Source organism: Rhinoderma darwinii, chromosome 2, assembly GCF_050947455.1.
Source record: "Rhinoderma darwinii isolate aRhiDar2 chromosome 2, aRhiDar2.hap1, whole genome shotgun sequence".
Taxonomy (NCBI): Eukaryota; Metazoa; Chordata; class Amphibia; order Anura; family Rhinodermatidae; genus Rhinoderma; species Rhinoderma darwinii.
This window is the reverse complement of record NC_134688.1, coordinates 307,032,354-307,176,532: the sequence shown is the minus strand read 5'-3', so window position 1 is coordinate 307,176,532 and position 144,179 is coordinate 307,032,354. Positions and strand designations below refer to the sequence as shown.

The window sequence follows — 144,179 nt, the reverse complement described above, 5'->3', positions numbered from 1 at the left end:
AATTGTGAAACAAATTCTAAACTACATAATAAAAAGTGAACAGCACCACGGATTCCCAGACAGTCTCTCACACTCGTACTAGCGAGGCCTTAAAGTGTTATATATCTGCGATTTGACGAGAAAAGGCACATTTAAGCTTAGAATGGCTATTAACTTTTAAAGCTTTAGTCTATTTTTATTTTTAATCGATTGTGAAACAAAATCTAAACGACATAATAAAAAGTCAAAAGCACCACGGATTCCCAGACAGTCTCCCACACTGGTACTAGCGAGGTGTTAAAGTGTTATTCATCTGCGATTTGACGAGAAAAGGCACATTTCAGCTAAGAATGGCCATTAACTTTTAAAGCTTTAGTCTATTATTATTTTTAATCGATTGTGAAACAAATTCTAAACGACATAATAAAAAGTCAACCGCACCTTGGATTCCCAGACAGTCTCCCACACTGGTACTAGCGATGCCTTAAGCTGTGTAACTTCTGTGATCTGATGAGAGCAGGCACATTCAGCTTAGAATGGCCATTGACATTAAATGCTTTTATCCATAGTCCTATTTAATCTATTGTGAAACAAAATCTAAACGACATAATAAAAAGTCAACCGCACCACGGATTCCCAGACAGTTTCCCACACTGGTACTAGCGAGGCCTTAAGCTGTGTAACTTCTGCGATCTGACGAGAGCAGGGACATTCAGCTTAGAATGGCCATTGACATTAAATGCTTTAATCCATAGTCCTATTTAATCTATTGTGAAACAAAATCTAAACGACATAATAAAAAGTCAACCGCACCACGGATTCCCAGACAGTTTCCCACACTGGTACTAGCGAGGCCTTAAGCTGTGTAACTTCTGCGATCTGACGAGAGCAGGGACATTCAGCTTAGAATGGCCATTGACATTAAATGCTTTAATCCATAGTCCTATTTAATCTATTGTGAAACAAAATCTAAACGACATAATAAAAAGTCAACCGCACCACGGATTCCCAGACAGTCTCCCACACTCGTACTAGCGAGGCCTTAAAGTGTTATATATCTGCGATTTGACGACAAAAAGGCACATTTAAGCTTAGAATGGCTATTAACTTTTAAAGCTTTAGTCTATTTTTATTTTTAATCGATTGTGAAACAAATTCTAAACGACATAATAAAAAGTCAACCGCACCTTGGATTCCCAGACAGTCTCCCACACTGGTAGTAGCGAGGCCTTTAGCTGGGTAACTTCTGCGATCTGACGAGAGCAGGGACATTCAGCTTAGAATGGCCATTGACATTAAATGCTTTAATCCATAGTCCTTTTTTCTTTTCTTTATCAAAGATTTTTATTTTGAAAATAAAACAATACAAAAACATTTCACGGTTTGTGCAAAAAAGTAGAAATTTGTACGCAGTACAATACATTCTAGTGAAGCATCATAGCATAACAACAGTATTCGTATACATATATATACAAGTATAAGAACAACAATAGGAGGTAGCCTCCTACCTATCGGAATTGAATGATAAGAGAGATATAACGGCAATAACAGTATCATGTTCGCATTAAATCAGTGCAATACTCAGGGAGACCGCCCCCCCCCAGTAAAGTGAGAAGTGACACATATAAGAGCACTTTTGAGTATATGGACACACCACACATAACATCAGACCACATAGGGAAAATACATATAGACAAAAGACAAAAGACAGAAGCACCTCATGTAGGTGCTATGATTCATACAGAACCTGCCATCCAACCAGAGAGGTAGATCAGTACCATCCCGGAATCCAGACCACACTATCCAATTCTGGACGAAAATCCCGGATTTGTCCCTATCCACGGACAGCAACTCCTCCATCCTCATGATCCCATTCACCTCTGTTACCCATTCCGCCAGGGACGGTACAGTATGTGATTTCCAGTGACGAGGAATCACCGTTCTCGCTGCAGTCAAGAAATGTTGAAAGATCCCCCTGTTGAGGTGTGGGAGTGATCCCCGAACCATAGAAAGCAAGCCTATGGAAGCCGAGGTTGGGACCTCACTATGGAAAAGCTTGTTGCCTAGATCAAAAATCGTCCCCCAAAAGGGACATAGCATGGGACAATCCCACCAAATATGCAACATAGTTCCAGGAGCCCCCCCACACCTCCAACAATCAGCAGACACATCGGGGTATATCCTGTGCAACAAAGTCGGACAGCGGTACCACCTGGTAAGTATTTTGTAATTCTTTTCTTTTGCAAAACAAGACATCAATAACTTATGAGCTAACAGGAAGGCGGTACCCCACTCTTCCTCAGAGTGTCTAACCCCCATTTCCTCATCCCATGCGGCAGTGAAGGATAATTGAGAAAAAGCAAATTTCGGCAGAAGGATCCCATGTAGGTGAGACAACACATGAGAAGGGGCTGTGGACAAGGACAAGTAGAGTTCCAGAGGAGTCTTATCCTATAGAAAGACCATACAATCACCCATGGAAGAGATATAGGACCGTAACTGCAAATAGGACCACCAGGTTGACCTCCTTCCCGGGCAGGCAGCCGATACATCTGTCATTGGCAACATGGCACCGTCTGGAGTAAGGGTCTCAGATATACATCCACCATTTTCTCTCTCCCAACAGAGGAATGTATCAACACCCTCCGCCGGAGGGAAAGAAGGATTATCAAATAGAGGAGTCAAGGGACCCGGGCGATGAACAAGGCCCGTAGTGCCCAAGATCCGTTCCCATACCATGAGAAACTGACGTGTGAGGAAAGGTAGAGGGAGAGTTTGTCTCTGAAGGACTGACAGCCACGGTAGAGAGGATAATGCAAGAGGAGACATAGCCTTTTCCATGCGCACCCATTGCTTACCTGACTCCGAACGGAACCAATCCACTACTCTCATAATTATCGCCGCTTGATGGTATCGTTTAAAGTCTGGGAGACCCGCGCCCCCGTCTACTTTTGGTCGGCTAAGGACAGCATACCGGATACGAGGCTTAGAGGAGCCCCTCACAAACTTAGTAATGGCCCTATGTAAAACCTGGAAAAAACTGGATGGTACTGCAATAGGGACGGTCTGGAAGAGATATAAAAATTTTGGCAAGACATCCATTTTGACCGCATTGATACGTCCAAACCACGACATGCGGTTCCCGCCGTATTCCGCCAAGTCCTTCATGGTGCGCTGTAGGATGGGCGTATAATTCAGAGCATACAAGTCTGACTGTTGTGTAGGGACATGTATCCCTAGATATTTTAAAGATTTAGGTTGCCACCTGAACGGAAAAACCTGAGCAAGATGGGCAGCTAGAGGTTGATCCAAAGAGATATTCAAGGCCTCCGATTTAGAGTAATTGACTTTAAAATTACTTAGATGGCCAAAGCACTCAAACTCCTCCGTCAGGGATGGCAAAGAAATCATGGGAGTTGTGATGAATACCAGGAGGTCATCCGCATATAACGCCAATTTATGATGCCGTGAGCCAATGCGTATACCGTTAATATTAGGGTTGTTCCGCAGCGCCACGGCCAGGTGTTCCATGACCAGAACATACAAAAGAGGCGAAAGTGGGCACCCCTGTCTCGTGCCATTAGCAATAGACAGAGGATCAGATAATAGTCCGTTGACACGAACTCGAGCAGAAGGCCTTTGGTACAAGGCCATTATCCTATCCACCGTGGTGGTGCCAAGGCCCACCTGTGTCAGGACACTGCGGAGGAACACCCAGTGCACTCTATCAAAAGCCTTTTCGGCATCTATCGAGAGTAAACACATCGGTATATTACGGGACTGGCAGTACGACGTCAAAAGGAGGGTTTTGTTGGTGTTATCCCGCGCTTCCCGACCACATACAAACCCCACCTGATCATCCAAAACCAAGCCTGGTAGTAACGGCGATAACCGAGAGGCAATCAGCTTCGCGAAAAGCTTCACATCTACATTAATTAACGATATGTGCCTGAAGTTTGCGCACACCGTTGGGTCCTTGCCCGGTTTTGGTAGAAGAGTTATATGAGCCTCGAGGGATTGAGGCGCAAAGGGACACGAGGAGGACACAGAGTTAAAAACTTTCGTCAGAAAAGGAGCCAGTTGATCTTTAAATGCCTTATAAAATTTGTTATTAAACCCATCTGGCCCCGGGCTTTTGCCCAAGGGCGACTCTCCAATAGCACGCTCCACTTCGGTTACCAAAAAATCCTCCTCAAGCTCCAAAGCCACCCCCTCCTCCAAGGTCGGCAATGCAGTATCATGAACATAGCGGTCTATTTTATCCCGTAACGATTCTGCCTGCATATCATGAAATTGGCCTTTAATATTGTATAGCGCCGAATAATAGCGTTTAAAGCAGTCAGTAATAGCGACCGGGTCATGAACCTCAACACCCGAGGGAGATGAAACTTTAGGGATATATGACGCTTGTGTACGGGGATGCAGTACTCGTGCCGGTGACCTACCGCATTTATCTGCATATTCATATGCGTGCTTGCGCATCCGATCCCTGAACCGAGCATGGTGATTCTCTCGCTGTAGTGAGTTCTGCAAAAATCTGTGAGGATGGAACCCGTTTATGACATGATTCCAAATCCCGTATCTGAATCAGGAGACGTGCAATAGCAAACCCCTTTTCACGCTTCAACCGCGCCCCATGTTGTATGAGTACCCCTCGAATGACACACTTCAGTGCCTCCCACTGGAGTGGCAAGGGAGTAGCTTCATGTTCATGAACCTCAAAGAAACCGGTAAGTGAATCTTTAATGGCCGCCACACATACTGCATCCCGCAACAAGTTGTCATTAAGTTTCCAGGATTGGAAATTAGGCCTTGAATTAGGAAATGTAAGGGTCAGAAACACAGGTGCATGGTCCGACCAAATCATAGGGCCCACGTCAGAGGTAGGGTGCAAGGTAAGCAAGTGGTGGCTAATCAAAAAAGCGTCTATCCTACTGTACATATTATGCAATGGGGAGAAATAAGTGTATTCTCTTACCTGAGGATGAAGGATCCTCCACACGTCAATCAACTGCATGGAATGCATCACATTTTTCAGGGCCCCCAAATGTGACTTAGGAACAACAGACCTGCCCGAGGAGGTGTCAAGTCTGGAATCAAAAGTCAGATTAAAATCACCTCCAACAATTAGAACGCCCTCAGTGAACTCCTCCAATTTCCTTAAGTACAATCGGCCTACTCGTGCCTGGTCCTTATTGGGGAGGTATAGATTAGCCAAAGTAAAGTTCTTATTACTTATGGATAGTTTGAGAAAAACATATCTACCATCCGGGTCAACCAGAACATCCAGAATTTTATGCGAGAGTGACTTATGAATACCTATACTGGCACCCTTGGACTTGGATTCTGGGTTGGTACTGTGGAACCAGGCCAGAAAATATCGGTTCGTGAACTGTGGCGTATGGCCCGTCTGAAAGTGAGTTTCTTGCAGGAACAAAATATGTACCCGCTCTTTATGCATGTTATATAAAATTTGTGAGCGTTTTTCTGGGACATTAAGCCTCCTAGCATTAAAGGTGCAAGTCTTCAATTGTGCCATTGCCACCACTCACTGAAGGAGCTCGTAGAGCAATGTGCTAAGTAGAGGCGCGACGAACAACAGGACAAACAAGGAGGGGGAAGACAACCACAAAGACAAACAGAAAGGTGAAATAATCACCTACTCTTTGAGCTACTCAAGGAGAAATAATCAAGAATACACCGGATATAACCAGTGAGTCCCTAAGAGGAGAAGTGTCAGGACAAAGTCTAGCCAGTGCCCCGCACCCCCCAACCCAGTGCAAATATCACACATCTTAGAACCAACACTTGAACGGAAAGAACATCAAGGCAATTAGCTCAATATCATGAGAGAGTGAAATAATGGCCGACATTTGGTCAGGATCAAAACAGAGATGCCTACATAACAATACATTCCCGGAAATTTACATAGTTACCGCATGCATGCACAGGCATGTAATTAGTAACAACGTATATAATCACATAGCATACATAGTGCAGTAGTACTGGCAGCTGAAGAACATTAATTAATTAATCCCGGGTAACTGATCAATCTGAACACCTGCAGCCCCTATCTAGGGCGAAAGAACAAGCATAACTGGGTATTATAAGACACACATCAGACCTTCGCCTCACAAGATATAAGCAGTAACATTAGAGCTTAACTGGCCTAGGCCGACTGATGGCTGACCAAGAAACCTCTATACAAAACGATAGACGATCCATAGGAGAAGCGGGAGAACGACCACGTCGGCGTGGCCTTGAGCGCTGTGGTGGAAGAGGGACATACGGCCAATCAAGCAGGGAAACTCTCGGCACCTGGAGGGCAGCACAGAAGTCCGGGACATCCCCAGGGTCTCGAACACTCAGCAATGTCCCATCTCTGCGGACCTGTAGCTGGAAGGGGTGACCCCAGGAATAGGAGATCTCATGCTCTCTCAGCACATCCAGTAAGGGACGAAGCACTCTGCGTTTGTCCAGGGTCATCTTGGACAGGTCGGATAACAACTGGATCTTGACCCCTTGTAATAAGACTTCTCCTTTATCTCGGGCCTTCCTCATGATCTGCTCCTTCAGAGAGAAAAAAATGGACACGGCATAGCACATCTCTAGGCCTATCAGGATCCGGATTACGAGGGCCAAGAGTCCTGTGAGCCCTATCCAGCTCCAATGGATCATCAGCAGGACGCTCCAGCAGGGAGTTAAACAAAGACTGTAAGACAGGTATGAGTTGCCCCGAAGATATATCCTCAGGAATGCCCCGGAGCCGAATCCTGTTACTGCGATTCCGATTCTCATGATCTTCAGCCAGGTTAAATAAAGCATGAATCTGCTGGGAGTGATGATCCAGCCGTTCTGCATGAGAAACTTGCTGCTGTGTAACAGATGAAACATCGCCTTCTATGCGCTGAACTTGATCGGACAATTGAGAGACATTAGTCGTAAGAGCCTGTATCTCTGATTTATAAGTCATCTCAAGACGATTCACATAACGCTCCATGTCCTGTTTAGTGGGCAATGTGGCGAGCTGTTGTCTCAAGCCCTGTAAATCATCGCCCATGCTAGCAGAGCCATTAATGTGAGGGGAGAAATGAGGATCCAGATCCCGAGGAGACGCAGGCATTGATGCAGACCCCAGCATGCCAGAGGATGAGGAATGAGAGACCCGGGCGCCATGACTGACCCCACGTGGCGAGCAGGACGGAGCGGGAAGCGCCATGACAGTTCCAGAAGGGCCCATCTCCACCCCCGCCAGCAGGGAAGGAAACGAACCCTGGGAGCCAAAGACAGGAGAGGGGGTACAGTCGGTACCTGATGCTGCAGCCGCAGTAGCAACTCCCGAAGAAAACTCCTCTGCAAGCGGGAATCCTGGTACAGTTTGTCTCCCCTCCAACGGCGCCATCTTGGGAGACGGCCCGGCAGCAGCGTCGGTGAGAAATCGCTGAATGGAACCGGCTAAAGACATCTGCCTCGTACAGTATGGAGTCCCCGTGGTTGCCTTAGATTTCCTGACCATTTAGGAAGGTTCAAGTGTGTCTTATAGTATACTTATGAGCGGGTTATGGAAGTGCAGGAACGGAGCTCTCAAGCAGCACGTCTGGTCAGCGCCATGTCCAAGCCACGCCCCCAATCCATAGTCCTTTTTAATCGATTGTGAAACAAAATCTAAACGACATAATAAAAAGTCAACCGCACCACGGATTCCCAGACAGTCTCCCACACTGGTACTAGCAAGGCCTTAAGCTGTGTAACTTCAGCGATCTGACGAGAGCAGGCACGTTCAGCTTAGAATGGCCATTGACATTAGATGTTTTAATCCATAGTCCTATTTAATCTATTGTGAAACAAAATCTAAACGACATAATAAAAAGTCAACCACACTACGGATTCCCAGACAGTCTCCCACACTGGTACTAGCGAGGACTTAAGCTGTGTAACTTCTGCGAACTGACAAGAGCAGGCACATTCAGCTTAGAATGGCCATTAGCGTTAAATGCTTTAATCCATAGTCCTATTTAATCTATTGTGAAACAAAATCTAAACGATATAATAAAAAGTCAACCGCACCACAGATTCCCAGACAGTCTCCCACACTGGTACTAGCGAGGTGTTAAAGTGTTATTCATCTGCAATTTGACGAGAAAAGGCACATTTCAGCTAAGAATAGCCATTAACTTTAAAAGCTTTAGTCTATTATTATTTTTAATCGATTGTGAAACAAATTCTAAACGACATAATAAAAAGTCAACCGCATCACGGATTCCCAGACAGTCTCCCACATTAGTACTAGCGAGGCTTTAAGCTGTGTAACTTCTGCGATCTGACGAGAGCAGGCACATTCAGCTTAGAACAGCCATTGACATTAAATGCTTTAATCCATAGTCCTATTTAATCTATTGTGAAACAAAATCTAAACGACATAATAAAAAGTCAACCGCACCACGGATTCCCAGACAGTCTCCCACACTGGTACTAGCGAGGCCTTATGCTGTGTAACTTCTGCGATCTGAAGAGAGCTGGCACATTCAGCTTAGAATGGCCATTGACATTAAATGCTTTAATCCATAGTCCTATTTAATCTATTGTGAAACAAAATCTAAACGACATAATAAAAAGTCAACCGCACCACGGATTCCCAGACAGTCTCCCACACTGGTACTAGCAAGGCCTTAAGCTGTGTAACTTCTGCGATCTGACGAGAGCTGGCACATTCAGCTTAGAATAGCCATTGACATTAAATGCTTTAATCCATAGTCCATTTTAATCGATTGTGAAACAAATCTAAACGACATAACAAAAAGTCAACCTCACCACGGATTCCCAGACAGTCTCCCACACTGGTACTAGCGAGGCCTTAAGCTGTGTAACTTCTGCGATCTGACGAGAGCTGGCACATTCAGCTTAGAATGGCCATTGATATTAAATGCTTTAATCCATAGTCCTTTTTAATCGATTGTGAAACAAAATCTAAACTACCTAATAAAAAGTCAACCGCACAACGGATTCCCAGACAGTCTCTCACACTCGTACTAGTGAGGCCTTAAAGTGTTATATATCTGCGATTTGACGAGAAAAGGTACATTTAAGCTTAGAATGGCTATTAACTTTTAAAGCTTTATTCCATTTTTATTTTTAATCGATTGTTAAACAAATTCTAAACGACATAATAAAAAGTCAACAGCACCACGGATTCCCAGACAGTCTCCCACACTGGTACTAGCGAGGTGTTAAAGTGTTATTCATCTGCGATTTGACGAGAAAAGGCACATTTCAGCTAAGAATGGCCATTAACTTTTAAAGCTTTAGTCTATTATTATTTTTAATCGATTGTGAAACAAATTCTAAACGACATAATAAAAAGTCAACCGCACCACAGATTCCCAGACAGTCTCCCACACTGGTACTAGCAAGGCCTTAAACTGTGTAACTTCTGCGTTCTGACGAGAGCAGGCACATTCAGCTTAGAATGGCCATTGACATTAAATGCGTCAATCCATAGTCCTTTTTAATCGATTGTGAAACAAAATCTAAACGACCTAATAAAAAGTCAACCGCACCACGGATTCCCAGACAATCTCTCACACTGGTACTAGCGAGGCCTTAAGCTGTGTAACGTCTGCAATCTGACGAGAGCAGGCACATTCAGCTTAGAACGGCCATTGACGTTAAATGCTTTAATCCATAGTCCATTTTAATCGATTGTGAAACAAAATCTAAACGACATAATAAAAAGTCAACCGCACCACGGATTCCCAGACAGTCTCCCACACTGGTACTAGCGAGGCCTTAAGCTGTGTAACTTTTGCGATCTGATGAGAGCAGGCACATTCAGCTTAGAACGCCATTGACATTAAAACCTTTAATCCATAGTCCATTTTAATCGATTGTGAAACAAAATCTAAACGACATAATAAAAAGGCAACCGCACCACGGATTCCAAGACAGTCTCCCACATTTGTACTAGCGAGGCCTTAAGCTGAGTAACTTCTGCGATCTGACGAGAGCAGGCACATTCAGCTTAGAATGGCCATTGACGTTACATGCTTTAATCCATAGTCCTATTTAATCTATTGTGAAACAAAATCTAAGCAACATAATATAAATTCAACCGCACCACGGACTCCCAGACAGTCTCCCACACTGGTACTAGTAAGGTGTTAAAGTGTTATTCATCTGCGATTTGACGAGAAAAGGCACATTTCAGCTAAGAATGGCCATTAACTTTTAAAGCTTTAGTCTATTATTATTTCTAATCGATTGTGAAACAAATTCTAAACGACATAATAAAAAGTCAACTGCACCACGGATTCCCAGACAGTCTCCCACACTGGTACTATCGAGGCCATAAGCTGTATAACTTCTGTGATCTGACGAGAGCAGGCACATTCAGCTTAGAATGGCCATTGACATTAAATGCTTTAATCCATAGTCCATTTTAATCGATTGTGAAACAAAATCTAAACGACATAATAAAAAGTCAACGGCACCACGGATTCCCAGACAGTCTCCCACATTAGTACTAGCGAGGCTTTAAGCTGTGTAACTTCTGCGATCTGACGAGAGCAGGCACATTCAGCTTAGAACAGCCATTGACGTTAAATGCTTTAATCCATAGTCCTATTTAATCTATTGTGAAACAAAATGTAAACGACATAATAAAAAGTCAACCGCACCACGGATTCCCAGACAGTCTCCCACACTGGTACTAGCGAGGCCTTAAGCTGTGTAACTTCTGCGATCTGACGAGAGCTGGCACATTCAGCTTAGAACGGCCATTGACGTTAAATGCTTTAATCCATAGTCCTATTTAATCTATTGTGAAACAAAATCTAAACGACATAATAAAAAGTCAACCGCACCACGGATTCCCAGACAGTCTCCCACACTAGTACTAGCAAGGCCTTAAGCTGTGTAACTTCTGCGATCTGACGAGAGCTGGCACATTCAGCTTAGAATGGCCATTGACATTAAATGCTTTAATCCATAGTCCATTTTAATCGATTGTGAAACAAATCTAAACGACATAACAAAAAGTCAACCTCACCACGGATTCCCAGACAGTCTCCCACACTGGTACTAGCGAGGCCTTAAGCTGTGTAACTTCTGCGATCTGACGAGAGCTGGCACATTCAGCTTAGAATGGCCATTGACATTAAATGCTTTAATCCATAGTCCTTTTTAATCGATTGTGAAACAAAATCTAAACTACCTAATAAAAAGTCAACCGCACAACGGATTCCCAGACAGTCTCTCACACTCGTACTAGTGAGGCCTTAAAGTGTTATATATCTGCGATTTGACGAGAAAAGGTACATTTAAGCTTAGAATGGCTATTAACTTTTAAAGCTTTATTCCATTTTTATTTTTAATCGATTTTTAAACAAATTCTAAACGACATAATAAAAAGTCAACAGCACCACGGATTCCCAGACAGTCTCCCACACTGGTACTAGCGAGGTGTTAAAGTGTTATTCATCTGCGATTTGACGAGAAAAGGCACATTTCAGCTAAGAATGGCCATTAACTTTTAAAGCTTTAGTCTATTATTATTTTTAATCGATTGTGAAACAAATTCTAAACGACATAATAAAAAGTCAACCGCACCACGGATTCCCAGACAGTCTCCCACACTGGTACTAGCAAGGCCTTAAACTGTGTAACTTCTGCGATCTGACGAGAGCAGGCACATTCAGCTTAGAATGGCCATTGACATTAAATGTGTCAATCCATAGTCCTTTTTAATCGATTGTGAAACAAAATCTAAACGACCTAATAAAAAGTCAACCGCACCACAGATTCCCAGACAGTCTCCCACACTGGTACTATCGAGGCCATAAGCTGTATAACTTCTGTGATCTGACGAGAGCAGGCACATTCAGCTTAGAATGGCCATTGACATTAAATGCTTTAATCCATAGTCCATTTTAATCGATTGTGAAACAAAATCTAAACGACATAATAAAAAGTCAACGGCACCACGGATTCCCAGACAGTCTCCCACATTAGTACTAGCGAGGCTTTAAGCTGTGTAACTTCTGCGATCTGACGAGAGCAGGCACATTCAGCTTAGAACAGCCATTGACGTTAAATGCTTTAATCCATAGTCCTATTTAATCTATTGTGAAACAAAATCTAAACGACATAATAAAAAGTCAACCGCACCACGGATTCCCAGACAGTCTCCCACACTGGTACTAGCGAGGCCTTAAGCTGTGTAACTTCTGCGATCTGACGAGAGCTGGCACATTCAGCTTAGAATGGCCATTGACGTTAAATGCTTTAATCCATAGTCCTATTTAATCTATTGTGAAACAAAATCTAAACGACATAATAAAAAGTCAACCGCACCACGGATTCCCAGACAGTCTCCCACACTGGTACTAGCAAGGCCTTAAGCTGTGTAACTTCTGCGATCTGACGAGAGCTGGCACATTCAGCTTAGAATGGCCATTGACATTAAACGCTTTAATCCATAGTCCATTTTAATCGATTGTGAAACAAATCTAAACGACATAACAAAAAGTCAACCTCACCACGGATTCCCAGACAGTCTCCCACACTGGTACTAGCGAGGCCTTAAGCTGTGTAACTTCTGCGATCTGACGAGAGCTGGCACATTCAGCTTAGAATGGCCATTGACATTAAATGCTTTAATCCATAGTCCTTTTTAATCGATTGTGAAACAAAATCTAAACTACCTAATAAAAAGTCAACCGCACAACGGATTCCCAGACAGTCTCTCACACTCGTACTAGTGAGGCCTTAAAGTGTTATATATCTGCGATTTGACGAGAAAAGGTACATTTAAGCTTAGAATGGCTATTAACTTTTAAAGCTTTATTCCATTTTTATTTTTAATCGATTGTTAAACAAATTCTAAACGACATAATAAAAAGTCAACAGCACCACGGATTCCCAGACAGTCTCCCACACTGGTACTAGCGAGGTGTTAAAGTGTTATTCATCTGCGATTTGACGAGAAAAGGCACATTTCAGCTAAGAATGGCCATTAACTTTTAAAGCTTTAGTCTATTATTATTTTTAATCGATTGTGAAACAAATTCTAAACGACATAATAAAAAGTCAACCGCACCACGGATTCCCAGACAGTCTCCCACACTGGTACTAGCAAGGCCTTAAACTGTGTAACTTCTGCGATCTGACGAGAGCAGGCACATTCAGCTTAGAATGGCCATTGACATTAAATGTGTCAATCCATAGTCCTTTTTAATCGATTGTGAAACAAAATCTAAACGACCTAATAAAAAGTCAACTGCACCACGGATTCCAAGACAATCTCTCACACTGGTACTAGCGAGGCTTTAAGCTGTGTAACTTCTGCGATCTGACGAGAGCAGGCACATTCAGCTTAGAACGGCCATTGACGTTAAATGCTTTAATCCATAGTCCATTTTAATCGATTGTGAAACAAAATCTAAACGACATAATAAAAAGTCAACCGCACCACGGATTCCCAGACAGTCTCCCACACTGGTACTAGCGAGGCCTTAAGCTGTGTAACTTTTGCGATCTGATGAGAGCAGGCACATTCAGCTTAGAACGCCATTGACATTAAAACCTTTAATCCATAGTCCATTTTAATCGATTGTGAAACAAAATCTAAACGACATAATAAAAAGGCAACCGCACCACGGATTCCCAGACAGTCTCCCACACTTGTACTAGCGAGGCCTTAAGCTGAGTAACTTCTGCGATCTGACGAGAGCAGGCACATTCAGCTTAGAATGGCCATTGACGTTACATGCTTTAATCCATAGTCCTATTTAATCTATTGTGAAACAAAATCTAAGCAACATAATATATATTCAACCGCACCACGGACTCCCAGACAGTCTCCCACACTGGTACTAGTGAGGTGTTAAAGTGTTATTCATCTGCGATTTGACGAGAAAAGGCACATTTCAGCTAAGAATGGCCATTAACTTTTAAAGCTTTAGTCTATTATTATTTCTAATCGATTGTGAAACAAATTCTAAACGACATAATAAAAAGTCAACAGCACCACGGATTCCCAGACAGTCTCCCACACTGGTACTATCGAGGCCATAAGCTGTATAACTTCTGTGATCTGACGAGAGCAGGCACATTCAGCTTAGAATGGCCATTGACATTAAATGCTTTAATCCATAGTCCATTTTAATCGATTGTGAAACAAAATCTAAACGACATAATAAAAAGTCAACGGCACCACGGATTCCCAGACAGTCTCCCACATTAGTACTAGCGAGTCTTTAAGCTGTGTAACTTCTGCGATCTGACGAGAGCAGGCACATTCAGCTTAGAACAGCCATTGACGTTAAATGCTTTAATCCATAGTCCTATTTAATCTATTGTGAAACAAAATCTAAACGACATAATAAAAAGTCAACCGCACCACGGATTCCCAGACAGTCTCCCACACTGGTACTAGCGAGGCCTTAAAGTGTTATATATCTGTGATTTGAGGAGAAAAGGCACATTTAAGCTTAGAATGGCTATTAACTTTTAAAGCTTTAGTCTATTTTTATTTTTAATCGATTGTGAAACAAATTCTAAACGACATAATAAAAAGTCAACAGCACCACGGATTCCCAGACAGTCTCCCACACTGGTACTAGTGAGGTGTTAAAGTGTTATTCATCTGCAATTTGACGAGAAAAGGCACATTTCAGCTAAGAATAGCCATTAACTTTAAAAGCTTTAGTCTATTATTATTTTTAATCGATTGTGAAACAAATTCTAAACGACATAATAAAAAGTCAACCGCACCACGGATTCCCAGACAGTCTCCCACACTGGTACTAGCGAGGCCTTAAACTGTGTAACTTCTGCGATCTGACGAGAGCAGGGACATTCAGTTTAGAATGGCCATTGACATTAAATGCTTTAATCCATAGTCCTTTTTAATCGATTGTGAAACAAAATCTAAACGACATAATAAAAAGTCAACCGCACCACCGATTCCCAGACAGTCTCCCACACTGGTACTAGCGAGGCCTTAAGCTGTGTAACTTCTGCGATCTGACGAGAGCAGGCACATTCAGCTTAGAATGGCCATTGACATGAAATGTGTTAATCCATAGTCCTTTTTAATCGATCGTGAAACAAAATCTAAACGACATAATAAAAAGGCAACCGCACCACGGATTCCCAGACAATCTCCCACATTAGTACTAGCGAGGTTTTAAGCTGTGTAACTTCTGCGATCTGACGAGAGCAGGCACATTCAGCTTAGAACAGCCATTGACGTTAAATGCTTTAATCCATAGTCCTATTTAATCTAAACAACATAATAAAAAGGTCAACCGCACCACGGATTCCCAGACAGTCTCCCACACTGGTACTAGTGAGGCCTTAAGCTGTGTAACTTCTGCAATCTGACAAAAGCAGGCACATTCAGCTTAGAATGGCCATTGACATTAAGTGCTTTAATCCATAGTCATTTTTAATCGATTGTGAAACAAAATCTAAACGACATAATAAAAAGTCAACCGCACCACGGATTCCCAGACAGTCTCTCACACTCGTACTAGCGAGGCCTTAAAGTTTTATACATCTGCGATTTGACGAGAAAAGGCACGTTTAAGCTTAGAATGGCTATTAACTTTTAAAGCTTTAGTCTATTTTTGTTTTTAATCGATTGTGAAACAAATTCTAAACTACATAATAAAAAGTCAACAGCACCACGGATTCCCAGACAGTCTCCCACACTGGTACTAGTGAGGTGTTAAAGTGTTATTAAACTGCGATTTGACGAGAAAAGGCACATTTCAGCTAAGAATGGCCATTAACTTTTAAAGCTTTAGTTTATTATTATTTTTAATCGATTATGAAACAAATTCTAAACAACATAATAAAAAGTCAACCGCACCACGGATTCCCAGACAATCTCCCACACTGGTACTAGCAAGGCCTTAAGCTGTGTAACTTCTGCGATTTGACAAGAGCAGGCACATTCAGTTTAGAATGGCCATTGACATTAAATGCTTTAATCCATAGTCCATTTTAATCGATTGTGAAACAAATCTAAACGACATAATAAAAAGTCAACCGCACCTTGGATTCCCAGACAGTTTCTCACACTCGTACTAGCGAGGCCTTAAAGTGTAATATATCTGCGATTTGACGAGAAAAGGCACATTTAAGCTTAGAATGGCTATTAACTTTTAAAGCTTTAGTCTATTTTTATTTTTAAACAATTGTGAAACAAATTCTAAACGACATAATAAAAAGTCAACAGCACCACGGAAGCCCAGAAAGTCTCCCTCACTGCTACTAGCGAGGTGTTAAAGTGTTATTCATCTGCGATTTGACCAGAAAAGGTACATTTCAGCTAAGAATAGCCATTAACTTTTAAAGCTTTAGTTTATTATTATTTTTAATCGATTGTGAAACAAAATCTAAACGACCTAATAAAAAGTCAACCGCACCACGGATTCCCAGACAGTCTCTCACACTCGTACTAGCGAGGCCTTAAAGTGTTATATATCTGCGATTTGACGAGAAAAGGCACATTTAAGCTTAGAATGGCTATTAACTTTTAAAGCTTTAGTCTATTTTTATTTTTAATCGATTGTGAAACAAATTCTAAACGACATAATAAAAAGTCAACAGCACCACGGATTCCCAGACAGTCTCCCACACTGGTACTAGCGAGGTGTTAAAGTGTTATTTATCTGCGATTTGACGATAAAAGGCACATTTCAGCTAAGAATGGCCATTAACTTTTAAAGCTTTAGTCTATTATTATTTTTAATCGATTGTGAAGCAAATTCTAAACGACATAATAAAAAGTCAACCGCACCATAGATACCCAGACAGTCTCCCACACTGGTACTAGCAAGGCCTTAAGCTGTGTAACTTCTGCGATCTGATGAGAGCAGGCACATTCAGCTTAGAACGGCCATTGACATTAAATGTTTTAATCCATAGTCCATTTTAATCGATTGTGAAAAAAAATCTAAACGACATAATAAAAAGTCAACCGCACCACGGATTCCCAGACAGTCTGCCACACTAGTACTAGCAAGGTCTTAAGCTGTGTAACTTCTGCGATCTGACGAGAGCAGGCACATTCAGCTTAGAATGGCCATTGACGTTAAATGCTTTAATCCATAGACCTATTTAATCTATTGTGAAACAAAATCTAAACGACATAATAAAAAGTCAACCGCACCACGGATTCCCAGACAGTCTCCCACACTGATACTAGTGAGGCCTTAAGCTGTGTAACTTCTGCGATTTGATGAGAGCAGGCACATTCAGCTTAGAATGGCCATTGACATTAAATGCTTGAATCCATAGTCCATTTTAATCGATTGTGAAACAAATCTAAACGACATAATAAAAAGTCAACCGCACCTTGGATTCCCAGACAGTTTCTCACACTCGTACTAGCGAGGCCTTAAAGTGTTATATATCTGCGATTTGACGACAAAAGGCACATTTCAGCTAAGAATGGGCATTAACTTTTAAAGCTTTAGTCTATTATTATTTTTAATCGATTTTGAAACAAATTCTAAACGACATAATAAAAAGTCAACCGCACCACGGATTCCCAGACAGTCTCCCACACTGGTTCTAGTGAGGCCTTAAGCTGTGAAACTTCTGCAGACTGACGAGAGCAGGCACTTTCAGCTTAGAATGGCCATTGACAATAAATGCTTTAATCCATAGTCCATTTTAATCGATTGTGAAACAAATCTAAACGACATAATAAAAAGTCAACCGCACCACGGATTCCCAGACAGTCTCCCACACTTGTACTAGCGAGGCCTTAAGCTGTGTAACTTCTGCGATCTGACGAGAGCAGGCACATTCAGCTTAGAATGGGCATTGACGTTAAAAGCTTTAATCCATAGTCCTATTTAATCTATTGTGAAACAAAATCGAAACGACATAATAAGAAGGCAACCACACCACGGATTCCCAGACAGTCTCCCACACTGGTACTAGCGAGGCCTTAAGCTGTGTATTTTCTGCGATCTGATGAGAGCAGGCACATTCAGCTTAGAATGGCCATTAACATTAAATGCTTTAATCCATAGTCCTTTTAATCGATTGTGAAACAAAATCTAAACGACATAATAAAAAGTCAACCGCACCACGGATTTCCTGACAGTCTCTCACACTCGTACTAGCGAGGCCTTAAAGTGTTATATATCTGCGATTTGACGAGAAAAGGCACATTTAAGCTTAGCATGGCTATTAACTTTTAAAGCTTTAGTCTATTTTTAATCGATTGTGAAACAAATTCTAAACAACATAATAAAAAGTCAACAGCACCAGGGATTCCCAGACTGTCTCCCACAATGGTACTAGCGAGGCCTTAAGCTGTGTTACTTCTGCAACCTGACGAGAGCAGGCACATTCAGCTTAGAATGGCCATTGACAACAAATGCTTTAATCCATAGTCCATTTTAATCGATTGTGAAACAAATCTAAACGACATAATAAAAAGTCAACCGCACCACGGATTCCCAGACAGTCTCCCATACTGGTACTAGCGAGGCCTTAAGCTGTGTAACTTCTGCGATCTGACGAGAGCAGGGACATTCAGCTTAGAATGGCCATTGACTTTAAATGCTTTAATCCATAGTCCTTTTTAATCGATTGTGAAACAAAATCTAAACGACATAATAAAAAGTCAACCGCACCACTGATTCCCAGACAGTCTCCCACACTCGTACTAGCGAGGCCTTAAGCTGTGTAACTTCTGCGATCTGACGAGAGCAGGGACATTCAGCTTAGAATGGCCATTGACATTAAATGCTTTAATCCATAGTACTTTTTAATCGATTGTGAAACAAAATCTAAACGACATAATAAAAAGTCAACCGCACCACGGATTCCCAGACAGTCTCTCACACTCGTACTAGCGAGGCCTTAAAGTGTTATATATCTGCGATTTGACGAGAAAAGGCACATTTAGGCTTAGAATGGCTATTAACATTTAAAGCTTTAGTCTATTTTTATTTTTAATCGATTGTGAAACAAATTCTAAACGACATAATAAAAAGTCAACAGCACCACGGATTCCCAGACTGTTTCCCACACTGGTACTAGCGAGGTGTTAAAGTGTTATTCGTCTGCGATTTGACGACAAAAGGCACATTTCAGCTAAGAATGGCCATTAACTTTTAAAGCTTTAGTGCCGGCGCCATCTTGCTTTTACCCGCATGTTTCTTTTGGAGAAATCTCTCCATCTCCGCTTGAGATTTTCCGACTTTCGGTATCCCCCGGGGTTCACACGACTTGTCTCTATTCGTACGGACCATTTTGTGCAGTTTAATCGCCCTCCAGCTGTAGAAGTCAGTGTCTCTGTGAGGAGCTCCGGGATCAAGCGACCATCACAAAGCACAGCTAGCTCCGCCCCCCTGTTTGGGGTTTTTATGACATTTCATTTTATAATGTGGGGGCATATGTGAGCTGTGCGGAGTACATCAGTGTTTAATAAGAGGGTATAATAATGCGGTAAATAAATAATTCATAGATGTTTGGCCAGTGTCGCACTGATAAATGGTGCACGATCTTATCCGCTTTTGGAATATACTTTGCACTTTTTGTGTCTTCATATTCTGAGAGCCAGAACTTGTTTATTTTTTCTCCACCGGGCTGTGTGAGGGCTAATTTATTGTGGGTCAATTTGTGGATTTCACTTGTACCATTTTGGGGTACATGCGATTTTTTTGATCAGTTTTTATTTAATTTTTTGCGAGCAAGGTAACCAAAAAATGGCAATTCTGGCAATGTTTTTTATTTGTTTTTATGGCGTTCACCATGCGCTATAAATGACATATTAACTTTATTCTGCGGGTTGATAGGATTACGGTGATACCATGTATATCGGTTTTAATGTTTTACAGCGTTACCACATAAATCATATCTTTTTTAGGCTGCCATATTCTAAGAGCCATAACTTTTTTATTTTTTCATCGGCAAAGCTGTGCAAGGGCTTGTTACTTGCGGGACAAGCTGTAGTTTTTATTGGGCTACATGTAACTTTTTGATCACTTTTTATAAAAAAAAATTGGGTTGCGACGTGAGGCTTTAACTGCGTTAGAGAAGAAGCAAAATATAGTTTTAAAAGCATCCGATAAGGGTGGGAATATCGTGATTATGATTAGGGAGGATTACAAAAAAGATGTGTGAGGACATACTACTCAACTCAAAAAGTAATGCACTGATAAATCCCAGTGAACTTAGTTTTCTCCTTCCACAATTTCCAACTATGGCATGTTTCTATAGTCTATCAAAAATCCACAAGGGTTATCCCCGTTACGTGGTAGGCCTATTGTGTTAGGCATTAATAATCTAACCCAGGATGTCAGCACATATATTGATGTAGTCCTGCGTCCTTTTGTTCTTAGTCTGAGATCTTATGTACGTGATACGATGGACGTACTTAAACAAATTGATGGTATTACTTTGGAAAGAGGAACTATGCTGGCATGCTTGGATGTAGAGGCATTATATTCCTCGATACCACATGGGCTGGGCTGCCAAGCAGTGGGCTTTTTTCTTATGTAAAGAGGCACTCAATATGTGGCTCACAATGACTTTGTCCTTCAACTACTGCACTTGGTGTTGGAAAGGAACATGTTTGTCTTCGAAGATCGCATTTTCCATCAGCAGCGGGGTACGGCGATGGGGAGTCCAGCAGCACCTATTTATGCTAATCTGTACCTCGGCTGGTGGGAGGACACTCTGGTCATGGAACATGGTTGGACCGGAAGGTTCTGGGCACATATAGATGTGGGGGTTGCATAGCCTGTAACTTTATTCAGACTTGTAAGAAATTCCAAAGTGTCGCCACCTTAATTGAATACGACATTCGGGACTTTGTTAATTGTAGAACAGCGGGAGTTGTGTATTTGATCACGTGTCCATGCCCACTGAATTATGTAGGTAAGACCATTCGGCAATTTCATTGGCGTATTAGAGATCATGTAGGGCACGTGAAAAATACAAGTGATACCCCCGTATCCAAACATGTACATGAGAAAAATCAAGGAAACGCTGAATGTCTTCATTTTCAGGCAATAGAATTGGTGTGTCCACCTAAATGAGGTGGGGATTGGGACAACTTGATCCTGCGAAAAGAAGCTCAGTGGATCTATAGGTTAGCATGTATACAACCAGATGGGCTAAACGAGCAGATAAATTATACATGCTTTGTCTAAACTCATATCTATATGAGTCCAGTCATTTATATATTTGCCTATCCTTCTGTATTGGTTTTGGGGCTTTATCTATGTCTATCTTCTAGGTTCCCCAATACTAGTGGTTAATCAACTTGTGATTAATCTACTGGTGGTCAATTTAATACCTTTCTTAATTCACTTCCTATAGTGCCGGATTACTTATGCATGGATTATAGTGGTGTGCCAGGACGCTGTCTGGAGCTGGGCAGCGTCCTTTGTTCCCATAGGAATAGGTTACTCCTCCTTCTAGATAGGAAAGGCTTGAGGCTGCAGCCAGATACGCCCCACTCCCCTACTCTGCGCATGCGTGTATGATGGATGTGTATGGTGGGCATGTCACATGATGCTCCCGGCATTAAATATCCGCAAGTCACTGCTTGCGCATGTGACGATGATTGGTCGATATGGGGGCTTGGCCTCAGCATAGGGGGCGGAGTATAAGTTATATATACTCCGAGTCCAGAACGAAGAGTGCCGCTAATATCAATGTGAGTACGCTTTGTGTTTGTGCATATGGAATGAAATGTTTGCACAATTTAATGTTGCTGGCGTAGTAGCTAGCTCTATAATGAACAAAACCCCTGATGAAATGTTGAGATAGAAACAAGTAGGTTCAATATGAGAAGGGAAATTTAGCGTAGGTGGCAGTGTTATCGATATCTTTACCCTGACACTGAGGTTCTCAGGAATCCTTTTCCTGGTTACTCCAGTACATGTCTGGGAGTTATTCACTGTTACACCAATGTTTAAAAGTTCTAACCCCATATATCATACGAAAATATTCATTTTGCAGGGTTTACAATAGAATCAGTGAATAAAATATAAAATAGTTTTCAAATAAATTTTTGAGCACATTGGGCTTTTGTCACGGTGGTGATTGTACCCCTGATTTTAGCGAGATATTAACCCCTTCAGGACTGAGCCTGTTTTGGCCTTCAGGACGAAGCCGATTTTTCAAATCTGACATGTGTCACTTTATGTGGTAATAACTCCGGAATGCTTTTACCTATCCAAGCGATTCTGAGATTGTTTTCTCGTGACATATTGTACTTTATGTTAGTGAAAAAATTTGGTTGATAAATATTTATTCGTGAAAAACACCAAGATTTGGAGAAAATTTGCAAATATTAGCATTTTTCTCAATTTAAATGTATCTGCTTGTAAAACAGATAGTAATACCACACAAAATAGTTACTAGTTAACATCACCCATATGTCTACTTTATGTTGGCATCGTTTTTTGAACATTCTTTTATTTTTCTAGGACGTTACAAGACTTAGAACTTTAGCAGCGATTTCTCATATTTTCAAGAAAATTTAAAAAGGCGATTTTTACAAGGACCAATTCAGTTCTGAAGTGGCTTTGAGGGCCTTATATATTAGAAAGTCCCCATAAATCACCCCATTTTGAAAACTGCACCCCTCAAAGTATTCAAAACAGCATTCAGAAAGTGTATTAACACTTTAGGCGTTTCACAGGAATTAAAGCAATGTAGAGGTGAAAGTTACAAATTTCATTTTTTTTTTTACAAAATTCATTTGTAATACATTTTTTTCTATACCACAGAAGGTTTTACCCGAGAAATGTAACTTATTATTTATTGCCCAGATTCTGCAGTTTTTAGAAATACCCCACATGTGGCCCTAGTGCAGTCATGGACGGAAACACCGGCCTCAGAAGCAAAGGAGCACCTAGTGGATTTTGGGGCCTCCTTTTTTTGAGCATATATTTTAGGTACCATGTCAGGTTTGAAGAGGTCTTGTGGGGCCAATACAATAATGACGCCCAAAAGTGACCTCATTTTGGAAACTACACCCCTCAGGGAATTTATCTAGGGGTATAATTAGCATTTTGAAACCACAGTTTTTTTGCTAAATTTATTTGAATTAGTTTGTGAAGATGAAAATCTACTTTTTTTCTGGAAAAAACGTAGAAATTTTTAATTTTTTCAATGAATAAAAGAGAAAAAACACCCCAACATATGTAAAGCAATTTCTCCTGATTATAGCAATACCCCATATGTGGTAATAAACTGCTGTTTGGACCCACAGCAGGACTCAGAAGGGAAGGAGCACCATTTGGATTTTGAAATTCAGATTTTGCTGGAACAGTTTTCAGTGCCGTGTCGCATTTGAATTGCACTGGAGGGAACAAAATAGTGGAAACCCCCGGAAAATGACCCCATTTTGGAAACTACACTCATCAAGGAATTTTTCTAGGGGTAAAGTTAGCATTTTGACCCCACGGTTGTTTTGCTGAATTCATTGAAATTATTCTGTAAAGGTAAAAATCAACTTTTTTTCTGAAAAAAGGTAGCCATTTTTAATTTTTACAAGGAATAAAGGATAAAAAGCACCCCAACATTTGTAAAACAATTTCTCCCGATTACGGAAATATGCCATATGTGGTAATAAACTGCTGTTTGGACCCACAGCAAGGCTTAGAAGGGAGGAGCGCTATTTGGCTTTTGGAGCTCAAATTTTGCTGAAATGGTTTTTGGGTGCCATGTCGCATTTGCAAAGCCCCTGAGAGGCCAAAACAGTGGAAACCCCCCAAAAGTGGAAATTACACCACTTAAAGAATCTATCTAGGGATATAGTGGGCATTTAGACCTCACAAGACCTCACAAGTCTATTGCAGGATTTATTAAATTAGGCCATGAAAATGAATATCAACATTTCTTCCACTAAAATGTTGCATTTTTTTCAATTTCACAAAGGATAAAGGGGAAAAAGCTGGCCAACATTTGTGAAGCAATTTCTCCCGAGTACGGCTGTACCCCACGTGTGGTCATAAATGGTTTTTCATTAGAAAGTAGTTAACCCTTTCTGGACTGATCCATTTTTTTCTTTTCCTTTTTAGTTTTTTCCTCCCCACGTTCCAAGAGCCACAACTTTTTTATTTTTCAGTCAATAGAGCGGTATGAGGGCTTATTTATTGAGGGACGAGAGGTCGTTTTTATTGGTACCAATTTTTGGTACATACAACTTTTTGAGCACTTTTTATTACATTTTTAGGTAGAGCGAAGGTGACCAAAAAAACTGCGATTTTGCCATTTTAAATTCTTTATTTTTCACGTGAGACGCTCCATACATCACATACATGCTATGTTGTGGTGCACGAAGGGGTTAATGTGCAGCGCATGGTGCGGAGTGAAAATTAAAATTTTCCACTCATATGCCATTTTAGTGTACTATATGTTATGCCCAGTTTGTGCCACTGAAGACAAATACCTCATAAAATATTAACCGGGTTCTCCCGGGTATGGCGATGCCATATCTGTGGACGTAAACTGGTGTTTGGGCACGCTGCAGGGCTCAGAAGGGAGGGACGCCATTTGGCTTTTGGGGCGCAAATGTAGCTTGGTAGTTGTTCTGTTTGGGGTTTTACTGGTGTTTCAGTTTATAATGTGGGGGCATTGTTATCTGTGCGGGGTACATCAGGGTACTTGTTATCTGTGCGGGGTACATCAGGGTACTTGTTATATGTGCGGGGTACATCAGGGCATAATAAGAGGGTATAATAATGGAGTAAATAAATAATAATCCGCAGATATGTGGCCGGTGTCGCACTGATAAATGGCGCCCGATCTTATCCGCTTTTGGACACTGCACATTTTGCATCGCCATATTCTGGGAGCCAGAATTTTTTTATTTTTTCTCCACCGGAGCTGTGTGAGGGTTTATTCGTTGCGGGACAATCTGTAGTTTTCATTGGTACCATTTTAGGTACCAGAAATTTTTTTGATCACGTTTTATTCCATTTTTTGGCAAGCAAGGTGACCAAAAACCATCAATTCTGACAATGTTTTTTATTCGATTTTTTATGGCCTTCACCCTGGGCTATAAATTACCATTATACTTTATTCTGCGGGTCGATACGATTACAGCGATACCAGATGTATATATTTTTTTTATGTTTTGCAGCGTTTGTGCAATAAAATCACTGATTTATAAAATAAATTATTTTTTGTGTCACCATATTCTGAGAGCCATAACGTTTTTATTTTTCAGTCAAAAAAGCTGTGTAAGGGCTTGTTTTTTTGCGGGACGGGGTGTAGTTTGTATTGGTACCATTTTGGCGTTCATGCGACTTTTTGATCACTTTTTATTGTATATTTTGGGAGGAGTGGTGACCAAAAAATTGTGATTCGGGCACTGTTTTTCGTTTATTTTTTTTGCGGTGTTCACCGTGCGGGAAAAATAATATTACAGTTTTATAGATGGGGTCGTTACGAACGCGGCGATACCAAATATGTGTACTTTTTGTAACATGTTAATTTTTTTCCTTTAATAAAAGACTTATTATAGGAAAAAAAGCATTCTTTGTTTATGTCACTTCTAACTTTGATTTTTACACTTTTTAAAAACATTTTTATTATCTTTTTTTTACTTTTTTCACTTGTCCCACTAGGGGACACTTAGACTTGCAGCTCTGATCGCTGCTGGAACACATTACACTACACACATAATGTAATGTATTCTAACTGTCATTGTGACGTAACTGTCACACTGACAGGAAGCATCGGAGGAACGGCCGGAGACTGATCCTCCGAGGCTTCCGTACATGGCAACCCGGAGGTCATTGTCTGGCCTCGGGTTGCCATGATAAGGATCGCCAGCCCCCGCAAATACATGTGGGGGGCTGCCGATCCGCTGTAAACCTCTTCGATGTGGTGATCGCAATTGACCACCGCATCGAAGGGGTTAATTGATGATTTCAGCGGCGACAGGCCGCTGATCGGCAACAGGGAGAGCAGGGCTGACACCCTGCACAGTTAACCGCCGCTGCAGTGTAGCGCCGCGCGGCGGTTAACTGTTAAGGCGCGGGCGTAACTGTACGCCCAGGTGCGCAAAGTTACTGCTCACCTGGACGTACAGTTACGCCAAGGTGCGGGAAGGGGCTAATAAAGTATATACATTTTACTCTTTAGTCACAATCAGTGAATTGGGTGGCGAGGTGATCTGTGATTCTATTAAAAAAACTTACGGCGTTCACCATGCAGGAAAATTAATGTTAAAGTTTTATAGTTGGGGACGTTAAGGAAGCGGCGATACCAAATACGTGTACTTTTTTAATTTTTCATTTTTTTCCTATAATAAAACTTTTATTATGGGAAAAAAGGCGTTTTTTTAGTTTATGTAACTTTAAACTATTTTTTTTCTAATATTTTTTCTACTAGGGGACTTGAAAGCCTGAAGACCTGATCGCTATTCGAATACACTGCACTACATACATAGTGCAGTGTATTAGACCTGTCAGTCATAAACTGACAGCAAGCTTATTAGGTCCCGCATCTAAGCAGGTCCTAATAGGCTTCTGTACTTGGCAAGCAGTAGGCTATTGTTAGGCCTACAGTTGCCATAGCAAACATCGCCACACTTGCAATTGCGTCACAGGGATCCAGATAGCGTACAAACCAACCAAATGCTGCAGTTGCAATTGACCGCACCATTTAGCGAGTTAATTGGTGGAGATCAGACCTCAGTCTGGTCCCTGCCGCTACAGGAGAGTTTCAGCCCATTGGTTATGGTGCAGGCTCAGCTCCATGTGTGCTGTACGTAGAATATATGGTCCAAATCCTTCATCTGCCACGATGAGAAATGGGGCAGGAGGTCCAGTAGATCCAGGCAGTTGTCTCGGTTCTGGAACGGAGAGCTGTTTGGACTGAAGCCGTTCACCCATTCTGGAAGCCCTGAAGATACCAGCATCTGAACAGCTCCCATAGGCCCCTATATCTACAATTACAAACTGGTAGTTGCTGTCAGCCAAGGCGAACAGCATCACCAATAAATACTGCTTGTAATTGAAATCTAGGTACCATGAGTGAGGTGGCTTCTTCACACTAATGTGTTACTAATTACCATCCAGTGCGCCAACACAGTTGGCAAACTGTGATTGTTGGTAAAAGCCCTCGGCAATCCGAAACCAGTCTTGTGCCTTGGGCTGTGGCATCATCGTCGCTCTCAGTCGCTGCCAGATGACTTCGCAGGTCAGAGAGATGATCTGTGAAATGGTGGAACACCCCAGTGGAAATTCAAAATGCAGTGATGCAAATAAGCTCCCTGTTGCCAGGAATCTGTGAAAAAAATATTTATAATAATTAGTGCTAGCAGTACCAGGGTGACATGGTGGCAATGGGCAAAGGCTACAACCAGGGTTATATAGTACTTGTAGCAGAGTGACATGGCGGCAATGGGTACAGGGGCAACTACGGTTATATACTACTTGTAGCATTATGACATGGCGGCAATGTGCACAGGGGACAACTACAATTATATACTACTTGTAGCAGGGAGACATGGTGGCAATGGGCACAGGGGACAACTACGGTTATACTACCTGTAGCAAGGTGACATGGCAGCAATGGACAAAAGGGACATTTGGTGTTCTTACCTGAGAGAAACGATGAGCCGTTCCTCCGAGATGCACCGTCGGTCAAAGCTGGAAATCGACATGTAGCAGAAGTTGTGAAACTTGTCCGGGTGCTGCCGCAGGTCTGCATACAGGGTATGGAAATGCACCTTTCTGGGCTGTTGGGAGACAATGGGGTGAACCCAGTACCTCCTCCTCCTCTTCGGTTCTTCTTCCAGCATAGCTTACTGTCCGAATCGCCGAGAGACGAGCCAGTCCAGAAGAGCATGAGAGCATGAATCACACGTGGGTAGTGCATCCTTGCAACAAAAGAAATGCCAGAAACCAAAGTTATATCAGCCGAGGATTCCAACAGAGCTCTCACAAAGCACAAATGCCAGAGAAAATGGTGCCAGAGCGATCATGTGACCTTTTCAAGGGGTTGCAACATAGTGGTGACATCATTTGTAGACTCCCATTTCTTTTTATTGCGGATCCGTAAATGCGGATGTACTAAGGATGCATGACGGTACGTATTTGCGGACAGCGTGCCTATATGCGAATGAGTCGCAGATGACTTTGGATGACTAGGGATCCGTATTTGAGTAGAATAAAAGCCATTACAGTCGTGTGCATGAGGCCTTAGAGTCCATGCTGTTTAGTTTACAGACGATTGCTTAGGCTGGATACAATTGTAGCATATTACTATCCATGAGAAGTATTTGGCTTCTTTGGGTTTTCACTCCGTGTTTTCATCCCATTACAGCAAAAGTTAAAACAGAATTTTTAGCACAAAGGATATTATAAAGTTGTATAACATTTTTTATTTTACAGTAATCAAGGTTTATTTGCAGAGAACCCCTTTAATACTTACACCCATATTGTCCAAGATTCATATCCCTACATCAAGAGAATTAGAAATTCTACAAGTTTCAGTGTACCAACTATTCCTGTCCAATAGTGGAATGAGATGAACTGGACTTTACTAAATATATCACGCCATGAATTATTACTTATGTTACCTATAATCTCATATTTAACCCCTGACTTTTACAGTTATTTTTGGTTTTTCATTTTCGCTCTTTCCTCCCCAACTTCCAGAAGCCATAAGTTTTATTTTTTGGTCCAAAAAAAACGTATGAGGGATTGTTTTTTGAAGGACAAGTTGTACTTTTTCACGGCACCATTTATTGTACCATATTATATACTGGGAAACGTAAAGAAAATATTTGCTTAATCGTATTGTCTCCGCTTGTAAAGGGAGTCTAATATTACATTTTCGGAAACTGATGCTTAACCCCTTCGCGCTCAGCGACGAACTATTCCTTCGTGCAAAGTGCATCGTTCGCGCTCAGCGCTGGAATAGTATGTCGCGGGAGGAACGGCCATTTCGGCCGTCTTCCCGACACATACAGGAGCTGTAACAGCTGCTAACTCGTACAGCAGTCGCCGCAGCTCCTTCTGCGGAGACTGATCGCTGTGTCCCCGCTGATTAACCCCTTGGAAGCCGTTTTCAATAGCGATAGCGGCTTCTTAGGGGTTAAGCTGCCATCATCGGCCCGCTACACGATAGCGGCCGGCGATGGTGGCTATAGCAACCGGACGCCTAACGATGGCATCCAGCTATGCCATTTATGGAAGCCTTGCTGTCAGTGAGTAGCTGACAGCTGTAATACACTGAACTACGCATATAGTGCAGTGTATTAGAATAGGGATCAGGGCCTCCTGCCCTCAAGTACACCAGTGGGACAAAGTAATAAAGTTAAAAAAAGTTACAAAAAAGTTGTGTAAAAATTAGAAAATAAAAGTTTTAAAAGTATCAAAAGTAAAAATCCCCCTTTTTCCCTTATCAGTCTTTTATCATTAATAAAAATAAATAAATAAACAAATAAACTATACATAATTGATATTGCCCCGTCCGTAACGGCCTGAACTACAAAACTATTTCGTTATTTATCCCGCGCGGTGAACGCCGTAAAAGAAAATAATAATAAACCATATCAGAATCACAGTTTTTTGGTCACTTCACTTCTCAAAAAATGGAATAAAAAGAGATCAAAAAGTCGCATGTATCTAAAAATGGTACTGATCGAAACTACAGTTCTTTACGCAAAAACAAGTCCTCACACGGCTTTCCTGATGGAAAAAAAGACAAAAACTGTATGGCTCCTAGGCCACTGTATCTGGCCTTTCCCCTCATGATACTACCAGCCGGAGGCCACCCCAGTGGCCGACCATCACTACAGATGGTCAAGTACTGGATCGTACCCGGCTCTTCCCAGCACCCCTGGTGGCGGTGGGTACCGGGGTAATAAAGGGGGTTAGTGTTCGCCTCTGCACCGGCAAACACTAAGCCCCGCCTTAGCAAAGGATGCTGTCAATAAGCCGGCGGCCATTACTAAGGCGGTAGTAATATAGTTAAAAAAAAAAACACAAAGACATAGAAAAAATATTTTATTGAAATAAAAAAAAAAAACACACAACTCTCATTAACCATTTTATTGATCATAAATAAAAAAGCCGTCATCGAAGTAGTCCTGGAATCCAACGTAGTCCAACGATCGAACCTGTAAGAAAACACACAAGAAAAAGGATTAGTAATACAGGGCCCATGTGTGATGCTATCGGTGGGACCCTGTATCTAAGCCTACCACAACGTAGGCTTAGATACAGGGTCCAGCAGACAGTAATCTTATACAGTATAAGATTACTGTGTGCTGGGGCCCTGTATCTAAACCTACAGTGTGGTACGCTTATATACAGGGCCCAGCAGACAGGATCACGCATGGGCCATGTATCTAAGCCTACCATGTGATTGGCTTAGATACAGGGCCCAGCAGACAGGATTACACAATCTGTGATCCTGTCTCATGGGCCCCCTAAGCCTGCTACATCGTAGGCTTAGGGGTTGTGCAGTCCCTAAACATTGATGGCCTATCCTCAGGATAGGCCATCAATAGCTGATGTGTCGGTGTCCATCTCCTGGGACCCGCCAATCAGCTGTTTTGAAGGGGCCGCAGCATTCGTACGACAGCTGCTTCCCCTTAATTTCACTACTCGCTCACACTGTGAATCTCTGACACCGATTCACAGTGTGACCGGAATGAAGGGGAAGCAGCTCTCGTACAAGTGCTGCGGCCCCTTCAAAACAGCTGATTGGCGGGTCCCGGGAGTCGGACCCCGCCAGTCAGGGCTACTAATCTTACCTTCCTCTTCAGCCGCGGCAGAAGTTCTGTCCTCTCGATGCTGTCCGCGGCGCATAGCGCTGTGATGTCATGCGCTGCGCACAGCGCTTGACGTCAGGACCTCCGCTGCGATCCGGAACCAGGAAGGTAAATACAGTCTGTTACTATAGTAACGGGCCCACGGCCCGAGTTACTATAGTAACTTTTTATTGATGTGGTGCGGGGGGGCTGTGGGCTCCCCTGGCTTCGGGGCCCGGTCGCAATTGCGACCATTGCGACCCCTATATCTACGCCAGTGGGTCCCAGCGATAACAAAATGATCACTTATCCTAAGGATAGGTGATAATTTATGATTCTGTCAAAAAAAAAAAACTTAAGAAAATGCTCCTGTTACTAGATATTATCTAACAAATCTGTAGGAGCAGCCTCTTTATTATCTATAGTTTCCAATGGACACTGGCATAGCAGAGCTGTGTGCTTCACATTACAGCACAGCTCCAGACCTCCAGTAATGTGCAATCATGACCCACAGTAACCTCTAGCCCCCTTATGGGCACGGCCAGACGTGGCGGAATTCCTCCGCAACTGTCCGCATCAATGCCGCACAGAATCTGCGTTGCAGATTCTGCTGCGGATCTGCACAAAATGTGCAGTACATTGATGCGGACTAGCTGCTGCGGACTACGGGAAAAGTGCTTCCCTTCTCCCTATCAGTGCAGGATAGAGAGAAGGGACAGCACTTTCCCTAGTGAAAGTAAACGATTTTCATACTTACCGGCCGTTGTCTTGGTGACGCGTCCCTCTTTCGGCATCCAGCCCGACCTCCCTGGATGACGCGGCAGTCCATGTGACCGCTGCAGCCTGTGCTTGGCCTGTGATTGGCTGCAGCCGTCACTTACACTGAAACGTCATCCTGGGAGGCCGGACTGGAGACAGACGCAGGGAGTTCTCGGTAAGTATGAACTTATATGTTTTTTTTACAGATACATGTATATTGAGATCGGTAGTCACTGTCCCGGGTGCAGAAACAGTTACTGCCGATCGCTTAACTCTTTCAGCACCCTGGACAGTGACTATTTACAGACGTCTCCTAGCAACGCTCCCGTCATTACGGGAGCCCCATTGACTTCCTCAGTCTGGCTGTAGACCTAGAAATACATAGGTCCAGCCAGAATGAAGAAATGTCATGGTAGTAAAACCAATACGCTCCGCAGCACACATAAGATCTGCAGACTTCATTGCGGAATTTTGACTCTCCATTGAAGTCAATGGAGAAATTCCGCCATGAGTCCGCCACTGCTCCGCAACAGACAGAGCATGCTGCGGACACCAAATTCCGCTCCGCAGCCTATGCTCCGCAGCGGAATTTTACGCCTCGTCTAAACGAACACTGCTAAATTAAAGTGTAAGTCAATGGACAAACGGCACCGCTGCGGATTAACGCTGCGGAGTGTCCGCAGCGGAATTTAAGTGAAATTCCGCCACGTGTGAACATGCCCTATCAGTGTCTTCCCGATAACTGGAGGCTGGAGCTGTCCTGTAATGAATTATGACCCTCAGTAACCTCTTATCAGTGTCCTGTCTGCGCTGCTCTCACTGCTGAATCCTCCCGTTCTGTCCTCTATTTGCAGGATAGAAAGAACAGAGAGAGACAGCAAAGATCAAACAGTATAGGGAAAGCACACTAAAGAAAGACCATGTAACTGTATGAGTAACGCCTGTCCAGAACTCACATGGATGTGGGGGAAACGAGCTGCGATAAGACATGAGCTTCTCCTTACACAGCGTGCGGCAGTGTGTGTATCTAGACTCCTCCTCCCCTGTCTCCTCCAATCCAGTGCCTCAGAGCACAAAAAGGGAGGGGGAGTACACACGCTGCTGCACCTGCGCTGTGTAAAGATCGATTTTATCTAAGAAGCAATGATACGGACACTAAGTGTGGCGAGGGGGCCCGTGGGCCCCTCAGGCTTAGGGGCCCGGTCGCAACTGCGACCGCTGCGACCCCTATAGCTACGCCACTGATCATTAGTAAACTTTGTGTAGTGTTTACAGTTGAAAAAACCTTATTAACATATTATTTTAAAAAAAAAAATGGTGAGGAAGTGTACTCTGCTCAGTAAGCCGTTTTGCTTACTATGATAATGAACACGTACACTTTGGAAAGTACCTGAAACATTAGTTTGTTTGTGATCGGCTGACAGTACACTATGAGATTTTTCCTTTGTATGAGCAGTTATGAGTTAATAATTGTTAGATATTTGGCAGTGCCAAAAGATAAGTTAAAATCAGCATAAGGCTGGGTTCACACAGACTTTTTTGAGTCAGATTTTGCTCTGCCTGCACGCCGATTTTCGCAGCGTTTTTCGCCCTTGGCCATTGAGCGCAGCGGGCAAAAAACGCAGTGACGTACGTTTTCTCTGCCTCCCATTGATGTCAATGGGAGGTCAGAGGCGTAAACACCCGAAGATAAGGCATGTCCCTTCTTTTTCCAGAGAGCCGTTTTTTCCGCTCGCGGGAAAAAAATGCCTCCGCCTCCCATTGAAATCAATAGGAGGCATTTTCGTCAATTTTTTGGCGCGTTTTCTGACACGGTTTCCGTGTCAAAGAACGTGTTAAAAAAACTCTGTGTGAACTGGCCCTAAGACAGATTATTTTACTTTTTTTCAAAGCACAATACAAATAGAGTAATAGAGTAAAAAGGTATTTTGGCATTTTGTAATCCGTATACAGTATGTAAACTATAAATGTGCAGGAAAGATGGGCGTGTATAAATAGCACATCAAAGGCATTCTCTTAGCCTACACTCTCGATATAGGGCAACTGTACATGAAATCTCTGCCAAGTCCAAGGGAGTGTACCAATAAAGCTAACTTTATATGATATGGGTAGCGTTTGAAGACACTGTACCTGGACGACTTAAATTCTCTCTATCGAGTTTTGCATTATTTTAAGATGGGAAAGGTACAGTGCTTGGGCTTAAAACAAGAATGTAAAATTATACTCAATGGGAGAAAGTTAGCCATGTTAATATGCCTGTTTTCTGGCAAAGAAATGTTGCAAACAGATCAAAAGTCGCAAAATTTGCATCTTTTAGGCAGTATCCTCCACTTTCGACCCCTTTTGAAAATGTAGGCGGAGCTTAGTGGAAGGGGCGTGCCCACTTCGGCCCGACATATTTACTATAATTTACACCAGAAACTGGCAACTTGCGAAAATTATAGCAAAGATCTACGACAGCTCCAGGTTGGCATAGATTTAATTTAGTGTCGCATGGACAACCGAAAATGCAAAACATTTATTAAGAGTCATTTGCCTCTTAATAAATTTGTTGCATCTTACTCTAGCTTGTTAGAACTAAAACTGGCACAATCTTGATACATCTTCCCCAATAAGTCTATATGATTAAGCAATTTACATTTTCCTAGATTACATATTAGTTTTATAAGCGCTGGCAGTAGATTTACTTGCCATAATTTAAATGTATGGTTTTCACAAATTTGTGTATGTGTGTATATAATTATACAGTAGTTTTTGAGTTGATCATAAACATAATAAAGCAGAGTCCCTTATTTCAGAACATCTACAAAACGTATTGCTAAACGGAAGGAGCACTCACTAAATGACCTTGATCTCCTCATTGGTGGCTGAAAGATTAACCACACAATATGTAAATGTGTACACGTAATCCCTTTTGCTATTTTTTACTGACCAAGAGGGTTCACATGATGGCCCTTTCTGACCTCTCAGACTCTTTCAAAACTGAATAGGACATTGGTGTACACTTGGCTGTGTCTGGTGACAGACGATCTTTAAAGGAAATCTGTCACCAGACAAACCCCTTTAATATTGTGCATCTATGAGATACTCAACGTAATGTGCTTCAGGTGCCATGCAAAAGCGTGCTATACTAATTATGGTGTGTGCTCAGGCCTGATTGGCAAATCAAAATAGTTTTGTCTGCGACTCGACTAAGCACACAAGTGGTATGGCCGCAATCACATGATGCCTCCCGTTGAAAAAATATTGGCATATGGTGCACACTTCTGGATGACTCCCCTAACCGTTGTTTGGGGCACTATTCAGCATGTTCAATAGCTCTTGCTAAAGCAGAAAAAAACCATGGCCATCTTATAGATTCTCTTTGGCAAGCAGATACCGTGGTCATGTTAAAAATAATTCAGTGCAGTCTATGCTGAAGACTAAAAGAAACACAACAAAAAAAGTATTTCTGTGACATTTTTATTCTTTCTTTTTATTATTTTTTCCTTATGTTAGCATATAACTGCATATAACACATTCACTGCACATATCCATAATTCAATGGCAATTAACACAAGTTTTCTTAATTATTATCTTCATATGTATACACTTGGCTCTGCTCTCAGTTCATAGGAAATAATAGAAGTTGCATGCAGCACCAGCCATAGGCATCATGCACACAAGCGTATTTGTCATTCATATCACAAGGATATTCAATACGATGTTACTGCATTTCAATGGGGCAGATGTGTCCACCCTTAACTTGTTTCTAAAGCCGACAAATCCCGAAATGTGTGACACAAAATGTTAAACAAGCAGGTAAAAATACCATAAACCTCCGACAGATGCCATTCTTCAGCCATCCATTGCCCATTGATTCCCATGTTAAAAAAAAACCATAGCTTTAATGTATTTGTTTTTACTGGATAGCTGTGACGAATGTGTCTGACAGATGACATCCAACAGCTATTTGTTATCCTATGTTAACCCCTTCGCTCTTTAGCCACTTTTGACCTTCCTGACAGAGCCTCATTTTTCAAATCTGACATGTTTCAATTTATCTGGTAATAACGTCGAAATGCTTTCACCTATCCGGGCGATTCTGAGATTGTTTTCTCGTGACACATTGGAATTTAAGATAGTGGTAAAATTTGGTCGATACATTCAGTATTTAATTGTGAAAAACACGAAAATATAGTGAAAAATTCCAAAAATTAGCATTTTTCTCAATTTAAATGTATCTGCTTGTAAGACAGGCAGTTATAACACACAAAATGGTTGCTAATTAACATCCCCCATATGTCTACTTTAGATTGGCATCGTTTTTTGAACATCCTTTTATTTTTCTATGACCTCACAAGGCTTAGAACTTTAGCAGCAATTTCTCACATTTTCAAGAAAATTTCAAAAGGCTATTTTTACAGGGGCCAGTTCAGTTGTGAAGTGGTTTTGAGGGCCTTATATATTAGAAACAGCCAAAAAGTCACCCCATTTTAAAAACTTCACCCCTCAAAGTATTCAAAACAGCATTTAGAAAATGTCTTAACCCTTTACATATTTCACAGGAATTAAAGCAAAGTAGAGGTGAAATTTACAAATTTCATATTTTTTTGCAGAAATAAATATTTAATCCAATTTTTTTTATAACACAGAAGGTTTTACCAGAGAAATGCAACTCAATATTTGTTGCCCAGTTTCTGCAGTTTTAGGAAATATCCCACATGTGGCCGTAGCGTGTTACTGGACTGAAGCACCGGCCTCAGAAGCAAAGGAACACCTAGTGGATTTTGGGGCCTTATTTTTGTTAGAATATATTTTAGGCACCATGTCAGGTTTGAAGGGCTCTTGCGGTGCCAAAACAGTGAAAATCCCCCAAAAGTGACCCCATCTGGGAAACTAGACACCTCAAGGAAATTATCTAGGGGTGTAGTGAGCATTTTGACCGCACAGGTTTTTTACAGAAATTATTGGAAGTAGGCCGTGAAAATTAAAATCAACATTTCTTCAAAGAAAATGTAGGTTTAGCGATTTTTTTTGTCATTTCCACAAGGACTGAAGGAGAAAAAGCACCACAAAATTTGTAAAGCAATTTCTCCCGAGTAAAACACTACCCCACATGTGGTAATAAATGGATATTTGGACCCACGGCAGGGCTTAAAAGGGAAAGAGCGCCGTTTGGCTTTTGGAGCTCAAATTTAGCAGGAATGGTTTGAGAGGCCATGTCACATTTACAAAGCCCCTGAGGGGACAAAACAGTGGAAACCCCCCACAAGTGACCCCATTTCGGAAACTACACCCATTGAGGAAATTATCTAGGGGTATAGTGAGCGTTTTGACCCCACAGGTTTTTTGCATAAATTTTTGGAAGTAGGCTGTGAAAATGATAATCTAAATTTTTTCAAAGAAAATGTAGGTTTAGCTAATTTATTCTCATTTCCACAAGGACTGAAGGAGAAAAAGCACCGTAAAATTTGTAAAGCAATTTCTCCCGAGTAAAACAATACCCCACATGTGGTAATAAACGGCTGTTTGGACACACGGCAGGGCTTAGAAGGGAAAGAGCGCCATTTGGCTTTTGGAGTCCACATTTAGCAGGAATGGTTTGCGGAGGCCATGTCACATTTACGAAGCCCCTGAGGGGACAAAACAGTGGAAACCCCCCACAAGTGACCCCATTTTGGAGACTACACCCATTGAGGAAATTATCTAGGGGTATAAGTGAGCGATTTGACCCCACAGTTTTTTTGCAGAAAATATTGGAAGTAGGCCCTGAAAATAATAATCTACATTTTTTCAAAATAAATCTAGGTTTAGCTAATTTTTTCTCATTTCCAGAAGGACTGAAGGAGAAAAAGCACCACAAAATTTGTAAAGCAATTTCTCCCGAGTAAAACAATACCCCACATGTGGTAATAAATGGCTGTTTGGACACACGGCAGGGCTTAGAAGGGAAAGAGCACTATTTGGCTTTTTGAGATCACATTTAGCAGGAATGGTTTGCGGAGGCCAGGTCACATTTGCAAAGCCCCTGAGGGGACAAAACAATGAAAACGCCCAAAAAGGGACTCCATTTAGGAAACTACACCTCTTGAGGAATTCATCTAGGGGTGTAGTAAGCATTTTGACCACACAGATGTTTCATAGAATTTATTAGAATTAGGCAGTGAAAATAAAAACAGTCCTTTTTCTTCAATAAGACGTAGCTTTAGCGCAAATTTTTTCATTTTCTCAACAAATAAAGGAAAAAAAGAACCCAAAATTTGTAAAGCAATTTCTCCCGAGTACGGCAATACCCCATATGTGGTCATAAACTGCTGTTTGGGCAAACGGCAGGGCTCAGAAGGAAAGGACCGCCATTTGGAGTGCAGATGTTGCTGGATTGGTTTCTGGGCGCCTGTGGGCCCAAAACAGTGGAAACCCCCCAGAAGTGACCCCATTTTGGAAACTACACCCCTCAATGCATTTACCAAGGGGTGTAGTAAGCATTTTAACCCTGCAGGTGTTTTGTAGAAATTAGTGTTCACTCGATGTTGCAGAGTGAAAATGGGATTTTCTTCCATAGATATGCCAATATGTGGTGCCCGGCTTGTGCCACCATAACAAGACAGCCCTCTAATTATTATGCGGTGTTTCCCGGTTTTAGAAACACCCTACATGTGGCCCTAATCTTTTGCCTGGACATATAACAGGGCTCAGGAGTGAAGAGTACCATGCGGAGTGGAGGCCTAATTTGGCGATTTACAAAGTATTGGTTCACAACTGCAGAGGCTCAGATGTGAAATAATAAAAATAAACCCCTGAGAAGTGACCCCATTATGGAAACTGCACCCCTCAAGGCATTTATTAAGAGGTGTAGTGAGCATTTTCACCCCACAGGTCTTTTCCATAAATGAATGCACTGCGGATGGTGCAAATTAAAAATTTATATTTTTCCCTAGATATGCCATTCAGTGGCAAATATGTCATGCCAAGCTTATGACACTGGAGACACACACCCCAAAAATTGTTAAAAGGGTTCTCCCGGGTATGACGATGCCATATATGTTGAAGGAAACTGCTGTTTGTGCACGCTGTAGGGTTCAGAGCCGAGGGAGCCCCATTTGGCTTTTGGAGAGCGGATTTTGCTTGGTACTAAATTTGTTTGAGTATTGCTGGTGTTTTATAATGTGGGGGTACATGTAAGCGGGGCGGAGTATATAAGGGGCATAGTCAGGTGGTATGAAAAAAATAAAATAATCCATAGATGTGTGTTACGCTGTGAAGCAATCCTTTCCGCACAGGCCAGTGTCGCACTGATAAATGGTGTCATTTCTTATCCCCCTTTTGGTCCACACTCTGCACCTTTGTAGTTTGAGGAATTTTGCTTGGAAAGTATTGTCCTGGTATAATACGGGCATCGTCGCTTCCAGCGGATATGTTTGGGCCCTCCCTTTCCTGGTTCCCTAATTTTAGGTCCTTGATAAATCGCCTCTTCAAACTGAAGAAATGTTCCCCTCGGGCACAACTGCATATTTTTTTATTTCCTGACTTATTGGAGCCATAACTGATTTTATTTTTCATAGACGTAGCGGTATGAGGGCTGGTTTGTTGCGGGACGAGCTGTAGTTATTATTGGTACCATTTTGGGGTACATGTGACTTTTTGATCACCTTTTATCCTATTTTTTGGGATGCCAGGTAAACAAAAAAATGCAATTCTGGCACAGCTTTTTTCGTTTTTTTTATACAGCGTTCACCATACGTTATAAATTACATGTTAACTTTATTCTGTGGGTCAGTACAATTCTGGCGATACCTAATTTATAGCACTTTTTTATGTTTTACAACTTTTTTCACAATAAAATTACTTTTGTAAAAAGAATGTATTTTTTTTCTGTCGCCAAGTTGTGAGAACCATAACGTTTTAATTTTTTTGTCGACGGAGCTGTATGAGGGCTTGTTTTTTGCGGGACGAGCTATAGTTTTTATAGGTACCATTTTTGGATACGTGCGACTTTTTGATCACTTTTTATTCTAATATTTGTAGGGCAAAGTGACTAAAAAACAGAAACTCTGGTAACGTTGTTTACGTTTTTTTTACGCTGTTCACCGCGTGCAATAAATAATACAATATTTTGATACCTCAGGTCGTTACGGTCGTGGCGATACCAAATACATATGGTTTATTATTATTTTTCAATAATAAAGGACTTGATAAGAGTAAAAGGGGGATTGTGTTTTATTTGATTACTTGAAACTTTTATTGTTTTCAAACTTTTATTTTTTGCACTTTTTTTTACACTTTTTTACACTTTTTTATACTTTTTTTTACACTTTTCTTCAAGTCCCACTAGGGGACTTGAAGGTCCAACGGTCAGATTTTTTTTTTTCTAATACATTGCACTACCTATGTAGTGCAATGTATTAGATCTGTCAGTCATTCACTGACAGCAAGCCGATTAGGCTTTGCCTCCCGGCGGGGCCTAAATCGGCTTCCGTAATGGCAGTGCAGGAGACCATTGTGTCTCCTGTTGCCATAACAGCAGTCGCCAGTCCCGATTGCCTGTCAGGGCTGGCGATCTGCTAGTAACCGCTACGATGCAGCAATCGCTTTCGATTGCTGCATCGAAGGGGTTAATGGCAGGGATCGGAGCTAGCTCCGGTTCCTGCCGTTACAGGTGGATGTCCGCTGTACAGTACAGCTGACTTCCACCGCTGATGACGCCGGATCAGCTCCTGACCCGGCGCCATCTTGCCGGCAGCTACGGAAGCCGATCAGGCTCCGCCGCCGGGCGGATCTTGACCGGCTTCAGTGCTAGGCAGACCGGGAGGCCAGTATTAGGCCTCCGGTTGCCATTGCAGCCACCGGAACCCCGGCAATTTCATTGCTGGGGCTCCGATGAGCTGCAAACACCTTAAGTGCAGCGATCGCGTTTCAGCGCTGCACTTAAGGGGTTAATGGCGGGGATCGAAGCTAATTTCGGTCCCCGCCGTTACAGTCGGATGTCAGCTGTAAGATACAGCTGAGATCCGGTGATGATGGCACCGACTCAGCTTCTGAGCCGGTGCCAAACATTTGACGTACATGTACGGCATTTTGCGGGAAGTCAATGCTTTCCATGACGTACATGTACGGCAAATGTCGGGAAGGGGTTAATAGGTTTTTTACTAGAAGGTGCGAGATTGTATTGAAATGGTATCATGACAAATTGTATAACAACGCAATTCAAGAAAAGTTAATGGTGGGCACATCTGTACAATGGTGGAAACACATGCTGAGTCCACATAAAAAAAAATTTCAGTATGCTCCATCATGTTTTCAGTACACGTTTTCAGTATTTTGGGCTGTATTTGGTCAGTATTTTGCATCAGTATTTGGAAGTATTTGGAAGCCAAATCCTGCAGTGGTACCTAATGAGAAAAAAAGTATAATGGAAAGATTTGTACCTCTTCCATGTTTTGGACCCACTCGTGGTTTTGGCTTCGTAATACTGATGCCAAATACTGACCAAAAACTGCCGTGTGAGGGCATGACCACACGTGGCGGATTTCCTCCGCAACTGTCCGCATCAATGCCGCACAGAATCTGCATTGCAGATTCTGCTGCGGATCTGCACAAAATGTGCAGTACATTGATGCGGACTAGCTGCTGCGGACTGCGGTAAAAGTACTTCCCTTCTCCCTATCAGTGCAGGATAGAGAGAAGGGACAGCACTTTCCCTTGTGAAAGTCAAAGAAATTCATACTTACCGCCCGTTGTCTTGGTGACGCGTCCCTCCTTCGGCATCCAGCCCGACCTCCCTGGATGACGCGGCAGTCCATGTGACCGCTGCAGCCTGTTATTAGCCTGTGATTGGCTGCAGCCGTCACTTAGACTGAAACGTCATCCTGGGAGGCCGGACTGGAGACAGAAGCAGGGAGTTCTCGGTAAGTAGGAACTTCTATTTTTTTTACAGGTAGCTGTATATTGGGATCGGTAGTCACTGTCCCGGGTGCAGAAACAGTTACTGCCGATCGCTTAACTCTTTCAGCACCCTGGACAGTGACTATTTACTGACGTCTCCTAGCAACGCTCCCGTAATTACGGGAGCCCCATTGACTTCCTCAGTCTGGCTGTAGACCTAGAAATACATAGGTCCAGCCAGAATGAAGAAATGTCAAGTCAAAAAAGCAAGACGCATCCGCAGCACACATAACATGTGCATGACAGCTGCGGACTTCATTGCGGAAATTAGAATCTCCATTGAAGTCAATGGAGAAATTCCACCATGAGTCCGCCACTGCTCCGCAACAGACAGAGCATGCTGCGGACACCAAATTCCGCTCCGCAGCCTATGCTCCGCAGCGGAATTTTACGCCTCGTCTAAACGAACACTGCTAAATTAAAGTGTAATTCAATGGACAAACGGCTCCGCTGCGGATTAACGCTGCGGAGTGTCCGCAGCGGAATTTAAGTGAAATTCCGCCACGTGTGAACCCAGCCTGAAAGTATCCTTAGTGAAATATCTCAAGGGGAAACAGCAATGATATATTCATCATATGTGTCTTGCGTTTGCAGTTTCTCCTCTGATGCATGTCTCTCTTTAGGTGACCTCAGAAACCTAAACAAAATAATTGTGGAATTAATCAGCATATAAATACATGTTTTTAATATGCAGAGAAAGCTAATTTTACAATTGAACATTTGTGTGTCGAATATGCAAACTCTTGACTGTATCACAATATTTGGAGGGATATTCTGTTTCATTGTCATTTTTATTTATTCATTTCTAGAATTGGAAACAATACAATTTTGTAATATATATGTAATTAAAATTCTGCTCACATAATTTATTTTTACTAGTGTAGTCGACTCCAGTCTCTGCACAGTATAATGGATTAGTCCTAAGTAGAGATGAGCGAACTTATCAAAAGTTCGGTTCGGCTAGTTCGCCGAATTTCACAAAAAAGTTCGGTTCGGACCGAACTAGTTCTGACCGAACCTGTCACTTACGTGCGCCGAGCATGCTACTGTCCAGGGTGCTGATAGAGTTAATGGGCTGCACTAACTCTTTCAGCAACCTTCACAGTACATGCTCGGCGCGCGGAAAATACTATTTAAATGTAATAAAAAAATAAAAATTATACGTTCGTACTTACTTTCCTCCTGTCCGGCCTCCAGCGATGACGTTTCATCCCTTTCGCCGCTGCAGCCAATCACAGGCTGTAGTGGCGGTCACGCACGTCAGGATGACGCTTCATCCCACGTGACCGCCTCTGCAGCCAATCACAGGCTGCAGCGGCGACATGGATGAAACGTCATCGCTGGAGGCCGGACAGGAGGAAAGTAAGTATGAACGTATTATTATTATTTTTTGGCATGTATGTATGTTGGCATGTATGTATGTATGTATGTATGTATGTTGGCATGTATGTATGTTGTCATGTATGTATGTATGTATGTATGTATATCTGTGCATGTATGTTGGCATGTATGTATATATGTGCATGTTTGTATGTATATTTGCATGTATATATTTGCATGTATGTATGTTTGCATGTGTGTATGTTTGCATGTATGTATTTTTGCATGTATGTTGTCATGTATGTATATATGTGCATGTGTGCATGTATATTTGTATGTATGTATGTTTGCATGTATGTGTGTTTGCATGAATGTATGTTTGCATGTATGTATGCATGTTTGTATGTATATTTGCATGTGTGCATATATATATATATATGTATGTATGTTGTCATGTATGTATGTATGTTGTCATGTATGTATATATGTGCATGTATGTTGGCATGTATGTATATATGTGCATGTGTGTATGTATGTATATTTGCATGTATGTATGTTGTCATGTATGTATGTATGTATATATGTGCATGTATGTTTGCATGCATGTTGGCATGTATGTATACATGTGCATGTTTGTATGTATATTTGCATGTATATATGTTTGCATGTGTGTATGTATGTTTGCATGTATGTATGTTTGCATGTATGTATGTTGTCATGTATGTTTGTATGTATGTTGTCATGTATGTATGTATATATGTGCATGTATGTATGTTTGCATGTTTTTATTTTTGCATGTATGTTTGCATGTATGTTTATATATATGTGCATGTATGTAATTATGTTTGCATGTATTTATGTTTGCATGTATATTTGTGCATGCTTGTATATATGTATGTATGTATCTTTGCATGTTTGTTTGTATGTATGTATGTTTTCATGTGTGTGTGTGTGTATGCATGTATGTATGATAGTTTGCATGTATATATGTGTGTATGTTTGCATGTATGTATATTTGCATGTATATATGTGCATGCTTGTATATATGTATGTATGTTTGTATATATGTATGTATGTATATTTGTATATATGTATGTATGGCCATGTATGATACTGTCTGCTGGCGCCCTGTATCTAAGTCAACTTCACGGCAGGCTTCTATACATGGTATAACAGTCAGTATCACACATTAAACTGAATCTAAGCCTACGACATGTTTTATTTCATTTTTTTTTTTTTTTTACAGGTTTGGTGTTTGGACTACGTCGGTTTCGAGGACTACTTAGATGACGTTTTATTTTTCTACAATAAAATGGTTAATGAGGGTTGTGTTGGGGGTGCTTTATTTCAATAAAATATTTTATCTATATCTTTGTCTTTTTCTTTTCAAATTTTATTATTACCACTTTAGTAATGGCCGCTGTCTGAGTGACAACGTCCATTACTAAGGCGAGGCTTAGTGTTAGCCGGTGCAGAGGCTAACACTAACCACCATTATTACCCCGGTACCCACCACCACCAGGGGTGCCGGGAAGAGCCAGGTACGATCCAGTACCCGACCATCTGTTGTGATGGTCGGGCGCTGGGGCGGCCGCAGGCTGGTATTATGAGGCTGGGAAGGGCCAAAAACAGTGGACCTTCCCACCCTTGTAATGCTAGGCTGCTGCTGCTGTGTTGTATCTGGCTGGTTATAAAAGTCGGGGGGACCCCACGTCATTTTTTTAAATTATTTATTTATTTACATTTTTTTTTTTAAAAAGACATGGGGTTCCACCCAATTTATCATAACCAGCCACATACAACACAGTGTTATTAGCCTGGGAATGGACAAAACCAGTGGCCCTTCCCACCAATGTAATGCCAGACTGCTGCGGCTTTGTATATGGCTGGTTATTAAAAATGTGGGGGACCCGTCTATTGCTAAATTTGTTAAATTCAAAAAAAAAAACGACGTGGGGGTCCCCCCCATTTTTATAACCAGCCCGATACAACACAGCAGCAGCAGCCTAGCATTACAAGGGTGGGAAGGTCCACTGATTTTGGCCCTTCCCAGCCTCATAATACCAGCCTACGGCCGCCCCAGTACCCGACCATCACAACAGATGGTCGGGTACTGGATCGTACCAAGCTCTTCCCGGCACCCCTGGTGGTGGTGGGTACCGAGGTAATAATGGGTGGTTAGTGCTAGCCTCTGCACCGGCTAACACTAAGTACCGCCTTAATAATGGACGCTGTCAATCAGCCAACTGCCATTATCTAGGCACTAATAAAGTTTGAAAAAAAAACACAAAGACAATTCTTTTTTATTGAAATAAGAAATCCCCAACAAAACCCTCGTTAACCATTTTATTAAAATTTGAAAAAACGCAGATCTACGCAGTAGTCCAACGAATCGAAGATGTAGTCCAATCGGTACATCAAAATCTGCAACAACATAAAAAAACAGTTATCAATGTGAACAATAACAATACTTCTACTCACCTACACACATATATACACGCACACACACACAAACAACCATACACAAACACACACATATACACAAACACAACAAGATATACACACACACACACACACATATACACGAACTCACACATATACAAACAAAAACACACATATCCAAACACACACACACACACACACACAGTTATACACACATACACGAACACATATACACAAACACACCCATATATACACACAAACACACACCCATATACACACATATACAAAAACACACACAAACATCTACACACAAACATATACACAAATACACCCATATATACACAAACATATACACAAAACACATATACACAAACACACCCATATATACACACACATATACACAAACACACATATAAAAACAAAAACAGACAAAGTCACATACCCAAACACACATATATACACAAACACACACATACACAAACACGGTTTCTTTTAAATGCTGCTGGGGAACCCGCTCGATCCACTATATAAGGCTGCGCTACAGTGCAGCATTTAAAAGAAACAGGATCCTGACCTGTCCATAGAGTTTAAGGCAGCACAGAGTATTTCAGGAGATGAGCGTGCAGATTCAGTGCTGCTGCGAACTCTGCTCTTACCATTACGTAGCTCTCAGTCTGTTACCTCTCCTCCACTCCTGTCCTCCAGAACACCTTCACATGATTGGCAAGTCACCACGTAATGGTAAGAGCAGAGTTCAGAGCAGCACAGAGTATTTCAGGAGATGAGCGTGCGGATCTTGTGCGGCGTGGTGACTTGCCAATCATGTGAAGGTGTTATTGAGGACAGGAGTGGAGGAGAGGTAACAGACTGAGCTACGTAATGGTAAGAGCAGAGTTCACAGCAGCACTGAATCTGCACGCTCCTCTCCTGAAATACTCTGTGCTGCTGTGAACTCTGTTCTTACCATTACGTAGCTCAGTCTGTTACATCTCCTCCACTCCTGTCCTCTATAACACGTTCACATGATTGGCAAGTCACCACCACGCACAAGATCCGCACGCTCATCTCCTGAAATACTCTGTGCTGCTGTGAACTCTGCTCTTACCATTACGTGGTGACTTGCCAATCATGTGAAGGTGTTCTTGAGGACAGGAGTGGAGGAGAGGTAACAGACTGAGAGCTACGTAATGGTAAGAGCAGAGTTCACAGCAGCACTGAATCTGCACGCTCATCTCCTGAAATACTCTGTGCTGCCTTAAACTCTGTGGACAGGTCAGTATCCTGTTTCTTTTAAATGCTGCACTGTAGCGTAGCCTTATATAGTGGATCGAGCGGGTTCCCTAGCAGCATTTAAAAGAAACAGGATCCTGACCTGTCCACAGAGTTTAAGGCAGCACAGATTATTTCAGGAGATGAGTACGGGCAGCCGTTCGTTTTTCCGAGCCGTGCTCCCATTATGCACACGACCGTAAAAACACCCGTTATTGCGGGTCGTAATTACGACCCGCAATAACGGGCTCATAGACTTCTGTTACCCACGGGTACCTTTCCGTATTCTCACGGGAAGGTGCCCGTGCCGTTAAAAAAATAGAACATGTTCTATTTTTCTATTTTACGGGCCGTGCTGCTATAATTATAATGACAGCACGGTTCGCAAAAGCGGCCGGCTGCCCGTGGCCGGCCGGCCGTGCTCGTAGTTACGAGTCGTAATTACGAGCACGGCCCGTAAAATAAAAAAATAGAACATGTTCTATCTTTTTAACAGCACGGGCACCTTCCCGTGAGAAAACGGGAAGGTACCCGTGGCTAACAGAAGTCTATGGGCCCGCTATTTCGGGTCGTAATTACGACCCGTGATAACTGGTGTTTTTATGGTCGTGTGCATGAGGCCCCGTAATGACGGGTGGCTACATGTGTGCACCCGTCATTACGGCAGCGTTGCTATGTGCACATACACTAATTACGTCCGTAATTGACGGAGGTATTTCGGCCGCAAGTACCGGACCGAACACCCTGCAGGGAGCCGGGCTCCTAGCATCATAGTTATGTACGACGCTAGGAGTCCCTGCCTCTCCGTGGAACTACTGTCCCGTACTGAAAACATGATTACAGTACGGGACAGTTGTCCTGCAGAGAGGCAGGGACTCCTAGCATCGTACATAACTATGATGCTAGGAGCCCGGCTCCCTGCACTGTGTTCGGTCCGGTACTTGCGGCCGAAATACGTCCGTCATTTACGGACGTAATTAGTGTGTGTGCACATACCCTAAATAGTCACTGTCCAGGGAGTTGAAAGAGTTAACTGATCGGCAGTAACTGTTTCAGTACCCTGGACAGTGACTACCGATCACAGTACCTGTAAAAAAAAAGACGTTCATACTTACCGAGAACTTTCTGCTTCCTCCAGTCCGGTCTCCTGGCCGTTGCCTTGGTGACGCGTCCCTCTCGACATCCGGCCCGACATTCCTTGATGACGATGCAGCCCATGTGAGCGCTGCAGCCAATCACAGGCTGCCGCGGCCTCTGCAGCCAATCACAGGCTGCAGAGGCCTCTGCAGCCAATCACAGGCTGCCGCGTCAGAAAAGGTCGGACTGGAGGAAGAAGAGGGACTCGTCACCAAGACAACGACCGGGTACGTATGAAATGCTTTTTATTTTATTTTTAATCAGCAGCCTCTTTTCTCTATCAGTGATTGATAGAGATAAGTGGCTGCTGATTTGTATAATGTTTTTGACCGGGTTCGGTCAAAACGGGTTCGGCCGAACCCGGTGAAGTTCGGATTCGCTGCGAACCGAACTTTACCGGAAGTTCGGACCGAAACCGGGTTCGGTTGTCCCGGTTCGCTCATCTCTAGTCCTAAGTAATCCACCCATAGGATGGATTCCTGCCTCTGTGGATTATTTGCCTTAATTGCTTAATGCATCTCACCCTTTTGGCATACTATATAAATCTGGCCAGGCTATTAAGCTTCCTGCCTCAAGTCTAGTTCCTTTCTGACTCTCTCTACAAAATGTTGCTGTCATTTGTGTACCAAACTTGCATTTTTTCCTGACCACGTCTCTGCCTCACGCGGTAACCTATTGCTGCTCATCTGTGTACCGATCCTGGGCTGTTACTGGGCTACTGTTGCTATTATCACCCTCCTACATGATCTAGAATCTTAATCTGCTATAAACCTTAGCAGACTAGTCTGGCTCACATGTGGAATCCCCTGGAACAAGTCCTTTGACAACTATGAAGCAACAAATTGCTGAACTACAAGCATTTGGAGCTACTTATCAAAAAAAAAAATTTTCTCAGCTGCAAAATCGATTGGGAGAGCAACAAAGAGAGATGATTTAATTACAAAGACAACTTTCGTATGTGCGTGGCTCACTCAGCCACAGTCTCAAGTTTACACGCCATTACCCATTGGCGTAACAAACCCCCTGCAACCCTGACCAGAGGGGAAGGGGACCGAATCCCCCTCACGCTTGCTACATTAGTCCCTGGCAATGGTCTGCACCGTGGCACATACAAGGTCCTGACGCTGGCAGCACACAACGTCCATCTCTAAGGTTCAGCGCTTTTTCATACTGTTGACCTGATCTACAGGATAGGTCATCAGTATATGATCGGTGGGGGTGTAACACCCAGACCCCATACCGATCGGCTTTTGGGGATGCTTCCAGGCCTTGGATGTTATGCAGTGGCTTGTGTCAGAAGCAGAAGGCTTCCGTACACTGTATTGCGGCCGTGCTGGGTTATTGCAGCTCTGCTCCTATTCACTATGAAACACTGCCCTGTGCTCGGACAACCTCTTTAATTATGCTACATATATTTTTCAAATTTACTAGTGAAAAGAAAAATGTATTGCTTACAATTAATCTTCTGACAGATGAAGCTCCAGTGTTGGCTTCTCTTTATGTAGAAAAGGATAGTAATCTTCTGAATGTTTTGGATGACTGTATCACTGCTATGAATCAAGTTTTAGATGATCCTAATTGTTATGCCACAGCTGAAGTTAGACTGCATAATCTGCGGCAAGGAAGGTGCTCAGTTCCGGAATGCACAGAAGAGCTGCTGGGTAACTGATACCACAGGGAAGCTAGCGGCTCAGAAGAGCCAATTTCAGAGAGGGCTTTCAGAGCAAGTGAAGGATGTACTTTCCAAAGTGATAACCCCAGAAAAGTTGGAGGACTTAATGCAATTGTGCATTCAAATTGATCAGAGACTTAATGAAAAACGAAAGACTATACTGTGGGTATTTGGAGATAATCCTGCCTTCTCCTTCGATCAATCAAGTCAGAATACTCAGAAAGATACTGAATCTATATCTGAATCAATTTGACTTTATGTTATTCAAAAACAACAGCAGAAAAAGAGAGGTGACCTACAGAAAATATTTGCCTTTATTGAAGTGTACTATGCTGTTTATTGCTCAAATTAGATCCGTAGGACGATCGCTGTCAAAGATGTAATAGAAAATGGAGACGTCTGATCTGTTGGATTACAAAATACATGACATTTTTCCTCTGTCACAGGACGAAGACAAGTTGTTGGCACCAGAGAATCTTATTTTATAGTGCCAATACACATATGCACTAAAACACATGAGATTTCTTGTTCTGATATATTTGACCCCTATCATCATGGCCTTTTTCTCATGAAATTAAGCATCTTCAAGTTCTCATCATGCCTGAACATCAAGAAGTTATTCATTTCCAACTGTTTCTTCTCCAAAGTTTTCAGTGATTTGGGGAATTCCTTGGCTTTTTACTTACAAACTATTCATCAGTTGGGAAACACGTTGTATACATTTTCCATCTGAGTATTGTCAGCTAAATTGTCTGCCTAAACTTTTTCAATACTTGAGAACACATCAATATCTGAACTTGCTGTTAACCCCTTAATACCGAAGGTATTTTAAACCTTAATGACCGAGCAATTTTGTAGGTTTTTCCATCGTCACATTCAAAGATCTATAACTTTTTTATTTTTGTGTCGACATAGCTGTATAAGGACTTTTTTTTCTGCGGGACAAGTTGTATTTTATAATTTCACCATTTTGGGATACATATAATTTATTGATTAATTTTTTAATAACTTTTTTAAAAACAGAAATTTCGTCATTTTTTTGCGTCTTAATTTTACGCCGTTTACCGTGTGGTATAAATAACATAATAACTTTATTCAGCGGGTCGTTACAATTGTGGCGATATCAAATTTATATTGATTTTTGTTATATTTTCCTACTTTTACACAGTAACAACACATTTTTTTCAAAATTATTTGCTTTTGTGTCGCCATATTTTAAGAGCCATAACTTATTTATTTTTGACCGATGCAGCTGTATGAGGGCTTTTTTTTTTGCAGGACGATTTGTAGTTTTTATTGGTACCATTTTGGAGTAGATGCGACTGTTTGATCAGTTTTTGTCAAATACTTTTGAAGGCAGGATGAATAGAAAACAGCAATTCTGGCGTTGTTTTTTATTATATTTTTTACGCCGTTCACCATGCAGGTTAAATAATGTAATTATTTTATGGTTGAGTTCGTTACGGACGCGGCGATACCAAATATGAGTAACTTTTAACTTTTTTTTCATTATAAAGTATTTTGTAAGGGGAAAAAGTGGGTATTTATTTTGTATTCTTTTACTTGGGACATTTATTTATTTCAAACTTTATTTAACTTTTTTTTACTTATTTTAGTCCCACTGGGGGACTTTACAGTGCAAACTTTTGATCGCTATTATAATACACTGCAATACTTCGGTATTGCAGTGTAATATTGCCGGTCAGTGTAAAACTGACACGCACCTGTTAGGTCATGCATCTGGCATAGCCGTACAGGCAATCACTAAAGGCAGACCTGGGGGCCTTTGTTAGGCCCCCAGGCTGCCATAGAACCCATCGTCACCACGCGATGCACGCGGGGATGCCAGTGGGATGAACGAGGGAGACCCCTCCCTCTAAAATCACTCAGATGCGGCGCTCGCTATTGAATGCCGCATCTGAGGGGTTAAATACGATCGGAGAACACTGCTAGTGGTCTCCAATCGTTGTCCTGAAGCCCGAGGCTGTTAGCAACAGCACGGGCTTCAGGAGATCCCCGGATGATGCGGGGAAAGTTCTTCTGAAGTGCCGACGTGAAAAGACGGCGCTTCAGAAGAACTACCCTGAATGGCCGACGTAAAAAAAACTATACGCCGGTCGTTAAGGGGTTAAAGATTAATTACCATCACAATACAAAGAATTTCAGGATGTCTGTTATAAAAGGAATGCAGATAAGCTACCTCCACATGGTTAATGATTGCCCAATAGAACTGTTACCCATAGCTACATAACCCTTTGGTCGAATCTACTTTCTTTCGGAAACAGAACTGAAAGCCCTTAAGGAATATTTGGATGAAAATTTGAATACAGGCTTTATCTTTCCATCTACATGTCCTGCGGGAGCACCCTTGTTCTTTGTTGATAAGAAATATTTAACCTTACGTCCCTGCATTGATTATAGGGAGCAAAAAAACTAACAGTTAAAAACCGATATCCTCTGGGGGCGTGGCTAGCCGGAGAACTGAGCAGATGTGCTTTCATGAGCTCCGCATCTAAAAGAAAGAATCTAATAACATCACAGCCTTTACAGCTATTTTTTGAAAGCTGAACCGGTGTGGTAGTGCAAAGAGATTCTCTGCAGCTGGTCAATCATCGCTGGATTCTTTGCAGACATGTTTAATACCATTGTGGCCTAGACCATGCTCAGACCACGCGCTACACCAATGGGGACAGCTGCCACGCAGGCTCAGAAACATCATCAAAGGTGAGCGGCGTACCAATCAAGAGATTAAATCTCTCCCCAGTCATATTTCAACAAAAGGTTAAGGCGTAAACTATAACGCAGCCTGTTCGATTTCTACCGCATGTAAGGGCAGACCCGTGCCCCCCCCCTCTTAGATCTCTGAGACACTGACGTTTACAGACGCCCTGTTTATGCGATGGGGAAGCACTGTTGAGGTGTAACACAGAGAGTCACCGACCCCACTGACGTACGAAAGGATCAAAGACACCGTCCGAACAGAGTCCTTATTCACTTGGCTAGGAACGGCACTCATACTAACATATGAGCTGGGCACAATCCAGCAGCAATATATTGTGTGTCAAGTACAAGACAAGAGAGATGTCCCACCAGTATCCATGTACCTGTATGAGGTACCAGAACAGAGACCCCCAAACCAGACTGCATCCTGGACTACAGTAGGTACATGGGAGGGGTGGACTTGTCAGATCAAGTCCTGAAGCCCTACAGTACTTCTGGAAGCGAGGCCACACGCATCGTACCAGGGCAACACTTTCCAGGAGAAGTTCCCCAAACTGGCAAGAAGGGAAAAAGTAAAAAGAGCTGCAAAGTCTGCTATAAGAGGGGGATAAGGAAGGACAAAATATAGCAATGTGACACATGTCCCGAAAAACCAGAGCTCTGTATGAAAGTGTTTTAAAATTTATCATCCATCCCTTTATTTTTAATTTACCACAGTTTGACTTACCCTGATGCACTCCGCACAGCTTACCCCTCCTCATATTTCCCCTCTGAGCCCTACCTCAGGGGCTTCTGCGTACATGACTTAGCACCAGAAATACTCCAGTAGGCCAAATGGTGGTCCTTTCCTTCTGAGCCCTGCCGTGTGCCCAGGCAGCTAATAACAGCCACATGTAGGGTATTGCCATACCCGGGAGAACCCACATTACAGTTTATGGGGTGTATGTCTCCGGTGGCACATGCTGGGCACAATATATCGGACACTGACATGGCATATATATATAGAAAAATTGCAACTCTCACTCTGCACCATCTGTTGCGCATTATCTTTTACACAGTACCTGTGGGGTCAAAATGCTCACTACACCTCTAGATGAATTCCTTAAGGGGTGTCGTTTTTAAAATGGGGTTCACTTCTCAGGGGTTTCAACTGTACTGGTACCTCAAGGGCTTCTGCACACATGACTTAGCACCAGAAAATCCCCAGTAGGCCACATGGTGGTCCTTTCCTTCTGAGCCCTCCCATGGGCCAAAACTGCAGTTTATCACCACAAATAGGGTATTGCCGCACTCAGGACAAATTGGGCAACACAATGGGGTATTTTATTCCTTGTGAAAATAAGAAATTTTGAGCCAAAACTACATCTTATTGGAAAAAAGTTGTTTTTTTTGTAATTCACAGCCCAATTCAAATAAGTTCTGTGAAAAAACTGTGGGGTCTAAATGGTCACAAAACCCATAAATGAATTCCTTGAGGGGTGTAGTTTCCAAAATGGGGTCACTTCTGCTGGGTTTCCATTGCTTTGATACCTCTGGGGCTCTGCAAATGCGACATGGCACCCGAAAACCAATCCAGCAAAATCTGGACTCCTAAGAACACATAGCGTTTTTTTATGGGGGTTTCTAATACATAGGCCCCCCAAAGCCCCTTCAGAACTGAACAGGTACCTTAAAAAAAAGGCTTTTGAAATTTTCTTAAAAATATGAGAAATTGCAATTTATGTTCTTAGCCTTGTATCGTCCAAGAAAAATTAAATAATGCTCAAAAAACTATGCCAATCTAAAGTAGACTTATGTGAAATGTGAACTAGTAACTATTTTGGGTGGTATAACCATCTGTTTTACAAGCAGATGCAATTAAATTCAGAAAAATGCTATTTTTTCACATTTTTCTCTAAATTTTGCAATTTTTCACAAATGAACACTGAATATATCGACCAAATTTTACTACTAACATAAAGCCCAATGTCTCACGAGAAAAAAGTCTCAGAATCGCTTGCATAGGTTTAAGCATTCCGACGTTATTACCACATAAAGTGAAATATGTCCGATTTAAAAAATGGGCTCTGAGAATAAGGCCCAAACTAGGCTGCAACCTTAAGGGGTTAATATGGGAACCCTAAATGTCCTATTTACATAATACAGTTCTTCCAGCAAGTTATATAAGAAAGGGATCATAATGGGCAAACCCAAAAAAAACTCAATCGATGAACAAGTCAAAAACAGCAAAACCACAAAAAAAGGTAAAGAAAAAAAAGGTAAAGAAATGGAAATTACCAGCCTATGGGGAAAATCAAAGCTCGATTTCAAGAGTTGATCCTAAGAAAGATAAATCTAAGGATAATTTTGCAACTTCATGTTGGTCAGACAGTGAAGAAGAAGACCTTGCAATACAAGATTCCTCTGATCTCAAGGACTATATTAAAGAGTCTCTGTCACCACATTATAAGTGCCCTACCTCGTACATAAAGGGATTGTCACTGTAATGTAGATAACAACAGTGTTTTTTATTTTGAAAAACAATAAATTTTGAGCAAGTTATGCACAATTTTAGATTTATGCTAATTTGTTTCTTAATAGAGAACTGGGCGTGTTTTTACTTTTTTACCAACTGGGCATTGTGGAGAGAAGTGTATGACGCTAACCAATCAGTGACCAATCAGCATCATACACTTCTCTCCATTCATTTTTAGCAGTGCTCACAACACAGCGTGATCTCGCGAGATCAAGCTGTGCAGTCACATACTCCCATATTAACTTTACCGAAGTGTCTCGGGAGTGGATAGACATCACCTCCAGCCAGGACGCGATATCTATTCATCACTCCTGACACTTCGGTAAAGTTTCTGTGAATGACAGCACACGTGATCTCGCGAGATCTCATTATGTAGGAGATAGGGCACTTATAATGTGGTGACAGAGCCTCTTTAAAGCTCTTCCTACAACGGCCTGTATCTGGAGCTTATTTAAAGAATTTACCCAGACAGTAAAAGAAGAAATATCAGAAAAGAGGAATGATGTTAAACAAGCCTTTACCAGAATCCAATCCCTAGAGTATATCTGCACCCGAGTTATCTCTAATGTTGAAAGAATGTCTGAGATACTCATGGACAAGAAAAACAAAACGTTTTTGCAAAGACTACATATAGATGACCTTGAAAATAGATCTAGAATAAATAACCTGAGAATAAGAGGTATACCTGATAAATAAATTCCTAATGTACTCACTCAAATATTCAACTAACTTCTGGGGAAAGAAGAAAGCCATGATATAAGTCTCAAAAGAGCACACAGACTGTTCTTGCCCAAATCTGTCGGCCCAGAAAAACCGAGAGACATTCTATGTTGCACACAAAAATTTAAAATGAAAGAAGAAATACTACTGAAAGCAAGATACGCTAAGAGAATTGAATATGAAGAAATGAAAGCAAAACTCTTATTTATCAAGACCTCTCTAAACTCACTTTGGAACTGAGAGGCCAACTATAAACTTTGAGTAAAACATTGAGAGAGAGGGAGAAGTATTCCCTACAGGTGGATGTTTCCCTTTGGACTTGAAATAACTTTACACAACAAAACAATGACCGTTAAAACGCTAGATGACCTGGACTTTGTCCTTAGCTAATTGGATTTATGTCATCTACAAATTCCAGATTGGACCAGTCCAAAAGAACAACTCAACTTTCCACAACTTCTAAAACATGACAATTGGGAAACAACTAACCCAAAGAAAACTAAAAAGATGAAAAAGACAAAGGCATCAATGTTTTCAATAAGAGACTTCAAATACTGCAGTTTTTAGAAAAGGAACGAGTAGACTTTGCATTATTACAGGAAACCCATTTTAAAAAAAGACTACACTATATTAACAACAAATAAGGCTTATAGAAAGTGGTATAATTCATCTACACCTCATAAAAGATCTAAAGGGGTTGCCATTATTATCATCAAAAGGGTTCCTTTCACTTACAAAGATGTAATTATAGATATTGAAGATAGTTTTTTTTCTGAAGGGAATTATCTTTGGTAGAATATTCACGTTTGCAAATTGCGCCCAACACTAATCAGGAAAAAAATTTCAAGCAAATATTACTAAAACTTGAGAAATTCAATGAGGGCGATTTAATCGCAGGTGGTGACTTTAATACAGCACTTCAACCCTCATTAGACACTCTTTGCAGAGTTTCATTTAGTTGATGTATGGAGAACTCGATACCCTTCTACCAGAGATTATTCATTCTATTCAACCGTTCATAAAAAGTACTCTAGAATAGACTATTTGCTTATTTCTCATCCCCCTTATCAATGCTATAACACAGGTGAAATATGGTTCAATTACACAATCGGACCATGCTCCACTTATGTTAAAACTTTCAATCTCAAAAAAACAGAGCATCAATTATGTATCTACTTGTAAAACAGATAGTAATACCACACAAAATTGTTGCTAATTAACATCCCCCATATGTCTACTTTATATTTGCATCCTTTTTTGAAAATTATTTAATTTTTCTAGGACATTACAAGGCTTAGAACTTTAGCAGCAATTTATGACATTTTCAAGAAAATTTCAAAAGGCTATTTTTCAAGGACCCGTTCCGTTCTGAAGTGGCTTTGAGGGCCTTATGTACTAGATAGACCCCATAAATCACCCCATTTTAAAAACTGCACCCCTCAAAGTATTCAAAACAGCATTCAGAAAGTGCTTTAACCATTTAGGCGTCTCACAGGAATTAAAGCAATGTAGAGGTGAAATTTACAAATTAATTTTTTTTTGCCGCAATTCATTTGTAATAAAAAAAATCTGTAACACAGAAGGTTTTATCAGAGAAACGCAACACAATATTTATTGCCCAGATTCTGCAGTTTTTAGAAATATCCCACATGTGGCTCTAGTGTGGTAATGGACTGAAGCACCGGTTTCAGAAGCAAAGGATCACCTAGAATATTTTAGGACCTCCTTTTTTTTAAGAATATATTTTAGGCACCATGTCAGGTTTGAAGAGGTCTTGTGGTGCTAAAACAGTGGAAACGCCCCAAAAGTGACATGGTTTTGGAAACTACACACCTCAAGGCATTTATCTAGGGGTATAGTTAGCATCTTGACCCCACAGTTCTTTTGCTATATTTATTGGAGTTTGTCTGTGAAAAGGAAACTTTTTTATTTTTTCTCCACCGGAGCTGTGCGAGGGCTTATTTGTTCCGTTACAATCTGTAGTTTTCATTGGTACAATTTTAGCGTACATCACTTTTTATTCAATTTTTTTGGCAAGCAAAGTAACAAAAAAACAGTGTTCACCATGCGCCATAAATTAGATTTAACTTGATTCTGCGGGTCGATACCATTATGGCGATACCATATGTATATATGTTTTTTTATGTTTTGTGGCGTTTGCACAATAAAATCACTTTTCTATAAAATAATTTATTTTTTGTGTAAGCATATTATAAGAGCCATAACTTTTTTATTTTTCAGTCAAAAAAGCTGTGTAAGGGCTTGTTTTTTGTGGGATGGGTTGTAGTTTTTATTGGTACTGTTTTGGGTTACATGCGACTTTTTGATCATTTTTTATTCTATATTTTGGGAGGGGTGATGATCAAAAAAATAGTGATGCTGGCATTGTTTTTTTATTTTTTTTGCGGTGTTCACCGTGCGGGAAAAATAATATTATAGTTTTATAGTTTGGGTCGTTACAAACACGGTGATACCAAGTATGTGTACTTTCTTTAACATTTTCATTTTTTTCCTATAATAAAAGTCTTATTATAGGAAAAAAAATCTTTTTTTGTTTTTACACTTTTCTGAAACCGTTTATATTAAATTATTTTTTTTACTTTTAGACCTGCAGCACTGATAGCTGCTATAATACAGTACACTACCTAGGTAGTGTAACGTGTTATAAACTCTCAGTGTGACGATGAGAGTCACACTGACAGGAAACTTATGAGGACTAGCCTCCGGTTTTGCCATGCAACCGATGGCAGCGCCCGCAATCGGTCCCGAGAAAGTTTGTTGTAGCAACAAACTTTCCAGTTTGTTGCTACAATAAACTTTCCCTGCGATCACATGATCGGGACCAGAACCAATCAGGTCCCGATCATGTCTCCCGGACCAGAGGCAGGGGTTAACAGCGCGATCCGGGTGTCAGCACTACTCTGAGACACTGGATCGCGCTTTTAACACCCACTGTGATTTCACGTTGGCGCTGCACAGAGCCCAGCACGCGCCGACATGAATTTACTGTGGGCGGTCGGGAAACAGTTAAAAATAGTGATAATATTCTCTGTAGCTGAACCAATCGGTTCGGCTGTCAGAAAACAGGTTGCTGGGGAGCCGCGGACACTGACACCACCGGTGTCAGAGAGATCTCCCCAGCTCTATGCTGGCAAAAGCAGAGGTCTGCAGATTCACGTCCTATCTGCACGGGGTATATGCGAATAGGACGTGAATCTACAGATTGTCGGCATGAAAAGGTTAAACTCAGAACAGAACTGAAAGACTTACTGAACTATAATGCAGAAAAAAAATTAACTTTGCAAAATCTTAAATGTACGTGAATGCAGATAAATGGGAAATAAATTAGCCAATCTAATTAAAAAACAACACTCAAACACCTTTATACCCAAAACGAAAGAAACTTCATTACGCTACTGAAGAAATAGCCAAGGAATTTTGTTCCTTTTACTCAGAGGTATATAACTTCTCAATGACCAAACATTGACTAAAAAAAACCGAAGCGATTAATAAACTACTAGACAAAATAACACTTCCTTACATCTCAGAAGCTCAGAGTCAAACGCTAACTTTACCCATCTCAAAACAAGAAATAGACAACACTATTAATACTAGCCCAAAAGGCAAAAGCCCAGGACCTGATGGGTTTTGTATGTCATACTATAAAATATTTAGTGAAACTCTATCTTCCTTCCTAACACAATACTTCAACACAATAGACTTACTCAACCTTTTCTGTAAAGAATCCTTAACTGCACACATCACCTTAATTCCTAAAAAAGAGAAAGACCACACTATTTGTGGAAATTACAGACCCATCTCTTTAAGGGTATGTTCACACGCACTAATTACGGACGTAATTCGGGCATTTTTGCCCCGAATTACGTCCAAAAATAGCGCCTCAATAGCGCTGACAAACATCTGCCCATTGAAAGCAATGGACAGACGTTTGTCTGTTCACACGAGGCGTAATTTACGCGCCGCTGTCAAATGACGGCGCGTAAATAGACGCCCGCGTCAAAGAAGTGACCTGTCACTTCTTTGGCCGTAATTGGAGCCGTTATTCATTGACTCCAATGAATAGCAGCGCCAATTACGTCCGTAATGGACGCGGCGTTCAAGCGCCTGCACATGCCGTTACGGCTGAAATTACGGGGATGTTTTCAGGCTGAAACATCCCCGTAATTTCAGTCGTTACGGACGCCCTCGTGTGAACATACCCTAATAAATAATGACATCAAACCATTTGCAAAAACAACAGCTAATAGATTTACAAATTTCGTACCAAACATAATAATCCTAGAACAAGTAGGCTTGACACCAGGTAGAGAAGCAAAAGAAATAGTCAGAATTCTGAATGTAATTCAAGTCGCACAGATTATAAAAATATCTCTCTAGCTCTACTCACCGCCGACGCCGAAAAGGCTTTCAATAGATTAGACTGGCTTTTTATCAAACTGACACTACAGAAATTTGGGCTACTACTAATGTTTGTAGATAAAATTATGGCTCTATATAAAAATCCATCTGCAAAAATCAAAATAAATGCTGAGTTTTTGCATAATTTTGAAATAAAAAATGGTACAAGACAGAGTTATTGTAACGTCTATGGCCATGGTCCGTCGTTCTGCCGTTAACCTCGACGGCCGTGGCCATGGACATCTTACCTCCCTGCAGCGTCGTCCCACTGTGAGGCGTCGACACTCACTTCCGGACTTCGAGTGTCTCCAGCGGGCGCGCCCGCGCGTGCACTGTCTTAAAGGGCCAGTGCGCGCATTTTGCAGGAAGTCTACAAATCTAGCCCAGGATGCCCTGGGCTATAAAAAGGGTTCTGCCCTCTTACCCCTTGCCAGAGCATTGTTTGTTCCCCTTAGTTTGTCGTGCTTATGGTCTCCCAGTGTCTTCCAGATTCCCAGTGTACCTTGTTCCTGTATCCCGTATCCTGTTTCCGTGCTACCCAGATCTAGTGCTGTTTCCGTGCTGTGCTACAGTCTCGCTTGATTTGCTACGCTTCTCCTGACGTCTTCCCGCCGCCTGGTCCTGGATGTGCCTGCCTTGTTACTGCCTACGATTGCCTCAGGTACCCTCGCTGAACTATTTGAACTCTGTACTTACCAGTTTGGCCAACTGCCATCCCGCTTTGCGGTACGGCCCAGTGGGTCCACACCCCGCATCGTGACAGTACGCTCTGGCCATGGACTCTGCTGGTCAATTCAAGGGCTTGGCACCCTCCCAAGCCATGCAGGCGGACCTGCTGGATCTCCGAGCTAGGCAGGATCAGCTCCTTGTGGCAGTGGACTCTATGGCGCAGCAGCTAGGGACGCTAGTTGCTTCTCTTCCTGCCTCTATGCAAGTCCTTCAAGCCGATCCTCCTGTTGCTCCTCCTGGCAGTTCCTGTCCGGATCCTCGGTTCTCGCTGCCATTGCCCTCTCAGTTCGATGGAGACGCCAGTGTTTGTCGGGGGTTTCTGAACCAATGCCACATTCATTTTACCCTGCACTCTCAAACATTTCCGTCGGACGGAGCCAAGATCGCATTCATCATATCCCTCCTGACTGGCAAGGCCCTGGCATGGACTAATCCTATCTGGGAACGTCAGGGACCCGAGACCCAAGATTTCCAGGGGTTCATGCGAATATTTCGAACTGTTTTTGAGGAGTCTGGGCAAGTCTCATCGGCAGCCACTGCCATCTTCAACATTCGCCAAGAGGACACCTCTGTGGGCGAGTATACGATCCAGTTCCGGACTCTGGCAGGAGAGCTATCTTGGAACAATGAAGCCTTGGTGGCATCCTATTGGCATGACCTGTCGTCCGAGATCAAGGATGAACTGGCCGCTCGAGACCTGCCTCCTGCCTTGGACGACTTGATTCTGCTTGCCACTCGGGTAGACATAAGGCTGAGGGAGAGATATCACGAGGTTCGTCAGGAGCGTCGACGCCCTAGACTGGCGTCCAACTTTCAGCAACCCCTCTTGCCTGCTTTTATTGCTTTGCCGAGGTCCCGATGCAAGTAGACCGCAGGCGCACCTCTAGACTTTGCTTATATTGCAGCCTCGCTGGCCATTTTGTGCATCTGTGTCCTCACAAGCCAAAAAACCCCAGCGCCTAGGTTTGGTTGGAGAGACAACCCTGGGCGTCAACACATTGAATCAAGAACTCTCTTCCAAACTATTCATTCCCGTAACCATCATTGCTGGCGAGAGGTCCCATCCGGTCTCTGTCTATCTGGACTCCGGCTCTGCAGCAAACTTCATCTGCCAGGACCTTGTGGATCTCCTTCTGTTGCCTACTATCCCGCTTGAAAGGCCGTTGATTGTTGCCTCGGTGGATGGACTGCCATTGCCTGACCCAGTTGTGTCCGTAACCAAGCCGTTGAGACTACAAGTAGGAGCCCTTCATGCTGAACTCATCTCCCTGTTCGTCCTGTCCAAGGCCGTCAACCCCGTGCTGCTGGGTTTGCCTTGGCTCCGTCTGCACGCCCCGTTCTGGATTGGAACTCTGGAGAGGTCCTCCAGTGGGGTCCGAAGTGTCTTGACCGCTGTCTGGGCCATATCCAGTCGCCACAGCCTGCCCCTCTTCAGTCTTTGACAGGGTTGCCTTCTTGTTTCTCCATGTTCTCCGATGTCTTCAACAAAAAGGAGGCTGAGACCTTGCCGCTACATCAGGCATATGACTGTCCGATCGACCTGGTTCCCAAATTGTCTCCTCCTCATGGCAGAGTGTACCCTCTCTCCTTGCCAGAGACCCAGTCCATGTCAGCCTACATTAAGGAGAACTTGGAGAAGGGTCCTTCTTTGTTAAAAAAAAAAGATGGATCGTTACGACCTTGCATTGACTACCGAGGCCTAAACCAGATAACGGTGAAGAACAGGTACCCTCTGACTTTGATTTCTGAACTGTTTGATCGCATACGGTGGGGCGAAAAAATTTTCTAAACTGGACCTGCGGGGTGCCTACAATCTGATTCGGATTCGTCGAGCTGATGAATGGAAGACTGCTTTTAATACTCATGATGGGCACTACGAATACTTAGTTATGCCCTTCGGCCTGTGTAACGCCCCGCAGTATTTTAAATGACATTTTTCGTCATCTCCTTTATGTTTGTGTTGTGGTGTATCTCAATGACATTTAGATTTTTTCCCCAGATCCAGTAACTGATCTAAGTCAGGTCCGCCAGGTGTTGCTCCGTCTAAGAGAGAATCGCCTTTATGCCAAGTTGGAGAAATATGTATTTGAGAAGAAGTCTCTATCCTTCCTTGGCTATATTATCTCCGATCAGGGCCTCAAGAGGGACCCCCAGAAGGTAAAGGCTGTCCTGGAGTGGCCACGCCCCGAGGCTTAAGAGCCATACAACGCTTCCTAGGATTCGCCAACTTCTACCGACTGTTCATCTCCAACTTCTCATCTTTGACTGCTTCTATCTCCACCCTCACTAAGAAGGGTAGGAATGCCAAGATGTGGACTCCGGAGGCTGAGGCCACATTTGAATCCTTAAAAAAAACCTTCACGTCTGCCTCCATTCTGCACCATCCTGATGTATCCCTACAGTTTTCGTTAGAGGTGGACGCTTCCTCGGTTGGTGCTGGTGCACTGTTGTTCCAGAGAGGATCGAAAGCCAAGGCTGTGGTATGTGGCTACTATTCTAAGCGGTTTTCTTCCGCAGAGCGCAACTACTCGATTGGGGACAGGGAATTACTGGCCATCAAGTTGGCTATGCTGGAGTGGAGACATCTACTGGAGGGCGCGGTTCATCCTATCAAGATCTTCACGGATCACAAGAATTTGATCTACCTACAGATGGCCCAGCGGTTGAATCCTCGTCAAGCCAGGTGGTCGTTGTTCTTTGCTCGGTTCCGGTTTGAACTCCCCTACCGACCAGCCGACAATAATGTGAGGGCCGACGCCTTGTCCAGATCTTTTGAAACCGAGGACGCCATGGAATCCCCACAGAATATCATTGACCCATCCTGCATCTTTTCTGTGAATCCCCTGCAAGTTAGAGACATTCCTCCGGGTAGGACTTTTGTACGTCTGGCTGACCGAGGAAGAATTCTTAGCTGGGGTCACAGTTCTAAGCTGGCAGGTCACGCGGGTGCTCGTAAGACCCAAGATCTAATCACCCGTCAGTTCTGGTGGCCCACGCTACCCAAAGACGTTATGGACTTTGTCTCCTCATGCACGGTATGCGCAGCAAATAAAATTGCTCACTCCAGACCTGCTGGCCTGCTCCAACCACTACCTGTGCCCGTTGCCCGCTGGCAACATGTCGCTATGGACTTTGTTACGGATCTTCCTTCTTCTGCGAGTTGCAGTGTGATCTGGGCGGTGGTGGATCGATTTTCCAAGATGGCTCACATCATTCCCTTGACCGCCCTGCCGTCTGCTACGCGATTGGCTGACCTCTTCATACAACACATCTTTCATCTGCACGGCTTGCCCTGCATATTTTCTTGGACTGAGGGGTCCAGTTCACCTCAAAGTTTTGGAGAGCACCCTGCGGCCTCCTCGGTGTACAATTGGACTTCTCTTCGGCCTATCATTCCCAGTCCAATGGGTAAGTCGAGAGAGTTAACCAGATTATGGAGAACTATCTACGTCACTTTGTTTCCAGGCGCCATGATGATTGGGTGCAGTTGCTCCCATGGGCAGAGTTCTCTTATAAAAACTACACCAGTGAGTCGACCACTTCCAGTCCATTCTTCAACGTCTACAGTCAGCATCCTCGTATACCTCTTCCTGTGTCTACTATGTCCCAGGTTCCTGCAGCCGACTCGACCTTCAGGGACTTTCTACAGATTTGGCAACAGACCCGACCTTCAATCCTGTTGGCGGTGGGCCGCATGAAGAGAAAGGCAGATACAAGAAGTCGGGCACCTCCGCAGTTCCTTCCAGGGACTAAAGTCTGGTTGTCTTCTAGGAATATCCGGCTGAAAGTGCTGTCGTGCAAATTTGCCCCTAGCTTCCTCGGACCCTTCTAAATCCTGCTACAGATCAACCTACAAGCTGCGGCTCCCCCCTACCCTCAGGATTCCTAACTCCTTCCACGTCTCCCTGCTGAAACCTGTGGTCCTGAACCGCTACTCAAGGACTCCTAGTTCCACAGTGGTCCCTGGCGGCTTATCGGGGACTTTCGAAGTAACAGAGATTCTAGCTACCAAGAAGGTGGGAGGAAGGACATTTTATTTAGAGGATTGGAGGGGGTTCGGCCCAGAGGAGAGGTCTTGGGAGCCAGAGGAGAACATCGATGCTCCTGTCCTCGTGAGGAAGTTTCTCTCTCGCTCTGGTCCCAAGAAGAGGGGGTGTAAGAGGGGGGATACTATAACGTCTATGGCCACGGTCTGTCGTTCTGCCGTTAACCTCGATGGCCGTGGCCATGGACATCTTACCTCCCTGCAGCGTCGTCCTCCTGTGAGGCGCCAGCACTCACTTCCGGACTTTGAGTGTCTCCCGCGGGCGCGCACGCCCGCGCGTACACGGTCTTAAAGGGCCAGTGCAGGCATTTTGCAGGAAGTCTGCAAATCTAGCCCAGGATGCCCTGGGCTATAAAAAGGGCTCTGCCCTCTTGCCCCTTGCCAGAACATTGTTTGTTACCCTTAGTTTGTCGTGCTTATGGTCTCCCAGCGTCTTCCAGTTTCCCAATGTACCTTGTTCCTGTATCCCGTATCCTGTTTCCGTGCTACCCAGTTATAGTGCTGTTGCCGTGCTGTGCTACAGTCTCGCTTGACTTGCTACGCCTCTCCTGACGTCTTCCCGCCGCCTGGTCCTTCACGTGCCTGCCTCGTTACTGCCTACGATTGCCTCAGGTACCCTCGCTGAACTATTTGCACTCTGTACTTACCTGTTTGGCCAGCTGCCACCCCGCTACGCGGTACGGCCCAGTGGGTCCACACCCCGCATCATGACAGTTATCCTTTATCTCCATTACTATTTATAATGACCATGAAAGTTCTAGTCCAAATGATAAGAGAAAACAAGGAAACTACTGGTCTTTCATTAAAAAAATTAGAACAAAAGACTGCTGCATTCTCAGACGACATGCTAATAATTCTTTCAAACCAAAGAAAGACAATTAAAGCCTTACTACATGGATATTTAAAATATTTGGACAAATCTCAAACTTTAAACTAAATACAACAAAATTAGAATTATTAAATGTAAACATAGACCCCAAAACGTGGGAGGAATTGACTTAAAAATTTTCCTTTAAAAATAATTGCATACATTTCACCTTTTTAGGAATAAAGATTAACAATTCTTTTAAAGATATTATCGAGTTGAATTATAAGGCAATACTGACTAAAATAGAAGCAGACTTAGAGAAATGTAATACTTTGCCGATCTCATGGTTTGGGAGAAATAATATCATAAAAATTGTAATATTACCAAAAATACTTTACCTACTGCAAGTTTTACCAATTGTGGTGCCTCTGACATTTGTTAATAAACTCAAAAAGATTATAACTGTCACGGCGCGGGTAGTGGACCCACTGGGCCGTACCGCCGTACCAAGAAGGCAGCTGGCCAAACCACAGGAAACCCCAGAAATACAATGTCCCGCACAAGGGTACCTGGATAGTCCGGACGGTGACCGAAGCACTGGCACAGATGGAGATGGTTGCAGCAGACAGCTGCAGACGTGGCAGATTCCTCCGGACGTGGCAGATGACACAGGATGTGGCAGATTCCTCTGGACGTGGCAGATGACACAGGACGTGGCACGACTTGATACTAAGGCAAAGCACGGGAAACAGGAACGGGAACAAGGCACGGGTAACAACAGGAACGGGAAACACTAAGGGACCATTTGCAAGACAGACTGGGAAAACTAACAACGCTCAGGCAAGGATTAGAAGGCCAGGGCCTTCTTATAGACCAGGAAATCGTGGCAGTTGATGATGATGACTTCCTCTAATTTGCGCGCGCTGGCCCTTTAACCCCTTCCCGCATTTTCACGTACAGTTACGTGATGGGAGATGGCCTTTTCCCGCATCTCCACGTAACTGTACGTGATGGAGATGAAGCTGGCTCAGGAGCTGAGCCAGCGACATTACCGCCGGGTGACAGCTGTATGTTACAGCTGGCACCCTGAGGTATCGGCCAGGACCGGAGCTAGCCTCCGATCCGACCGATTAACCCCTCACATGCTGCGTTCAATAGAGATCGCAGCATGTGAGGAGTTTATAGCCACCGGCGACAAAGCAACGTGATCGCTGGGTTGCCGGTGGCTGCAAATGCGATCGGAGGGGTAATACTTACCTCCCGGTCCGCCAGTAACGGAATCCTCCTATGCCCCGTCGTCGGCGGGGCCCAGGAGGCTTCCGGTACCATCGGCAAGATGGCGCCGGCTCAGCTTCCGGTTCAGAAGCTGAGCCGGCGTCATCAGCAGTGGGTGTCCGCTGTATGTTACAGCGGACACCCCGATCTATCGCCAGGAACCGGAGCTAGCTCCGATTCCTGGCATTAACCCCTTCAATGCAGCGATTCAATGCAATCGCTGCATCAAAGTGGTTTGTATGCAATCGGCAGCCTTGCCACGCGATGGCAAGGCTGGCGACTGCTACTATGGCAACAGGATGCCTAACAATGGCTTCCTATCTGCCATTACGTTAGCCGATTAGTCCCCGCCCGGAGGCGGAGCCTGATCGGCTTGCTGTCAGTGAACAACTGACAGTTCTAATACATTGCACTACATAGGTAGTGCAATGTATTAGAACATCAATAAAACAGTTGGACCTTCAAGTCCCCTAGTGGGACTAAAGAAAAGTGTAAAAAAAAGTGTAAAAAAAGTAAAAATAAAAGTTGTAAAAAATACAATAAAAGTTTTAAATAATAACACAAAACACAATCGCCCTTTTACCCTTATCAAGTCATTTATTATTGAAAAAAATAATAAAGCCATACATGTTTGGTATCGCTGCGACCGTAACGACCTGAACTATAAAATATTATGTTATTTATCCAGCGCAGTGAACGCCGTAAAAAAAAAAACTAAAAAATACTGACATAATTGCTATTTTTTGGTCACTTTGTCTTCCAAAAATTGAAATAAAAAGTGATCAAAAAGTCGCATGTACCTAAAAATGGTACCAATAAAAACTATAACTCGTCTCGCTAAAAACAAGCCCTCATACAGCTCCGTCGACGAAAAATGTAAAACCGTTATGGTTCTCTCAACTTGGCGACAGAAAAAATCCATTCTCTTTACAAAAGTAATTTTATTGTGCAAAAAGTTGTAAAACATAAAAAGTGCTATAAATTTGGTATCGCCAGAATCGGACTGACACGCAGAATAACGTGAACATGTAATTTATAATGCGTGGTGAACGCCTCCCAAAAAAAAAGGATAACAAGTGATCAAAAAGTCGCATGTACCCCAAAATGGTACCAATAAAAACTACAGCTCGTAACACAAAAAAAACAGCCCTCATACCACTACGTCTATGAAAAAATAAAATTAGTCAAGGCACCAATAAGCCAGGAAATAAAAATATGCAGTTGTGCCGGCCCGAGGGGAACGTTTCTTCTCTTTCAAGTGGCGAATTATCAAGGCCCCTAAAATTAGGGAACCAGGAAGGGGAGGGCCCAAACATATCCGCTGGAAGTGAGGGCGCCCGTATTATACCAGGACAACACTTTCCTGCAAAATCCCCCAAACTGCAAAGGTCCAGAGTGTGGTCCAAAAGGGGACTAAGTAAAGACCATTTATTAGTGCGACACCGGCCTGTGCAGAAAGTCACAGCGTAACACACATCTATGGATTATTTTATTGTTTTTTTTTACCCCACTATACCACCTGACTATGCCCCTTATATACTCCGCCCGTCTTACATGTACCCCCACATTATAAAAACGGAAACACCAGTAAGACTCAAAACAAAACTACTACAAGCAAAATCCACGCTCCAAAAGCCAAATGGCGCTACCTCCCTTCTGAACCCTACAGTTTGCCCAAACAGCAGTTTACTTCCACATATATGGCATCGCCATACCCGGGAGAACCCTTTTAACAATTTTTGGGGTGTGTCTCTCCAGTGGCACAAGCTGGGCGCCACATATTGGCATATCTATTGAAAAACCCTTTTCACTCTGCAACATCGCGTGCACACCAATTTCTGCCAATCACCTGTGGGGTTAATATGCTCACTACACCCCTAGGTGAATACTTTGACGGGTGTAGTTTCCAAAATGGGGTCAGTTCTGGGGGGGATCCACTGTTTTAGTCCCACAGGGACTTTGCAAATGCGACCAGAAACCAATCCAGCAAAATCTGTACTCCAAAAGCCAAATGGCGCTCCTTCCCTTCGGAGCCCTACTCTGTGCCCAAACAGCAGTTTATGACCACATATGTGGTATTGCCGTACACAGGAGAAGTTGCTTTACAAGTGTTGGGGAGCTTTTTTTCATTTATTTGTTGAGAATATGAAACATTTTCAGCTAAAACTACGTCTTATTGAAGAAAAAGGATTTTTTTTATTTTTCACTGCCCAATTCTAATAAAATCTATGAAACACCTGTGGGGTCAAAATGCTCACTACACCCCTAGATGGATTCCTCAAGGGGTGTAGTTTCGTGAATCGAGTGACTTTTGGGGAGTTTCCACTGTACTGGTACCTTAGGAGCTTTGCAAAAGTGACATGGTGTCAAGAAATCAATCCAGCAAAATCTGTGCTCCAAAAGCCAAACGGCACTCCTTCTCTTCTGATCCTTGCCGTATGCCCAAACAGCAGTTTATGACCACAAATGGGGTATTGCCGTACTCCTGAGAAGTTGCTTTACAAATGTTGGGGTTCTTTTATTCCTTTATTTGTTGAGAAAATGAAAAATGTTGAGCTAAAGCTACGTCTTATTGGAAAAAAAGGATTTTTTTTATCTTCACTGCCCAATTCTAATAAAATCTATGAAGCCCCTGTGGGTTCAAAATGCTCACTACACCCCTAGATGGATTCTTCAAGGGGTGTAGTTTCCTAAATGGAGTCACTTTTTTGGTGTTTTCACTGTTTTGGTCCCTTAGGGGCTTTGCAAATGCGACGTGGTCTCCGCAAACCATTCCTGCTAAATTTGAGCTCCAAAAGCCAAATGGCGCTCTTTCCCTTCTAAGCTCCGCCGTGTGTCCAAACAGCCGTTTATGACCACATGCAGGGTACTGTTTTACTCGGGAGAAATTGCTTTACAAAAGTATTGGTGCATTTTCTCCTTTTAGTCCTTGTGGAAATTAGAAAAAATAAGCTAAACCTACATTTTCTTTGAAAGAATTTAGATTTTCATTTTCACGGCCTACTTCCAATAATTTCTGCAAAAAACCTGCGGGGTCAAAATGCTCACTATACCCCTAGATAATTTCCTCAAGGGGTATAGTTTCCAAAATGGGGTCACTTTTGGGGGATTTCCACTGTTTTGGTGCCGCAAGAGCCTTTCAAACCCGACATGGTGCCTAAAATATATTCTAACAAAAAGGAGGCCCCAAAATCCTCTAGGTGTTCCTTTGCTTCTGAGGCCTGTGCTTCAGTCAATAAGTGCACTAGGGCCACATGTGGGGTATTTCTAAAAACGGCAGAATCTGGGCAATAGATATTGAGTTGCGTTTCTCTGGTAAAACTTTCTGTGTTACAAAAAAAATAGATGAAAAATGAATTTCTGCAAAAAAAAAAGAAATTTGAACATTTCACATCTACTTTGCCTTAATTCCTGTGAAACATCTAAAGGGTTAAGAAACTTTCTAAATGCTGTTTTGAATACTTTGAGGGGTGAAGTTTTTAAAATGGGGTGACTTATTGAGGGTTTCTAATATATAAGGCCCTAAAATCCACTTCACAACTGAACTGGCCCCTGTAAAAATAGCCTTTTGAAATTTTCTTGAAAATGTCAGAAATTGCTGCTAAAGTTCTAAGCCTTGTGATGTCATAGAAAAATAAAAGGATGTTCAAAAAACGATGCCAATCTAAAGTAGACATATGGGTAATGTTAATTAGCAACAATTTTGTGTGGTATTACTGCCTGTCTTACAAGCAGATACATATAAATTTAGAAAAATGCAAATTTTTGCAATTTTTCGCTAAATTTTGGTGTTTTTCACAATTAAATACTTAATGTATCGAGCAAATTTTGCCAGTATCATAAAGTCCAATGTGTCACGAGAAAACAATCTCAGAATCGCTTGGATAGGTAAAAGCATTCCGAAGTTATTACCACATAAATTGAAACATGTCCGATTTGAAAAAATTGGCTGTGTCCTGAAGGCCAAAACAGGCTGTGTCTTGAAGGGGTTAAGACCGGGCACGAGCGTGCGCGCGCACCCTACGGGACACAGCCGAACGGAGCGGAAGCGGAAGTGAGCGCTGGCGTCTCCTAGGAAGGAGATGGGGACCAGCGCTCACAGATCCATGGCTGCGGGCGTCGGGAGGTGAGTAAACCCAACGGCCCGCGGCCATGGACGCTACAGTATCCCCCCTCTTACGCCCCCTCTTCTTGGGGCCAGAGTGAGAGAGGAACTTTTTAATAAGAGCAGGAGCACTGAGGTTCTCCTCTGGCTCCCAGGACCTCTCCTCAGGACCAAACCATCTCCAGTCCACCAAATAGAAAGTCCTTCCTCCTACCCTTTTGCAGTCTAGGATCTCCTTTACCTCGAATACATCAGAAGGGCCGCTGGTAGCAACTGTGGAACTAGAAGTCTTGCTGTAGCGGTTCAGGACCACTGGTTTCAGGAGGGACACATGGAAGGAGTTAGGGATTCTGAGGGTAGGAGGCAGCCGCAGCTTATAGGAGACAGGGTTGATTTGTTGCAGGATCTCGAAAGGACCAAGGAACCTGGGTGCAAACTTGTATAAATTTTATTAAGCTACACGTAGCTTAATAAAATTTGTTAGTTTATTTTCCTAATTAATTGTGGGTAGTCAGGAAATAAGGGTTTTTGCTTGCCTGAAGGCATTCCTGTCTTGATTGTATATTTTACCTGCTGACTACCCAGGGTCACAATTGCTCTCTGTTCAAACTTGTATAAAGGCACCCTCAAGCGAATGTTCCGAGAGGACAGCCAGACTTTAGTCCCAGGAAGATACTGAGGCGGCTCTCTTCTCTTAGTATCTGCCTTTCGCTTCATGCGATCTACCGCCAGCAAAATAGAGGTCTGTTGCCAGATTTGCAGGAAGTCCCCATATGCAGAGTCAGCAGCGGGTACCTGAGATGAAGTTGATACAGGAAGAGGGACTCTGGGATGTTGACTGTACACGATGTGAAACGGAGTGGAAGTGGTGGACTCACTTGTGTGGTTGCTGTAAGAAAACTCGGCCCATGGAAGAAGCTGTACCCAGTTATCGTGCTGTGAAGAGATGAAGTGGCGGAGATAATTGTCCATGTTCTGGTTGATCCTCTCTACTTGCCCATTGGACTGGGGGTGATAGGCAGAGGAAAAGTCCAAACTCACATCCAGGAGTTTACGGAGGGCTCTCCAGAACTTAGAGGTAAACTGAACACCCCGATCTGACACGATGGCGATGCAAGCGGAAGATGTGTAGAATGAAGAGACTCGCCAGACGAGGAGCAGAAGGTAGGCCGGTCAGCGGGATAAAATTAGCCATCTTAGAGAAGCGGTCCACCACTACCCAGATGGTGTTGCATCCTGCTGAGGGGGGAAGGTCTGTGACGAAGTCCATCGCAATGTGCTGCCAGGGGGCATTGGGTACAGGCAGAGGTTGAAGCAGGCCGGCAGGCTTGGAGTGAGTCACTTTGTTAGAGGCACACACCGTGCAAGAAGAGACAAAGTCCAGAACATCTTTAGGTAGCGTGGGCCACCAAAAGTGACGAGCAATCAGATCTCGGGTTTTACGGACACCAGCGTGCCCAGCAAGTTTAGAACTATGTCCCCAGTGGAGAATTCTTCTCCTGTCTGCCAACCGAACAAAAGTCCTCCCAGGAGGGATGTCTCTAACCTGCAGAGGATTAGCAGTGACAATGCAGGACGGGTCTATGATGGTCTGAAGGGACTCCACCGTGTCTTCCGTCTCAAACGATCTGGACAGGGCATCGGCCCTCACATTCTTGTCCGCGGGATGGTAGTGGAGCACAAACAGAAAACGGGTGAAGAACAGCGACCACCTGGCTTGACGAGGATTAAGTCTTTGAGCGGACTGAAGGTAAGTAAGGTTCTTGTGGTCGGTGAAGATCAGGATGGCGTGAGCAGTGCCCTCCAGAAGATGTCTCCACTCCTCCAGAGCCAATTTGATGGCCAGCAGCTCTCGATCTCCAATGGAGTAATTGCGCTCAGCAGAAGAAAACAGTCTAGAGTAGTAGCCACATACTACTGCCTTTCCTTTGGAGCTCCTCTGGAACAGAAGTGCACCTGCACCAACAGAGGAAGAACTGCCGAGATATGTCAGGATGATGGAGGATCGAGGCTGAGGTGAAGGCTCTCTTAAGGCTAATAAATGCGGACTCTGCCTCTGGAGTTCACACTTTGGCGTTCACAACCTTCTTGGTAAGGGTCGAGATGGGAGACGTCAGAGAAGAGAAATTAGGAATAAACTGCCGGTAGAAATTGGCGAATCCCAGGAACCGCCGTATGGCCCTTAAGCCTTGGGGACGTGGCGACTCCAGGACAGCCTTCACTTTCTTAGGATCCATCTTGAGGCCCTGATCCGAGATGATGTAGCCCAGGAAGGGCAGAGAACTCTTCTCAAAGACGTACTTCTCCAACTTGGCGTATAAATGATTCTCCCTCAATCGTAGTAGAACCTGACGGACATGCCTCCGATGAGTCGTCGGATCTGGGGAGAAAATCAAAATATCATCGAGATAAACAACAACACAGACATAGAGTAGATCCCGGAAGATATCATTAACGAACTCCTGAAACACTACGGGAGCGTTACACAGTCCGAAGGGCATCACTAGGTATTCGTAGTGCCCGTCCCGGGTGTTAAATGCCGTCTTCCATTCATCACCCCGGCGAATCCGGACTAGATTGTAAGCCCCACGCAGGTCTAGCTTAGAAAAAATTTTGGCCCCTCGTATGCGATCAAACAGCTCAGAGATGAGTGGCAACGGGTATTTGTTCTTGACTGTGATCAGGTTGATGCCCCGGTAGTCAATGCAGGGACGAAGGGATCCATCCTTCTTTTTAACGAAGAAGAATCCAGCCCCGGCCGGGGAGGAAGATTTTCGTATAAAACCCCTCTCCAGATTCTCCTTGATATAGGCCGACATAAATAAAGACTCAGGCAAGGAGAGAGGATATACCCGTCCACGGGGGAGAGAGGCATTAGGAACCAGTTATATGGGGCAGTCATAGGTCTGATGTAGAGGCAGCATCTCAGCCTCCTTTTTGATGAAAACATCTGCATACTGAGCAAAATGGGGAGGCAGTCCTGCGAACGACTGAGGCAGAGTAGGCTTGACAGGATGGATCTGCAACAGACAACGACCATGGCACTTGGAGCCCCATTGGAGAACCTCTCCAGAATTCCAGTCCAGGACTGGGGCATGTAGTCGAAGCCAAGGCAGGCCCAGCAGAACAGGATTGATGGCCTTGGGCAAAACAAGGAAAGAAATAAATTCAGAATGAAGTACTTCAACCTGGAGCTTCAACGGCTTGGTTTTAGAGATGATGGGATCAGGCAGAGGCAGTCCATTAACTGAGGCAACAGCCAAAGATGTCTCAAGGGGAACTGTGGGCAACTGAAGATGATCCACAAGCTCTTTCTGGATAAAGTTTGCAGCAGAGCCAGAGTCAAGATAGGCAGAAACTTGATGCGTCCTCTCGCCGGATACCAGGGTCACAGGAATAGTCAATTTGGAACCGAATGCTCTGTTAGATTCCGTTCCACCTAGGGTTGTCTCTCCAACCAATCCTAGGCAATGGGGTCTCTCCGGCCTCTGGGGACATAGACGCAAAACATGGCCTCAACGGATGCAATACAAACAAAGTCCAGAAGTGCGTCTGCGTTGTTTCTCCTGGGTAGACAATTTGACATAATTACCCTGCATCGGATCCTCTGGTGGGACGACTGAGGGGGATTGCGGGACAGCAGAATCCAGCCCAGGAAGTACTGTCTCCCGGAGAACCTCTTGGGAACGTTCCCGGATCCTCATGTCGACACGGGAGGCGAGTAGGATAAGATCGTCCAGCGTAGATGGCAGATTGCGAGCAGCCAGCTCGTCCTTGATCCCTGAAGACAGTCCCTGCCAGAATGTAGCCACCAAAGCCTCGTTGTTCCAGGTCAATTCAGCAGCCAGAATACGGAACTGGATGGCATACTCGCCCACGGAGAGGTCTCCCTGGTGTAGGGTTAGCAAGGATGCAGCAGCCGAAGAAACTCTTCCAGGTTCCTCAAAGATCGAGCGGAAGGTCCGTAAGAAGCACTGCAAGTCCCGGGTCTCTGGTCCCTGATGTTCCCACAGAGGATTAGCCCATGACAGGGCTTTGCCAGTAATGAGAGAGATGATGAAGGCGATCCTGACGTCATTCGAAAAGAAGGACCTGGCATGAAGTCTGAAATAGATCAGGCACTGATTCAAAAATCCCCTGCAGGACCTCGGATCTCCGTCATAGCGTGGAGGTAGCGGCAAGAAACACAGGGGGTTGGTACCTGTACAGACAGGAAGTGTAGCAGGAGGAACCGCAGGGACAGGTGCGGGGACGACTGTGGTTGGAGCGAGCAATCGATGGGCTATGGCGTTCACCGACAGGAGGAGCTGGTCTTGTCGTGACTCGAGATCCTCCATCTCGGCCAGCATGGCTTGTGTCGTCAAAGTCTCAGGTTGACCAGCGGGGTCCATGGCCTGAGCGAACTGTCACAGCGCGGGTAGTGTACCCACTAGGCCGTACCGCAGTAGCGGGAAGGCAGCTGGCCAAACCACAGGAAACCCCAGAAATACAATGTCCCGCACAAGGGTTCCTGGATAGTCCGGACGGTGACCGAAGCTCTGGCACAGATGGAAATGGTTGCAGCAGACAGCGCCAAACGTGGCGGATGGCACAGGAGCCGCAAGTTGCGCCAGACATGGCGGATTCCTCCGGACGAGGCAGATGACACAGGACGTGGCGGATTCCTCCGGACGTGGCAGAGGACACAGGACGTGGTAGATTCCTCCGGACGTGGCAGATGACACAGGATGTGGCAGATTCCTCTGGACGTGGCAGATGACAGGACGTGGCACGACTTGATACTAAGGCAAAGCACGGGAAACAGGAACGGGAACAAGGCATGGGTAACAACAGGAACGGGAAACACTAAGGGACCATTTGCAAGACAGACTGGGAAAACTAACAACGCCCAGGCAAGGATTAGAAGGCCAGGGGCCTTCTTATAGACCAGGAAATCGTGGCAGTTGATGATGATGACTTCCTCTAATTTGCGTGCGCTGGCCCTTTAAGGCCGGGCACGAGCGTGTGCGCGCACCCTACGGGACACAGCCGAACGGAGTGGAAGTGAGCGCTGGCGTCTCCTAGGAAGGAGATGGTGACCAGCGCTCACAGATCCATGGCTGCGGGCGTCGGGAGGTGAGTAAACCTGACAGCCCGCGGCCATGGACGCTACAATAACAAAATTTGTATGGCAATCTAAAGGATAAATATTTAAATTCTCAACGCTCATTAAAAACAAAAAAGCAGGTGGAATAGGCCTACCAGACCTGGAAAACTACAGAGATGCTATACACTTTCTGGATTTATGGAATGAAAAAATTATATTAAACCCTTAATGACCGCTTATACGTGTTTTCACGGCGACCATTAAGGGTACTTATGCCAGAGCGCCGCCTTTTCACGGCGGCACTTTGGCATAAGATAGCGCCCCCGGGAGGCGCTTAATCTCTGTGCACTCAGATACGGAGGTAGCTGAGGCCTCGGAGCACAGACCGAGGGTCACATGATCGCCGTCATTTCAACGAATAACGGCGATCGCTGTAAGAACAGCGACAGTTCGTTCTCTCTCTTCTCTCACAGAATATATTCTGTGAGAGAAGAGAGAAATGGTCTAAATAAGGGCCAGCACCCCCCTGTTACACCCCCGATCAACCCCCCCCCCCCCCCATCCGCCCCCCTAACCTGATTCGGATCTTCAAGATGGCGCTTGACTGACTGTCCCGTCACAATGACAGAACACATTACACTCCGTAGGTCTAGCAGCGATCTGAGCTGCAAGTCTAAATGTCCCCTAGTGGGACAAGTAAAAAAAAGATAATAAAAATGTTTTAAAAAAGTGTAAAAATAAAAGTTATAAGTTACATAAACAAAAAATGCTTTTTTTCCCTATAAGTCTTTTATTATAGGATATAGGAAAAAATTAACACGTTAAAAAAGTACACATATTTGGTATCACCGCGTTCGTAATGACCCCAACTATATTACTATAATATTATTTTTCCCGCACAATTAACACCGCAAAAAAAAAAACAACTCTAGAATCACTATTTTTTGGTCACCACCCTTCCCAAAATATACAATAAAAAGTGATCAAAAAGTCGCATGTACGCCAATATTGTACCAATAAAAACTACAACCCGTCTCGCAAAAAAACAAGCCCTTACACAGCTTTTTTGACTGAAAAATAAAAAAGTTATGACTATTAGAATATGGTGACACAAAAAATTTATTATTTTATAAATAAGTGATTTTATTGCGCAAACGCTGCAAAACATAAAAAAAACTATATACATATGGTATCGCCGTAATCGTACCGACCCACCGAATAAAGTAAAATGGTAATTTATAGCCCAGGGTGAACACCGTAAAAAAAATTATAAAAAAAAAACATTGTCAGAATTGATCGTTTTTGGTCACTTTGCTTGCCAAAAAATGGAATAAAAAGTGATCAAAAAAATTGCATGTACCCCAAAATTATACCAATGAAAACGACAGATTGTCCTGCAACAAATAAGCCCTCACACAGCTCTGGCGAAGAAAAAAGAAAAAAGTTCTGGCTCTCAGAATATAGCGATGCAAAATGTGCAGTGTTCCAAAAGCGGAGAACATTGGGCACCATTTATCAGTGTGACACTGGCCACATATCTGAGGATTATTATTTATTTACCCCAGTATTATACCCTCTTATTATACCCTGATGTACTCCGGACAGCTTAATGCCCCCACATTATAAACTGAAATAGCAGCAAAACGCCAAACAGAACTACTACCAAGCTAAATATGCACTCCAAAAGCCAAATGGCTGTCCCTCCCTTCTGAGCCCTACAGCATGCCCAAACAGCTGTTTACATCCACAGATATGGCATCGCCATAACCGGGAGAACCCGGTTAATATTTTATGAGGTATTTTTCTTCAGTGGCACAAAGTGGGCATAACATATAGTGTACTAAATGGTATATCGGCGGAAAATTTTAATTTGCACTCCACCCCATTAATTGCGCATTAACCCCTTTGCACACCACGACTTAATAGCATGTCGTGGTGTGGGGGTGATGTATGGAGCAGGCTCCCGTGCTGAGCCCGCGCCATACGCTGCGGGTGTCGGCTGTGTATTACAGCTGACTCCCGGGACTAACGGACAGGAAAAGCAATCAAGCTGTTACAGGAGCCTGTAAAAATTACAATATACTGCAATACATTAGTATTGCAGTGTATTGTACAGGTGATCTAATGATTGCTGGTTCAAGTCCCCTAGGGGGACTAATAAAATGTGTAATAACAAAAGTAAATTATTATTATTAGTGAAAAAAATGAAATAAATATTTAAAGTCCAAAAAAAAAAAACCTTTTCAAATTTTTTCTCTAAAGTAATGTCAAAAAATAATAAATCCACAAAATTGGTATAGCTGTGTCTATAAAAGTCCAAACTATTACAATACAGCTTTTTTAACTCGCACGGTGAACGCCGTGAAAAATAAAGACTTTAAAACGGCAAAATCGCTGCTTTTTGATCACTTTGTCCCTACCAAAAAATGTAATAAAAAGTGCTCAAAATGTTGTATGTGCCAAAAAATGGTACCAATAAAAACTACAGCTTGTTCCGCAAAAAATAATCCCTCACACCACTCTATTGACGGAAAAAAAGTTATGGCTCTTGGAAAACAGGGAGGGAAAAACAAAAAGAAAAAGCAAAAATGGATCAGTCTGGAAAGGGTTAATTTTTTTGTAATGAAAAAACATTTATGACCACATGTGGGGTATTGCCGTACTCGGGAGAAATTGCTTTACAAATGTTGGGGTGCTTTTTCCTCCTTTATCCTTTGTGAAATTGAAAAAATGCAACATATTTAGTGGAAATAATGTTGATATTAATTTTCACGGCCTAATTCTAATAAATTCTGCAAAAGACCTGTGGGGTCTAAATGCTCACTATACCCCTAGATCGATTTCTTAAGTGGTGTAGTTTCCCAAATAGTGTGGCTTTGCAAATGCTACATGGCACCCCGAAAACCATTTCAGCTAAATTTGAGCTCCAAAAGCCTAATAGAGCTCCTTCCCTTCTAAGCCCCGCTGTGGGTCCAAACAGCAGTTTATTACCACATATTTCCATAATCGGGAGAAATTGTTTTACAAATGTTGGGGTGCTTTTTCTCCTTTATTCCTTGTAAAAATTAAAAATGTCTACATTTTTTCAGAAATAAAGTAGATTTTTACCTTTACAGACTAATTCCAATGAATTCAGCAAAACAACTGTGGTGTCAAAATGCTAACTTTCCCTTTAGAAAAATTCCTTGAGGGGTGTAGTTTCCCAAATGGGGTAACTTTTGGGGAGTTTCCATTGTTTTGGTCCCTCCAGTACATTGCAAACGTGACACAGCACTGAAAACGATTCCAGCAAAATCAGAAATCCAAAATCCAAATGGTGCTCCTTCTCTTCTGAGCCCTGCTATGGGTCCAAACAGCAGTTTATTACCACATATGGGGTATTACTATAATCGGGAGAAATTGATTTACATATTTTCGTGTGTTTTTTCACCTTTATTCCTTGTAAAAATTTAAAAAATTAAAGTTTTTCAGATAAAAAAGTAGATTTTCATCTACACATACTAATTCAAATAAATGTAGCAAAAAAACTGTTCGGTCAAAATGCTAACTACAACCCTAGATAAATTCCTTGATGGGTGTAGTTTGCAAAACGCGGTCACTATTGGGAGGTTTCCACTGTTTTGGCACCACAAGACCTCTTCAAACCTAACATGGTACCTAAAATATATTCTAAAAAAAGGAGGCCCTAAAATCCACTAGGTGCTCTTTTGCTTCTGAGGCCTTTGTTTCAATCCAGTAGCATACTAGGGCCACAAATGGGATATTTCTAAAATCTAGAGAATCTGGGCAATAAATATTGAGTTGCATTTCTCGGGTAAAACCTTCTGTGGTACAGAAAAAAAATGTATTACAAATGAATTATGGCAAAAAAAAAAAGAAATTTGTAAATTTCACCTCTACTTTGCTTTAATTCCTGTGAAACGGCTAAAGGATTAAAACACTTTCTGAATGCTGTTTTGAATACTTTGAGGGATTCAGTTTTCAAAATAGGGTGATTTATGGGGACTTTCTAATATATAAGGCCCTCAAAGACACTTCAGAACTGAACTGGTCCCTGAAAAAATAGCCTTTTGAAATTTTCTTGAAAATATGAGAAATTGCTGCTAAAGTTCTAAGCCTTGTAACGTCCTAGAAAAATAAAAGAATATTCAAAAAACGATGCAAACATAAAGTAGACATATGGGAAATGTAAACTAGTAACTATTTTGTGTGGTATTACTATCTGTTTTACAAGAAAATACATTTAAATTTAGAAAAATTATAATTTTTGCAAATTTTCTCCAAATCTTGGTGGTTTTTACAAATAAATATTGAATTTATCTACCAATTTTTTTCACTAACATAAAGTACAACATCTCATGAGAAAAAAAAAATTCTCAGAATCGCTTGGATAGGTAAAAGCATTCCAAAGTTATTACCACCAAAAGTGGCACATGTCAGATTTGAAAAATCGGCTTCGTCATTAAGGCCAAAACAGGCTCAGTCTTGAAAGGGTTAAACGGAAACTCTGGGTAGAACTTTAATTATATCTGTTAAAAACGAATATTGAAGAACTTTTATGGCCGGCATCTTATGATAAATTTAAATATTCCTCAATCCTTTAACTAAACAAACTGTCAGAATCTGGCACAAACTAAACAAAAGACACCAATTTTTACCTAGTACATGCATTCATACCCCTATCTTTTTCTTGATACCTAACAAATTCAAAAAACTAAAGGGAAGCATTACGGGAAGGAATTATCTAGGAACTTAAGGGAAGCATTACTTCCAGTAAGCAATTTTATTCATAACAAAGCTGTGATTACATTTAACCCCTTAGTGACCGGCCCATAGTCTTTTTACGTCGGTCACTAACGGGTCTTATTCCGATGCCATAGACTTTTTACGTCGCGGCATCAGAATAAGTAAACAGAGCAGGGAGCTGTCAAATCTCCCTGCTCGGCTGCTGTGAGCGTCCCTGCTCTGCTGGGTGAGATCGATATTCGTATCGATTTCACCCGTTTAACCCCTCAGTTGCGGTGCTCAATAGCGAGCACTGCATCCGAGTGGTTTTGGAGAGAGGGTGGGAGCTCCCTCTCATCCCACTGACACCTGGCGATAAGATCGCCGAGTGTCTGTGTCTCCAATGGCAGCCGGGGGCCTAATAAATGCCCCCAGGTCTGCCTGTAGTGAATACCTTCTAGGCTATGTCAGAGGCATGTCCTAGCAGATGCCTGTCCTTTTTAAACGGACAGGCAGTAATACACTGCAATACAAAAGTATTGCAGTGTATTATAATGGCGATCGGAGGATCGCATAGTGAAGTCCCCTAGTGGGACTAGTAAAAAAGTATAAAAAAATGTAAGAAAGTTAATAAAAAAAAATGAAAAACACACTTTTTCCCCTTACAAATTGCTTTAGTAGTAAAAAACCAAAATAAAGTTAAAAAGTTACATATATTTGGTATCGCCGCATCCGTAACGACCCCGACTATAAATCTATTACATTACTTTACCCACACGGTGAACGCCGTAAAAAATTAACTCAAACACGACGGAAAAATTGCTGTTTTCTGTGAATCCTGACTTTAAAAAAATTTGATTAAAAAGTGATCAAAAAGTCGCATCTACTCCAAAATGGTACCAATAAAAACTAAGTCTTCCCGCAAAAAAAAAAGCTCTCATACAACTGCATCGGTGAAAAAATAAAACCATTACGGCTCATCAAATATGGGGACACAGAAACAAATAATTTTGAAAAAAAAAAAAGCATTTTTACTGTGTAAAAGTAGTAAAACATACAAAAACTATACAAATTTGGTATCGTTGCAATCGCAACAACCCGCTGAATAAAGTTATTGTGTTATTTATATCACACGGTGAACGGCGTAGATTTAAGACGCGAAAAAGTGTGGCAAAATTTCAGATTTTTTTCTATCTCCCCCCCAAAAAAAGTTAATAAAAGTTAATCAATAAATAATATGTACCTGAAAATGGTGCTATTAAAAAATACAACTTGTACCGCAAAAAAACAAAACCTTATACAGCTATGTCGACGCAAAAATAAAAAAGTTCTAGCTTTTGGAATGCGACGATGGAAAAACGTAAAAAATAGACTGGTCATTAAGGTCTAAAATAGGCTGGTCATTAAGGGGTTAAACAAATGAAAAGTATAATCCCCAACCTCACGTTTAATGTTGGGAAATAGAACATAATTGCTGAGTCTTTTCTCACCTGACATCTTAGACTTAAATACTGTAAACTTATTCACAAATTTTTACTCTTCTAGAATTATACCCAAAAAGACATTTCAAAACGTTACCTACGTCTTATTACTCATTCAGAAACACCCTAATTTATAACAAAATGGGAAAAAGATCTTGGTAAAACGTTCACCAGGGAACAGACTGATCAAATCTAGAAAAATTCTCAATCTCCCTCTAGTTCTACAAAAATTCAAGAACTAAACTATAAACTAGTTGCACGTTGGTATAAGACACCAGAGCTCTTGAACAGAATTGATCCCAACCAAAACCCAATATGCTGGAGCTGTAAGAAAGAAACAGGGAATTTGTCACATATTTGATTTAAAGTGTAGCTCAACTTTTGGCAGACTTCTGACATGTCATAGTGACATGTCAGAAGTTTGGATTGGTGGGGGTCCGAGCACTGAGACCCCTACAAATCGCTAGAATGAAGCAGCTGAAGCGCTTGTGAGCGCTCAGCCGCTTAGTGTCTGTTCGGCTTTTTCCGGAAAGCCGATGTATCGGAGTATGGGCTCATGGACATTCTATTCTGTCAGTACTCCGATACATTAATTTCCGGAAAAAGCCAAACAGACACGAAGCGAAACAAAATGGTCAATAGAACAATCTAGATAAGTATTACACGATTTAGGGCAGATGGATAAAAGCACAACATTTTGACTAACTTTTTATGATTGGTGGGGTGTCAGTTTCTTCTCAAACTTAGAATACTTGATGCCAGTTACATATATCATATAATCCTTTAATCTTGTACAGAATTATATAGGTCTGTTTCTAATTCATACTAACAACAGCAGAGACAATTGTTCGTTTTTATTTTTGTATTTATATATTTTGTAACCCCCTGCCCTCTTTCCTTCCATTATGTACTCTCTATCTCCTCCCTTAAAAAAGTTAAACAAAGAATTTATAAAAAAAAAAAAAGCAATATCCTCACCTTTTAATTCCAGAATTACTTAAAAGGCTTTGCACAGCTAAAATATTTAATAAGCTTGATCTAAGAGGAGCAAATAACACTGTTTTAATCTGTCCTGGGGATGAATGGACACTTTGGACACTTTGGACAGTTTGGACACTTTGAGTATCTTTTAATGTCTTTTGAACTTTGTAATGCTCCAGTCGCTTTCTAACACTTTATCAATGATCTTTTTAGGAACTTATTTTGGCAACTTGTAATAGCCTACCTGGATGATATCCTCATTTTTTTTTTCAGACATTCTTTAGGAGTAGAGATGAGCGAACCGGGACAACCGAACCCGGTTTCGGTCCGAACTTCCGGAAAAGTTCGGTTCGCAGCGAATCCGAACTTCACCGGGTTCGGCCGAACCCGTTTTGACCGAACCCGGTCAAAAATATTATACAAATCGGCAGCCACTTATCTCTATCAATCACTGATAGAGAAAAGAGGCTGCTGATTAAAAATAAAATAAAAAGCATTTCATATGTACCCGGTCGTTGTCTTGCGGACGAGTCTCTCTTCTTCCTCCAGTCCGACCTTCTTTTCTGACGCAGCAGCCTGTGATTGGCTGCAGAGGCCTCTGCAGCCTGTGATTGGCTGCAGAGGTCTCTGCAGCCCGTGATTGGCTGCAGAGGCCTCTGCAGCCCGTGATTGGCTGCAGCGCTCACATGGGCTGCATCGTCATCAAGGAATGTCGGGCCGGATGTCGCGAGGGACGCGTCACCAAGGCAACGGCCAGGAGACCGGACAGGAGGAAGCGGGGAGTTCCCGGTAAGTGTGAACGTCTTTTTTTTTTTACAGGTACTCTATATTGTGATCGGTAGTCACTGTCCAGGGTGCTGAAACAGTTACTGCCGATCAGTTAACTCTTTCAGCACCCTGAAGAGTGACTATTTACTGACGTCGCCTAGCAACGCTGCCGTAATGACGGGTGCACACATGTAGCCACCCGTCATTACGGGGCCTCATGCACACGACCGTAAAAACACCCGTTATTAAGGGTCGTAATTACGACCCGAAATAGCGGGCCCATAGACTTCTGTTAGCCACGGGTACCTTCCCGTTTTCTCACGGGAAGGTGCCCGTGCCGTTAAAAAGATAGAACATGTTCTATTTTTTTATTTTACGGGTCGTGCTCGTAATTACGACTCGTAATTACGAGCACGGCCGGCCGCTTTTACGAGCCGTGCTGTCATTATAAGGGTATGTTCACACGACAGCATCCGTTACGGCTGAAATTACGGGGATGTTTCCACCTGAAAACATCCCCGTAATTTCAGCCGTTATGGCATATGCAGGCGCTTGAACGCCGCGTCCATTACGGACGTAATTGGCGCTGCTATTCATTGGAGTCAATGAATAACGGCTCCAATTACGGCCAAAGAAGTGACAGGTCACTTCTTTGACGCGGGCGTCTATTTACACGCCGTCATTTGACAGCGGCGCGTAAATTACGCCTCGTGTGAACAGACAAACGTCTGCCCATTGCTTTCAATGGGCAGATGTTTGTCAGCGCTATCGAGGCGCTATTTTTGGACGTAATTCGGGGAAAAAACGCCCGAATTACGTCCGTAATTAGTGAGTGTGAACATACCCGAATTACGCCCGAAAATAGCGCCTCGATAGCGCTGACAAACATCTGCCCATTGAAAGCAAAGGGCAGACGTTTGTCTGTTCACACGAGGCGTATATTTACGCGCCGCTGTCAAATGACGGCGCGTAAATAGACGCCCGCGTCAAAGAAGTGACCTGTCACTTCTTTGGCCGTAATTGGAGCCGTTATTCATTGACTCCAATGAATAGCAGCTCCAATTACGTCCGTAATGGACGCCGCGTTCAAGCGCCTGCACATGCCGTTACGGCTGAAATTACGGGGATGTTTTCAGACGGAAACATCCCCGTAATTTCAGCCGTTACGGACGCTGTCGTGTGAACATACCCTAAATTTTATAGCAGCACGGCCCGTAAAATAGAAAATGTTCTATTTTTTTAACGGCACTGGCACCTTCCCGTGAGAAAACGGGAAGGTACCCATGGGTAACAGATGTCTATGAGCCCGTTATTGCGGGTCGTAATTACGACCCACAATAACGGGTGTTTTTACAGTCGTGTGCATAATGGGAGCACGGCTTGGAAAATCGACCGGCTGCCTGTGGCCGGCCGTGCTCCTCTCCTGAAATACTCTGTGCTGCCTTAAACTCTGTGGACAGGTCAGGATCCTGTTTCTTTTAAATGCTGCTAGGGAACCCGCTCGATCCACTATATAAGGCTGCGCTACAGTGCAGCATTTAAAAGAAACAGGATCCCGACCTGTCCACAGAGTTTAAGGCAGCACAGAGTATTTCAGGAGATGAGCGTGCAGATTCAGTGCTGCTGTGAACTCTGCTCTTACCATTACGTAGCTCTCAGTCTGTTACCTCTCCTCCATTCCTGTCCTCAATAACACCTTCACATGATTGGCAAGTCACCACCCCGCACAAGATCCGCACGCTCATCTCCTGAAATACTCTGTGCTGCTGTGAACTCTACTCTTACCATTACGTGGTGACTTGCCAATCATGTGAAGGTGTTCTTGAGGACAGGAGTGGAGGAGAGGTAACAGACTGAGAGCTACGTAATGGTAAGAGCAGAGTTCACAGCAGCACTGAATCTGCACGCTCATCTCCTGAAATACTCTGTGCTGCCTTAAACTCTATGGACAGGTCAGGATCCTGTTTCTTTTAAATGCTGCACTATAGCACAGCCTTATATAGTGGATCGAGCGGGTTCCCAAGCAGCATTTAAAAGAAACAGTGTGTGTGTTTGGGTATGTGTCTTTGTCTGTTTTTGTTTTTATATGTGTGTTTGTGTTTATGTGTGTTTGTGTATATATGGGTGTGTTTGTGTATATGTGTTTGTGTATATATATGGGTGTATGTGTATATGTTTGTGTGTAGATGTTTGTGTGTGTGTGTTTTTGTATATGTGTGTGTTTGTGTATATGTGTGTATATGGGTGTGTTTATGTGTGTGTTTGTGTATATATGGGTGTGTTTGTGTATATATGTGGGTGTATTTGTATATATGTTTGTGTGTAGATGTTTGTGTGTGTGTGTGTGTTTATATATGTGTGTGTTTGTGTATATGTGTGTGTTTGTGTATATGTGTGTGTTTGTGTATGGTTGTTTGTGTGTGTGTGCGTGTATATATGTGTGTAGGTGAGTAGAAGTATTGTTATTGTTCACATTGATAACTGTTTTTTTATGTTGTTGCAGATTTTGATGTACCGATTGGACTACATCTTCGATTCGTTGGACTACTGCGTAGATCTACGTTTTTTTAAAATTTTAATAAGATGGTCGGGTACTGGATCGTACCTGGCTCTTCCCGGCACCCCTGGTGGTGGTGTGTACCGGGGTAATAATGGTGGCTAGTGTTAGCCTCTGTACCGGCTAACACTAAGCCTCGCCTTAGTAATGGATGTTGTCACTCAGACAGCGGCCATTACTAAAGTGGTAGTAATAAAATTTGAAAAGAAAAAGACAAAGATATAGATAAAATATTTTATTGAAATAAAGCACCCCCAACACAACCCTCATTAACCATTTTATTGTAGAAAAAAAAACCGTCATCGAAGTAGTCCTCGAAACCGACGTAGTCCAAACACCAAACCTGTAAAAAAAAAAAATAATGAAATAAAACATGTCGTAGGCTTAGATTCAGTTTAATGTGTGATACTGACTGTTATACCATGTATAGAAGCCTGCCACGAAGTTGACTTAGATACAGGGCGCCAGCAGACAGTATCATACATGGCCATACAGACATGTATACAAACAAACATACATACATGCAAACTATCATACATACATGCATACACACACACATGAAACCATACATACAAACATGCAAAGATATATACAAGCATGCACAAATATACATGCAAACATAAATACATGCAAACATAATTACATACATGCACATATATATAAACATACATGCAAAAATAAAAACATGCAAACATACATGACAACATACATACATACATGCAAACATACATACATACATACATACAAACATGTATACATACATGACAACATACATACATGACAACATACATACATACATGCAAATATACATTCATGCAAACATACATAAATGCAAACATACAAACATGCACATATATACATACATGACAACATACATACATGACGACATACATACATACATACATAAAATGCAAACATACATACATACATTCATGCAAACATACATGCAAATATACACATACATGCCAACATACATACATGCATGCAAACATACACACATGCAAATATACATACAAACATACATGCACATATATACATACATACATGACAACATACATGCATACATACATACATGACAACATACATACATGCAAACATACATTCAAGCAAACATACATTCATGCAAACATACATTCATGCAAACATACATTCATGCAAACATACATTCATGCAAACACACATGCACATATATACATACATGCAAACATACATGCACATACATACATACATGACAACATACATACATGCCCAAAAAAATAATAATACGTTCATACTTACTTTCCTCCTGTCCGGGCTCCAGCGATGACGTTTCATCCATGTCGCCGCTGCAGCCTGTGATTGGCTGCAGAGGCGGTCACGTGGGATGAAGCGTCATCCTGACGTGCGTGACCGCCACTACAGCCTGTGATTGGCTGCAGCGGCGAAAGGGATGAAACGTCATCGCTGGAGGCCGGACAGGAGGAAAGTAAGTACGAACGTATAATTTTTATTTTTTTATTACATTTAAATTGTATTTTCCGCGCGCCGAGCATGTACTGTCAAGGTTGCTGAAAGAGTTAGTGCAGCCCATTAACTCTATCAGCACCCGAGACAGTAGCATGCTCGGCGCACGTAAGTGACAGGTTCGGTCCGAACTAGTTCGGTCCGAATCGAACTTTTTTGTGAAATTCGGCGAACTAGCCGAACCGAACTTTTGAAAAGTTCGCTCATCTCTATTTAGGAGCATCGGAAACATGTCTGCACTGTACTACAAAGACTTTGGGAATATTGCTTACAGTGAAGGAAATAAGTATTTGATCCCTTGCTGATTTTGTAAGTTTGCCCACTGTCAAAGAAATTAACAGTCTAGAATTTTACCAGTGAGAGATAGATTATATAAAAAAACAAACCAGAAAATCACATAGTCAAAATTATATATATATTTATTTGCATTGTGCACAGAGAAATAAGTATTTGATCCCCTACCAACCATTAAGAGTTCAGCCTCCTCCAGACCAGTTACACGCTCCAAATCAACTTGGTGCCTACATTAAAGACAGCTGTCTTAAATGGTCACCTGTATAAAAGACTCCTGTCCACAGACTCAATTAATCAGTCTGACTCTAACCTCTACAACATGGGCAAGACCAAAGAGCTTTCTAAGGATGTCAGGGACAAAATCATAGACCTGCACAAGGCTGGAATGGGCTACAAAACCATAAGTAAGACGCTGGGTGAGAAGGAGACAACTGTTGGTGCAATAGTAAGAAAATGGAAGACATACAAAATGACTGTCAATCGACATCGATCTGGGGCTCCATGCAAAATCTCACCTCGTGGGGTATCCTTGATCCTGAGGAAGGTGAGAGCTCAGCCGAAAACTACACGGGGGGAACTTGTTAATGATCTCAAGGCAGCTGGGACCACAGCTGCCTTGAAAACCATTGGTAACACATTACGCCGTAATGGATTAAAATCCTGCAGTGCCCGCAAGGTCCCCCTGCTCAAGAAGGCACATGTACAGGCCCGTCTGAAGTTTGCAAATGAACATCTGGATGATTCTGAGAGTGATTGGGAGAAGGTGCTGTGGTCAGATGAGACTAAAATTGAGCTCTTTGGCATTAACTCAACTCGCCGTGTTTGGAGGAAGAGAAATGCTGCCTATAACCCAAAGAACACCGTCCCCACTGTCAAGCATGGAGGTGGAAACATTATGTTTTGGGGGTGTTTCTCTGCTAAGGGCACAGGACTACTTCACCGCATCAATGGGAGAATGGATGGAGCCATGTACCGGCAAATCCTGAGTGACAACCTCCTTCCCTCCACCAGGACATTAAAAATGGCTCGTGGCTGGGTCTTCCAGCACGACAATGACCCGAAACATACAGCCAAGGCAACAAAGAAGTGGCTCAAAAAGAAGCACATTAAGGTCATGGAGTGGCCTAGCCAGTCTCCAGACCTTAATCCCATCGAAAACTTATGGAGGGAGCTGAAGATCCGAGTTGCCAAGCAACAGCCTCGAAATCTTAATGATTTACAGATGATCTGCAAAGAGGAGTGGGCCAAAATTCCATCTAACATGTGTGCAACTACAAAAAACGTCTGACTGCTGTGCTTGCCAACAAGGGTTTTGCCACCAAGTATTAAGTCTTGTTTGCCAAAGGGATCAAATACTTATTTCTCTGTGCACAATGAAAAATAAATATATATAATTTTGACAATGTGTTTTTCATTTTTTTTTTTTTTTTATATAATCTATCTCTCACTGGTAAAATTAACCTAGCCTAAAAATTCTAGACTGTTCATGTCTTTGACAGTGGGCAAACTTACAAAATCAGCAAGGGATCAAATACTTATTTCCTTCACTGTATATATTAAACTTGAGAAATGTAATTTTGAATAGACTACAATTCAATTTCTTTGGGTACAGTATATCTCCAGCACATCTCAGTATGGACTGGCTGTTGTTGATTGGCCAACCCCAAAAAATGGAAAATTCAGTGATTTATTGGTTTTGCTAATGTCTACAGAAAGTTAGTTCGAAACTTGAATGCTCTCATTAAATTAACAGCTTAGCATATAATCCCATACATGCTTCTGATCGCGCGGGCACAGAAGCTGTGCCCGCACGATCACTGCGGGAGCCTGGCTGTTACTGACCGCTGGGCATCCGCTGCAACAGCTAGGATTGGAGAAACCTCCAATCTTGCCATTTGACACCTTAAATGCTGCGGTCAATAGTGATTATATTATAAAGCTGCAGAAGGAGTACCGTATATGTCGGCGTATAAGACGACTGGGCGTATAAGACGACCCCCAACTTTTACCCTTAAAATATAGAATTTAAGATATACTCACCATTTCGTGCAGGAGCGCTTCACTATGGCCATCGGCGGCAGGACCCAGGACTCTCTGTCTCTTTTAACTCGCGCATGCGCAGATAGGCTGCTTCATCGCGCAAGATCTGAGAGGCAGGGAATGAGAGGAAAGGGCGGGCCAGAGGATCTTACAGAGATGTTCCCTGGCGGCTAATACCGGCTTCCCTCAGATCCGTGGCGGATTCCGTGCATCCCGGGAGCCTGTGTACCGGACTGCAGGCTCACAAGGTAACACACAACCTGTGTGTAGACAATATGTAGACTAGGGATGTCACGATACCAGAATTTGGACTTCGATACCGATACTTCGTTTAGTATTGCGATTTCGATACCAATTTCGATACTTTTGCCAACAGTAATAAAAAAAAAATTCTTCCGTTTTCTGATGTGAGGCGCGACGTGTGATGAATTTTGAACGCGCCTCACATTAATAGTAATTAATCCCATCATGTTTCTCAGTCATATTGGGTTAATGTGCGAGGTACATGATGGGGTTAATTACTATTAATGTGAGGAACATGGAGGGTAAATTCATCGCACCTCGCGCCTCACATTAATAAGTGATAGAAAGCCGTGTTTATTTCATTTTTTTACAGCGTACACATCATAAATGATGCAAAAACATTGTTGTCCGCGCCATTACTGAATGTGTGTATTTTATGTATTGAGACTTATTTTAATGTTTATTGTAAAAAAGGTGAAGGTGTATTTTTTTTTAAATTTAACAATACTTTGTTTTTACTTTATTTTTAAACTTTAATGTACTGACATATATCAGATATGTGCCAGTACATTAGCCTGTGGACAGATAGCACACAGGCAGTTGTTAGGACATACTTGGGTATGTCCTAACAACATGAAATATGGTAAGACAGCCCTGGGGTCCGTCAATAGACCCTGGGCTGTCTGCCCATATATGGTATGGCCCTCGATCGCGTCACAGGAATTCCCTGTGACGCGATCCAGGGGCATCCCCCCTTCTCACTTTCCCCTGAATGCTGCAGTCAGCTGTGATCGCAGCATTCAGGGGAATAACGGCGGAGATGAGCGGTTTCTCTGATCTCCGCCGTTATAGAGCGGGGCTGCGGCTGTGTAATACAGCCATTGCCCCGCTCCTGACAGGAAGTGCGCGCGCGGTCAGCATGAGGTGATGCGGCCGGCGCTGCACTAATGAGCGGCAGTTCAGGCACTGAAGACAGAACATGGGGGTGTTTTGTAGCGCGCCCGCCATGTTCTGTCTCCAGTGCCGCCGCTCATTAGTGCAGAGCTGGCCGCATTGCATCATCCTGACCCCGCGAACTTATCATGACTCAGGAGCGGGGCTGTGGCTGAATTACACAGCCGCAGCCCCGCTCTCATAGTCATGTGTACTATACTGAGCTGTGCGGCTGCAACGTGCATCCCTAATGTAGACAATATCCGGCATATAAGACGACCCCACACTTTTGACATTTTTTTAAGGGTGTAAAAAGTCGTCTTGTACGCCGATATATACGGTAAATATAAAACGTAGCTTTTAATAAGCTTTTAAAACGTGGAACATCACACATTTACTTATAAGGACATATACTGACATACATAACATATAAGTGTCAATTAAGTATAGGGTATTGGTTCCTGTGTAAAGATTTTTGTTCAGAGTATAGTCAGAGTCTTATACGAGGATCGTATATTGCATCCTTCACCTCCCCTCTATATGCGTAGTCTAACACAATCCCTATAGGAAACATGCAAAATTCACATTTTCATTCACACCGTCTGGAGATACCGATCTCATCTTGTATATCCATCTCGACTCTGTCTGTAATAATAATTTATCCCAGTTGCCGCCTCTAGGGCTAGGTTCAATATGTTGTATACCCTGGAATCTGATGGATTTTGTGTTTCCCCTATGTGCCGAACAAATGTGTCTTGATATTGTAGTGTCTCTTTTGTTTATGATATCATTATAATGATCCCTGATGCGTCTCCTGAACTCTCTTTTAATCTTCCCCACATAATCATTAGGGCACGTACATTTAGCTAAATATATCACCCCTCTATATTTACAATTAATAAACTGTTTATTCAGGTATCCAATGCCTGTCGTCGCACTAGTAAATGCCCTAGATACCTCAACTGTGTCACGAAGGGTCTGTGGACCCACTGGGCCGTACCGTCTTGGCGGTAAGGCAGCTGGCCAACAGTATGCAGGTAAAAGTCTATAGTTCGTATAGGGTACCTGTGGCAGCTCGGACAGTAGCAGGGCAGGTTTGGCAGGAACTTGGCAGCAGGTGGACGTCAGGTGTGGAGAATCAGAACAGGCGTGGTATCCAACGCAGCACGGCACTAGATCAGGATACAAGTAATAGATTACAGGAACAGGAACACTGGGAGCAGGAAACACTAGGGGGCCATATGCAAGACAGACTAGGAATACAGAACAAAGCTCAGGCATAGAACTAGGGGGCTGGACCCCTCTTATAGTCCAGAGTACTCACGGGTCAAGGTTCATGAATGAGGTCCGGCTGTGGTGAGTAGACGCGAGCGCTGGCTTCTCCTGAGGAGGAGGCTGGGGCCAGCGCTTGCCGACTCGTGGCTGCGGCTGTCAGGCGGAGAACGGAGCTGACAGCCCGCAGCCACGGACATTACAGTATCCCCCCTCTTACGCCCCCTCTTCTTGGGACCAGAGCGAAAGAGAAACTTTTTCAGAAGAGCAGGAGCATTGAGGTTCTCCTCTGTCTCCCAAGACCTCTCTTCAGGACCAAATCCCCTCCAATCCACCAAATAAAAGGTCTTTCCTCTCAATCTTTTGGTGTCTAGGATCTCTTGAACCTCAAATGTGTCTGAAGGGCCGCTGGCGACAACCACAGGGCTAGGAGTCTTGGTGTAGCGGTTCAGGACCACTGGCTTCAGGAGGGATACATGGAAGGAGTTGGGGATCTTGAGGGTAGTAGGCAGCCAAAGCTTATAGGCTACAGGGTTGATCTGTTGTAGGATCTCGAATGGTCCGAGGAACCTGGGAGCAAACTTGTATGACGGCACCATTAGTCGAATGTTCCTGGAGGACAGCCAGACCTTTGTGTCTTCTCCTTGTGTCCGCCCTCCGTTTCATACGGTCAACTGCCAGCAGGATGAAGGATCGAGTCTGCCGCTAAATCTGTAGAAAGTCCCTAAAGGCCGTGTCAGCAGCTGGTACCTTGGATGAATCAGGAACCGGGAGAGGTATTCGTGGGTGTTGGCCAAGGACTATGAAGAACGGAGTGTTCCTAGTGGACTCGCTGGTATGATTGTTGTAGGAGAATTCAGCCCACGGAAGCAACTGCACCCAGTCATCATGCTGCCTAGAGACGAAGTGACACAGGTAGTTCTCCAAGATTTGATTGATCCTCGAGTCCATTGGACTGAGGATGGTAGGCCGAGGAAAAGTCCAACTTCACACGTAGAAGTCCGCAAAGGGCTCTCCAGAACCTCGAGGTGAACTGAACCCCCCGATCAGACACAATATGCTGCGGCAAGCCGTGCAGGCAGAAGATGTGTTGGATAAACAGCTTGGCCAGTTGAGGAGCAGATGGAAGACCGGTCAGAGGAACGAAGTGGGCCATTTTCGAAAATCGATCCACCACCACCCAGACAGTACTGCATCCGGCAGAGAGAGGCAGGTCAATAACAAAGTCCATAGCTATATGCTGCCAGGGAACATCCGGCACAGGCAATGGCTGGAGCAGACCAGCGGATCTGGAGTGAGCGACCTTCTTAGCTGCACACACAGAGCAGGAGGAAACAAAGTCCATAACATCTTTGGGCAGAGTGGGCCACCAGAAATGATGGGCAATCAAATCCCGGGTCTTACGGATCCCCGCGTGACCTGCCAGTCTAGAGGCATGTCACCAGCGGAGGACCCTCCTTCGGTCAGCCATGCGCACAAAAGTCCTCCCTGGAGAAATATCCACATACCCTAGACTTGCCCTTGGAGCCTCTCTTGAACAGGAGTGCACCAGCACCGACAGAGGATGCATCCACCTCCAACAAGAGCTGTAGAGAGACGTCTGGATGATGGAAGATAGAGGCTGACGTGAAGGCACTCTTCAGGGTATTGAATGCGGACTCTGCCTCAGGAGTCCACACCTTGGCGTACATGCCCCTTGGTGAGGTTAGAGATAGGAGATGTCAGTGAAGAGAAGTTTGGGATGAACTGTCTGTAAAAACTGGCGAATTCCAGAAAGCGCTGTATGGCCCTCAAGCCTTGAGGACGTGGCCATTCCAGGACAGACTTTACCTTTTCAGGATCCATCTTGAGATCTCTATTCGAGATGATGTAGCCCAGGAAGGGTAGAGTATCTCTCTCAAATTTGCACTTCCCCAATTTGGCGTACAGATTATTCTCCCTTAACCGCAGCAAGACTTGACGGACATGCTTCTGATGAGTCATAGGATCTGGAGAAAAAAATCAAGATGTCATCAAGATAGACTACTACACAAACATAGAGGAGGTCACGGAAAATGTCATTAATAAACTCCTGGAAGACCGCAGGGGCATTACACAAGCCGAAGGGCATTTCTAGATACTCATAGTGTCCATCACGGGTGTTAAATGCAGTCTTCCATTCATCACCCTGGCGAATGCGGATTAGGTTGTAAGCCCCCCGCAGGTCTACTTGGAAAAAATCTTGGCACCACGTATACAATCAAATAATTCTGAGATCAATGGCAATGGATACTTATTTTTCGCCGTGATCTAGTTGAGACCTCGGTAGTCTATACAGGGACGAAGAGAACCATCCTTCTTTTTGAGGAAGAATAATCCGGCTCCTGCCAGGGAGGAAGACTTGCATATGAAGCCCCGCTCCAAGTTCTCTCTAACATAGGCAGACATAGACAGAGTCTCTGGCAGAGAGAGAGGATATACCCTACCACGGGGAAGGGAAGCACCAGGAACCAGCTCGATAGGACAGTCATATTCCCGATGTGGGGGCAGTGTCTCCGCCTCTTTCTTGCTGAGGACGTCCGCAAATGAAGTAAAATGACTAGGCAATCCTGCCAGTGACTGAGGCACAGGAGGCTGAGCCGAACGAATCTGTCCCAGGCAATGATTGTGACACTCGGTGCCCTGCTGGAGAACCTCTCCAGAGTTCCAGTTCAGGACTGGGGCATGCAATCGGAGCCAAGGCAGGCCCAGCAACACAGGGTCAACGGCTCTGGGTAGGACATAGAATGACAGCAGTTCGGAGTGGAGAGCCCCTACTTGGAGCCTCAGTGGTTTAGTCACAGCAATAACTGGGTCTGGCAGGGGTAGGCCATCCACTGAAGCAATTGTCAACGGGCTCTCCATAGGGGTAGTAGGCAATTGAAGAAGGTCCACCAGGTGTCTACGGATAAAATTTGCAGCGGATCCAGAGTCCAGATACGCAGAGACATGATGCGTTCTCCCGCCAGACACTATGGTCACGGGTAAGGACAATTTGGACGGAAGTCCTTTTTTACCCAGGGTTGCAACTCCTAGCAACCCTAGGCTTTGGGGCTTTTGAGGGCACAGGCGCACAAGATGGCCACCGAAGCCGCAATATAGACAAAGTACCGAAGTGCGTCTACGTTGTCTCTCCTGGGTGGATAGCTTACCTTGGTCCATCATCACAGACTCCTTAGGAGGATCGACATCTGAGGACAGCAGGGGTTGCTGCAAAGTAGGTACCAGACTAGGAGGGTCTCCCTCCCGACTAACCTCTTGGAGGCGTTCTCGGATCCGCATATCAATCCGGGCGGACAGAAGGATGAGGTCATCCAGGGTAGATGGCAGGTCTCGAGCGGCAAGTTCGTCCTTAATTTTAGGAGACAGTCCATGCCAGAATGCAGCTACCAGGGCCTCATTGTTCCATAACAGTTCTCCCGCCCGGGTGCGGAAGTGGATGGCGTACTCGCACACGGAGGTGTCTCCTTGGCGTAGTTTAATCAAGGTAGCCACTGCAGATGAGACCCGTCCAGGCTCCTCAAACACCATTCGAAAAGTCCGGAGAAAGGCTTGGAAGTCACGGGTCTCTGGTCCGTGTCTCTCCCAGATAGGGTTCGCCCATGCAACGGCCTTGCCAGTGAGGAGAGAGATGATGAAAGCGACCCTTGCGCCATCAGATGAAAATGCCCTAGAATACAGGCTGAAGTGGATCTGGCACTGATTCAAAAATCCACGGCAGGAACCTGCGTCTCCATCATAGCGGCAAAGAAAAGAGGCAAAGAAAAACGCGGATCGACACTGCCAGGAGGTGTAGTCTGAGGACCAACACTACCAGGAGGTGTAGTAGGAGGAACGGCAGCTCGTGCCTCCTGCTGACTTACGAGAATGTTCGAAGCCTGGAGGAGTTGTTCCTGTAGAGACTGGAGGTCCAGCAAATCCACCCGCATCTCCTTTGACGTCGTCATGGTCTTGGTCGACCAGCGGGGTCCATGGCCTGAGTTTACTGTCACGAAGGGTCTGTGGACCCACTGGGCCGTACCGTCTTGGCGGTAAGGCAGCTGGCCTACAGGACGCAGGTCAAAGTCTATAGTTTGTATAGGGTACCTGTGGCAGCTCGGACAGTAGCAATGCAGGCTTGGCAGGAACTTGGCAGCAGGTGGATGTCAGGTGTGGAGAAGCAGAACATGCGTGGTATCCAACGCAGCAGGGGACTGGATCAGGATACAAGTAATAGGATACAGGAACACTGGGAGCAGGAAACACTAGGGAGCCATATGTAAGACAGACTAGGAATACACAACAAAGCTCAGGCATAGAACTAGGGGGCTGGACCCCTTTTATAGTCCAGAGTACTCACGGGTCAAGGTTCATGAACAAGGTCCTGTGCGCGCGATGCCCCTTTACGGGATCTGGCTGTGGTGAGTAGACGCGAGCACTGGCTTCTCCTGAGGAGGAGGCTGGGGCCAGCGCTTGCCGACTCGTGGCTGCGGCTGTCAGGGGGAGAACGGAGCTGACAGCCCGCAGCCACGGACATTACAAACTGCTTCACAGGCGAGACATCTAACGCATCTAAAGGTCCCCAGGGGCCTCCTGTTGAGCCAGCATGTTTCAGGGGGTTCATCTACAAAGTGGCTTCGCACTAGTTTATCCTTCAGGCTTTTGCTTCTTCTGAATATGATTTGGGGTCTCCCACCTATAGCTTGTCTAAGGTCTTCATCTTCCATTAATATTCCACAGTGCTTGTTAATTATTTCCCTTATTTCTATGTGAGAACCATCATATGTCCCTATGATGCGCATCATGTTGTCTTTCTGTTCTTTTGCTTTATTGGGTATCAGAAGGTCACATCTTTTCATTCCCACTGCATTGTTAAATGCTTCTTTCAGGATTCTCTTGGGGTATCCCCTCTGTAGAAACCTGTTTCTCAAATCCTCTGCTTGTAGTAAGTAAGTCTTCATGTTAGAACAGTTCCTCCTGAAGCGGAGGTATTGTCTCTTAGGTATACCATTTTTTTAGGGCATATGGTTGGGAGCTCTCCCACCTCAGGAGACTGTTTGTTGTGGTAGACTTTCTGAATACATCAGCTATAATCCTACCTTTATCCCCCTGGAGATTCCCACATCCAAGAAGGCCAGGTTATCTGTATCACTCTCTGAGGTGAATCTAAGTCCTATTTGGTTAGTATTTAAGTCACGAATAAAGTCCCGGAATTCTTCTTGGTTACCTATCCATAGGATGAAAATATCATCAATAAATCTCAGCCATAGGCCTATTGATTCATGCCATTTGCTATTGGTATGTGCAAAGACTATATTTGCCTCCCACCAGCCCAGGAACAGGTTCACATATGAGGGGGCGCATGGGCTCCCCATAGCAGTGCTCCTGAGCTGGTGGAAGTAATGGTCCTTGAACAGAAATACATTTTTGGTCAAGTTGAACTCCAATAATTCCATAACAAATGCATTATGTGCAATAAGATGGTTTCCTCTCATTTTCAAAAAGTTGGAAACAGATTCCAATCCGAACTGGTGCTGAATTGAACTGTATAATGCTACAACATAAATGGAAACAAAAATCATGTTATTCTCCATGACTATGCCCTCTAGTTTTAGAAGTAAATCTGTAGTGTCTCTAATGTATGAAGGGTGACTCAGCACAAATGGGCGCAAGATTCTATCAATGTATATTCCTATGTTCTGGTTTAGGCTGTCAATCCCAGAGATTATAGGTCTCATCTTGAGAGGGTTAGTCCCTTTGTGTATCTTCGGAATTGTATAAAAAGTTGCCACTTTGGGATTTTCTTGGGATAGAAATTGGTGTTCCATTTTACTAACCCCTTCACGCAAAATCACGTAACTGTACGTGATGAGGGTTAAGGGGAAGTATGGAGCGAGCTCACGGGCTGAGCTCGCTCCATACACACAGGGTGACGGCTGTTACACGCAGCCGACACCTCCCTGCAATGAGTGGAATCAAAGTTCACTTTGATTCCGCCCGTTTAACACCTTAAATGCCACAATCAATCACGACCGTGGCATTTAAAGTGTTAGAATCAGGGGGGCGCCCCCTCAAACTCGCGATCGCACCCCCCCCGCGGCATGATCTGCCGGTTACAACGGTTGCTATGGCAGCCTGGGGGCCGAACAAAAGCCCCAAGGTCCGCCATCTTTGTACTCTTTTGAAGCTCTGCCTGCAGGGCTTCAAAGGAGACTGTCAGAATCACGATATACTGCAATACATTAGTATTGCAGTATATCATGCAAGCGATCCAACAATCGCTGCTTCAAGTCTCCTAGGGGGACTAATAAAAAAAGTAAAAAAACAGTTAAATAAAGATTTTTGTTATGTTCTAAAAACAATAAAGTATCAAATGTTAAAAAAAAAAAATTTTTCACATTTTTCCACTAAATAAATGTTAAAAAAAATAAAAGTTAACATAACTGGTATCACCGCGTCCGTAAAAGTCTGAACTATCACAGTATAGTGTTGTTTAACCCGCTCGGTGAATGCTGTAAAAAAATATATATATAAAACACGCAAATTGATGTTTTTTGGTCACATTAGCGCTCCAAAAAAATGAAATAGAAAATGATCAAAAGGTCACATATACCCCAAAATGGTATGGGTGAAAACTACAGCTCGCCCCGCAAAACTTAAGCCCTCACATTGCTAAATTGATGGAAAAATAAAAAAGTTATGGCTCTCAGAATACGGCGACACAAAAGTTTTATTAAATTTAGCAAATGGTTTTATTTTTTAAAAAGTGGTAAATCATAAAACAAAACATATAAATTTGGTATCGCCGTAATCTTATCAACCTGTAGAATAAGGTGAATATGTAGTTTTTAACGCCTGATGGACGCCGTAAAAACAAAACCCCCCAAAATATGACGTAATTACTGCTTTTTGCCCATTTCACCCCTCAAATATTTTTTTTTCAGCTTCCCAGTACATTATGCGGTACAATAAATGGTGCCATGAAAAACTACAACTTGTCCCGCAAAAATCAAGCCCTCGTATAGCTATATAGATGGAAAAAGAAAAAAATTATAGCTTTTGAAATGTGGGGAGAAAGAAACAAAAGTGAAAATTTAAAAAATGGCTACGTCCTGAAGGGGTTAATGATGTCATTCTGTAATGCCCTCTCCAGAATTATCCTCAGTTCTCCCATAAATATTTCCAAAGGGCTGCCTTGCAATCGATGATATGTTGCTGAGTCAAAGAGAATTGTGTTGCACATATCTAGATAGGGGCCCGTGTCCATCACCACTACGTTACCCCCTTTGTCAGAAGGTTTTATTGTTATTTTTTTATTTGCCGATAGATTATTCAGAGTTCTAGATTCCTCCCTTGTCATATTTCTATGTATAGGTTCCTGGCCTTCAAGAGCCCTTAGATCCTCCTCTACTAGTCTCCTGAAAATCTCTATATTTGGGTTATTACATATTGGTGGCATTTTGGTACTTGTCGATCTTAGATTAGTGAAAGGTCCCTTGCTTCTGTCTCTGATATTATCTTCCAAGAGATCTACAACGTCATTTGCTGTGTCTAGATCAACAGGATCCAAATGAAAGTCCTGACAGGTCCTTTTATTTTTCTCACAAAAAAATTTATGCCAGTGCAGTTTTCTGGAGAATAGGGCTATGTCCTTGGTCCAGACGAAGGAGTCAAATTTCTCCGTCAGGACAAAGGACAGGTCCCTCTCCAGGACCTGTATTTGAATTTGAGTGAGGGGATGTGTAGAGAGATTGATCACTTCATTTTTAGTAATGGTGTTAGAATTGTTTGGTGTCACGTAGTGTATTCACAGAGGGAGGGGGCTCCTTCTGTCACCCATCGGCGGCCTGCGAACACAATCGCTGGCCGCTGATGGGTGGCCATGGCAGTCGGGGGCCTAACAAAGGCCCTCAGACGTGCCCTGGCTACATGCCCATTCGGCCGCGCCAGAGGCATGGCCTAATACACCCTTCAACATTGAAATCGCAACATTAAAGGTAATGTGTCGCTAGAAAAACATTTTTTTTTTTTTTAGTTAAACAGTTAGTGTATAGGTGATTAGACATTGTTCTAATTTTTTTATTTTTTTCACGAGTCAGGAAATATTATAAATTAGATTCTAATTTATAATATTTCCCAGCGCTGGTCACTAGATGGAGCAATTCCCAAAATTGCAGCATTGCATGTGGTAAAGCAACCACATTGCTTTATGCTGCAAAATTTGAGAAAACTCACTCGCTCTAGTGAGCTCTCAGAACTCCCCTCCTTTATCCTGGCTAGTGCCGGGAGAAACGAGGGGATTGAACGGTCAAACCTCCTACACTGTGTGTCGCCATTTTTTGAGCTAACACACAGTGTAGTAGGTTAACATACAGTAGTAAACGCACACTAAAACACGAACATACATAGAAATAACTTACCTGCTCCTGCCGCCGCCGCTCCCTCCGGTCCGTCCGCTCCGTCTGCTACCGCCGCTCCAAGTGCACAAGTCCGGAAGCCGCGACCGGAAGTAGTAATCTTACTGTCCGGTCGCGACTTCCGGTCCACAGGAAAATGGCGCCGGACGTCGCACAGTTCAACTCGGACTGTGTGGGAGCGGCGCATGCGTCGTTCCCACACAGACGGCGTACAGCATAGTGGATGGAACGGGCCCCGTTCGCATTCACTATGGGACTGTAGCTGCCGTATTCCATGTCTGTAGGTGTCGTTAATCGACACATACAGAAATGGAAAAAAAAATGGCAGCCCCCATAGTGAAGAAAAAGTGAAAAAATAAAAAAAAATAAAACACAAATCGGAGTAAGGGCTCAATAGCAAGTCCATGAACCCGTAATATGCTACATCGGCTTTAAGGAAAAAGCTTTTATGTAGTCTGTATACATTGAAGCTGTATCTTGCGGTCAAAGATGAATCTGTCAGGTCTCGGTGAACGCTGGTCGTGTGTGTCTCTAACACACAGGTCCAGCTATTATCAATCACATCTAAGTTCATGAAATTAGATGTAATTGATAATAGCTGGATCTTACCAAAGGTTAAAGAAAAGATTGTTGAGAGTTTGCACGATGCTAAACATGTATTTAAATAGGCTGCTGATAAACACCGGAAAGTTAATTTTTGCTCAAATTGATGAAGTCCCGTTCATTTAAAACTTCCTAAATCTATGAATGTGCATCCTGCTTTTTTGATGCAAAATGTTCATGCTTCTAAACTTACAAAAGAATTTAATCAGAGATATCCTAAAAAAAACAAAAAAAAAAAGCCCCTAGGGCGTCCAGAAGACATCTTGGAAAAATGGGAGCATTGATAGAATTTGAACCCAGAAAATTCTACGTCTCAGGCAATAGCTCTTCTCTTTGAGCCATCTGAAAGGTTGGACAGCTCCACTGCTGAATCTGTTGTCCAGGTTCTCTTGATTCCTGCCGCTCTGTATTTCTTGAATTGATTGCTTGATTTGTCTCAGAGGTAAGACTTAATTGGAGCCTATAAAAATCATGATGAACTGCAGTACATTACTACTGCAGTATATCATGCAAGTGATCCAATAATCGCTGGTTCAAGTCCCCTAGGGGAACTAAAGTTAAATAAAGATTTTTTGTATAAAAAAATAAAAATATTAAAAAAACACCACTCTCATTTTCCCCCAAATACAAAGTAAAAAAAAAAAATTAACATAGCTGGTATCGGCACTTACATAAATGTACGAACTTCTAACATATAACATTATTTAACCAGCACAATGAACACAGTACAACAAAAAAATGTAAAGCACCAGAATCACAGTTTTTTGATCACCTCATCTCCCACAAAAAATTAATTAAAAAGTGATCAAAAAGTCTTATGTACCTCAAAATGGTATGAATAAAAACGAAAGCTCGCTCCGCAAAAAACAAGCCCCATTTCTATTAAATTATATGATAACAACAGCAATTTGTATACATGAGAAGCTGCAATACCAGACGTAACATACCAGATGGACAGGAGTGGAGCTATTTCTGGGAAGCATCTAAGTCTATACAACCCCTTTATGGGGGAAGCTTCTAACCTGCGCAGCCACACTGCCATGCAGCTTTATAGGGTTTTTCCAAGTTAAAACGTGCATGTGTTAATGCTTTTAAGTTATAAATGTAAATACATTTGTAATGTACTTCCAGTTTCCAAATTGGCCCCGTTTCCAGATGCTGCCGTGGGGCACATGCCTGGTGACGTCACTCTCTGGCCGCTGTGCTTATCATCAAATATCTTCCGGGTATACGACACGTCACTAGTGACGTGCCGTGTATGGGCTATTTTGAAATACAGCCAGTACCGCGCATGCGCGTTACTGGCTGTATAATAGAACAGCCCATACATGGCACTTCGCTAGTGACTAGTTGTATACCCGGAAGGAAATTGATGATCAACACAGCGGCCAGAGAGTGACGTCCCCAGGCATGTGCCCCACGCTAGTATCTGGAAAAGGGGCCAATTTGGAAACAGTAAATACATTACAATTGTATTTACATTCATAAGTTAAAAGCATTAATACAAACACATTTTAACTCTGGAAACCCCTTTAAGGATAGGGCTACATGGCAACTTTAGCTGCGACACAGGTAGCTGTGTGCCCCTGTGTGAATCGCACGTAATTAAAGTGAATTTGGCTGTGTTGGGACCTACTGGTTAGGGTCAGGGTCGCGGCAACCTGCGGTTTGCAATTCATCCAAATTCATTTTAATTATTTGCAATGCAGAGGCACACAGCAATATTTGGCCGTGCAACCGGTGTCACTGCCAAAAGTCGCCCTGTAGCCCTAGCTTAGAGGAAAAATTGCTTAGGAATAATACATGGGCTATACCATTCTACTGTGCAGAGACAAGAGTGTACTACACTCATGACTGAACTGATGTTATAGTACAGTGCAGAATTAGTGGTTTATTCAAATAATGACACGTTGTCCAGGTCCAGGGGCAGCAAAGTATCCTCAATAACCTTACCTTTATGCAGTTTAGCCATTGGTATGATGTTGTTACTTATAAACTGCCTTCTTTATCTTCTGCCAGTTATAATGAACCCTGTGTGTTTTGTCTGATAGAATCTTATTCTATATGGCTTGGCATTCATCCAGTTGTTTTTGGCAAATATGAGACGAGCATTAATGCTACTCTAAGTAAGTAGTAGTGTTTCCTTTCTACTCTTCCAAGAATCACATTTTTGGCCAGTCTCTTCCTTGTGAATTCCTGAACACTTTTGTTCTTTTGATGTCCTTCTTAGAATGTTTCATAATTAAGTATTGTTATGTCTTGGACTCATGAAGACGCTGCAGTTATAGCAAAACATGTCATGCCGAGGGACACTAATACTATTTTATGTATCTACACATAATGCTCCACTCTACTTATTACTAGAGGGAACCCATGTCCCATGAAAAATATGATGTTACTTTGAACTGGCTCGCGTTCTATAAAATTGTATATAAGTTTCAATTAGTAGCTTCTATATTTTGACTTGAATATATTCTAAAGAGAATAAATAACTTGAACTAGGGTTTTTAATGTGCAACATGGTCCCAAGTTATCATATAATAATAAAAATTATAAAGTGCTCTATTATCATACATGAGGATATATTTAATAGAAACCACAGCGTAAAAGGATGAGTCTTTCTATCTTGAAGCAGCGGATAATTAGAACTTAAAGGGACTATCCGGACACGGGGCGGTTTTTCATACTGATGACCTATCCATAGGATAGGTCATCAGTATATGATCGGTGAATGTCCATGCCGGAAGCAGATGGCTCCGGTCACAATATAGTGGCGAGCTGCGGTACTGCAGCTCTGCACCTATTCAAATGAATAGGAGCAGTGTTGGAGGACTTCAGTACAGCCACTTTACAGTGTACGGAGCCATCTGCTTTCGCCACTGGCCACTGCATAACATCCAGTGACCGGAGGCAGCGGAGCAACTGATCTGTGCGGGGTCCATGTGTCCATGATCATATACTGATGACCTATCCCGTGGATAGATCATCAGGATGATAAACTGACCCGTGCCCAGACAACCCCTTTAAGAATTCTTCTGGTAAGTTTTCCAAAATATAAATGCTCTATACAGGCTACAAACTGGGAGATTCACACATTAAATGGCAGCTGATCCTGTTTACTACTCAGGGTCAGGAACTAATTATTTCTCCTTTAGTGCATATTGTCTCTTCCGTTATGAGCGTTTTTTCTTTTTTTCCCCTGATTGAACTTGAAGGACATTTATGCGAATGTATGCGCATGCATTATTATTCAGGTGCTACATTATTTTTGTAATAATCATTTTCAGCTCCAATATCAGTGTTCTAAATATCTAAAAGATGTATGCAAATTATTATATGTAGACATTCTGGGAATTATTATATGTTATTGGGTTACAGGGTCCAAAAACTATATTTTTAACCCTTCAATATTGAATGCCCAGTATTATTACTCATTTGACTTAAGGGGATTTTCCAAGATTGTAACATTGATAGGCCAGTAATATCTAATAGTAATTACTGATAGGCCAGTAATATCTAATTACTAGGGGTCCGACCCCTGGCACCCACATGATCAGCTGAATGATGGACCACAGCTCAGTTCCATTCAAGTGAATGAAACTGAGCTGTAGAACAAGGCATAGCCATAACCATGTATGGCGGTGTGCCTGGGTAAACAATAAAGGGGACGTGGAACTTAATAGAGAGCAGCGGCCCCATCATTCAGAAGGGGTGCCAAGAGTCGGACTCCCAGCAATCAAATATTGATGACCTATCCTAGGAATAGGCCATCAATATTACTGTACAGGAAAACCCCTTTAACACCAAGGGAAGAATCCTTATGGTTTCAATAAGAATTTACCTGAAGGTTAGCCTCTGTCCAAATTCTTTTTTTAAAAGGTTTATTTTGTAGTATTGTCGCAGGGCTCTTGACATCTTCTCATAGGTCATGTTTGGTCGATTCTGCAGTAAATATGTTAAATTATTTATTCTCACTATGGTTATGGGCTATTTTTTTCAACTTGTGATAATATTCTGCTGCAAGAAGTGGCCTTTTTTTAAATCATATAAATAAAATGTATCATAATAACCAATGTGGCACTGATAATGTCAAACATCATGTGATTTACTAAGAGACCGTAAAACACAAAGAGCTGTCTAGTTGCTGTTAAAACATGTATAAAATACTAAAATTGTGACAACTTTTCATTGCTTGTTCTTTATTATAACTACTAATTTAATTATTAAAATCCCTACTAATTTTAGGCTTAGGAATCCAGTGGATGGTCCTTAGTGACTGCTAGCTATCTCTGTATGCATGTCATAAAGGCTGTCAATCATTGAGTCACTGCACCCGTTGAACTCCTAAGCCGAGAATGATAAACTGCAAGTTATAATTAATCTTATCCCACAAGAATATATATCAATCTACTCAACTCCTCCTGCTCTATAACATGATGCACTCAGATCAAACAGCATATATAATATGTATAGCATGATCGGTTCACTTTAATATATTGACTTTCCTGTAATAGGTTGCTGTGCCATTATCTAGGTTACTATCAGTGATTTTACTTTCAGATTTGAAAATGTCACCATTATTCGTACATTGACTTCAAAGAGGTTGTCCTATGATTAAATATTAACTTTCTTTGTTCAATCAGGCAAACCAGAACAAATTTTCAATTGGATTTTTTTTTTTTTTTTTTTTAAATGCTTCTTTCAGGAGATATTGCTTTTACAGACTTTTTATGGTCCTCCTTATGTTCTTTTGATACCTTCTCAGAAAGTCCACCTAATATGACCAGTGCTTGTAGTCACACATGCCCAGTAGCTCAGTGCCACTTCCCGGATCCAATTATGCACGAGCGGCAGAGTGAATTCAGCTATTGTGCAGGACAGCCAATAGGAATTGGCACACTAAAAGAAGCTTCCTCTCACCGGCACTGGACACTTTAGGTGTAATGATGCTGGTTCTCTGCTCTGGATTCCAATAGGCAAGGCAATGACACCGTACACATTATTCAGTAATAATAAAAAGTTTGTAGCACTTGAGGAGTTGCATTTTAAGGAGTTGTAATTCAAGGAGTTGTAGTGCAGTGTCACAAACCTGGCAGGGAGGACGGGATTCCTTTTCGCCAGCTTCTAGTAGCGTTTAAAAGCACTGAGGTGTCGATATTAACAGACCCCCCCCCCCCCCGGTTTTCACCAGGAACCGCCGCAAGGCTGTTTGGAGTTCACTGCGGGGAATCTGCAGATTGCGTCCCTTAAAAAAGCGGCCTTGAACGTGCAGGTGTTACCACGGATGCAGCTCAGGATCAGGATACAATAGCGTGGTCAAGATCACAGGAACAGATGCAGAGGTCAGCGATACAAGTCGTAACACAGGAAGTCAGATCAGGTGTAGTACAATGCTGGATCTAAGCAGAAATGACCTGATACTCTGGCACCTGTTGGTGCTCAGAGTGAAGCTTATATGGGCAGTCCTATAGTTAGGCATCATGTAACGTCAGGGGGGAGTTTATCAGAATTTAGGTAATGCCATGTACTAGCCACTAGAGGGAGTTCCAGATTGTATTTTGCATTCCAGCCACTAGAGGGAGCTCCGGCATGTACCCTCGCATTCCAGTCAGTAGAGGGAGCTCCTGCCCCGTCTCTGAAACCGTCTTCCCAGGTAAGTACGGACTGAGCATCATTTTGTGACAATACCCCCCTCCTTAGGGGTGGGCTCTGAACACGCCAAAACCGGTTTGTGGGGAAATTTCTTATAAAACTTCTTCAAAAGTTGAGGAGCAGACACGTTCGAATTCTTGATCCAACAGCGCTCCTCAGGACCATAGCCTTTCCAATTAACGAGGAAGTGCAAGATCCCCTTGGATAACTTGGAGTCCAAGATTTCATCCACTTCATATTCCTCATGCTGATCAACAGAGATGGAACTGGGAGGTGCTTGAGAGGACAAGGATCTATTGAGGACCACAGGCTTAAGGAGAGAGGCATGGAAGACATTTGGGATGCGTAGGAAGAGAGGCAAGGACAAGCGGTAGGCTACTGGGTTTATTACTTGGGATATAATATACGGCCCGATGTAACATGGGGCAAACTTCATAGTTGGCACTCTGAGTATGATAAAACGAGTGGACAACCAGACTCTGTTCCCTGGTCCTCATCTTGGAACTTTGTGTCTCCTTTCATCCGCCTGGTATTTGTACCTGGCAGATGCTTTCTGAAGATTAGTCTTTACCTGAGACCAGATGACCGAGAATTCTCGGATGCAGGAATCCGCAGCTGGGACATCAAAGATGGGAAGAGCTGGAAAAGTGGGAAGGCGTGGATGCTTCTGATAGTTGATGAAGAATGGGGACTCAGATGACGATTCGTGGAACAGATTGTTATGTGCGAAATCTGCCCACGGTAGGAGGTCTACCCAGTTGTCTTAAGTCGGAGAGGGGTAGAGTCTTATAAATTTCTCAAGGTCTTGGTTTACCCTCTCTGTCTGTCTGTGTAACGACGGGGGTAGGGAAACGGACAAGTGAGCCCTAATCTACCCGCCACACTGTCCCTGCCTACTTGCAACGACCCGCCCTATTTGACGGGGTACAACTGGGCGGCGGTCCCTACGCTCAGTAAGTGCACGAGACAAACATACAAGGGAATACAAAGCAAAGGGAAAGGGGCAGTTGCCCACGGCAACACCGTGAGCAACCAGAGTGGTGAACGAGCCAAGTCAAACCAGGAGAGCACGAGGTACCAAACGCAGAGCAGGAGAGTAGTCAGTAAGCCAGGGTCAGTATGGAGCAGGATCAAATAGATAGGAGCTATAGCTGGGCCAGGAAACCACACAAGAAGAATCACAAGCAAAGGAGGAACAGGAACGGCAGGTTTAAATAGAAAAAGGGCGGGAGCTAGCTCCGTCTGGCCACGCTGCGATAGGCTCTCCCACTCCTAAGCCTGCCATCCTGAGTGGTGGAAGATGGAGTCAGTCTCAGAGACGTAGATTCAGGTGCAGACTGATTACCTATGGGAGTTAACCCCGAAGCTGTGCCTGGCAGATCCTTTACAGTCTGTTTGACTGTGGGAGGTAGGCTGAGGAGAAATTGAGCTTAGCTCCCATTATTTTACAGAGAGCTTGCCAGAACCGTGATGTAAATTGAGACCCTGGGTCAGACACAATCTCTTGAGGGCAGCTATAAAGAGGGGAAATGTCTCTGATAAAAATAGAAGCCAGGACAGCCGCTGAGGGTAAACCTTTCAAAGGGGTGAAATGCGCCATTTTGGAGATTCGGTCTACCACGACCTAGATGGTATTGTACCCTTTAGATGGTGGGAGATAGGTAACAAAATCCATTGAGATGTGGGTCCATGGTTCTTAATAGTTGGCAAACCCCACGAAGCTCTGAACGGCCTTTAGCCCAGTGTGTTGCGGCCAGTCTTGAATAGCCCGGACCTTGACTGGATCCATCTTGAGTCTGGTGCCTGACAGAATGTATCCCAGAAACGGAATGGAGGACTGTTCAAAGAGACACTTCTCCAGTTTACAATAAAGTTGATTGTATCTCAGTCGGGTTAGGACATGGCGCACGTGGTTGCGGTGATCCGAAAGGGAACGGGAAAAGATCATGTTGTCCAGATAAATGACAACGAAGTGGTACAGCATGTCCCTGAAAATCTCATTTATGAAACTCTGGAACACTGTGGGCGAATTACTCAGGCCGAAGGGCATGACAAAGTACTCGTAGTGGCCATCCCTGGTGTTAAAGGCTGTCTTCCTTTCAACGCCAGACGATGCGGATGAGATTGTAAGCGCCTCACAGATCGAGCTTAGTGAACACTGTTGCACCATGTATCCGGTCAAATAACTCGGAGAGCAAAGGGAGCGGATACTTATTCTTGACCGTGATCTCGTTCAATTCTCGATAGTCAATACATGGGCGAAGACCACTGTCTTTTTTTTCCACGAAGAAGAACACTGCGCCAGCTGGAGAAGAGGAATGTCAGATAAACCCCCATTCAAGATACTCCTGGATATATTCAGACATAGCTTGAGTTTTGGTTAGCGAGAGAGGGTAGGTCTGCCCACGAGGAGGAGTTCTATTGGGGAGCAAGTCAATAGCGCAGTCCCAGGGACGATGGGGAGGAAGTTTCTCTGCTTGAGACTTGCTGAAGTCATCTGTGAAGGAAGAGTACTACGGGGGATGATACCCTCGAGCTTTGAGGTGCACAGAGGAATCAGTTGTCTTAGAGGGGTCACCTTCTTCAAACAGGACGAGTGACACTTAGAACTCCAAGATACAATTTCCCGTGTCTGTCAATCGATATGTGGGAGCGTGAATTTGCAACCATGGTATCCCAAGATAACTGGACTGATGGTTTTAGGGACCACAAGAAAGTCAATAAATTCCTGATGCAGGACTCCCACATTCATGAAGAGTGATTTGGTACGGGCCTGGATAGCCTCATCTGGCAGCCGATTTCCATCGATGCCCACCAGAAAAAAGGGACCAGAAAGTAATTTAATCTGAATTTTCCTCACAGATACAAGAGCTGAGGTGATAAAGTTTCCGGCAGCTCCAGAGCCTAGGAAGGCAGAGATGTGTTTAATCCCTACAGGTGTGTGCAGAAGCACTGTGATAGTGAAGCACGATGTCTCTTTTTTCTGTACAGGAGAGAAGCACAGAGGACTTAGAACAAGCTCTCCTTCCTTGTCTAGATTCTGGAGTTTCCTGACCTATTGGTACAGGAAGCTAATAGGTGCTTGGGTGCATTGCAATACAGGCACATTCATTCTGTTCTCACGTTCCTCCGGGGACAATTTTGCGTGCCCAAACGGCATTGGTTCTTCTGGGGGAACCTCAGGGGCTTGGAACTTTGGAGCCAACTTGAAAGTGAAACATCTGGATCTCCGCTGCTCAATAGCTCACTCTCGGAAACGGATATCTACTTTGTTACATAGTGAAATCAACTCGTCCAATGAAGGAGGTAGTTCACGAGAGAACAATTCATCCTTAATCGGATTGGACAACCCCTGCCAGAAAACTGCCATGAGAGCCTCGTTCTTCCACTTCAGTTCAGAGGCTAAAGTCCGATACCGGACCACATACTGGACAATGGTCATGGATTCCTGACGGAGACGTAGCAAGGAGGCTGCGGCAGATGACACTCTTCCCGGTTCAGCAAAAATCTTCTGGAAGGTGTCAAGATAGGCCTGACAGTTGTATAATATAGGGTCATTTTGTTCCCACAAAGGAGAGGCTCATGCCAAGGCCTGTTCGGAAAGCAGGGAGATAATGAAGGCCACTTCGGCTTTGTCAGAGGAAAAATTTCCTGGAAGTAACTCAAAATGGATAGAACACTGGTTCAGGAACTTTTTAGGAGGAAGGATGGGATTCCTTTTTGCCAGCTTCTAGAAGCGCTTAAAATCACTGAGGCGTCGATACAAACAGATCCCCCGATTTTCACCAGGGATCGCCGCAAGGTTGTTTGGACTTTGGTGCCGGGAATCTGCAGATCGCTCCCTTTAAAATAAGCGGCCTTGAACAGTGCAGATGTTGCCACGGATGCAGCCTAGGATCAGGATGCAATAGCGTGGTTAGGATCACAGGCACAGATGCAGAGGTCAGAGATACATGCAGAGTCGTAACATAGGAAGTCAGTTCAGGTATAGTACAATGCTGCAGCTAGGTAGAAATTACCTGGTACTCTGGCACCTGTTGGTGCTCAGAGAGAGGCTTATATGGGTTGTCCTATAGTTAGGTGTCATGTGATGTCCGGGGGGAGTTTACCAGAGTTGAGGTAATGCCATGTAATGGAGGTGAACAATGAAAGATGTATCCAGCACTCGGTATAAAAGTTAAATGGTTTATTCGGTCATCTTAAAACAGAAGGTTTAAAACAAAGATCCCGGGACCACGCTTACGCATTTCAGACCGCTAGGTTCCTTAGTCATAGCTACAATGCCATGTACTAGCCACTAGAGGGAGTTCTAGATTGTATTTTGCATTCCAGCCACTAGAGGGAGCTCCAGCATGTATCCTCGCATTCCAGCCACTAGAGGGAGCTCCTGCCCCGGCTCTGAAACCATCTGCCCAGGTAAGTACCGACTGAGTGTTGTTTTGTGACATGCAGCAAGCTGGAATATGGAATAGCCATAATTGGGTTAGGATTCCCAGGGCCCAGTCCCCAGGATAGTCTCCAAATGACAGCTAGCCTAAAGATTAAGTAGTCAGTGGCGTAGCTATAGGGGTCGCAGCGGTCGCAGTTGCGACCGGGCCCCTAAGCCTGGGAGGCCCACGGGCCTCCGTTGCCATACAGCATGCTTGTTAAATTAATTTTCTGTGCCGTCAAGCCGGCACATCCTGGTTACGGACACATGGTACACTTAGTGTACCATGTGACCGTGTTGTCACGTGACACGTCTTCCAGCCAGTGCAGTGGAAGAGCCTTTCGGAGGACCTGTATTGTAATGTATTGTGTTGTGTTGTATTGTGTTAGCTTGTAATGTATTGTAATGTAATGTATTGTAATATATTGTGTTGCCTTGTATGTATAGTGTTGTATTGTTCTGTTTGCGGTGGAGAGGGGGGGCCCGTTAAATGACAGCCCCCCTCCTCTCTCCACCGCAAACTGCACAATACAACATAATACATTACACACTGTGGGTCGCGTCCCCCTTGGGATTCGTGTGAAGACCTCCGGGGGGTCGCGAGTCACTCACAGAGGTCCCGGTTCCATTCAATGCTGGAGCAAGGAGCTGACGTCTCCTTGATCCAGCATTCACTGTGCCCTGAGCGTCTCGACGCAGGCTGGCGAGATGTAGCGACATCATCGCACCTGTCTGCACCGAGTCACTCATAGCACACACCGGAGGAGGCGAAGGATCCGGGGGGGGGCTGATATTGCAGGGGGGAGGATTATACTGCATGGGGGCTTATATGGCATGGGGGCTGATAAGATGTGGGGCATTATACTGCATGGGGGCTGATATGGGGGGCATTATACTGTATGGGGGGCTGATATGGGGGGCATTATACTGCATGGGGGCTGATATGGGGGAATTATACTGTATGGGGGCTGATATGGGGGGCATTATACTGCATGGGGGCTGATATGGGGGAATTATACTGTAAGGGGAGCTGGTAGGGGGGCATTTTACTGTATGGGGAGCTGATATGTGGGGCATTATACTGTATGGGGAGCTGACATGGGGGTCATTATACTGTATGGGGGCTGATATGGGGGGCACTATAATGTATCGGGGCAGCTATGTGGGGCATTATACTGTGGGGGCTGATATGGGGAGCATTATACGGTATGGGGCTGTTATGGGGGGCATTATATGTTATGGGGCATTATATTGTGTGGGAGTAGCTATGAGAGCATTATATTGTGTGGGGGTAGCTATGGGAGCATTATACTATGGGGCTGTTGGGCAAGGCGTCTGGGCACAGGCACGCGCCGGGGTCTGATGATGGTAGTGTTGGGGAGGGGTAGGGGGGCCCAAGCTGAATTATTGCACCCGGGCCCATGAGCCTTTAGCTACGCCCCTGGAAGTAGTACAATCAACAGAGGGATAAGCCACGGTCATTTGTACGCAGAGTTCGGTACACAGGGGCGAGAGATCAGCTGTAGCTAAACGTATGCAGAGTTCAGTACACAGGAAGAAAAAAAATGGACGTTAAACGCACAGTAGCTGGATTACTGGCAAGCCAAAATAATCAGGCACAGGAAGTACAAAGTTGTGGGTAAATATAGGGCAGCAAATACTGTGATTGGCCACATAGCAGGTGCAATCCATAACAAATCACCAAGATCAGCAAACACATGGCTGGAACAAGGATAGAACAAGCAAGGATCTCTGTAGCAGACCGATGGATGCTGTAAAGCAAGAATGGAGAGTCCAGAGTTCATGTCCAGGAAGTTCAGTTCGTGATGTTCTGACTTCTATACCACAATTAATATCACATGAAGAGTACATTCTTGTATCTAAGTTTCTGAATGCTTTTCGGCATACAGATTTTACATAGAGGGGAATGTTTTTATAAAATGCACATTTTTTAGGCAGATTGCAATTTTTTGAAACTGCAGGTCCTATTTCATGCATTTTATGGCTTTGATGAATGCAGTCTTTGTACTGCTGCAGTGTTGTTGCTATGTACTATGCAACTATTGCTAGGTAGAGATAAGCGAATGGTTACACTTAGGCTGGATTCACACGAGCACATTACGTCCGTAATGGACAGAACGTATTTCGGCCGCAAGTCCCGGACTGAACACAGTGCAGGGAGCCGGGCTCCTAGCATCATAGTTATGTACAATGCTAGGAGTCCGTGCCTCACTGCAGGACAACTGTCCCGTACTGAAAACATGATTACCGTACGGGACAGTTGTCCGGCAGCGAGGCAGGGGCTCCTAGCATCGTACATAACTATGATGCTAGGAGCCCGGCTTCCTGCACTGTGTTCGGTATGGGACTTCCGGCCGAAATACGTTCCGTCCATTATGGACGTAACATGGTCGTGTGAATCCAGCCTAAATGCGAGATTTGAAGCAAAATTAAGCAGTTTAAGAGGTTCACCAAACAATCTCTGTATTACTGGCAGCAAATTGCAAATGAAAGTAGCGATATCAACTAATTTTTTTTCACAGCATGTGATGGCATGTGCCCAGAACACTATTTAAGACCCTGTATTGTGTTTCGGGTGTCATTTCTAACCTCTATAGTGTACAGACTGCCTGTAACGGTTAGTCAGTAAGTCTCTGTTCACATATGCGTTCCGTGTTCCGTTGTTCAGCTCGATCAAAGGAGCAGAACAATAAGAATACAGGAAGCGCCTAATCTGTTGCCTGATGGAAACCAACAGCGCCAGACTGGACCCATTGACTTAATGAGTGCCATCGGGTTTCCATCTACATTTTGTCTATATACCGGACAATAATTTTTGTAGTAAGCAGCTGACGCCAGTGGTTGCCCTGACTTTGTGTACGCGCACAATTTCAGTAAGTGTTATTGGAGTCGCCTTGGGGCAATACATAAAATTAGATTTAGAAGCCAGCCAATGCAAATGATTGTCTGCACTTCAGAAATTGTCAGGAGGATTCCTAAATTTCGGACCCTCACTGTCCCAAATATCACAGTTGCCAGGCATTTATTGTACTTTAGAATTCACCACATAATTCACGCACCATAACAGTTCAAATGCTGAAAACTCCCTTTGTTTCCATCTTGTTAAACAACTTAACCTACCAGTAAACATTATTAAGTAATTATTGCCTGGTTGTGTTTACATTTATTTTTATGTTGGTAATACATTATATGGAAACTACCTTATGATTTCCCCAGAATGTGGCGAGCTTGTTTGGATCCACTATCCTAAAGATTTTCAGTTCTTTATCTTCCCACCGTATGGATGATTCATAGTGCTTGTCCTCAAGGAGCTTGTGCAAATAATCCCACAAGATCCTGCAACCTGGATTCACAATTACAGACTATTACTTTAATCAGTTTACTACAGACACCATAATATATTTTACTGACAATGGTCTATATGTGGTTAATAATGTCTTTTTGTAATTGAAAACCACAAATTAGGAATTAAATTTGAATTGATGTTTAACAGATAGATGCCATAAATATCTGATAGGTGCAAGTCCCACCTCTGGGACCCCCACCTATATTGATAATAGGGGTTCCTTGACACACATACTGCCTGGTGAGACGGCTACCAAGTTTGCTAAATGGAGAGAGCCACGCATTTGCAGTGCCACTCCATTCATTCTTTACATGTTCTTAAGATATGTGGGGTTTGCTGGGGTGAAACCTATACCTATTAGATCATTATGGCATATCCTGGGGATATGCCATAATTGTCTATGGTCCAGAGATTATAAAGTAAGGCTTAGAAAATAATAATATTATAATTCAAAATTATACATATAAAGAAAATGTATCATGACAAAATGACCTATTGTTTAAATCAAGTTTTTGTGTCAAACATGGTGGTGTGTAAACAGTTTTTTCGAATGAATCACAAATTGTTGCAGATCAATAGATTTATAAAATTCTCGCAGTATGACTTTAGAATACGGGCACTTCAGGCAATTTGAATTTATTCAGTGCAGTCCTTACCGAGGCCGGTGAACCTAACAAGTATGCCTGAGGTCCCACCAAATTGAGTTGCGCCAAAGTAACTGTTGTCTCTTAGCCTATTCTGCCGTGCCACTGTTGTTCTCTGTGAGGTCACTCTTTGCCACAGCCTATCTCGCCTATGCACCAGCAGTAGTAGTATCGAGAACGCCATGCAACTCAGTGGGTTCTCATAGCCGTTACGACACTACCTATAAGGTGACTCCAACTGCCCACATTTCTCCGGACAATACATGAGTACAGTTCCCACGTCATGAAGTGGCACACACAGTCTTTAGTCCAAGTCTGAGGCTTTAAGGAATCACTCTGAACAGTTACAATCAACAGTTGGCCAGTCTCTCACTCTAGGTTCAGCATGCTTTTGGGCACAGCCACGGCTGGTCAAATAGCAATGGCTCTCACTGAATTTCTCCAGCCTACCGGCAAATCTCACGCTAGCTGGGTGTGGCCTGCTGTCGTAAAATAAGCTCAGCACTTCCTCTAACCCTCCACGAGCTCTCAGTCACACACACACACACACACCGACTCTACTTCCTGCAACCAGTTCCCTTATCTCACTTCCTCCTGGTCTCTGCTATAACATGTAGTGGCGATAGTTAATATTAGAGTATAACCTCTAAGCACTAGGCTACACACACACAATAACAAGGGTGGAAATAACAGGAACAGTCTCAATAATAAGGGTAAAAAGGCTAACCCCTTACATTTTTTTTTTAGAATTTTCCATAACACAATCTATTACTATCAGTATCGAAAAAAAAATATTGATCTTGCAGTTCTCACGCTGACCACTGAGCCTCACAATAGGCTAACACTTCTTGTTCTGCAGAGATCACTTTTCACAGGCAGGATTACAATCCTCCTCACCTTTTTCCCTCCCTGCACATGAACTCTGCACACAGAGCATGCCCACAACACTCTTCCATAGAAGTCAATGAGTTGTTTTCTGACTGGGTTTTCTATGTGGCTGCTGTAAAGCAAATCTCTAAAATGCTGTTCACAGCTCAGAGCAGGAACTCACCCCCATAATCATGTACAGAAAATAAAAATATAAACAATCAGAAAATAAAAACAGATTAGAAAAAAAGGAATTTGTGTCAGTATACAGTTATGACTAGTAAAAAATAAAGTGATTAAATGTTTCTGGAGATTATCAGAACTGGACATATGTAAGATAAAGTAACATAGGAAGACTTGTTTTGAGACTTCCTGACATTAATTTCAGTAATGACCTACTTGAAGCCTCTCCACATCTTCCATTGACTGCTTTGAGCTATTTTAAAACGTTTTTGGCATTCTCTATTTTCAGATTTACCCTTTATTTTTCCATCCATATAGTCAATGTGTTCTGCAGAGCTTTCATTATTTTGTGTTCCTTGTGTCCTTCGGAAAAGATTGAGAGGTACATCTTGGACATTATCCTCTGTAGCTGGTTTTGCAGATAATTGAGAATTCTCTGTTTCTAAACACACAAGTCAATATATGATTAGGTTGTTTTTATGCAATATTTATTCATATTTGTATATTGGAGTTCAAGCAATAATCATGTATCACCCATAGCTTTTAATTACTCTTTTTTATTTTCCAGTTTAATAATACTTATATGGAAGTTGAGACTCATATCACAGACACCTTCATTGCCTAAAATAACTATAGAGATTTTATTTGCATACTTGCTAAATGTCCTTATTTTTGTGGGACTGTCCTGCAAACCGGACCATAAACGGGACAAGGTTTATTCTAATCTGCATTTAAAGGGGTTTTCCTGAAGATTTTTTGGGGCGGTTAACGATTTTGGTAGTGTTCCCAGGCAGGATGGGTAGAGCTTTAAGTGCCCTGTAATTTGCGATTTAAATGTTGATAAGAATGTACTTTCAGTGAAAACATCATATTTTACATTTGGTTGTCTAACTTCAACTAGACACATAAGACTTACCAATGTTTTTATTGTATTTGATACTAACTTCAGATATCTATCAATTGGTCTAAATATTGAATTACAATTAATAGTAGCAGCAGAATATTAAAAGGTAATACTAACAGGTAACACATATCCAGAAGTATATATTGTAACCAGGGTCACCAACCCCTTTTTTTTTATTTTCTAAACAACTTAGCCAAAAATCATGGACAGACAAAAAATTTGCAGACACTCTGGAAAAACAAAATAATTTCTAAAGATTGCATCATCTGTACTCCTGGCTTGACATTTATAACATACAAAACATTACAATGATGAAATCCTGAAATGAAAATGTCTAAGGCCCTGTTCACACGTATTGTTTTTACAGGCAGACAAATCTGCCTCAAAATTCCTTCAGGAATTTTGAGGCAGATTTTGACCTGTCTGTAATTTCTTGCCGCAATCTTCGTGGCGTGTTACGCTGCGTTTTCGCCATGGCCATTGAGCGCTGATGGCAAAAAATGCAGTGAAAAACGTTTTCTCTGCCTCCCATTGATTTCAATGTGAGGTGAGAGGCGTAACCGCGGCAAGAAAGAGCATGCTGCTTTTTTTCCCATGTGACCGCCACTACAGCCTGTGATTTGCTGCACCGGTCATATGGGTTGAAACGGCACCGCACGAGGCTGGCCTGGAGGAAGAAACACAGACTTCTGGGTAAGTATAAGATTTTTTTTTTAAATTGTGAGTTGAGTTCTTTGCAGCGGAATCTCTGTGATTCCGACGCTAAAAAACGCAACAACTGCTATTTTTTGCGGGTTTTACCTCCGAATTCCGTTGCGTAAAATCTGCAGTATTTACGCAACGTGTGAACTGACCCTATATGTGCTCAGATATTCTGAACTATGCAAATACTCAAGCAAGATGCTAATCAGAGACAAATGGGTACAGAAGTGGGTAATTTCTCTAACTGGGATGCCAGAAGATAAATAAACAATGAAATCCATTTAACTGATGTCATTTATTTAGTTAAAATGCATGTGATCTGCTGAAAATGGCCAGCTTAAACGAGTTGTCCAAAATTAGAAAAAAGGGTCTGCCTATTTTCCAGAAACAGCGACACTCTAAGAATTGACACAAATTAATTTATGAATATAAATATAATAAGTACAATATAATAAGTACATATGAGCATACAGCCAGTACACAGATACAGTGTACAATGTATATCTCACTTGTATTTATGCAGCTCTGTAGATGCGGATGGTGACTTTTTCTTATACACTGGCTGAAAAAAGAATACCTTACTAACCCCTGTCTGTGATTCTTAATGCATTGTAGTAATTCAAACAAAACATCACCTGTAAAAAAGAAGATAGGAGATAGAAAACACAGCGCCACATAGTGTAGATTACCCGGGCAATAAAAGTACAATATCCACAAATCCAAATAGGTGCTCACCTAGGATAAGAGGATAACGGACAGTTGAGAGAATAGTAGCTGCTGCTGCCAGGACTCAGTGCCGGTGTTCCAAGGAAAACCGCAGAAGATATGCTGATGTACAGAAAAAACAGAGTCTCCAAGGCGCTGCTGCACTAGGAAGGCAATAGGCATAAACGATATGTAATATACAAGCGATTTATTGAAAACAAGGCTACGCGTTTCAATGCCGCACCGGCATCTTCATCAGGCCATAAAAGAAGCATATCAACTGCACAGTTTAAATACACACTAAACACTGAAAAAACCCGCCAATGTGACCGGGGTCAAAGTGCTCAGATGACGTCACAAATGAAAGGAATGCAACCATTCACACAAGGCAGTAGATCGTATAATCAGCGGTCAGGACCTTGGACAGCAGCATTGCAAACCATACGCAACTGAATCAAAGGAAACACATAGCAAAAAGAACAGCAATGGTACATAGTGCAGAAAATTGCAAATGGATATTAAATATTGAATATTATTAAAATACTCTATTATGTCGGAGCAATATAAATAAGAAAAATAAATAAAAGAAACGATCCAAATATACAAGAAAAAAAAAATATATATATATATATATATATATATATACGGCAGTAAAATTACTTGAAAATAGAAGCATCCAAAGGGATGTTAAAAAGACTGTATCTAAATCGAGGTAGAAGAAACAGAATGATATTAGCAGATTAATTTTAGAAACATCTAAACGTATGCTGAAAGTAATAGCATCCAAAAGTGATCAATATGGATGCTAAAATGACAGCGCACGTATGAACAGAAAGACGGGCATCAATTAAATATGTACTCAAAAAGGGATAACAAAATATAATACAATAAGATACCATTATGAAAAAAATAATAAACAATTATAGAATATAATTATATAGGTGCAATACAATAGGTAATTAAATGAATTGTTAGTATAAAAACAAGATAGAAGGGAAGAAGGTGCGTGACAACCAGTCAAATAGCTAGGTATTAAAAATGAGGAATACGGAGAAAAAATTAGGAAATCGGGAAGATGACGTAGCGGTAAGGGAGTAACAGTAATAATATCTATGTAATTGCCAAAAAAGCCGCTAAATCGGATTAACCTGAATTATGAACTGAACGAATTGAAAGGAGTACATGGAGCTAGGAACTACAAACCAATGGCAAATGAGAGGAAAAAAGGACTCAATCAAACGAGCACAGAAATTACTATTGAATGGATAAACATTATTGTGAAAATATAGGATATCAAGAAGATGTCGTAGCGATAAGGGAGTAACAGTTATAATATCTATGTGATTGGCAAAAAACCGCTAAATCGGAATAACCTGAATTATGAACTAAACGAATTGAAAGGAGTGCATGGAACTAGGAGCTAAAAAACAATGGCAAATGAGAGGAAAAAAGGACTCAATTAAACAAGCACAGAAATTACTGTTGGATGGATAAACATTATTGTGATATCAATAATCAGTATTACTCTAGGGAAGATTCAGAGAGATCATTCAAACCATATGGTTGGAGAGTCCTCAGTTTGAAAATCCAATAATTTTCACGTTGCTTGAGTTTACTAAATCTATTGGCAGTATTTAGTGAAATTTGTTCGATGGGTGTGACTGTTATTTCATTAAAAAGATTATTATGAGTAGAGGCAAAGTGACGGGAGACACTATGTTTCATAAATCCTGAAGTTACATTGAACCTATGGCTATTAATTCTGGTTCGTAGGCATTGTGTCGTGCGGCCAATGTATTGTAGATGACAGGGGCATTCAAGCATATAGATGATAAATGAACTCCCACAATTCAGGAAACTATTGATCTTGAAAGATTCATCAGTCACTGTGGATGTATACTTTGTGGCTCTATGGGTGATAATAGCACAGCACATACAGCGATGGTGGCCACATTTGAAAGAGCCTAATAGTTTAGGGAGCAAAGTTGAGCAGGTCGCTGAAGGATTGCTCAGTCTACTGGGGGCCAAGATATTTTTTAAAAGATTTTGAACGTCTAAAAGTAACAATAGGTTTACTAGGCAATTCCGTCTTAAGATAGGGATCACTGGTCAGAATATGCCATTGTCTCTCTAGGATTTCCCTGATTTTCTTATTACCACTATTGAATGTGGTAATAAAATTGTTGCTAAAATTTTGGACTGTCTTCTTGTCCACCTTTTCCTCAATGCACGATGCTTGGGTTAGTAGGGCAGCTTTATGCCGGGCTCCTTTTATGAGATTGGTTGGAAAGTTCTTCTCTTTGAATCTTTTTTCTAAAATATTACATTCCCTATTAAAATCCATATTGGTAGTACAGTTTTTTCTTAACCTCCTAAATTGACCAAAAGGGACATTTTTGATCCATGGAGGATAATGAGCACTATTAAAATTAATGTAACTATTGACATCTACCGTTTTAAAATGAGTCTTTGTATTAAATTTATTGGAGGCAGTGTCAAAAGAAATAGTTAAATCCAGAAAATCAATGGACGTGGTTGAAAAGGTGTGTGTAAAAGAAAGCCCATAAGTATTCTGATTAAGAAATTCAATAAAAGATGCAGCCTCAGACTCATTACCCATCCAAATAAAGAGGAGATCGTCAATATAGCGTTTATAAAATAAAATCTTATTTTTGAAGCGGTGATCCTGGTAAATATAATGATCTTCAAAATTTGCCATATAAAGGTTGGCATAAGAGGGTGCGAACCTGGAACCCGTAGCACACCCCTTAATCTGGTTGTAAATTTTTTTATCAAAACTGAACGAATTGTGGTGGAGAATAAAATGAACACATTTGGTGATGAATTCAATCTGACTAGTGGGCATGTGGGTTTTGGTAGCTAATGTAGACTCAATAACCTTAAGGCCTTTGGAGTGGGGGATATTGCTTTATAGAGCGGTGACATCTGCAGTGAGAAAATTAATGGGATGCATGGAATTAGTGACATTAGTGGCAAGAAGCTCTCTAATAACTTGCGTCGAATCCTTAAGATATGATGATAGGCCGACCACTAAGGGTTGTAGATGCAGGTCAACAAAGTGGGAGAGGTTGCTGGTTAAGGACCCAATCCCAGAAATGATGGGGCATCCAGGGGGATTTGTGATGGATTTATGTATCTTAGGAAGATGGTACATAAATGGCAAATTTGGAAAAGGCATATTGAGAAAGCCCTTTTCTTTTTTTGTAATAATGCCATCTCGGAATGCTCTCTCAATTAGATTAGCATATTTTAATGAGTGGTCGTGTAGGGGACACTAATTTTTATGTTCAATTGACAGCGAATCCCCTACACGACCACTCATTAAAATATGCTAATCTAATTGAGACAGCATTCCGAGATGGCATTATTACAAAAAAAGAAAAGGGCTTTCTCAATATGCCTTTTCCAAATTTGCCATTTATGTATCATCTTCCTAAGATACATAAATCCATCACAAATCCCCCTGGACGCCCCATCATTTCTGGGATTGGGTCCTTAACCAGCAACCTCTCCCACTTTGTTGACCTGCATCTACCACCCTTAGTGGTCGGCCTATCATCATATCTTAAGGATTCGACGCAAGTTATTAGAGAGCTTCTTGCCACTAATGTCACTAATTCCATGCATCCCATTAATTTTCTCACTGCAGATGTCACCGCTCTATACAGCAATATCCCCCACTCCAAAGGCCTTAAGGTTATTGAGTCTACATTAGCTACCAAAACCCACATGCCCACTAGTCAGATTGAATTCATCACCAAATGTGTTCATTTTATTCTCCACCACAATTCGTTCAGTTTTGATAAAAAAATTTACAACCAGATTAAGGGGTGTGCTATGGGTTCCAGGTTCGCACCCTCTTATGCCAACCTTTATATGGGAAATTTTGAAGATCATTATATTTACCAGGATCACCGCTTCAAAAATAAGATTTTATTTTATAAACGCTATCTTGACGATCTCCTCTTTATTTGGATGGGTAATGAGTCTGAGGCTGCATCTTTTATTGAATTTCTTAATCAGAATACTTATGGGCTTTCTTTTACACACACCTTTTCAACCACGTCCATTGATTTTCTGGATTTAACTATTTCTTTTGACACTGCCTCCAATAAATTTAATACGAAGACTCATTTTAAAACGGTAGATGTCAATAGTTACATTAATTTTAATAGTGCTCATTATCCTCCATGGATCAAAAATGTCCCTTTTGGTCAATTTAGGAGGTTAAGAAAAAACTGTACTACCAATATGGATTTTAATAGGGAATGTAATATTTTAGAAAAAAGATTCAAAGAGAAGAACTTTCCAACCAATCTCATAAAAGGAGCCCGGCATAAAGCTGCCCTACTAACCCAAGCATCGTGCATTGAGGAAAAGGTGGACAAGAAGACAGTCCAAAATTTTAGCAACAATTTTATTACCACATTCAATAGTGGTAATAAGAAAATCAGGGAAATCCTAGAGAGACATTGGCATATTCTGACCAGTGATCCCTATCTTAAGACGGAATTGCCTAGTAAACCTATTGTTACTTTTAGACGTTCAAAATCTTTAAAAAATATCTTGGCCCCCAGTAGACTGAGCAATCCTTCAGCGACCTGCTCAACTTTGCTCCCTAAACTATTAGGCTCTTTCAAATGTGGCCACCATCGCTGTATGGGCTGTGCTATTATCACCCATAGAGCCACAAAGTATACATCCACAGTGACTGATGAATCTTTCAAGATCAATAGTTTCCTGAATTGTGGGAGTTCATTTATCATCTATATGCTTGAATGCCCCTGTCATCTACAATACATTGGCCGCACGACACAATGCCTACGAACCAGAGTTAATAGCCATAGGTTCAATGTAACTTCAGGATTTATGAAACATAGTGTCTCCCGTCACTTTGCCTCTACTCATAATAATCTTTTTAATGAAATAACAGTCACACCCATCGAACAAATTTCACTAAATACTGCCAATAGATTTAGTAAACTCAAGCAACGTGAAAATTATTGGATTTTCAAACTGAGGACTCTCCAACCATATGGTTTGAATGATCTCTCTGAATCTTCCCTAGAGTAATACTGATTATTGATATCACAATAATGTTTATCCATCCAACAGTAATTTCTGTGCTTGTTTAATTGAGTCCTTTTTTCATCTCATTTGCCATTGTTTTTTAGCTCCTAGTTCCATGCACTCCTTTCAATTCGTTTAGTTCATAATTCAGGTTATTCCGATTTAGCGTTTTTTTGCCAATTACATAGATATTATAACTGTTACTCCCTTATCGCTACGACATCTTCTTGATATCCTATATTTTCACAATAATGTTTATCCATTCAATAGTAATTTCTGTGCTCGTTTGATTGAGTCCTTTTTTCCTCTCATTTGCCATTGGTTTGTAGTTCCTAGCTCCATGTACTCCTTTCAATTCGTTCAGTTCGTAATTCAGGTTAATCCGATTTAGCGGCTTTTTTGGCAATTACATAGATATTATTACTGTTACTCCCTTACCGCTACGTCATCTTCCCGATTTCCTAATTTTTTCTCCGTATTCCTCATTTTTAATACCTAGCTATTTGACTGGTTGTCACGCACCTGCTTCCCTTCTATCTTGTTTTTATACTAACAATTCATTTAATTACCTATTGTATTGCACCTATATAATTATATTCTATAATTGTTTATTATTTTTTCATAATGGTATCTTATTGTATTATATTTTGTTATCCCTTTTTGAGTACATATTTAATTGATGCCCGTCTTTCTGTTCATACGTGCGCTGTCATTTTAGCATCCATATTGATCACTTTTGGATGCTATTACTTTCAGCATACGTTTAGATGTTTCTAAAATTAATCTGCTAATATCATTCTGTTTCTTCTACCTCGATTTAGATACAGTCTTTTTAACATCCCTTTGGATGCTTCTATTTTCAAGTAATTTTACTGCCGTATATATATATATATATATATATATATATATATATATTCTTGTATATTTGGATTGTTTCTTTTATTTATTTTTCTTATTTATATTGCTCCGCCATAATAGAGTATTTTAATAATATTCAATATTTAATATCCATTTGCAATTTTCTGCACTATGTACCATTGCTGTTCTTTTTGCTATGTGTTTCCTTTGATTCAGTTGCGTTTGGTTTGCAATGCTGCTGTCCAAGGTCCTGACCGCTGATTATACGATCTACTGCCTTGTGTGAATGGTTGCATTCCTTTCATTTGTGACGTCACCTGAGCACTTTGACCCCGGTCACATTGGCGGGTTTTTTCAGTGTTCAGTGTGTATTTAAACTGTGCAGTTGATATGCTTCTTTTATGGCCTGATGAAGATGCCGGTGCGGCATTGAAACGCGTAGCCTTGTTTTCAATAAATCGCTTGTATATTACATATCGTTTATGCCTATTGCCTTCCTAGTGCAGCAGCGCCTTGGAGACTCTGTTTTTTCTGTACATCAGCATACACTGTAAAAAAGAAGAAAGGTATTAGTTTGTGTTACTGTCTTTTTTACAGTCAAAAGTACATGATTAAATATGTGATACAGAAACGTAGCATGAAAGAGGTTTTCCAACATTTATCCTTGTTATTCCCAACTACTCCAATGTTTATGTCCTAGCACATTGACATGTCGTCCATAATGACGTCACCATGGTTAAAATGTCATCAAACTATTTTAGTCTGCTTTAGGGAGTCTTTCGATTGTTGGAAAACCCTGTTGAGCCCAGATGCAAAATCTGGCACTTTCAAATATCACGTAATTTATATAATTCTGTAGAAGTATCTTATGTAGATATAGCACCATTGCTTGGCTGCAACTGCAACCTCTGCACCCACAGCTACATTACTCCTGTTATGTCAACGTCTCTTATAGTTCGACATCAGACCTGCTCAGCCAGATGTAGCCCTCTGACCTCCAATCCTCTTTGTGTCACAACTTTAAATGTTTTAAATCTTAAGGTGGACCACCTATATATGTGTTGTGCCACCATACCAGACATTACTTAATAAATCTTGACATGCTTTGTCATTTCTAAGCCATTTAGACACTTTAGGCCTTATTCACATGAACGTTGAATAAGTCAGTGTGGCGGCCGTCTAAACAAACCTATGTAATTCAATGGGGCCTTTCACACAATCGTTGTTTCAACAGAGCTTGTGAAGGGTCCATGAAAAATAGGACATGTCCAATTTTTTTGTGCTTCACGCATCCCTCCATAGGCTCTAGTCTATGGGGGATGCGTGATAACGCATCCCACAGGGGTGCAGCACAGATGCACCCCGGTCGTGAAAAATTGCAGTTTTTCACGTTCGAGATATCCTACGCTCATGTGAATCTAGCGTTATAGTCATAGCTCCGAATATTTCCATGATGGCGATAGAGAAATTTGAGGCCATGCTCTTATTATACCTTCCTGCCTATGAGAACCGCTTACAAAGTTTTTGAGGTTCACCAAATTAAAGCTATTAAATCACTGGTAGTTATACAATGCACAGAGAATATACAAGCTAAATATAAGGATCTGCCCTGTTCTGTTAAGGCTTTAAACAGTCTTAGAATATTGTCATCTACCTTTTCCTGCTATCTCAATGGATTTTAAATGTTTGGACATAAGTAGTCAAAAGCCAGTCATAATGTAATGGCATACCTGACTAATGTCACCCATTTAGTTTATTGGTAGGTATACTGCTGTTTTGTGAGTGTATCTTCACAACTCAACATACCTCTGACAGAAGACAATGAGAATGTAGGAAGAAGTAAAACAAGCTATAAATTGAATTATTTTCCGATACGATAAGTATTCCAAATGCTTTTGTGAGTATGTTAATTGGAAAAGGAACATACACAAATATATATTTACCAGGAATATCTTTTTGTATCATGGGAGACATTATGCCTTTTTTAAAACATTGTTTTTATTACATTTCTAAATAAACAACATTAATACAAGCAAATACAAAGTGGCATCTCTTTTGCTACAGAAGATCGTAACTGCATTGCATATACGTAGAAGACAAAAGACAATTGCTACACAAGTGGAGACATAGTAAAACTGTCACTGGTGGCCCACAGATAACTAGAAAGCGGAACATGGACAGACAGGGCTAGGGGAGGGTATCGGTGGGCAAATTATCAAAATATGCTCGGTCTAAAGGAGAGTCATGATCCGGTAGGGTGATTAATGGGACTCCTAGGGGTGAGAGATAATTTAGGCCTCTCAAGGAGGGGACATGTAGGCTATTTATGGGTCCCATATCTTCAGGAAGGACTGTAGTAGGGTGACTGAGTGGTTTTGAAGAGAGGGAGGGAGGGAGCTCTCATCCCACCGGCACCCTGAGTGTGATCGCAGAGTGCTGGTGTCTTCTATGGCAGCCGAGGGGCCTAATAAGGGCCCCCAGGTCTGCATGTAGTATATGCCTGTTAGGTCATGCAAGAGGCACGGCCTAGCAGATGCCTGTCCGTTTTACACGGACAGGCATAATACACTGCAATACAGAAGTATTGCAGTGTATTATAAATGTGATCGAAGGATCGCATAGTGAAGTCCCCTAGTGGGACTAGTAAAAAAGTTAAAAAAAGTTTAATAAAAAGTAAAAACAAAAAGTGAAGAAAAAAATTAAAACCCACTTATTATTAACAAAATGCTTTATTATTTAAAAAGAAAATAAAGTAAAAAAAGTTACACATATTTGGTATCGCCGCATCCGTAACAACCCCAACTATAAAGTTATTACATCATTTAACCCGCACAGTGAACCTCCCAAAAAATTAAATAAAAAAACAATGCAAAAATTGCTGTTTTCTTTGAATCCTGCCTTAAATTCTATGTACCCCAAAAAGGTGCTATTAAAAATTACAATTTGTCCCGCAAAAAACAAGGCCTTAGGCCTTAGACAGCTATGCAAAAATAAAAAAAAGTTATAGCTCTTTGAATGAGGGGTTAATCATTGTAATATTGCATTCGAGAACAAATCTCTCATAAGAAGAGGACAGGTTGCTTTCAGGAGCTTGCTATCATCTGCTTTGTGGCTACAAATAGGATGCCGGCAAGCTTCTGCTTAGCATAGGAATCCCCTTTAATATTTTTATTGAGAAGGACTTCCCAAAGGGAATTTTTCTCAAATATTAGCCTGTCACAGTACAAATGAGGTAGTATATCTTGCTACTAAAATTTGCTACTGTGGTGCAAGTCCTCCAAGTCCTCCAAGTCCTCCATGTATACAGAACATCACAAGTGGAAGTACAGCCTCTAAAACAGGTAGGGGAATAGCCAGGTACTGCATGGACTATATGGTTAGGCGCGAGAGGATGTGGAGAAATGAGTCTCTTGTAAGCAAACCACATCAACATGGATAATATGGTAATAATGGAATCTTTTGGATTTCTTGTGCGGTGAGTTTTAGCCTTGCACGCTGTGCAATACTAAAGTTAAGGGCATGAGGAGAGCAGCATTAAACTATCGATCAGTATAGGATCATCAGCGACCCATGTGGTGTAGGGTTTCCGTGAAAGATAAGTGTGTGAAAGAGGGACGACATTGCACTGCAGTGGTGAGGAATAGAGAACACTCTGCAATTGTAGAATTGAAGGGCGCAATATAAAGTTTATCTGGTGTGACCAACGGAGGGGAACAGGGGGACAGAAGCCTAAAGAAACATCATGATGTAGAATGACTGTGAACACATTGAAAACATTATACAGGTATTAGCCTACATATCAATATGCAAGTATAAGCAAAAAGATAACAATAAGAATAAATTACTAAAAAAAAAAAAAAAAAAAAAAAGAGGGGGTTTGGGAGGAAAAAACTGAAAATCAATAAAAATTACTCGTAATGTCAATCAGCAACAGCATAAGAGGCGTATGTTGCAAATGAGAAGCAAAAAAATGTATGTGATACTAATCTAGAGTAGCTGATTACATTTAGCTGCACAATGTGGAAAGTCCAGCAAGAAGTCAAGGCACATGCTGGAATGAGGTTGAGCGCTTATAGCTGCGTGCTGGGCTGGTAGGGAATGTAAGCTGTGAGGTACTGGGTCTGCTCTGGGATAGGTCATCTGGAGGAGGTGATAGGCTGGATGTGGTGCCTTCCAAACAAAGCTGTGATAAGCATTTTTTCACCCCTTTAAGGTAAAGGACAGTGCGAACCTTGTCATTGGAGATAAATGTAAATTTAAAGGGGAAGATCCATTGGTACATGATGTTCTTCCTCTGCATAATTTCTAAGTAGGGCTTTAAAGCACGTTTCTTGGCTATGATAAAAGGTGCCAGGTCAGAAATTAGTTGGTACGTGTGACCTTGAAAAGTCAGGGAAGTGGCAGTATGGGCCGCCAACATCAATTCCTACCTAGTGCAGTAGAAATGTAACTTTGTGATGATGTCACGGAGGGTCCCTCAACTTACTTAGCCATCAAGACTTGAAGAACCCTATCCATTTCAAGGCGCTCTGCTGAGATTTTATGGGAAAGTTCCTGCAATAGCACCGTAATTGTGGCTTGCAGATCAACGATGTGCTCGGATAGTTCACTTATACAAACATTGTCCCGGCAGGCTATATTCTCAAAATCCTCTAGCTTGTTATGGAGTTGCAAGTTGTCATCCCGGTCTACCAGCAGGTCATACTGGAGTGAGGAGTGGGACACACCATTTCATCCATGCACTGTTCTAGGAGATCTGTGCGGGTGCCCAGCTCCCTAATTTCTTTAATGAGGTCATGAGTAATTTTAGCTGAGGTCTTGTTCAGCTCCATCTCAAGTAGGGCATGGGATTGCTGTAGCAGATTTGTAAAGTCAGAGGCTCTTAATTTCTGCCTGTGTCTAACAGAAGAGCCCTCTAGGAATGAGTGGCTGGGCTCCGAAGAGTCTTGAAGGGTGGACCGTATGGTCTCTTCCAGGCAGTTGCGCTGGCACCATCTTGAATGGGGCCTGTAGACTTTGTTCTAAAGGTATGACAGCGGCCAGACAGTATTGCCAGAAAGACTCCGGCTGGGTTCACACACCCTATTTACGGACGTAATTCGGGCATTTTAGCCTCGAATTACGTCCGAAAATGCGTCTCAAAAGCGTCGGCAAATATCTGCCCATTCATTTGAATGGGGTTTACGATGTTCTGTGCCGACGTAAAAAAGACGCCGGCGTCAAAGAAGTGCCTGTCACTTCTTGAGACGTAATTGGACCCGTCTTCCATTGACTCCATGGAAAAGCAGCTTCAATTTCGTCCGTAATGGGCGCAGCGAAAGACGCCTGCACATGCCATTACGGCTGAAATTACGGTGCTGTTTTCTCCTGAAAACAGTACCGTAATTTCTGCCGTAACGGACGCCGCTTTGCCGCTGCTCGCCAGGAGTGTAGTTAGAGGTGAGTTGCCTGATATGTGCCCTGTAGAAACTATACTAAACTACTGCGGCTTAGAGTGTCGTAACTGTGCCGCTATCCAGCTTGAACGCGCACTTTCCCACAAGGCCATATAAATTTTTGTCAGATGCAGATGATGGTAACATAAATTATATGATCAAATAATTTTAAAGCACGAACAATTACTGGTGGGGGGAATTTACATTGGTCAGAGCCGATTGTTTTTAGTAGAATATACATAACGATTATCATTAACATTCATAATAATTTTTTGTATCGTTGAAGATTATCATTAAAACTTTGACCAGCTTGAGCTATGAAGGGTTCTGGTAGGCGGACATGTTTCACACTATGAAGTGTACTTTTAGTCTTGGTAACATAATTACTTTAGATTGTGTATAAAGTGCACATACATAGTGCCTGCACGAGCATAGGGTGACTAATTTGGAGATATTTTTTGTATTTCTTAACTACTTTCTCTTGCTTAAGTGGAATAAATTAAAATTATTCCATAACGGCTTATTTGATTTCTAGATAAAAATGTGAAACTCACATTAATACATAAAGGAAATTAATTATATATTGTCAAAAGCATATCTCTATTAATATTACGAATATTACGAATGTAAACAGTGAAAAGTTCTGTACCTGAACTAGGAGAACGGGCTTTAAAATCAAACTTTGTAAGAATACACAGCGCTCTTCCATTCATTACAAACTTGCTGTCATCTGTTTTCTTTAGTGAATATTCTTCCTCTGCCCATCGTAACCACTGAATAATATCATCCCTGCTCCACAGAGATGGATGTATTCCTGAAATAAAATTAGAATGGTGAGTTGTCTAGTGTTACAAAAACAGAAGGGCATACAAAGGGGGGTGGGTACAATAAAAATATGTCCACTTTCCTAGTGTAGACCCTTATTCACTATACAAACACTCTCCGGCCATGCTAAATGTCCTACATGCTGTCATCTAGAGCCTAGCTTCTCAACTCCTGGTACATGTACCCCAGAGGGTACACGCCATGTCCTCTTACTGGGGTTTTAATAGCTGCAGCACAGTGTATGATCATAGCCTTGGGAGTACTTTGATGTAATTTATTTAATATTTTAAGCTTTGCTTAGTGAGATTGAGAGACCACTAGAGAATGCAGAAATGCATCTGAGATCACACTTATGCTACATGGTTCTCACAGAGCTGCAGCTCTAGAAACAGAGAAGCCAAGTCTGGCACTAAAACCACTCCCAAGCACCAATACTGTAACTGTGTGTCTTTACCTTTCTCTTAGGCCTCATGCACACGACCATAAAAACTCCCGTAATTACGGGCCTATAGACTTTTATTGGCCACGGGTACCTCCCCGTATGCTTAAGGGAAGGTGCCCGTGTCATTGAAAAAGATAGAACATGTCCTATTTCAGGCCGTAATTACGGCACGGGCAGCCCATGAAAGTCTATGGGGCTCCCGTAATTACGGGTGACTACGTGTGTGCACCCGTAATTACGGGAGCGTTGCTAGGCGACCTCAGTAAATGGTCACTGTCCAGGGTGCTGAAAGAGTTAAACGATCGGCAGTAACTGTTTCAGCACCCTGGACAGTGGCTACCGATCAGAATATAGATAAAGCTGTAAAAATAAAAAAGACGTTCATACTTACCCAGAACTCCCTGCTTCTTCCTCCAGTCCGGCCTCGTGGGATGGCGTTACAGTCCATGTGACCGCTGCAGCCAATCACAGGCCAATCACTGGCTGCAGCGGTCACATAGACTGCCGCGTCATCCAGGGAGGTCGGACTGGATGTCAGGAGAGGGACACGTCACCAAGACAACGGCCGGGTAAGTATGAATTTATTTTACTTTTATTACGGAAAGGGCTGTCCCTTCTCTTTATCCTGCACTGATAGAGAGAAGGGCTGCCGATTAGTGCAGTGCAATTTTGCAGCCAAAAACGTGCCCGTAAATACGGGTGGAGTACGGGTGACACCGGACCCGTATTTACGGGCACGGGTCCGTAAATACTGGTGCAATGCGGGTCGAATACGTGTGACCAAGGACCCGTATTTACGCCAGTATTTACGGGTGGACAAAAATACGGTCGTGTGCATGAGGCCTTATTTACGGGCACGTTTTTGGCGGCAAAATAGCACTGCACTAATCGGCAGCCCCTTCTCTCTATCAGTGCAGGATAGAGAGAAGGGACAGCCTTTTCTGTAATAAAAGTTAAAGAAATTCATACTTACCCGGCCGTTGTCTTGGTGACGCATCCCTCTCTTCACATCCAGCCCGACATCCCTGGATGACGCGGCAGTCCATGTGACCGCTGCAGCCTGTGAGTGACCTGTGATTGGCTGCAGCGGTCACATGGCCTGATACGTCATCCAGGACGTCGGGCCGGATGTCGAGAGGGACGCGTCACCAAGGCAACGGGCGGGAGACCGGACTGGAGGAAGCAGGAAGTTGTCGGTAAGTATGAAAGTCTTTTATTTTTATTTTTTACAGGTTTATACTGATCGGTAGTCACTGTCCAGGGTGCTGAAAGAGTTACTGCCGATCAGTTAACTCTTTCAGCTCCCTGAACAGTGACTATTTACTGACGTCGATTAGCAACGCTGCCGTAATGACGGGTGCACACATGTAGCCACCCGTCATTACGAGAGCTCCATAGACTTCTATGGACTGTCCGTGCCGTTATTACGGCCTGAAATAGGACATGTTCTATCTTTTTCAACGGCACGGGCACCTTCCCGTGAGAAAACGGGAAGGCACCCGTCGCCAATAGAAGTCTATGAGCCCGTTATTACGGGTCGTAATTACGACCCGTAATAACGGGAGTTTTTACGGTCGTGTGCATGAGGCCTTACTCAGGCTCTCCTGTTAGGCACAGGCTGAGATTAAGAACCTATGGCCCTCCTCCACCCCCTCTTCTTAGACTTCTATGGGAAGAAGTTGTAGCCTGATCCCCCAGTGAAGCCGAAAATGGACGGATATTAGCAGTGGATTAAAAGTGAGAGATTGGTTTTAAGAGGCTGGACGAAGAGAAAAGTTGGTGTAGGTGTAGAAAGAGGCATTTTGCTATAAAAGATATCTAAGGCTATGTTCACATCTGCATTGTGACATTCTGTAATGCCAGAAGCAATGTTTCCGTTGACTTTAATGGGTTCCGCCGGCTTTCCGTCAGTGTGTCTGTGGTTTTACCAGAGACAATAGTGCAGCATGCTGATCTCCGGTGATCTCAGCCGGATCTACGACGGAGACCCCTAACAAAGCCTCCGACGCAGATGTGAACAAGGCCTTACAAAATGTATCATCACTTGTACTTGATTTATGGAAAATTTGGTGAAACAAGATGGACTCTAAGTAATGGAAAACATACTAAATAAGTTTCATCCCACGAGACTGCTGCAGCCTGTAATTAGCTACAGTGGTGGTCACATGGGTTGAAGCGTCATCCCAGGAGGCCTGCTTGGTGGAAGAAACACAGACTCCTAGGTAAGCATGGTGTTTTTTTACTGTTATTTGTTGCAGGGTTTTACCTCCCCATTGAATTCAAGAAAACCCGCAGAAAATACGGAGCGATTATGCAAAACAATTGACATGCTCTGGAATAAAATTCTGCACCGCAGGTCCATTTCTGAGCGTTTTTTCCGCTCATTATTTGTTAAATCTCATCCACTTTGCTGCTACTGTATTCTGCTGCGTTTTTTCATTCCTCAATTCTGGACGAGAAAAAAGCAGCAATTCCGCTACGTTCGGACAAGCCCTTAGGCTGAGTTCACATGCAGTGGAAAAATTCACCCTCATATCCTGCCACAAATCCGCAGCTGAAATCACAGTGATTTTGCAGCAAAACTTTCACTTCTTAAATGGATTGTACAGTGGAATTCACCTGATACATTAAATGGACGATATCTGCGGTTATAATCCATAACGTAGGAATGCCGTGGATTTGAAAATCAACAGCATACTTGTTTTTCAGTGTTGATTTTTTTTCCAGTACATGTAAATGAGGTTTTGAACCCCTTCCCGACATCTGCCATATATATACTGTGGAGGCCGGGAGGGAAAGTATAGAGCGGGCTCACGAGCCCGCAAATAACTTGCGTGTGTCAGCTGTATGAAACAGCCGACACTTCACTGCAACAAGAAGGATCCTGCTTCCCCCCCGTGATGCGATTGCAGGGTGTCAATGGTTGTCATGGCAGCCTGTTGGCCTAATGAAGGTCCCCAGGTCTGCCACCTTTGTGATCCTATTAAACCCTGCCTCAGGCGATATACTGAGATATACAATAGTATGGCAGTTTACCATTCAAGCGATACAACGATCGCTGGTTGAAGTCCCCTAGAGGGACTAATAATAAAAGTTAAATACATTTTTCCATATATTAATTATATTAAAAATATTAACAGTTCGAAGAAAAAAAACTTTTTCCCTTTTCCCCCAAAACATTGTCGAAAAAAATAAAATCCCATCTACACAAATTGTACAGTAAATTGAGGCGGATGCAGAGGCGTAGCTATAGGGGTCACAGTAGTCGCACTTGCGACCGGGCCCCTAAACCTGGGGGGCCCATAGTGCGCTAATGCTAATTCTATATGTGACGTGACGCCGGAACTTCCTGGTTACTGGCAGGGCTCCTTTAGACGTGTACCATGTGACCATGACGTCACGTGAGGGGCGTTCCAACCAGTGTGGAAGAGCAGGTGTGGAAGAGCACAGAAGACTGCAGGTGAGCTGCAGAGGGGGCCGTAATGTATGTGTGTTTTATTGTGCTGTCTGTGTTTGCGGTGGAGAGAGGAGAGGGTGGGGCTTTAAATTACAGGGCCCCCCTCTCCTCTCCCCACCACAAACTGCATGATACAAAACATTGCAACCGGGGGGTTGTGACCTACTCACCGAGGTCCCAGTTCCAACTGTATATGCGTCCTCAGATACAGTTAAATTTAATGAGAAAGCAAGGAGTTGACGGCTCCTTGCTCCAGCATTAACTGTGCCGTGAGCCACTTGCGGCTCGGCACAGACAGGCACGATTTAGTGATGTCATCGTGCCTGTCTGGGCCGAGTCACCCATGGGGCAGCTATGGGGGCATTATACTGTGTGGGGGGCAGCAATGGGGGGCATTATACTGTATTGGGCAGTTATGAGGGGCATTATACTGTATGGCGGCATTATACTGTATGGGGGAAACTATGGGGAGCATAAATAATGTGTGGGGTCTGCAATCTGGGTATTATACTGTGTGGAGCAGCTATGAGGGCATTATACTGTGTTGGGCAGTTATGAGGGACATTATACTTTATGGGGTCTGCAAAGGGGGCATTATACTGCGTAGGCAGTTATGGGGGCATTATACTGTATGGAGGCAACTATCGGGGGCATTATATTGTATGGGGGCAACTATGGGAAGCCTTATATTGTGTGGGGGCAGCTATCGGGGCTTTATACTGTGTGTGGGGCAGCTATGGGGGGCATTATACTGTATGAGGGCAGCTATGGGGGTATTATACTGTATGGGGGTAGCTATGGGGGTATTATACTGTATGGGGGCAGCTACAGGGAGCATTATACTGTATGGGGGCAGCTATGGGGAGCATTATACTGTGTGGGCCGGCTATGGGGGGCATTATATTGTGTGGGTATCGATGGGGGCTGTTGGGCAAGGCAGCTGGGCATAAGTGCGTGCAGAGGTCTTGGGGTGTTGGGTAGGGTAAGGGGGCCCAAGCTGACTGTAACGTCTATGGCTGCGGACCATTTTCCTGAGAACATCAATGCTCCTGCCCTCGTGAAGAAGTTTCTCTCCGTCTCTGGCCGCAAGAAGAGGGGGCGTAAGAGGGGGGATACTATAAGATCTATGGCCGCGGACCGTCATCCTGACAACCTCTGACGGCCGCGGCCATGGACGAGCGAGTTCCCGGCAGCAACTCCCTCCTGGGAGACGCTGGCTATTCATTCCCAACTTCTCCTCACTGACAGCTCCAATCCCTACCCTCACCAAAAAGTGCTTGAATGCCAAGGTGTGGACTCCAAAAGCAGAGACCGCATTCAAGAGCTTAAAGAAGGCCTTCACGTCAGCATCAATCCTTCATCGTCCTGATGAGACCTAATTGCCACGTCAGTTCTGGTGGCCCACGCTGCCCAAAGACGTCACAGATTTTGTCTCTTCCTGCACGGCATGTGCAGCAAATAAAGTTGCCCACTCCAGACCAGCTGGTCTGCTCCAGCCACTTCCTGTGCCCGATGCCCCCTGGCAACATATTGCAATGGACTTTGTCACAGATCTGCCTCTCTCTGCTGGATGTAGTGTGGTCTGGGTGGTGGTGGATCGATTCTCCAAAATGGCTCAATTTGTTCCACTGACTGGTCTGCCTTCTGCTTCCCGACTGGCCGGCCTCTTCTTCCAATACATCTTCCATCTGCACGGCATGCCTCTGCATATTGTCTCAGATCGAGAGGTTCAGTTCAACTCAAAGTTCTGGAGCGCACTCTGCGGTCTCCTCGGTGTATAGTTGGACTTCTCCTCGGCCTACCATCCCCAGTCCAATGGTCAAGTCGAGAAGGTTAATCAGATTATAGAGAACTATCTACGGCACTTTATCTCCAGGCAGCATGATGACTGGGTGCAGCTACTTCCTTGGGCTGTGTTCTCTTAATAAAAACCATACTAGTGTGTCCACCACCTCCAGCCCATTCTTCATTGTCTATGGCCAACACCCACGAATACCTCTTCCTGTTTCCACTATGTCCCAGGTGCCTGCAGCTGACTCTACTTTCAGGGACCCTCTGCAGATATGGCATCAGACCCGATCTTCTATTCTGCTGGCGGTCGACCGCATGAAGAGAAAGGCAGACACTAGAAGATGAGAACCTCCCCAGTTTCTTCCAGGTACCAAGGTCTGGCTGTCTTGCAAGAATATCCGACTAAAAGGGTGCCATCTTGCAAGTTTGCTTCCACGTTCCTCGGACCCCTCGAGATTCTGCTGCAAATAAATCCTATCTCTTACAAGCTTCGTCTGCCTCCCACCCTCAAGATCCCAAACTCCTTCCACATCTCCTTGCTGAAGCCTGTGGTCCTGTACCGCTACTACAGGACTCCTAGTTCCGCAGTGGCTCTTGGCGAATCGTCAGGGACATTCGCGGTGAGGGAGATCTTGGACTCCAAGAGAGTAGGAGGAGGAAGAACGTTTTATTTGGTGGATTGGAGAGGATTTGATCCAGAGGAGAGGTCCTGGGAGCCAGAGGAGAACATCAATGCTCCTGCACCCTGAAGAAGTTTCTCTCCCGCTCTGGCCCCAAGAAGAGGGGGCGTAAGAGGAGGCGTAAGAGGGGGGATACTGTAACATCTATGGCTGCGGACCGTCATCCTGACTCACCCTCTGATGTCCGCGGTCATGGACGAGCGAGTAGTCCGGACACTGTCTCCCGTAGGGCGCGCACGCCCGCGCGTTCACGGCCTTAAAGGGCCAGTACGCGCACAGTTGCAGAATACTGCAATTAGCCCAGAATGCTTTGGGACTATAAAAGGGGCTCTGCCCTCTCGACCCTAGCCTGAGCATTGTTGTGTTACCTTAACCCCTTCCCGACATCCGCCGTATATATACTGTGCACGCCTGGTGGGGGTATATGGAGCGGGCTCACGGGCTGAGACCACTCCATAGAGCGAGTGTGTCGGCTGTGTGTTACAGCCGACACTTGCGGGTAACGAGCGGGATCCCGTTCAAGCGTGATCGCACTTGTTTAACCCGTTAAATGCCGTGTTCAATAGCGAATGTGGAATTTAAATTACTAAAAAACAGTGGGGCGACGCCCTGTAACGTCCCTATGCCCCCCCCCCGTTGGTTGGCACGGCACGGCTGCCTGGGAGTCTGACGAAGTCGCCCCGGGTCCGCGATCTTTGTACTCTTATAAGGGCTTCATAGGAGACTGTCAGAATAGCGATATACTGCAATACATTAGTATTGCAGTATATCGTGCAAGCGATCTAACGATCGCTGGTTAAAGTCCCCTAGGGGGACAAGTAAAAAAAGTAAGAAACAGTCAAATAACGTTTTTTTTAACAAATACAAAAAAAGAAATAAACTAAAAGCTCAAAAAAAAAAACCCTTTTCAAATTTTCCCTTGAAGCAAAATGTTAAAAAAATAAAAAGTTAACATAACTGGTATCGACGCGTCTGTAAAAGTCTGAACGATTACAATATATCATTATTTAGTCCGCACGGTGAACCGCGTAAGAAAAATAAAAATTAAAAACATCATATATGCTGTTTTTTGGTCACTTCTTCTCCCACAAAAAATTACATAAAAAGTGATTCAAAATTCTCACGTACCTAAACTGCAGCTCGCCCCGCAAAAAATAAGCCCTCACACGGGTAAATCGACAGAAAAATAAAAAACTTTATGGCTCTCAGAATGTGGCGAGAAAACTAACATTTTATTTTTAACAATTAGTTTTTTCCTTGTAAAAGTAGTAAAACATAAAGAAAACTATATATATTTGGTATCACTGTAATTGTATTGACCCGCAGAATAAAGTTAACATGCCATTTTTTCCGTACGGTAAACGCCGTAAAAATAAAACCACCCAAATGGTTGAGGAACCGCTATATTTTTCCTATTCCACCCCACAAATATTTTTTTTTCTCATTTCCCACTACATTATATGGTAACAAAAATGATGCTGTGAAAATCTACAACTCGTCCTGCAAAAAACAAGCCCTTATACGGCAATATTGATGAAAAAATAAAACAGTTATGGCTTTTGGAAGGTCGGGAGGAAAAAACAAAAGTGAAAATCCAAAAAATGGCTGCGGAGGGAAGGGGTTAAGTTTGTCCTTGAAAATGGTCTCCTATTGTTTTCCAGTTCCCAGTGTTACCCGTTCCTGCTGCCTGTACCCTGTGTCCGTGCTATGGTGCCTTCAAGAGTTGGAGTCTCTATTGTGTCGCACCCCGCCGGGTGTGTGTCTACTGTCGGAACATCATCTTAGCCTGACTCCACCGCTACTGTCTACATTGCCTCAGGTACCCTTTCTGAACTATAGACATTGCATTATGGGTCCCACACCCTGAGCCGTGACACTGAATTCTTGCACCAGGGCCCATGAGCCTTTAGCTACGCCGCTGGGCGGATACACATCAAATCTGCAGCGTATGAACATACCCTTATGCCTCAACTTCCTTCATCAACCGAGTATACTAGATAACAATAATGTCAGTGATGTTTTTGTCTAGGTTTTTGCTTTATTTTGCATTAACATGTGTTTTTTTGGGGGAAAAATTATAAACATATTTTCTTGTAATTTTAATCAAAGAACGCCAAAAATACCATAGAAGTTTTGATCGGTGGGTGTCCAAACACTAAGACCCCCACGATCGCTAAAACTAAGTGACAGAAGCACTCAGGTGGGTGCTCGGCCGATTTGTTTTTAATCGGCTTTCCTCAAACTCATAGACTTTCTATTGAGCCTGTACACCACTCCGAGGAAAGCTGAGAAAAGACAATCAGAGACGAATTGGCACAGCACTTACCCGAGTGTTTCTGCCACTTCGTTTTAGCAATCTGTGAGAGTTATAGTGCTCAGACCCCCACCGATCAAAACTTCTGACAAGTCTAAAAGTTTAGTTACTGTTTAAGGTAGTTTTGGTGTTCTTTGATTAAAATTACAGGAAAATATGTTTAGTATTTTTGCCCAAAAAACACATGCAAAAAAATAATGAAGCAAAAACCATGACAAATACATCGGCTAATTGAATCGTTTCTGCAGCACAAAATATTATCGTTGTCAGCAGCACAACTTCCTGTGTAAACATGGAGATGCACTGCCAATATGATGGAAATTCAAGGGGGAGAGCGATCATAGTAACTTTTTGTCAATCATTGTCCATTATTGTGATATGTGTGGCACAAACCAACACTTCCCATTACCCCAAGAACATGGTGATGGCCGCATCAAGCTGTGGAGATGCTGTTCATTGGCTGGGACTGGAAAACTAGTCAGGATTGAAGTAAAGATGGATGGCAGTAAATACAGGTAAATTCTTACGGAAAACCTGTTTGTCTGCCAGAGATTTGAGATTGGGACGAGGTTCACCTTCCAGTAGGACAAGGACCATAAACATACTGATAAAGTACACTGGAGTGGTTTAAGGGTAAACATTTAAATGTCTTAGGCCCCATTCACACGACAGTGTTTCCCGGCCGTGTGTCAGCCGTTGAAAAAACGTCTGTCACACTCCTACAGTAGGAACATTAGACCCCAAATGGGGCTATTCACATGACCGATTTTTTGACGGGCTGGGAAAGTCTATGGGGCCGGATAATACACGGCCATCACTGGAATGTGTTCCGAGTGACGGCCGTGTCTTACGTCGCTCGCTCTCTCCTCCTCCTCCTCACAGTGCGAAGCACATGTGAGGAGGAGGAGGCTATTTTTTGGCTCCCTGTAGGAGCGGAATCCCCAATCCCACGGCCACAGCTTCGGCAACGCTCCAGGAGAAGTCCCTGACTTCACTGTCCATATATGGACATAGTGACATCAGGGACATCTAAAACGGAATCCCCGCCGCTGTGGCCGTTGTTTCCGCTCCAGGAGATCTCCCTGACTTCACCGTCCATATATGGACACAGCGATGTTAGGGACTTCTGAAGCGGAATCCCCGGCGCTGTGGCAGGTGTTTCCACTACAGGAGAAGTCCCTGACTTCTGTCCATATATGGACACAGTGACGTCAGGGACCTCTGAAGCGGGATCCCCGGCGCTGTGGCCAGTGTTTCCACTCCAGGAGAAGTCCCTGACTTCACTGTCCATATATGGACACAGTGATGTCAGGGACTTCTGAAGCGGAATCCCCGGCGCTTTGTCCGGTGTTTCCGCTCCAGTAGATGTCCCTGACTTTACTATCCATATATGGACACAGTGACGTCAGGGACTTATGAAGCGAGATTCCCGGTGCTGTGGCCGGCGTTTCCGCTACAGGAGAAGTCCCTGACTTTACTGTCCATATATGGACATTGAAGTCATGGACTTCTCCTGGAACGGTGGTTCTATCTAGAGAAAGGTAGGGGGTGCCATTACCAGCCAGGGGGCTGTGTGGCATTACCTACCAGGGGGCTGTGTGGCATTACCTGCAGAGGGCCGTGTGGCATTACCTACAGGGGGCTGTGTGGCATTACCTACCAGGGGGCTGTGTGGCATTACCTGCAGAGGACTGTGGGGCATTACCTACACGGGACTGTGCGGCATTACCTACAGGGGGCTGTGTGGCATTACCTACAGGGGGCTGTGTGGCACTACCTAGAGGGGGCTGTGTGCATTACCTACAGGGGGGTGTGGCACTACCTACAGGGGGCTGTGTGGCATTACCTACAAGGGGCTGTGTGGCATTACCTAGAGGGGCAGTGGGCATTACCGACAGAGGGCAGTGTGTGGTATTATCTACAGAGGGAATTGTGTGGCAAAAAATTTACACATGAACTTCATTCGTTTTTAAAACAGACAGGGAAAAAAGTGGATGCAAAACGGGTCAAAATCTGCTGTTAAAAACAGAAACACGGCCTGGAACAAAAACAGAACGGATGAAAAACGGCTGAGAAAAACGGACCAAAACGGACGTTTTTATCACCCGACACTCGGACCCTGTCGCGTGAAAGGAGCCTTAGAATGGCCTAGTGAAAGCCCAGACCTCAATCCTATTGTGAATGTGTGGCTGAAGTAGTTGGTGAAATTTTGCCTAGAAGAATGGGCAAAAGTCCCAGTGTCTAGACGTGCTAAGCTAATAGAGAAATAATCCAAGTGACTTGCATCTGTATTTGCAGCAAAATGTGGCTCCACTAAGTGTTGACTTTCATGGGATGAATACTTATGCACTTAAAAGTTCTCTATTTTTTGTCTTAATTATTGTTTGTGTCACAGTAAAAAATATTTTGCACAGTGGTAGGCATGTTGTGTAAGCCAAATGTTACAAACCCCCCAGAAATCCCTTTTAATTCAAGGTTGTAATGAAACAAAACCCAAAAAACACCAAAAGGGTGAATACTTTCGCAGGGCACGATCAATAAAACTATATAGAAAGGCATTGGTGTGTTTATCAGTATTGACAAGTAAAGTTAACACCAATGTTCAGACAACAGTCACATTTTGGTCTTAAGGCCCTATTACACCGGCCAATATTGGCAGGTGCAACGAGCGCCGATCAACGAGACAGCTCGTTGATTGGCGCGTTTGCTCCTGTCGTAAGATGCTACGTATGGGGATGAGCGCTTTTTACTACGATCGCTCATCCTCATACATTATTATCATGTCGGCAGCGCTTCTCCCTGTTTAAAATGATAATATTTCAGTTTTTAAAACTATACGATCAGTAGATGAACGAGTGTTTGAGCTATAAACGCTTGTCTGCCCCATATTTGCCCAGTGTAAAAGGGCCTTTACTTTGAGAATACATAACTTACTGATAAAAGACAATGACTCTGAATTCACATGTAGTGGAAATGCTGCAGATTTTCTGTGCGACTTGGTGCATGGAAAATCCGCAATAGATAACAGATTACAGTACCAGCCATGTGGATAAAATATCAAAAAATATCATCTACATGCTGGGCTATTATTCTGTCGGAAATTGAATTGGTGCGGATTTTAAAATCTGCAGCATGTTAATATCAAAAGCGGAATGAGCACGGATTTTTTGTGGATTTTCCCAATTGAATTCAATGGGGAAAAATAAATCCACAATTAAATCCTATTGTGGATTTTTGTGTGGATAAACAATATTCACTGAATCCTATTAGGCAAAGTTAACCAAAAATCTTGGTTACGTACTGTTATGGTATAAATATACATATATAATGTATTTGGAACCATAAGGAGTGAAATGTTATAAAGGAGAACATGTGTTGCAATGTAAAGGTATTTTAGAAAGGTTAAGAGAGGAAATAGTTTGCAGATGCTCTGCTGTCCCTTGAAATTGCAAACAGATGGAGGTCAATCGCTTGACCACCCCCCTAAGCATAAAGGAAACATAAGGGAATACCTGGTGCTCCACCAATGAGCTTCTATGGGAAAGGAAGCTGTAAGGCTAGAATATACAGATGACTCATATGTTATGGAATGTTCTTTGTTCGTCTGATGCTATAAGTATGAACGTCTGTAGTTCAATAAATTAGAAGTGTTTTACCTTGAGAAACGTCTCAGTGTATCTGTTACTTCTCCGAGCAGCTCGTCCTACCTATCGATTTGAACCTGCATGGAGATCAAGGCATAACGTGACCCAAGTTGCGATAACAGAAATTGGTGCCCGAACAAAGACTTGACCAGAAGGACGGCACCCCACCCAGGGGATCTCCCGGGACTAGAGTGGCAACCTCCCGGACGAAGGAACGTGCAGACCACTGCTGCAGCAAGGTAAGAAGACTTAATTCTTACAAACGCTGCTCTGCACCTTCCTGTCTGGTAGGTCACCTTCCCGGTAGTACTCCTAAGGAATAGAGGGGCCACATGAGGGTATTTTTAGTGTAAAAATCTGGTCAAGTCTAAAATAAATCCTACCCTCAGGATAAAGTGCCTGATCTCCATGACAGTATTTGTATGAATGTTGTAGAAACCCAGTTTTGTGTCACAAATGCATTTTAGAATAAGGAAATTGTTTTTGGAAAAAAATTCCGATAATCCGGCAAATTACCAGAAACATGTGTACATGCTTCAGGTGACTACGGGGATTATGATAGGGTAAATTTTAGCCCGGAAATCGAAAATTTTGTGCAGTCCAATAATCCGGCAAAATACCGAGAACGTGTGTACACGATTGGAGTACTTGCGGGGATAATCATGCGCTGATTTTCAGCTCAAAATTCCA

At 43.0% G+C, this 144,179-nt stretch overlaps 1 protein-coding gene and 34 pseudogenes across 1 annotated transcript; all 35 read right to left on the bottom strand.

Annotated features, from left to right (window-relative positions):
- Positions 1-594: 594 nt before the first annotated feature.
- LOC142744597 (5S ribosomal RNA) lies at positions 595-713 on the bottom strand (annotated as a pseudogene).
- A 67-nt stretch (positions 714-780) lies between these two features.
- Positions 781-899, bottom strand: LOC142744596 (5S ribosomal RNA; annotated as a pseudogene).
- Positions 900-7,662: 6,763 nt separating this feature from the next.
- LOC142745586 (5S ribosomal RNA) lies at positions 7,663-7,781 on the bottom strand (annotated as a pseudogene).
- A 626-nt stretch (positions 7,782-8,407) lies between these two features.
- On the bottom strand, positions 8,408-8,526 carry LOC142746899 (5S ribosomal RNA; annotated as a pseudogene).
- A 67-nt stretch (positions 8,527-8,593) lies between these two features.
- LOC142746308 (5S ribosomal RNA) lies at positions 8,594-8,712 on the bottom strand (annotated as a pseudogene).
- Positions 8,713-8,778: 66 nt separating this feature from the next.
- On the bottom strand, positions 8,779-8,897 carry LOC142747196 (5S ribosomal RNA; annotated as a pseudogene).
- A 441-nt stretch (positions 8,898-9,338) lies between these two features.
- Positions 9,339-9,457, bottom strand: LOC142745153 (5S ribosomal RNA; annotated as a pseudogene).
- Positions 9,458-9,524: 67 nt separating this feature from the next.
- LOC142747186 (5S ribosomal RNA) lies at positions 9,525-9,643 on the bottom strand (annotated as a pseudogene).
- A 252-nt stretch (positions 9,644-9,895) lies between these two features.
- Positions 9,896-10,014, bottom strand: LOC142747222 (5S ribosomal RNA; annotated as a pseudogene).
- Positions 10,015-10,268: 254 nt separating this feature from the next.
- Positions 10,269-10,387, bottom strand: LOC142746063 (5S ribosomal RNA; annotated as a pseudogene).
- Positions 10,388-10,454: 67 nt separating this feature from the next.
- Positions 10,455-10,573, bottom strand: LOC142745494 (5S ribosomal RNA; annotated as a pseudogene).
- Positions 10,574-10,640: 67 nt separating this feature from the next.
- Positions 10,641-10,759, bottom strand: LOC142746037 (5S ribosomal RNA; annotated as a pseudogene).
- A 67-nt stretch (positions 10,760-10,826) lies between these two features.
- Positions 10,827-10,945, bottom strand: LOC142745468 (5S ribosomal RNA; annotated as a pseudogene).
- Positions 10,946-11,011: 66 nt separating this feature from the next.
- Positions 11,012-11,130, bottom strand: LOC142746508 (5S ribosomal RNA; annotated as a pseudogene).
- Positions 11,131-11,571: 441 nt separating this feature from the next.
- On the bottom strand, positions 11,572-11,690 carry LOC142744976 (5S ribosomal RNA; annotated as a pseudogene).
- A 67-nt stretch (positions 11,691-11,757) lies between these two features.
- On the bottom strand, positions 11,758-11,876 carry LOC142746545 (5S ribosomal RNA; annotated as a pseudogene).
- A 67-nt stretch (positions 11,877-11,943) lies between these two features.
- On the bottom strand, positions 11,944-12,062 carry LOC142745493 (5S ribosomal RNA; annotated as a pseudogene).
- A 67-nt stretch (positions 12,063-12,129) lies between these two features.
- Positions 12,130-12,248, bottom strand: LOC142745013 (5S ribosomal RNA; annotated as a pseudogene).
- A 67-nt stretch (positions 12,249-12,315) lies between these two features.
- On the bottom strand, positions 12,316-12,434 carry LOC142745705 (5S ribosomal RNA; annotated as a pseudogene).
- A 66-nt stretch (positions 12,435-12,500) lies between these two features.
- On the bottom strand, positions 12,501-12,619 carry LOC142746507 (5S ribosomal RNA; annotated as a pseudogene).
- Positions 12,620-13,060: 441 nt separating this feature from the next.
- Positions 13,061-13,179, bottom strand: LOC142744975 (5S ribosomal RNA; annotated as a pseudogene).
- A 438-nt stretch (positions 13,180-13,617) lies between these two features.
- Positions 13,618-13,736, bottom strand: LOC142746133 (5S ribosomal RNA; annotated as a pseudogene).
- Positions 13,737-13,990: 254 nt separating this feature from the next.
- On the bottom strand, positions 13,991-14,109 carry LOC142744486 (5S ribosomal RNA; annotated as a pseudogene).
- A 67-nt stretch (positions 14,110-14,176) lies between these two features.
- Positions 14,177-14,295, bottom strand: LOC142747250 (5S ribosomal RNA; annotated as a pseudogene).
- A 441-nt stretch (positions 14,296-14,736) lies between these two features.
- On the bottom strand, positions 14,737-14,855 carry LOC142744105 (5S ribosomal RNA; annotated as a pseudogene).
- A 67-nt stretch (positions 14,856-14,922) lies between these two features.
- LOC142744699 (5S ribosomal RNA) lies at positions 14,923-15,041 on the bottom strand (annotated as a pseudogene).
- Positions 15,042-15,278: 237 nt separating this feature from the next.
- Positions 15,279-15,397, bottom strand: LOC142747113 (5S ribosomal RNA; annotated as a pseudogene).
- A 1,374-nt stretch (positions 15,398-16,771) lies between these two features.
- On the bottom strand, positions 16,772-16,890 carry LOC142746372 (5S ribosomal RNA; annotated as a pseudogene).
- Positions 16,891-16,957: 67 nt separating this feature from the next.
- On the bottom strand, positions 16,958-17,076 carry LOC142746239 (5S ribosomal RNA; annotated as a pseudogene).
- Positions 17,077-17,143: 67 nt separating this feature from the next.
- LOC142746391 (5S ribosomal RNA) lies at positions 17,144-17,262 on the bottom strand (annotated as a pseudogene).
- A 438-nt stretch (positions 17,263-17,700) lies between these two features.
- On the bottom strand, positions 17,701-17,819 carry LOC142746469 (5S ribosomal RNA; annotated as a pseudogene).
- A 67-nt stretch (positions 17,820-17,886) lies between these two features.
- On the bottom strand, positions 17,887-18,005 carry LOC142746374 (5S ribosomal RNA; annotated as a pseudogene).
- A 432-nt stretch (positions 18,006-18,437) lies between these two features.
- Positions 18,438-18,556, bottom strand: LOC142743758 (5S ribosomal RNA; annotated as a pseudogene).
- A 67-nt stretch (positions 18,557-18,623) lies between these two features.
- LOC142746113 (5S ribosomal RNA) lies at positions 18,624-18,742 on the bottom strand (annotated as a pseudogene).
- Positions 18,743-41,965: 23,223 nt separating this feature from the next.
- On the bottom strand, positions 41,966-134,262 carry LOC142741829 (transcription factor ETV7-like). The gene is made up of 7 exons (XM_075851158.1): positions 134,223-134,262; positions 130,986-131,150; positions 118,757-118,882; positions 116,937-117,083; positions 114,802-114,944; positions 105,341-105,441; positions 41,966-42,059 (listed from the first exon to the last, which is right to left on the bottom strand). Exons 1-7 carry the CDS (start codon positions 134,260-134,262, stop codon positions 41,966-41,968), a joined length of 816 nt encoding a protein of 271 aa, XP_075707273.1.
- Positions 134,263-144,179: the final 9,917 nt, after the last annotated feature.

Bases quoted from the DNA above. Each gene is read 5' to 3' on its own strand.
- LOC142741829 (XM_075851158.1), bottom strand. From the start codon at position 134,262: ATGGATTATAACCGCAGATATCGTCCATTTAATGTATCAG. The intron at 131,151-134,222 runs GTGAATTCCACT...ATTTTATTTCAG, and splicing joins TCGTCCATTTAATGTATCAG to GAATACATCCATCTCTGTGG. The intron at 117,084-118,756 runs GTGAGATATACA...TTGTGTGTTTAG, and splicing joins ACAGAGCTGCATAAATACAA to AAACAGAGAATTCTCAATTA.